The sequence below is a fragment of the Desmodus rotundus genome, chromosome 10, assembly GCF_022682495.2.
Source record: "Desmodus rotundus isolate HL8 chromosome 10, HLdesRot8A.1, whole genome shotgun sequence".
Lineage (NCBI taxonomy): Eukaryota > Metazoa > Chordata > Mammalia > Chiroptera > Phyllostomidae > Desmodus > Desmodus rotundus.
This window is the reverse complement of record NC_071396.1, coordinates 73,818,770-73,962,492: the sequence shown is the minus strand read 5'-3', so window position 1 is coordinate 73,962,492 and position 143,723 is coordinate 73,818,770. Positions and strand designations below refer to the sequence as shown.

The 143,723-nt window shown below is 41.5% G+C and overlaps 4 protein-coding genes, 1 non-coding gene and 1 pseudogene across 7 annotated transcripts; 5 read left to right on the top strand and 1 right to left on the bottom strand.

The window, feature by feature from the left end:
- The first annotated feature begins 29,635 nt into the window (after positions 1-29,635).
- Positions 29,636-29,775, top strand: LOC112323039 (small nucleolar RNA SNORA7). The gene has a single exon (XR_002976687.2). It is a non-coding gene; the product is annotated as a small nucleolar RNA SNORA7 (small nucleolar RNA).
- Positions 29,776-34,704: 4,929 nt separating this feature from the next.
- Positions 34,705-35,230, top strand: CETN1 (centrin 1). The gene has a single exon (XM_024580704.2). The coding sequence runs from the start codon at positions 34,712-34,714 to the stop codon at positions 35,228-35,230; it is 519 nt and encodes a 172-aa protein (XP_024436472.1). The 5' UTR covers positions 34,705-34,711.
- Positions 35,231-46,499: 11,269 nt separating this feature from the next.
- LOC112322588 (mRNA turnover protein 4 homolog pseudogene) lies at positions 46,500-47,215 on the top strand (annotated as a pseudogene).
- A 15,919-nt stretch (positions 47,216-63,134) lies between these two features.
- Positions 63,135-93,691, top strand: CLUL1 (clusterin like 1). Of its 3 annotated transcripts, XM_045187861.3 has the most exons (9): positions 63,135-63,235; positions 64,142-64,254; positions 65,353-65,513; positions 70,087-70,254; positions 72,122-72,554; positions 77,919-78,056; positions 86,276-86,490; positions 89,186-89,370; positions 93,583-93,691. In XM_045187861.3, coding segments are annotated over exons 2-9 (1,407 nt in total). In that variant the 5' UTR covers positions 63,135-63,235; positions 64,142-64,148; the 3' UTR covers positions 93,584-93,691. The 3 variants fall into 3 exon arrangements, with proteins under 3 accessions (XP_045043796.1, XP_024435969.1, XP_053769425.1); XM_024580201.4 differs by lacking the exon at positions 93,583-93,691 and having other exon boundaries at positions 63,136-63,235; positions 65,365-65,513; positions 89,186-89,374; XM_053913450.2 differs by lacking the exon at positions 63,135-63,235 and having other exon boundaries at positions 64,206-64,254; positions 65,331-65,513.
- Positions 93,692-100,068: 6,377 nt separating this feature from the next.
- TYMS (thymidylate synthetase) lies at positions 100,069-108,878 on the top strand. The gene is made up of 7 exons (XM_024580176.3): positions 100,069-100,389; positions 102,135-102,208; positions 103,164-103,338; positions 105,631-105,732; positions 106,444-106,619; positions 106,999-107,070; positions 108,257-108,878. The coding sequence occupies exons 1-7, from the start codon at positions 100,182-100,184 to the stop codon at positions 108,392-108,394; spliced, it is 945 nt and encodes a 314-aa protein (XP_024435944.3). The 5' UTR covers positions 100,069-100,181; the 3' UTR covers positions 108,395-108,878.
- An 88-nt stretch (positions 108,879-108,966) lies between these two features.
- ENOSF1 (enolase superfamily member 1) lies at positions 108,967-141,228 on the bottom strand. The gene is given in 18 exon segments (XM_053913332.2): positions 108,967-109,734; positions 109,736-109,752; positions 110,378-110,413; positions 110,416-110,462; positions 112,654-112,753; positions 113,014-113,143; positions 113,909-113,950; positions 116,953-117,085; positions 119,605-119,694; positions 122,169-122,203; positions 123,049-123,147; positions 123,547-123,587; positions 123,706-123,778; positions 125,515-125,541; positions 125,879-125,962; positions 131,171-131,289; positions 136,055-136,163; positions 141,171-141,228. Coding segments are annotated over 18 exon segments (1,269 nt in total). The 5' UTR covers positions 141,174-141,228; the 3' UTR covers positions 108,967-109,650.
- Positions 141,229-143,723: the final 2,495 nt, after the last annotated feature.

The window sequence follows — 143,723 nt, the reverse complement described above, 5'->3', positions numbered from 1 at the left end:
AGCAGTGCCCTCTAAAGATCCAAGGAAAACTTTCCTCAGTTCTTATTACCCGAAATAGGCTCATGTGACAATCCCTGATAAGGGGTGGAGGCCAGAGGATGAGATTATGTGATAAGATGAGCCACACACTCAGTTCTTCAGTGCAAGGGTATAACTATAATCTCTTCCTCTAAAGCACATACTTATATTTGGGTGGCTATTTAAACAAAATTGGAATAGTCACCAACAGCAGGTGAATGGATGTTGAGAAGATGCCATCATATCCAGAATGTCAATAGATGGAGCTAGCAGGTATCGATGCATAACCAATGTTGTCTTAGAATGTTGTTGCTTTCATATTGTCCTATTTAATATGGCGTATTTATGTAATTTGTATTGGGTTCTGATCTACTAAAGCTGAAATTTTGGGTAACATACATGGACCCAAACAATGGTCTTGATGCCAAGATGTTAGGGGTACTTGGCTCCAAACTGAATTTGGCAATGTTCATGCAGTGAAAGTGGGAAGACAAGCGTCCCCAAGATTTAAGCATTACTGAATGACTCCTGCAAAGACAAAACTCTCCTACCTGGGGAAAAGGTCACGCTGACAGGCTTGCCTCTCCTGTTTCTCTTGACAATGATCCTGTGACTTTTAATGATAATGAGAAGATAAACTTAGAGCAGATTTTAAAATGTACATTTAGAAAATAAGATAATATGGGCTTTCAATTTTTCACTCTGGTACCCACAATCAAACTGGGCCCCTCTGGTGCTGGTTCCCCAGTGGGTGGGCTTGTGCATGCCCTAGGCCCCTGTGGGTCTCTCCAACGACCTCTCCTGTGAGTCTGGGAGTCTCTCCTGCTGCCGCCCCAACCCCCACGGGTGTTTTCAATCAGAGGTTTGAGGTTTTATTTCCCTGAGCTGGAGCCCTGGGTTACGTGGTCTGCTTCGCTCCCCGCCGTTCGTCCGGTTTATCTGTGCGCAAATGTGGGGCCACGGGGTGCTACCCGCGCTCTGCCTGCCCCATTCTCCGCCACTCTGAGTCCGGCCCTCTCGGTTTATCTGTGCGAATGTGGGGCCGCAGGGTCTGCTAGTGGTCAGACTGCCTGCGCCATTTGTCCCACACTCCGCCAGTCTCAGTCCCGCCACAGCCACGCGAGTCCTCTCCACCCCGGTGCCCATCTCCACCCCTCCTACTGGTCTGGATGAATGTTTATTTTCTATTTCCTTGGTGTCGGACTTCCTTGCCGTTTGATTTTCTGTCAGTTCTGGTTGTGCCAGGAGGCGCAGTGTGTCTACCTACGCCGCCATCTTGGTTCACGGATAAGGTTTTTCATCAAAATGTATCTGTAAAGCAAAGAAGGATAATAGCTAATAAATGACAGAGCAAGAAAAAAACAAGAAAATAAGATAATATTATATATCATGCTCTGTCAAAATGCACTTCTCAGAGTTAAACTTGGAATGGTGGCTTGCCTCTGCCTAACTCCAAAACACCAACATAAATTTTCCTGAGGTTCTTCATGTTAGACTGGTCTGCTCTCCTTGGCCTCAGAGGAGCCATAATACTAAAACTGTGTGACCTAATGGTAAAAATACATTTCACTCTCTTACTCAAAAATCTACAGTGGACCTCCACACTGAAGGGTAGCTTGATTCTAGTTCCAAAAGTCCTTCAGACTGTTTTTACCCATTCCACATTCCACGCAACCTGGACATGCGTGTGTGTGCTGTTCTCTATCCTCTGTACCTCTGTACCTGCTCCCCTCGTGACTGACCAAACCATTTCTTCAGCCTTGAATGCCATCCTTCTGCCATCTTTTCTTTCAAGTCCTACCCCACATATTCCTGCCTCCCCCCAATTTTTCCTTATTCCCCAGCCTGAAATGATCAGACCTCTACCTTTTTGCTTATAGGTATTATGTGTCCAGTGCTAGATGTATGAAACGGAAATTTCTGTGCTTGAGATAGCTTCCTTGTATTACTGAAAGTTACTTTTATCAAAAAAAACACATGAGAAAATTATCTCCACATAGATAATAACAATTTTGAAATTAGATTGTTGTGAATTGGTGTAGTATTTAATCCACAAGAGTGCATTCATAGTAGAGAAAAATAATTAAGACCTCAACTTATTTTGTACTTTCTTTCACATCAAAATCTTTTTCTTTGCTGTTGTAGAAAGGTTCTTGGTGGGAGCCCCAAATGTCAGTTTGTGGAGCACAGCGCCATTTTAGGGGTAAAATCTGAAGTTCTGATAGACATATCTTGATTAATTAGAAGACAATTCTTTCCCCCTTCCCCTTTCCATGTGCCACCTTTTCTCTTTTCTATTTGAATTGGCATGTAGATGTGGTGGATCTGCCAACTGAGTAAGTCAAAATTAGAAAATTTATTTTTTTTTAGCCAGAAGAGTGTCAGCATTGTTCTGGGGGAAAAGGGTGTTGATATGTGTCCTGGCAGACCCTATCACGAGAAAAGCACCAAGAGTGTTTGAGGAAAATCCAGCATAAATCAATGAATCGTCTGACAGTTTAAATAAGTATGTTTGCACTGAACTATCTGAAACTGGCTGTCCTTTCAAATGAAGAATAAGCAGATCTAGATGTATCACAACAGAATAATTCCAAGCCTGCTTGGATTCTAACATTTAGTTGAACGTATATACATAGCAGCACACAGAGAAGTAGTTGTAATTCTGACTGCGCAGTTCTCTGCACTGGCTATTGCCAATGAGTTCCATAAGAAAGCCTGTCATGATTTTGACACATATACAGACAGCCAAAATCCTATATGTAGGTCCCAGTGGGAGCTTTTCTACTTAAATCAATTAACCAAAAACTTCTAACAATTTTTGAATGCTTATTAACACTGACAGGAGATGCCATCCCAGGGTCAATTTCATTGAACAAATTCCTATTGTAAATCCTGACAGATACCCCAGAAAGTCAAAGCCTTCTGCTATATTTGTTTATGGGAAAACTAAGAAAATGGATAAACCCTCAGCAAGATGTTTTGGACTCAGGATTTGAGATCTTAAGGGGTTAATGAGACCTAAGTGATTAATGGGATTGGTGGTAGTGTCAACTGGGAGAACAGCAGAGCACTCAGGGGAGGGAGGCCTGGCACTCATCTCCCCATTCCCCACTGCAGTTTGTGACAACTGTTCAAGGTGCAGAGGGCAGGACAGGCAAACCAAAAACCTGACTCAGGCCATCACCCACTCCTACTCTCTTCTGTGCCATCTGGAGCAGCAGTCCTTTGCTTTGTAAAAAGAAAAAAAAAAAGCTCTCTGACTAGATTAAAATTCTGTTTTATAAATAAGAAAAATTAAAATTTTCTAACATTTAATACAACTGCCACTGGAACCTGAGTTCTAAGAGTTAGGTTCACACACACTATGTTTACTATGAAAAAAAAATAAGGCTCTCATTTTATGTTCACTTTCTGTATATTTCAAGATTTTATTTTATTTTTTAAGAGATTTTACTTATTTATTTTTAGAGAGAGGGGAAGGGAAAGAGAAAAAGACAGAGAGAAACATCAATGTGTGGTTGTTTCTCAAGTGCCCCCTACCAGGGACCTTGCCTGCAACCCAGGCATGTACACTGACTGGGAATTGAACTGGTGATCCTTTGGTTCGCAGGCCATTGCTAAATCCACTGAGCTACACCAACCAGGGCATATTTCAAGATTTTGAAAGTGTATGTGAAGAGATTGACTTTATAAAAGTGAGATTATAGTGCAATAGAAAGTGATTAAGAAAATCTTCCATACTGCTGATGGCCTTAGGGGGAATTGTTGAGCTCTGACTGGTGTAGCTCAGTGGACTGAGCACTGGCCTATGAACCAAAGGGTCACTAGTTTGATTCCCAGTCAGTGTACATGCCTGGGTTGCAGGCCACATCCCCAGTAGGGGGCACATGAAAGGCAACCACATATTGATGTTTCTCTTCCTCTCTTTCTCCCTTTTCCCCTCTGTCTAAAAATAAGTAAATAATCTTTAAAAAGAATTGAACAACCACCATTCACAGCCACCTGAAATCTAATTGGGTGGAAGTCCTACAATTAAGCAGTTGAAGAAGAAGCCATATTGAGACTGGTAGGAGGGGTAGAGATGTGGAATGGGCTGGTCCCACACCAGCGTGTGGCAGGTAGAAATTGTGAGGGATATCTCAGCTGTGGAGGTTCACCTGAGGAGTGAGGGGACCCAGCACCACACCAACCTACCCAGGCCAGGGTTCCAGTGCCAGGACTTCTGGCTGTAAAAACCAGTGGATATTGTGATTGAGTGAGACTGATGGCTTCTGGAGGCCCGACCATTTCCTCTTAAATGGCCTGTGCACAGACTCCCTCAGACTCACTCCCTCTGAACTCCAGCAGTAGGGCAACAGCTCAAAAGGCACCTGGAACATACAGGGAACAAATGACTTGTCTAGCATCAGGGCAAGAGATGGGGGAACAGATTTCTGCCAGACAAAGTGCTGGCAGAGACCACTGTTCCTTTTCTGAGACCCTTCCTCCACAGAGCTGGCAAGTGGGTGTCATATGAGAGTCACCATCCACTGGCTCACTCTCTTTGCCCTGCCCTAGTAATTCCCTGAGACCCCACCCCACACAACTTGTGGACCTACCCAAGCTGTTTCCAGTGGCTTTTCCTTGCAAGTGTCCTATCTTGGTTCATGCTTCAGACTTCCTAAAATCCCTCAAACAAGCAACATCTAATCTCAGCATGCCCCATACCTCTCACTAAGTGGCCCTAGGTCTGGCATTAGCAGCAGCTGGCCTTGGTATGCAGCATGGCCTCACCTGGGCACCTCCAAGCCCAGCACAAGTGGCAGTCATCTGAAGATTCCTTTATTGCTTGTGCCAGGTGGCCCTGGACAGAACACAGGTACTGACCTTGGCCTATACCTCCCAGGAGGACCCGGAGCCAGCACACCCAGTGGACAGATTCAGATCACATTGAAGCACTGCCCAACCACCTCTACAAGTAACACACTCTAGGGGTTAACTCAGCAGCATAAGTGCCCTCTTGAGTAAGTCCTGCTCTCTGAGGTGCTCCTGCACAGGTGATTCTCCAAGGTGGTTGGTGGTCGCAGCCAGTCCTTAAAGCTAATCAGCCTGAGGGGTAAATCCCTCCCATTGATATGCCAAGAGAAATCAAGGCTTAATTACAACAGAAGGGTGTACATAGCCTACACAGAAGCTGTGAGACGGTGCACCTGGAGTACTGAGCTTGAGTGATCGAGGTGGCTGTGCCACTGGACTGTACAGAACATCTACTCCATAAGGCCACTCTACTAAGCCTGGGAGATGTAGCAGCTCTGTGTAATACATGGAAACAAACACAGGGAGGCTGCCAAAATGAGGAGACAAAGAAACATGTTCCAAAAGAAAGAACAGAACACAATTTCAGAAAAATAACTAAACAAAATGGAAAAAGGCAATCTACTATATGCAGAGTTCAATGAACTTAGTGAGAAATTCAATGGCATAATAAAAAAGGACATAGAAAGCACAAAAAAGAACCAGTCAGAAAAAAAAAGGATACACTAACCAAAATGAAGAAAAATTTACAGGGAATCAACAGTAAAGTTGATGAAGCCAAGAATCAAATCAGTGATTTAGACTATAAGGAAGAAAAAAACCCACCAAACCACCCAATCAGAAATCAAAAAGAAAAAGCAATCCAAAAATGACAATAATGTAAGGAGCCTCTGGGAAAACTTCAAGCATACCCACATTCACTTCATGGGAGTGCCGGAAGGAGAAAAGAGAGAATAAGAAATTGAAAACCTATTTGAAAAAATAATGATGGAAAACTTCTCTAATCTGGTGAAGGAAATAGACAAATAGACATATAAGTCGGAAAAGTGCAGAGCCCCAAACGAAGAGAACACAAAGAGGTCCACACCAAGACACATCACAATTAAATGCAAAGGGTTAAAAACAAAGAGAGACTCTCTTTTTTATTGTTATTCAAGTACTCTTTCAAAAATGCCTGTTTTTTGTGTGTTCTATAATGTGCTATATTAATGTACTAAGTTAACATTGTCATACATTTTATAATTTCTAGATAAGTTCACATATGTATGTTTGGAGTATATGTTCAAATATTTTCTCAGAGATATAAGGCTAAAAAAAGATTGCCAATTAGTGCCTGGGGTGGGGTGGAGGGGTGGGGAGAAAATGCAAACAACTGTAATTGAACAACAATAAAAAATAAATTAATTAAATTAAATTTAAAAATAGCCAACATATCAGATAAAACTCAAAGCAGAATGTCTGGGTTTGGGCTCTGGCCCCACGGCCCAGTAGCTGAGTGGTCATGACCAGTCACTTGCTTCTCTGAGCCTCATTTTCTTACCCATGAAATGGGGATGATGACACTTCCTACTTCTCAGGTTGTCGTGTTGGCCATATGAGATTGTCAATGTGAACAGTAAATGCCCCATAAAGTGAGTGGTAAATTAGACTAACAGAAGGTGGGGTAGTCATGGTATCAGTGCTGAATGCTGATACCCAAGGTCAGAAAAGACACAAAGTAGAGAACTGATTACAAACTGAGTAACCTATTTGGCTGTAAAATAGGGTCCCTTAGTGCCTCCTTGGCTACTTCAGGTGGCTGGAGTCATAGCTCTGTCTGGCACAGTTGGGGGTCTTACAAGCAGCTGAGGTCATGAAGGCACTGAGGCCTCAGATTTTATCTTTTGGTTCAAAACCTTGCTCTGACCAGCTCACTCAGGGGTGTTGGAGCCTGGGAAATGAATGTCTATAGTAGCCAACCTTGAGAAACTGATTTAGGAACCGGTAACACATCTCTCGATTATGATGGCAGGCGTGTTTGCCATGGAGAGTGTCACGCTTGGCTCACTGACCAGGTCCCGCCTTTCCTTGTAAGTTTGCTTGGAGAATGGAGTATTAACACAAAGACTGAGATCTTCATCTAGCTGCATATTGTGCTCTGCTGCAGGAAAACTTGCCACACATACCAGAACTCCGTGGTGTGCTAAACAGAAGCTTCCTTTTCCAGGTTCCCTGGTGACCATCTCTTTCTGTTGCCATGACAACACTCCTCCATATCATCCAATTTTCCCTGTGGGTGACCATCCAGGGACAAAACATTGCAGGGATGGTGCCTGCTCTTTCTGATATCTGAAAAGGCATGTTAATCTCATCAGTAACATCTCTAAACCCCACAGCAGGGCCCTTTCATTCTGACAGGGCTTCAGACCATCTGGACCTATCTAGGTGAATTTCAATAGCTTCAATCTTAGAAGTTATTGCTGTTATAATGGTTGTCATTTTTTTTTAATGCTCAGAGGGTGGTATTTCCTTCACTTAAGCATTGTTATATCCTCTTGACCACCCCCTCCAGATGCCTCCCATTGTAAATCTCAGGGCCTTTCTTGAGGCTGTTTGTATTTCCTCCACAATGAGTAAGACATGACAATTCTGTGTGTGTGTGCAACATTCAGGCACTTCTGTTTCCCTTCTCACTGACCTTCAGGGATTGGAGACTGAAACCTATTGCCGACACTTCCTGCCCAGTGACTTCCTATGTAAACAAAAACAGCATATCAAGAACCAAACAAGAAAATACAAACATCTACTTATGTAGCACACTTATACCATTCCTTCCTCTTGGAGGAAGACTTTCCATCTTATCCCAGTAAGAAGCTGGTTGCCCCAGTCTATGATTAAGATTCCCATCAAGTAAGGTTTTTGAACAATATTTGGCCTTATTTTTTTTAAAAAAATTGTCAGTGCTGTGTAAAACACAACCATCTCTTTCATCTAAGTGTTTTGAAAAGAAAAGCTGCTGAAGCTACGGATTCCACTGTCCGAAGGAGCCTCCTTTGATAAAGGAATGTTTTTAATTATTTAAATACTTGCACAGCAAGAGTTCATGGTAGGTTGGTTTCTAAAAGTATTACAGAGTCCCACTGCAGGTAACCACGTAACTTTGTCAGAGGCATTGATTAAACAACCTGGCATGAGGTAAAGTGTGGGGTGCAAGTATGCCTCCCACATATAAACATGCAGCACTGAGTATTAGCAGCCATTTACCTGCTAAGCTTTATCCACGTTCACTTCTGAGCGACTGGAAGTTCTACTCTATCATCTGTCTCACCACAGACTTCCAGGGTTGAGGTGAGAGGAGCAAAATCCAGCCATAAACCTCCACTGGCTTTTTATTTTTTAAAAGACGGTAAAAGAGTAACATCAAAGACAAAGAAATATTTTCCAATCCATAGGCAATTAGGAGTAGCCTTAAGACTCTATGAAAATAGGATTCACTAGTCCTCTACCCCTTGGGAAAACATTTTCACATGTAGAGAGGTGACTGCTCTCATTAAAAATAAGCTCTGTAAAGGATTTAGATAAGGTCAAAGTTGAACCGGCCAAGACTATTAAACATTCCTTTTAACTGAGACATCCAGATAAAAATATACACAATTCTCCCTCCCTATTTTTCTCCTCTTCCTTTGTTTTCTTTCTTCCCAAAAAATAGTTAGCACCTACTATATAAGAAGTGGTCCCTCCCTCCCTTCCTTCCTTCCTTCATGTCATCACCTAACCATCCATGACCTGCAGAGTGCCTGCTATGTGTGAATGCACTGCAGTAACAATAAAATGCTTGGTTACTTAGAGATATAACCACCTGAGTCAAAAATAAAGGGATAGTGGGTGTTCATCTTGTTTTTTTACTGCTTGTATGTTTGAAATATACAATAATAATAAATAAAAAGACATACTTTTAAATGATCCACTATCTAATCCTTGACATTAAAAAAATTACAGTTAAGGTCAATGCTGTATCAGGTAGCTCATTGGTTAGAACGTCATCCCAATATACCAAGGTTGTGGTTTCAATCCTCCGTCAGGGCACATGCAAGAATCAACCAGTGTGTGCATAAATAAGTGGAACAGTAGGTCAATGTTTCCTCATCTCTCTCTTTTCCCTTTCTCTCTGTCTCTCAAATCAATAAATTTTTTAAAACTTTTTAAAATTATAATTAAGATTAAATGTAATGAAACACCATAAGGTAGTAAGAGGCTTCCATTGAACTGAAACTTAGTAAAATGTTTTACATCAAAGATAAACAAAACAGGGAATAGATAATCTGTGCAAAGTATGTTTAGAAATCTTCCCATTATTATGTAACTTTCTTGCCTAAAAAATGTGTTTCACCTCTTAGAACTCTTTTATCTGCCTACTTAGACTTAGGAAAAAAATTATTTAACTCTTCCAAAGAAAGAACATCAATGGTTTTTGAACCATTTCTCAAAAGCATAAAAAGGCAACATCAAGTCTTAGATAAGGAAAGATGAAAATTTTCTAACCAAATATTAACAAAATTCTTGCATAATTAGTGCTTGGAACTAAAGCAAAGCAAAACAAGAGAAAACAAACAAAAATCATCATTTGTAAGTGCATCTAACAACACACCTCTTTCATTTTTCTCTTTATATACTTTTTTGAGGTATCTTTTTCACCTACAAATGTTATTAAAATCAAGTATAGAAATCAACCAAACTTGGAACCAGGTTTTCATGTAGTTGTATCATATGCTGTTAAAACAAAAATTTTTAATATGAAGTGTATTTAGTGTCCTAGTAAAGTGAAAGCAAATATTTTTTAACAATAAGTGTTTAAAATATTAATATTATTGATTATTAAACACCAAAATATTCTAAAGGGATATTAATAAATGTATGGCCTTAAATGCTTGCAGTAGTAAAGAATGAAGGCTGAAAACTTGTGAACTAAGCATGCTGCTTAAGAAATTAAAAAGAATTGCAGGAGCCCTGAGAGGTGTGTCTCAGTGGGTTGGGCATTGGCCTGCAAACTGAAAGGCTGCCTGTTTGAATTCCTGCCTAGGTTGCAGGCCAGGTCCTTGGTTGTGGGCATGAGAGACGCAACCAACTGATGTTTCTCACACACATCAAGAGGCAAAATGGATGGAGGTGTAGGTAGACACACTGTGCCTCCTCCCACAACCAAAAGAAGGACAATAAGAAATTTAAAAACAAAAACAACTAGAACTGACAAAATATTGACAAGTATGAAGTCCGGCAACCAAGGAGATAAAGAAGACACATTCATCCAGACCGGCAGGAGGGGCGGAGATGGGAAGCCGGTGGAGAGGACTCAAGCAAGGCAGCTGCTGGAGGACCAGGGTGGGCAAGGCAGCGCCTGGCAGAGTGGGCAGTCCCACATTTGCGTGCAGATAAACTGGAAGGAACAACTGGGGAGAGAGACAGACCACAAAACCCAGGGGTCCAGCTCGGGGAAATAAAGCCTCGAACCTCTGAATGAAAAAACCTGTGGGGGTTGAGGTGGCAGTGGGAGAAACTCCCAGCCTCACAAGAGAGTTCCTTGGAGAAACCCACAGGATCCTAGAACACACACAAACCCACCCATCTGGGGAATCTGCACCAGAAGGGTCCAATTTGCTTGTAGGCAGCAGGGGAAGCGACTGAAAACTGGCAGAGAGCGGAGCAAGCAGCATTGTTCCCTATGGGATCCCTCCTGCACATACAGCATCACAACGCAGCATTGTGGGTTGCCCCGCCCTGGCGAATACCTAAGGCTCTGCCCCTTACTACATAACAGGCATGCCAAGACACACACACACAAAAAAGGCCCAAATGAAAGATCAGATCAAAGCTCCACAAAAAATACAACCAAGAGATGAAGAGATAGCCAACCTATTGAATGCACCGCTCAAAACACTGGTAATCAGAATACTCACAGAATTGGTTGAATATGGTCACAAATTAGATGAAAAAAATGAAGGCTATGCTAAGTAAAATGAAGGCTATGCTAAGTGAAATAAAGGAAAACATACAGGGAACCAACAGTGATGAGAAGGAAACCAGGACTCAAATCAACTGTGTGGACCAGAAGGAAGAAATAAACATTCAACCAGAACAGAATGAAGAAACAAGAATTCAAAAAAATGAGGAGAAACTTAGGGACCTCCAGGACATCTTTAAACATTACAACATCCAAATCATAAGGGTGCCAGAAGGAGAAGAGGAAGACCAAGAAATTGAAAACTTATTTGAAAAAATAATGAAGGACAACTTCCCCAATCGGCAAAGGAAATAGACTTCCAGGAAGTCCAGAGAGTCCCAAAGAAGTTGGAACCAAGGAGGAACACACCAAGACACATCATGATTACATTACACAAGATTAAAAATAAGGAGAGAATCTTAAAAGCAGCAAGAGCAAAGGACACAGTTACCTACAAAGGAGTGCTTAGAAGACTGTCAGCTGGTTTCTCAAAAAAGACCTTACAGGCAAGAAGGGGCTGGAAAGAAGTATTCCAAGTCATGAAAGGCAAGGACCTACGTCCAAGATTACTCTATCCAGCAAAGCTATCGTTTAGAATGGAAGGGCAGATAGAGTGCTTCTCAGATAAGGTCAAGTTAAAGGATTTCATCATTTCCAAGCCCTTATTATATGAAATATTAAAGGGATTTATATAAGAAAAAGAAGATAAAAAATAGGAACAGTAAAATGACAACAAACTCACAGTTATTAACAACCACACCTAAAACAAACACAAAAACAAACTAAGCAAACAGAACAGGAACAGAATCACAGAAATAGAGATCACATGGAGGGTTATCAGCAGGGGGAGTGGGTGGGGAGAGAGGGGGAAAAGGTACAGAGAATAAGTAGCATAAATTGTAGGTAGAAGATAGACAAGGGGAATTTAAGAATAGTACAAGAAATGTAGAAGGCAAAGAACTTATATATATCACCCATGGACATGAACTAAAGGGGAGGAATGCAGGTGGGAGGGGGTGCTCAAGGCAGAGGGGAAAAAGGGGGGGGAATAGGACAACTGTAATAGCATAATCAATAAAATATATTTAAAAAATGCAAAATAAATCCATACGTATTGATCTATATCAGCTTTAAAAAAAGAGGCAAAATGATCAATGTTTCTCTTGCACATCGATGTTTCTCTCCCTCTCTTTCTCCCTCCCTTCCCCTCTCGATAAAAATAAATAAGTAGAATCTTTTAAAACAATAGTTGCAGAAAAAAGCATATCAAAGCAGAAATTAATGGAGGGAAAAAGCTGTACCAAAGAGAATCAACAAAGCCAAAAATTGGTTATTAGAAAAGACTAATATAAATGCTAAATCTCTGGGAACACTGATCAAAAAATAAACATAAGATAAAGCATTTATAAATAATGTTCAGAATAGAGAAGGAGACATAACTATAGTTACAGAAGAGATTTAAAACACTATGTGATACTACTTTTTAAAATACTATGTGATAATACTTTGTACAACTTTGTGCTGATAAATTTTAAAATCATAAGTGAACTATGAATTATCAGAAAAATTTAAATGATCCAAATTGGCTCAAAAAGAAATAGAAACATAATAGTTCAATATACATTAAAGAAATTAAATAATAAAAGTAGTCATTAAAGAAATTAAATTCATAAAAGGAATTGAAATAATTCAAAATCTTTCCTCAAAGAAAATACCAGATCTATTATTTTACTGTTGAGTTCTACTGAACTTTGAAGGATTAAAGTTTTCTAAGCTTCACAATATTTTCAGTTTGTAGAAAAAGGGGCTAATCCCAAACTGATATTATGATGCTAGCTTAACCTTAACATCAAAACTTGACCAGGACACTAGGAAAAAGGAAGAGTATTGGCTAATCTCACTCATGAATATAGATGCAAAAATGTTAAATGAAATATGAGCAAACTGTATCCACTAATGTATGAAAAATGTATTATGACCAAGTTAGATGTATTCTGAGAATATAAGGTTAGTTCAATATTAAAAAGTCAAGTAATATAATAGTTTAAAAGAAAACATATCTTCTTAGAATATGCAGAAAAAGAATTCAAGAAAATTCAGTTACCATTCAGAATTTTAAAACAAACATCTATACCAACTAGAAAATCTTTCATCTGATTAAAGTGTCTAAGCACATACATATTTACACACACACAGAAGAAACCTGACAACCAATCATGAAACATTAAAAGCAAAGTTTTTAAATTATGAAAAAGACAATACTTCTCCTTGGCAACAATTGAAAGTTCTAGCCAACACATTAGATTTCTTTTTTAATCTGAGGGTTAGAAAGAGGAAAGCAAAGCTGTCATTCAAAGGTGATACCACTGTCAACATAGAAGATCTAAAGTTACTCGTACATTATTAGCACTAGAATAAAATTTGTGACATTCCCAAACACCAAATCAATATACCAAGCCAACTGCATTTCTCTTCATCAGACAGTAACAGAATATTCAAAGATGAAAAATTAACATTAGCACTAGCAACAAAAAATATAAGATACCTAGGAATAAGTCCAACAAAAGATATGCAAGATTACATGTAGAAAATCATAAAACTTAAAAAATACATTAAACAATACTTTTTTAAATGAAGAAATAAGATGTTTAGAGATAAAAAAGACTCAATATTTAAAGACTAATCCCCTCTCCCAAATAATTTATGGAGATGATGAAAATCCAATCAAAATCCAAAAGAAGATTTATTACGGAATGAAAGAAGATGATGCTAAAATTTATAAGACTAAATGGCCAAAAAGAGAGCCAACAGAAGGAGCAATGAATACAATAAAGTAAACTGTTATTGGGTAAATAAATGAATGAATAAATGAAAGAGCAAAGGATTTATTTTTAATAACTTGATTAAGTGTAGTAAAAATGTGCCCATGTTAAACAAAATACAGCTAGTACATTCATGAAACATAAAAGAATGGAATTTTCCCTGTTAGAAATCAAGACTTATTGTAAAGCTGTAGTAATTAAAATAGTGAGATAGTGGCATAACACCAAACGAATAGAATCAGGGGTTCAGCCACAGACTAGCATACATGGGAAACCAATAAGCTCATTCAATCAATAATGCTGAAACAGTTACTATGGGGGTGGGGAATGAAAGGGAACCCCTCCTTTACCCCATTCAACATAGATTAAGGAATTTAAATGTGAAAGATAAAACTTTAGAATTTTTAGTAGAAAATATATAACTTAAAATAGGGACAGATTTCTAAAAAAAAAAGCACTAACAATAAAAGAAAATATTGAAAAATTCAACTATGTAGAGATTAAAACTTTTGATAAATCAAAAGATATTATAAAGAGAGAAAAAAGCCAGAAACTGGGAAAAGATTTTTAGAAACATATACAATTAATTGTCTCTATTATCTATTGTGTAACAAACTCCTGCAAAACTTGAAGGCTGGAAACAATTATTTTATTGCCCATGACTCTATGGGTCAGGAATTTGGACTGAGCTAAGATGGGCAGTTCTTCTGCTTCCAGAGGCATCAGCTGAGGTGAGACTGCATCCAGCTGGAAGCTTGACTGGGGCTAGAGCTTCCAAGACAACTTCACTGATATGTATAGCTTATGAGTTGAGGTGGTTGGAAGGGAGGGCTAAGGGTTGTCTGGGCCTCTTTCCCTACACAGTCTTTTATCTTGTAGGGCCTCTCTCTCTCCACAGGGTCCCTCTCTTCAGAAGGTTAGCCAGAATTTTTCACATGGGAGCTGGCTTCCAAGAGGGGGAAGTGGAAGCATCAAAGGCCTCTAGAAGCCCTAGGCTTTGAGGTCACATGACATCACTGCTGCTTCATTCTTGTCATCAAAGAAAGACATGCTCCGATCCAAGAGGAAGAGAAGTAGACTCCAGCTCTTGATGAAAGTAGCGAGTGCCTGCAAGGATGGGAGAAACTGCTGGGAGCCTCCTTTGCAGACATCTATACATCAATAAAGTTTTAGTATCGAAAATGTTTAGAGAGCTCCTAAGAATCATCAAGACAAAGACCAATAATAATAATAATATGCAAAAACACAGATATTCATAGAAGAGAAAACACAAATGGCCCGTAATCATATAAAAGATGCTTACTATCATTATTAATCAGGGAAATAAGTTAAATCTATCAAAGAACAAAAATTTAAAAGTCAGACAAGACTTAGTGTTGGTAGGATCTATTGTAAAGAGCTAGTAGGGATATAAAATAATATAATCAGAAAACAAATTAGCATTATCTAGTAAGATAATATGCATTCATAAGCAATTTTACTCTTAGAAAGTCCTGAACATATGCCCTGAGGACCAGTACACTAATATTCTTAGGCGCATTTTTTGAGGGGGGGACACTAAGAACAACCCAAATGCTAGTCAACAATAAAGTGGATAAAGAAAATATGGTAGATTCATATGATGGTATGCTATAAGGCAGTGGAAATGAGTGATCTATACTTTAGCTAGACCTACATAAACATGGATGAATTTCAGAAACATCATGTTGAAGTGGAAAAGTCACAAAAGAATATTTCAGTGTGACACTACTTATATGAAAAGTTCACAAATAGGCAAAAAAAAGTTGGTTAGAGGTCCAAACTTACATAAGGTAAGCACACATACACAGAGAGAGATGTGTGTGTAGAAAATGACTAGCTCAAATTTCAGGACAACTAGAGAGAAGAAGGAGGTACCAGTAGTCTCTCTCTCTCTCTCTCTCCACCCCCCCTTCCATTTTCCATTTTCCTTTCCCCCCCTCTTTCTCTTTAGCTCAATCATGGTTATATGGATGTTTATTCTACTATTATTATAATAATTTTAGTTTAAATAATGTTGGTTATAGAAACATTTTGCACACACAATGTATTTTAAGTGGCAAATACCCTTCCAACAAATTGCTGAGAACAAACATCTTCATGACAGTGAACAGAAAAATAATACTTTTAGGTATGGCTGGGGTTATGGACATAAGGTTGACATAGGAATCAAAGCTTTCTTAATTCATTCCTGAAATATTTACAGATGAAATGTTTGGGCTTTGCTTCCAAATAACCTAGGAATGGGGTAATTAGCTTCCAAATAACCTAATGTCTGGGATTAGCTTCCAAATAACCTGTATGGCCATCATTACATATAGGAAAATCATCACAAAAAAGAACATGTTTTCTATTTAAAAGACTGTGGAAGGTATCAGAGGAAGGTTATTATGTGCGCAATGGGATATTGTAGTGTTATCCTGGTTTTGTTCTTGATTTTCTGTAATTACATGCTGCTGTGATTTAGATGAGTTAGCCTAGAGAAGTGTCTGCTGAAATGAAGGACCGTGGCTGCTGCCCACCCTACCTGAGTCTTTGTCTCTCACTTCATAAAAAGCCTCTCTCACCAAAACCCACCATCTGCAGAGCCAGGCTAGTCCCCAAGTGAACCAGGTGCAGGGGAGATGAAGGTGGCAGAGAAGGTACCAGTTTTTACAATACTAATTGTAAACTAATTGAACATTACAATACTAATGCCCTTCTTACCAAAAAAAGTCTGGCTCATTAAATATTAAACATTTTTTAAAAACCAATTTAAATTACATCATGAAATCTATGCAAAAATAAAACAAGATGCAGTTGAACTGACGTTACTTTTTCTGCTCTACTGCAGGACTCCCGTGTTTACTAATCCTGGGAAACATTTGACGCTAGCTGAAGTCAAACTTGGCATTTAAACATATGTCAGATCCACAGTATGTTTTTATTTAGTAATGTTACATATTCTTATTCAGCTCTGTTCTATTTTGCATATGACATTTTAGTGCACATGCAATGTGTTGGACCATATCTATGTTATAGGGGGCAGTCGCTTTAATTTATGGGTGATCCCAATTGTCGCTTCCCCCAAACAGCAATGGAATTTTTCAATATCCTCAGAATAAATCCCTCTGCAAGAGCAGTAAACATAATATGACAGTGTGTCAACCACGGATTTGTTTCAAGATTATTTACTTATAATTCAACAACACTGCTGGGCCACAGAGTGCCCTGTCAGCAAGAGCTGCATTGTTTGAAGTAGCTCAAGGAAACAGCCAGGGTTTCAGAATCCAAAGAATGTAGTTTTCCTAAATACCTCAGGATTACGAGATGCTATAGAACTAATAAATTTGTTCCTTAAAATAGTCCAGAAGGAATCCTGAACTATTCCTACATGTTTGAAAGTTTAACTTATTGATGGGGAGAGAGAATGCAGTTTTGTCCCTTGGGTTCATAGAACAAGTATCATGAATAAATTCTCCCCTCCTTTCTTGTCTTTATAATTATTTTATGTATATTTTATTGATCAGGCCATTACAGTTGTCCCATTTTTTCTCCCCTTTACCCAACTTCACCCTGCACCTCCCTCCCTCCAGCTTCCCCCCAGCCTTTAGTTCAAGTCCATGGGTCGTACATATAAGTTCTTGGGCTTCTCCATTTCTTATACTATTCTTAACATCCCCTTGTCTATCTTCTACCTACAATTTATGCTACTTATTCTCTGTACCTTTTCCCCTTTCTGTCCCCTCCCCTTTCCCATCTGATAATCATCTATGTGATCTCCATTTCCATGATTCTGTTCCTGTTCTATTTGTTTGCTTAGTTAGATTTTGTTTTTAGGTTCAGTTGTTGACAGTTGTAAGTTTGTTGTCATTTTACTTTTCATCATTTTTGACCTTCTTTTTCTTAGATAAGTCTCTTTAACATTTCATATAATAAGGGCTTGGTGATGATGAACTCGTTTAACTTGACCTTACCTGGGAAGCACTTTATATGCCCTTCCATTCTAAATGATAGCTTTGCTGGATGGAGTAATCTAGGTTGTAGGTCCTTGCCTTTCATGACTTGGAATACTTCTTGCCAGCCCCTTCTTGTCTGTAAGGTCTCTTTGGAGAAATCAGCTGACAGTCTTATGGGAACTCCTTTGTAGGTAACTGTCTCCTTTTCTCTTGCTGCTTCTAAGATTCTCTCCTTATTTTTAATCTTGGCTAATATAATTATGATGTGCCTTGGTGTGTTCCTCCTTGGGTCCAACTTCTTTGGGACTCTCTGAGCTTCCTGGACTTCCTGAAAGTCTATTTCCTTCACCAGATTGGAGAAGTTGTCTTTCATTATTTTTTCAAATAAGTTTTCAATTTCTTGGTCTTCCTCTGCTCCTTCTGGCACCCCTATGATTCAGATGTTAGAACATTTAAAGTTGTCCTGGAAGTTCCTCAGCCTTTCCTCATTTTTTTTTTTTTTTTGAATTCTTGTTTCTTCATTCTGTTCTGGTTGAATGTTTCTTTCTTCTTTCTGGTCCAAACCATTGATTTGAGTCCTGGTTTCCTTCTCATCACTGTTGGTTCCCTGTACATTTTCCTTTATTTTACTTTTCATAGCCTTCACTTTTTCCTCTATTTCAGACCATACTCAACCATTTCTGTGAGCATCATGACTAGCAGTGTTTTGAACTCTGCATCTAATATGTTGTCTATTTCCTGCTCACTTAGTTCTTTTTCTGGAGCTTTGATCTGTTCTTTCATTTAGGCCATGTTTCTTTGTCTCAGCACACCTGTTACATAGTAAAGGGGGGAGCCTTAGGTATTTGCCAAGGCAGGGCAACCGCCTTGTTGCTGGGTTGTGGCACTGTATGTGCAGGAGGGGTCCGAGAGGGAACAATGCCACTTGCTTGGCTCTTGCCCAGCTTTCAGTCACTTCCCCTGCTACCCACAAGTGAGTTGTGCCCTTTTGGTGCTGACTCCTGGGTGGGTGGATTTGTGTACATTCTAGGACCCCGTGGGTGCCTCCAACAGACTCTCCTATGAGATTGGGAGTTTCTCCCTCTGCCACAACCCCCACAGCTTTTTAAAGCCAGAGGTTTTGAAGATTTCTTTCCCAGTGCTGGAGCTCTGGGTTGTGCGGTCTGTTTTGCTTCCCTGTTGTGCCTCCTGGTTTACCTGCACTCAAATGTGTGACCACCCTGTCCACCAGCCACCACTTTGCCGTGTGTCCTCTGTGTCCCAGCTGCCCATCTCTGCCCCTTCTTCTTTAACTCCTTGGTTGTTAGACTTCCATATAGTTCAATTTTCTGGCAGTTCTGGTTGTTTTTTGTTTTTAAATTGTTTGTTATCCTTGTTTTGGTTGTGCAAGGAAGTAAAGCATATCCACCTACACCTCCATCTTTGCCCCTCATATAATTTTTAAAAGGACAAATTCTGGAAACAGATAAACTTTTAGAAAAGAAAGAAATAATGATGAAATGAAGAGAAGTTATCTGTAAGAACACAATTCAGCACAACCTTTTAAGCAGCATATGTTAACTTGATGCTGATCACTGCCTCCCTGCACTCCCAGGATAGTGGGCTAGGCAAGTTCATCCACCTATCGGGGAATTGGATTGCACCATAGATAGGTGTATCTGTCTGGTAATATAGTAACAGAATGTAATAAAACATTTTGTCCCTAGTTTATTGTTTACATCTAGGCAGTAACTACATCTAACCTGTATTTACATCTCCTTACATGCTTTAAAGTGCTTTCCTGTCTACAAGCTCATTTTTCTCACAATTACCCAGAGAAAGGAGTAATTACTTTCATCATTGTATAAATAAGGAAATTTAGGCCCAGAAGACATAAGCAACTTGCATAAATTCATGTAGAAAATAAGTCAAAGAGTGTGCACAATAACTCAGGTCTTTCAGTTCAGTGGTCATAATCTCTGGTCTCTCCATGAAGTACCATATTTTGCCATGTACAATGCACACTATTTTTTGCAAATTTTTGAGGGAAAAATAGAGATGTGCATTATATATGAGTAGTACTTGAAATACCTTGTATCTGTTCTTGTGTGTTGTAATTATTTGTTACATAAAATTTCTTGTACCATAGTATGTTCAAAAATAAATGCTAAAATTCCTTTATAACACACACACAAAAGGTATCTAAATATAAATAAATAAATAATTGAATTAAAAATTAAAATGAAAGATTTTTTTCCTGAAAGTTTGGGACAAAAACATGGGTGTGCATTATATAGCAGAGCACATTATACACAACAGAATACAGTATTTGTGCAAACTCACATTTGTCTAATTAAGAAGAATATGCACATGAATTATGTGCAGAGACTTCATCCATAGTAATAGAATTTTTAACTGGGAGCATGGCCACCCAGAATAAAGAATTCACTTCTCAGCCCTGACTTGTGTGGCTCAGTGGATTAAGTTCTGGCCTGCAAACCAAAAGTTCACTGGTTCAATACCTCATCAGGGCACATGCTTGGGTTGCAGGCCAGGACCCCAGTTGGGGACATGCAAGAGGCAACCGATCGATGTATCTCTCATACATCAATGTTTCTCTCCCTGTCTTTCTCCCTCCTTTCCTCTCTCTCTCTAAAAATAGATAAATAAAATCTTAAAAAAACAGAATTCACTTCTCAGCCTCCCTTGCAGCTACATGTGACCAATGGAGTGTGAGCAGAAAGGATGTGGACAACTTTTGGTTCATGGAAGTCTTGTCTACTCTCCTCTCTCAGCCTGGGCTCTCTTGAGAGTAGGATCTGAAGCTGAAACTTCACTGCATGCTTATTTTGGAAGTGATTCCAGGGAGCAGGAGCGAGGGTAATATGGAAAAGTGTCACAAGGAAGGAGAGAGCCAATGCAAGAATGAGTTACTGAGTTGGCTGTCCACTGTTATAGCTGCCTTGTGCTCAACTCCATAAGATCTTCTGATGGGGAGGCATGGTGGGAGATATCCCTTGATATTCATCTGGTCAAAGTCATTGGTCAAAACTTTCCTATACTGCTGGGTTGTGTTTGCTGTGATGTCCAAGAAGCCGCAGAACAGAAAGTGAGAGTCTTGGAGTCTGGGCCAAGGTGAGGCACATCCAGGTTGCAACTCTGCAAACTGGCCAAACCTGCACAGCTCTGGGCATCGCAGGAGCAGTTAGGTAGGGCTGAGAAGATTTGAAGTGGCGCTTATGAGGGTCCTAATATATTTCCCTTCTTGCTGGCCAAGATGCCTGTGGTAGGGTCCCAGACATTTAACAAAGGCAAATGGCCTAGGAGGGCTGGAGCAATAAGATTAAAGGAGGTTGGTACCCTGGGGCTATCTGAGTAGCCAGATTAGCTTGGAATGTACAACAGAGAGAAATGAATCTCTTTTATTGAAGCAACTGTTTTTAAAAATGAATGAAAGTTAAGTCTAGTAATTATAAGTTTGTAAACATCAAACTGGAAAGACTTATTCAGACAGTGCATAAAAATTTTAGGTGTCAGGAAAGAGTTGACAGCCATGGTCTACATGACAATCACTTTGAAAATCACACCACAGTGCGGCTCAGTCCATGACATCAAAGAAAGGTCCAACAATTTGGCACTGAATTTTTAAATTAACTGGGTGGTATTGCCACTGAAACATAATCCCTCTAAATACTTTATCAAATGTACATATTCTTATCATGGAAAAGTGTATTTTAAACTGAAGCAATGCTAAGATGGTATTTTAATTATTTTATATCAATGTATCACACCAATTCTTAAGGAGAATTGAAATATAAAATACACTCATAAAATAATTAAACTTTATATCCAATAGCTAATAAGTGGCTAAACTTGACAGAGCCTTAAATAAGACAACCCTCCAAAATGCATATAGTGACCAAAGGACAGATTGTGCTACATCATGAAGGAGGAGATGGGTACAGAGAAGCGGGGCCGCTTGACCAAAGTTGCACAATGTGAAAGTGCCAGAGCTGGGATTTGAACCCAGGTATGTTTGGCTCAATAGCCCAGGCTTTATCTATTAGGCAAAATATAATTAAATGAAGTTTAAGCTTTGATATATATTCTCTGGGACTTAGAAGGTCTAAAAAAGTTCACCTGCTCTATGCTTAAAAGGGGAGACCGTAAAGGAAGAGCACGAGAGTAGAGAGCAGAAGACAGGCTGGGCCATTGCTCTACTGCTTGCTGTGTGAACAGGAAAACGGCCAAGTCTCTGGTCTCAGCTGCATCACTGGTAAAATGATAGTAGGGAAGTGTACATTGTAGGCTTTTTGAGAGGTGGAACAAGATAGTACGTGTCTACAGAAGTGCTTTGTAAACCATAAAGAATAAAATTTACCGAGCATTTCCGGAGGGCCAGGTGCAGTATTAAATACTTTATATGCATTATCTCATTAAAGTCACCATTGCAACCCTATGAATTAACTGCTTTTACACCTCATTTTATAGGAATTTGAAGTGTAGCTTGCATGAGATCATGTAACTAGTAGTGGGTGGCGCTGGCATTCAAAGGCTCTGGGACCACTCTCAAGCCCCCCACCACGTTGTGCACTAAGCACAGGGGTCATATGATCACAAACCTATATTTTTACACACCACTGACATAATGTAGACAGCTCATCTCAGATTAAAATGCACTGTATGGCAGCAATATTTCGGGCTTCTCCATAGGCTCTGGCAGAGGTGGAATGACCCACAGTCAGAGGAGAAACTGTGAGCTGTGTTGGGGAATGGGGAAACTTTCCCTCTTAGTTCTACTGGCTGTTATAATTATTAAAATGACATAAGGCAGATTAATGGGGAAAATTCATGTTTTAATATGTGAGCATAGGCAATTCACGTAAACATGAAAATTCCAAAGACAGTAAGGCAAAAATGAGGTATATGTATCATTATGGCCCAAATAAGGGGAAGCAGGGGTCTAGGACTTCAAGAAAGTAAGACAAATTTACAAGTGTATGAAAAGTTAATGTTTAGCAAATAAATGTTTGCTAGGCTATCTTGAAACAATGGGACACAGGGAAGACTTTGATCAAATAGGCTTTACCAGGTTCCTCCCTGTCTACCATACCTATTTCAGATTAAACTAGAGTTTAGTTCAGTTTAAACAATGATATCTCTCTTCCTGGAGCAGGTTCTCTGTCTTGAAGTCTTTTAAGCAGTAAAAGGGAAGGCCAGATTATTTCAGCTCGAAATAATCTGCATGCCAGAGTGGATCCTTTTTGGAAAGGCTCATTCTGAACCCCACAGCTGCTTTTCACTAAGATAATGAATACAATTCCTGAAAATGTTCTTAATCTTATTCCATTTATCTAGGCATTAATCCTAACCTTGGAAATTTCTGGAGTGCTAAATTAAAATTTATTTGTTCTTGCATATTCTAAATTAATCTTTAATGAACCAGGAATTCTAAGGCATCCTTTCCTTTATTTAGAATACTATGCAAGCATACAATATATTGTTTATGCTTTTAATCTCTAAAACACAAGGTCAGGATGGAGGTATAGATAACATGCTTTGCCTCCTTGTGCAACCACAGAGAGAATTACAACTAAACCTCAAAACAAATAACACCCAGAACTGTCAGAAAATCGAACTATATGGAAGTCTGACAACCAAGGATTTAAAGCAGCCACATTCATCCAGACGTGTAGGAGGGACAGAGATGCAGAGACGGGTAGAGAAGCAAGGAGACGTGGTGTGGCATGGAGAGGCAGTAGCAGCGGCAACAGAACAGGCAGTCCCACATTCACATGTAGTAGATAAAACTTGGGATTGATACCTTGGGAGCAAGTGATCACAGCCCCAGGCCAGTCTGCACAGGCCAGACTCACAGTGCCGGGAAGATAAATCCCCATAACTCTGGCTGTAAAAACCAAAGACCAGTGGGGTTTGGGGTGGTGGAAGAAACTGCTGGATATTCAGGAGACTCCGATTAAAGGGCCTGCACAGTCTTAAAACACACACAAACTTACCCACTTGGATTCAGCACTAGGGCAACAGCTGAAAGGGTGTCAGTCCCATACAGGGAGTAAGTGAGGTGACTGGAAATGGAGCAAGTGCTGCACAAATCTCCAGAAGCCAGGCAAAGGCACTGTCCCCTCTACAAAACCTCCACCCTCACAGAGCCACAAGGCAGTGAAGTGGGTTGTCCCACCCTAGCTATTACTTAAGGCTCTGCCCCACACAATTTATAGGTGCCTTTTACACAATAGGCCACACTAGTAAGAAAGGGAGTCAAAGCAGCTCTACTTAATACACAGAAACAAACACAGGGAGGCTGCTAAATTGAGGGGAAAAAATATGGCCCAAATGAAAGAACAGAACAAAACCCCAGAAAAAGAACTAAATGAAATGGAGATAACCAACCTATCAGATGCAGAGTTCAAAACAATGGTGATCAGTATGCTCAGAGAACTCATTGAGTATGGCAAGAACATAAAGGAAGCAAAGAAGGTTACACTAGGTGAAATAAAGAAAAATCTACAGGGAACCAACAGTTGAGGGTTATGAAGTAGGGACTCAAATCAATGATTTGGAACATAAGGGAGAAATAAGCATTCAACCAGAACAGCAATTAGAAACAAGAATTTTTTTTAAAAAACCAAAACCACGAGGATAGTATAAGAAACCTCTAGGACATTTCCAAATTCACCAACATCTGAATCATAGGGATGCCAGGAGAAGAGGAAGAGCAAGAAATTGAAAACTTATTTGAAAAAATAATGAAAGATAATTTCCCCACTCTGGCAAAGGAAATAGACATGGAAGTCCAGAAAGCTCAGAGTCCCAAAGAAGTTGGATCCAAGGAGGAACACACCAAGACACATCATAATTAAATTACCCAAGATTAAACAGAAGGAGAGAATCTGAAAAGCAGAAAGAGAAAAGCACAGAGTTACCTACAAAGGAGTTCTCATAAGACTATCAGCTGAAGAAACCTTGCAGGCAAGAAGGGTTGGCAAGAAGTATTCAAAGTGATGAAAAGCAAGGACCTACAACCTAGATCACTCTATCCAGCAAAGTTATCATTTAGATTCAAAGGGCAGATAAAGTGTTTCCCAGACAAGGTAAAGCTAAAGGAGGTTCATCATCACCAAGCCATTATTACATGAAATGTTGAAAGGACTTACTTAAGAAAAAGAAGATTAAAACTATCAACAGTAAAATGGCAACAAATTCACAACTATTAACAACTGAATCTAAAAAAAAAAAATTAAGCAAACAACAGGAACAGAATCATAAATATGGGGATCGTTTGGAGGGTTATCAGCTGGGTGGGGGGAAGGGGAGAATGGTGGAAAATGTTCTGGGAATAAAAAGCATAATTGGTGGGTACAAAATAGGGGGTGTGAAGAATAGTATAGGAAATGGAGAAGTCAAATAACTTATATGCGTTACCCATGGACATGAATTAAGTGGGAGGGGATTGCTGGAGGGAAGGGGGTTACTGGGTAGAGGGGAGCAAAGAGGGAAAATTGGGACAACTGTAATAGCATAGTCAATAAAATATATTTTTAAAAATTTGACTGTGTTGGGAAATTAAGATGTTCAATTTTAAAGCAGAAAATGAGGCTAAATACTGTTTTCCTCTTCCTAAGGATTTGCTAAATACTCACAGTTTTGATAAGTTCACAAAGATAGGCCTGTGGTGAGATTCATATTCTCTCTGCCATTTTCAACTGAACTTGGTAGATGAATTTGAGGTGTGAGTTTATATCTAAGAGCTCATTTGCTTCCTTTTTCTCCCCTTGCCTCATTTCCCATCTGTCATCCTTAAAATATTATATTTCAAAGCTCTTATATGAAATCTGTTTTTAGAGTATGTGAGGAACTGTAAAATTAACAAACTATGGGCTCACACTAATGCAACAGGGTCTGAAATGACCATGGCAGGCAAACACCTTGTATGAGGTGTAAGTGAAAACAATACCCCAAGAAATGACCCACTTTCCCATCTAAGCTGTGTCTCATACACAGCTCTTCAGGGTAAAAGGAACCCTGACGGATGTCAAAGGTAAAAAATAAAAGAAATGGATTTCAGGTAACAGTGATCCAGAAACCAAAGGAATTTGGAAAGGACTTTGTAGGTTTAAAGGAGCAAATACAGAACATGATGAAAAGTAGGAAGGCCATCAATTCTAGGTACTGAACCCACTGAGTTTCAAAAGATGTTTAAACAACATCTAAATGAACAGCCTCCATGGGAATGGTCAGCTGCCAATTGGAAAGGATGAGAGAGACACCGGCTCCTCCTGCTCTAATTGCACCCCCTTTCCCATTTGGAAAGGGTTAGCAAGAGGGAACTGTAGTATGATTACCTGTTGAGGAAAGGGTTTCTAGTTGCTGCTTAAGAGGAAACTAAGATAACCTGTTGGTTTCTTTTGATGTTTTGTTTGCTGACACAACTGCTCAACTTCAAAATGCAGTAGAACTGTAATTAACTTCAGAAGCTTACTTTTAAATGTACATTTCAGTTATGAAATGGATTTTTATTTGAAATTCACTTCTCAGAATATTTTTGTTAATGCAAGTGCTTTCTTCATAAAAGGCATACGTTACTGTCACTTTCATTTGGTTTCTCCAATTCCCAATGAGTTGGGAGCAGATTTCTGAAAACATGACTGTTGTTTCATATATGAAAGAAAGTCACAGTCCCAAGTTATCCCTCACTGTGCCGTGCACAGGACCTCAGGAATAGCCTCCACGACTGTACCCAAATCAGCCTCACTGCCAATCACAGGGAGTCTCTGGGACCAAAGGGATGCTGGTAAAAAAGACACAGGGACACGGTGAGCATTGTGGGCTCATTTCCTTTCAAGCTAGTTCGGGAAAGGGGACCAAACAGATTAATTGATGTATCTGCAATTAATCTGTTTGGTCCTGTGTCACTTTCCTTTATGGACTGTTCCTATAGCATGATTTATCCTTCATTAAGATATTTATGCTGTGCTGAAGGAACTAAGCATGAAAGGACTTTGGACTAGAATTCAATTTTCCCTCTGGCTCTGTCATTTTCTCTAAGAAGTATCCCTACAAATCGAACCCCAGCAGAAGTGGCCAATACAAGAACAGGAGGAAGGCTCTGACCGGTGTGGCTCAGTGGGTTAAGCACCATCACACAAACCAAAAGGTTGGAAGTTCAATTCTCGGTCAGGGCACATGACTGAGTTGTGGGCCAGGTCCCTGGTTGGGGACAGTCAACAGAGTGGTGTTTCTCTTGCACATCAATGTTTCTTTCCATCTCTGTCTCCCTCCCTTCCCCTCTCTGTAAAAAGTAAATAAATAAAGTCTTTTTTAGAGGAAGAAGATGGAGAAGAAGGAGGACTAGGAGAAGATCTGGAGTAAGAACATGCAACCCATAGGCCAAGTTCTCCCTGACCTGTTTTCTTGGGCCTGCACAGTTATTTTGTTTGTTTTGTCTTTTAACTTCAATTTAAGTGTATTTTAAAAGTGCACAAACTCTCCAGGGGTCTGCTAATCTTTAAATACACCCTAACATGAAGTTCACTTGGTTCATTCCGTGTTACTAATACTCCTGTGGGCTCTTAACCTTTCTGTAATAGGGTGCAGAGTGGGGGTCCCTGAGAAGATCTTCCACAGCACATGGTTGGGGGATGGGGAAGGGAGAGCGGACAATACAGCAATTAAGATACTTTGCATATCTATGGCAAGTTGATAGCTAGTTAATAGTTGTGCTACTGCCCCAGGCAAACGAACTATGTGACTTTAAGAGCATGGAGGGACTCATGACAAGCCAAGGGAGGTGGAGAACCCTGAGTCATGAGTCACTCTTGCCTTGACTAAAGATGACAGTTAAAAGAATGTGAGAGAACCAAGATGGCGGCGTAGGTGGACACACTGCGCCTCCTCGCCTCCTCGCACAACCAGAACTGACAGAGAATCGAGCAGCGGGGGGCACCGACACCAAGGAAATAGAAAATGGACATTCATCCAGACTGGTAGGAGGGGCGGAGACGGGCACCGGGGTGGAGAGGACTCGCGTGGCTGTGGCAGGACTGAGACTGGTGGAGTGTGGGACAAATGGCGCAGGCAGTCCGAGTACTAGCAGACCCTGCGGTCCCACATTTGCACAGATAAACCCAGAGGGCCGGACTCAGAGTGGCTGAGAACATAAACCCAGCGGGTAGCACCCTCTATCTGTGGGCACCACATTCGCCCACAGAGAAACTGGACGAACGGAGAGGAGCGAAGCAGACCTCCCAACCCAGGGCTCCAGCTCAGGGAAATAAAGCCTCAAACCTCTGATTGAGAGCGCCCCTGGGGGTTGGGGCGGCAGCAGGAGAGACTCCCAGCCTCACAGGAGAGGTTGTTGGAGAGACCCACAGGGGCCTAGAGTGTGCACAGGCCCACGCACTCGGGAACCAGCACCAGAGGGGCCCAGTTTGATTGTGGGTATCAGAGTGAACGATTAAAATCCGGAGGAGAGTGAGGCGGGCGCCATTGCTCCCACTCGACCCCTCCCCCAGGTACAGCATCACAGCACAGCAACCAGCATTACCCCGCCCCAGTGAACACCTAAGGCTCCGCCCCTTAAAGTAACAGACGCACCAAGACAAAAAAAAAAAAAAAAATGGCCCAAATGACAGAACACTTCAAAGCTCCAGAAAAAATACAACTAAGCGACGAAGAGATAGCCAACCTATCGGATGCACAGTTCAAAGCACTGGTTATCAATATGCTCACAGACTTGGTTGAATCTATTCGAAAAACAGATGAAAAAATGAAGCCTATGCTAAGAGAAACAATGGAAAATGTACAGGGAACCAATAGTGATGAGAAGGAAACTGGGACTCAAACCAATGGTGTGGACCAGAAGGAAGAAACAAACACCCAACCAGAAAAGAATGAAGAAACAGGAACTTGGAAAAATGAGGAGAGGCGTAGGAACCTCCAGGACACCTTGAAACGTTCCAACATCCGAATTATAGGGGTGCCAGAAGGAGAAGAGGAAGAACAAAAAATTGAAAACTTATTTGAACAAATAATGCAGGAGAACTTCCCTAATCTGGCAAAGGAAATAGACTTCTGGGAAGTCCAGGAAGCTCAGGGAGTCCCAAAGAAGCTGGACCCAAGGAGGAACACACCAAGGCACATCATAATTACATTACCCAAGATTAAACGCAAGGACCTACATTCAAGATTACTGTATCCAGCAAAGCTATCACTTAAAATGGAAGGGAAGATAAAGTGCTTCTCAGATAAGGTCAAGTTAAAGAAGCTCATCATCACCAAACCCTTATTATATGAAATGTTCAAGGGAGTTACCTAAGAAAAAGAAGATCAAAAATAGGAACAGTAAAAATGACAGCAAACTCACAGTTATTAATGACCACACATAAAACAAAAATGAGAGCAAACTAGGCAAACAACTAGAACATGAGGGTTGTCAATAAGGGAGTGGGAGGGGGAGAGGGGGGTAAAGGTATAGAGAATAAGTAGCATAGATGATAGGTGGAAAATAGACAAGGGGAGGGTAAAAATAGTGTAGGAAATGTAGAAGCCAAAGAACTTATGAGTATGACCCCTGGACATGAACTATGGGGGGGGGGGGAACGTGGGAGGGAGGGGGGTGGGCAGGATGGAGTGGAGTGGGAGGGAATGGGACAACTGTAATAGCATATCAATAAATATATTTAAAAAAATAAAAAATGTTCTAAAATATGAGGAAAAAAAAAAAAAAAGAATGTAAAAGATACAGGGGGACTGGCAAATGTAGCATATTGTGGGAGGAGCTGGAGATGAGGTCACATAGGAAGCCCTGGGTCAGAATTTAACAAAGGGTGGACAGAGAGAGGGCTGGTGTCCATGGAGTAATGAGGAAGCAACAACAAGGCATGCCGGCCAGTAGTCAGGACTCTGCCAGCTGTAGTAAAGAAGAGGCAGCTATGAGGAGATGCAGCTATGTGGACTGTAGAGTAGGAAGCAGGCATGCCAGCCTATAGTGATTAGGAGTTGGAGTATGAAGGAGGAGACATGCTTGGAAGTTCGCCTGAAGAAAATGCCAGCGAAGCTGATGGAGCTGAAACCTCCCAGGATCGCATCTGGAGAATGACTACTATTCTGCCAGCTTCGGAGACGGGAGTGAAAACAAGCCTGGCAGAGGTACCCATTCCGTTCCCCGCTTGCTCCGTAGCTGGTGATTAGAAGACACTCTGCAACAACATGAAAAATTTAAAAAAATAATAAAATAAAAATTTTAAAAAAGCTGATGAAGTCAAGAATTGTGGGGACCTGCCTAACCAAGCACAGATTCATGTGAGATTCCTGGAATGCTGAACTGTGGCCGGGAATGCTGAGACTGTAGACTTTTGCTTCTCTGAAGGATGTATAGAGAAGCCACTTTCTTGGGATGTGTGCCTTCCCAGACTTCACCATGATCCAGTGTAAAACAGCACTTGTTTGCCTGGACTACTGTATGGAGGCTGAGGACAGCGTACCCCAGAGCCTGAAGGAGAGAGCTGCTGTGAGAGGATAGCAACTTTGAAACCCACGAGTGTACACTCCAGAGGAGATGGAGAACTGTTTGCACAGCTGACTGAAGAACAGATAAGGATACAAGGAACTACTGGGCATGTTTTTGGTTTTTAGCCTGATGGGGAGCAAGGGAAGTGCTGGGTCTCATGGGAGAACAGAGCTCCGAACAGGAGTGCTCTCGGTCCCCCAAGTTTGGAATCCTATAAATAAAAACCTGTGTCCCTCAACACTAATTGTTGTTTCATGCATCATGATGCCATGTGCACACTCCCCAGTTTGCTGGATTATATTACCACTTTCGGTGAGCAGACCATTTTTCTCAGTTAACAGAGGAATCAGCTTCAGATGCTGAGTCTCTTGGAGAATGAAAAAATGTGGATCAAAGAGTAAACCAATAGCTTAGTCTCTGAGATATTTTAAAAATCCACATAAGCCGCTCTCAAGCCTCTTGATTCTGCATTTTCTGCTGCATGGCGGCACTTGGTGGGCTCTGCAGATTTTTTACAGGGTGGTGAACTGCTTGATCATAAATGCTGTGAGCTTATGCATTGAATTTTTATCAGCATAGATTGTGTCTTTTCTCAGCTTTTTTCCATGTTTAAATTGGGGTGATTGGGCTTTGGGAAGAGTGGACAGTCATTCTTTTGTGAGATGCATTTCTTCACCTCTCAAGTTCAAAGTACTCTAGAGATTCATTCGTCTTCCTTTCTCTGCTCCTCATACCTCCTACCTCTTTCCTCTTTGACCCCCAAATCCAAATGATGTATAAATGGAGAGGAACTTGATTGGGTGGGGAGGAGAATATTGTTGATCTTTGTTTTTTTCACCTCAAGCTCCACATTAGATCCCACATCTGAGTTTGCTAAAGCATATAAGCTTCTGCTAACCCTTGGTGATGGCCTCAGGGTACACTTAAAGTCACAACATAAGCACAGTACATTTTTTGGGGAGGGAATCAAATTTGCTCGATGGTCAGTCATTCAAAACCACAATAAAACTAGCAAGTGTGCTGTGGAGCAGAGCAAGTCATTTTTTTAAAGATAAAACACAGGATGATAAAGACATTTCTTGCTGGAATAGGCTTTTTCCAAATGTTTCTCTGGGTCCCAAGGGGGTGCTTTAAATCTCCTTCCTTATTAGGAGTATTTGGGTGAAAGTTTGAGAAACAGTATGAGATTCTGGTAAATTCTTTTCTAAAACACAGTTTTCTTTTATATCTGAGAGGAGTATTTCTTTATTCCTGGGGTTCATGGAATGAGAAATTATGTAGCCCTTGGCTGGACATTTAAGTCTATCCCCAGGCTGGCCAAAACGTCCTGGGCTGAGTCACTGTACTCAGACTTTAAAATCTCAAAGACCACCGGGATTGTAAAATTCTTGCTGCTCGGTCCATTTCTTGTAAATGGCTCCACATATTCAAGAATAAATAGTTTAGTTTGTTGTTGTTGGTTTGGGGATCACTCCTCCACCACCTCAGCACAGTTGTCCTACTTAGTAGCAGTGTCAAGCATTTGTATTCTCTCTGTTCTGCATGTGCTGGAAAGTAAATAGGCAGCAATAAAGAAACTTTATTATGCATGTTTTCTGCCTTGGGTGGTACTTGGAATGTGCTGAATTTGCTGAGTGTAACTTAAATTTTAAAAGGCTCCCAAGGCTCACCTTTTTCATGCTATGCAATTCAAATGGAAAACCAAATAATTAGAATAAGCAAGCTGCATGGGTCCTTTCTCTTGGTCTCAGCTGACCCCAGCCTCTGTTGTGAAATTCTAGCACCTCTTTCTCCCCCTTCCAGCTGTTAAGCTTCCATGACCAGATTTAAACAACCATCTCTTTTCCCCCCTCTCAGATAATCAACAACTGATTAAGTATATTACATGGGACATTCTTGTACAAAGAATTTTAAGTGCAAAACCAAACAAAACAAAATTGTTCATATCCACTGATATTCCAGGACATCTCATTTACTTTATGTCAGTGACATTAAAGCAATGAAACTGATTTTCACAAGCACTACATAGACTCTCGCTAAAGCCAATTAAAAGCACTTAGCCCAGACTGCTTCCCCCTAAACTTATACTTGGAGCTGAAAGCAGGGAATAAAACGAAACAAAATTAAAGAATGAATGTAAATACCAAGTATATTGCTCTTTCTCTTGGTGAATTGCCCCAGAATGGGAACCTGTGTGAGATCCTATAAAATCTTGTTAAACATTTCTAAGCAAGGTATTTAATTATTGTTATTAGGGAAGAAAATTGGTATCATATCTTCCCAGTGATATTACATTTTCATAATAGTATCAACTTTTGGAGAAGGCAGCATGTTGTAAACAAAGCCTCGGCATTGGACTCAGACAGGCCAAGGTTTAAATCCCAGAGCCACCATTTATTGTTGGCTGTGTATTGCTGGATATGTTAAAGACCTTTCCTGGGCCTCTTTTTTTTTTTTTTTTTTAATCTGCAAAATGGGAAATAATTTCAAGGATTAAAAAGGACAGCAGATGAGAGAAGCAAACTCAATCTTAGGCACATAATCAATGTAAATTTCCCTTCCTTTTAAAATCAGATTATAGATTATGAACATAAATTATCTCCCCACCAAGAGCTGACTCTGACTGAAGGCACTGTTTTCTATGAAGGAAGCCCTCTTGGTGGCCCTTAGTTGTGACTGTTGATTGCACACATCTGGAAACTATGACAACCATTGTGCTGTGAGCTCAGTTTGGCCCAAATGTAGCTCTGTATAAGGCAGCCTCTCTCTTTCGTTTTTCCCAACACAGCATAGCTTGGCTTGAATTTGGGCAGAGGAGTGGGTGTCAAAAGAAGTGAACAATGTCTGGGAGGAATTCAGCTTCAACTAACAATTCCCAAGTCCTTTGTGACTTCACTAGGGAACTGTCCCTGGAGTAGCTCCTTGAACATGCACAGGAGTTGTATTAGGAAGCTGTATTATTATGCCTAATTTGCAGGTGCTTAAACTGCATCTGGGAGGTTAACTGGCTTTCTCACGGGCACAGAGATAATAAGACATGGATTTGGGATAAGATCCCAGGTTTTTCCACCTGGTGAAGAAAGCAGGAGGATTTGCTTTGTTGAAAGACTGGCAGCTGGAGTGTCTACTTGCCCAAGTCCACTTTGCACTGACACTCTCTATGACAACAGCTTGGGGTGGGTGGGTCCCAAGTAAGTTTCCTTGACCTTTAGAAACCCTGTGCCCAGGGGCCTTTGTCCATTACGTCACATATGGACTAGGGCAGCTAGTGAGATCTGGCTAAATAAATATGTCAAATAAAACCTGATGCTAATTAAGGAAACAGAATTTGTAGAATACTCTTAGCACAATTAAAACTGTTGAGGTGTTTGGTTGTTTGTTTTATTCTGACAATTCAGAAGTATTTTAAGACCAACATTGTCATTCATTTATTCAGAATCATTTATTAATTTGCCTATTATACATCAAGCACTGTTCTAGATGCTGGGGATACAAAAACTCTTCAATAAAAACTCCTGAAAATGAGCTCTCTTATAACAACTTGAGTAGAGATAAACTGACTTTGGGGGGAAGGAGAATAAGGATAAAAAAGCTTTTTTTTAACTGTTAAAAAAAAGTTAAAGAAATATAAAGCAATTCTCAAGGCAATTTCTTTATGGGCTTACCTTTTTCTCTCTTTTCACTCCCCAAATTTCTATTTTTCCCTCACCTCTCCATTCTCAGGAGGCAATTTGAGCCCCAACATGCTCGGCACCATCTGCCCGTGTCCACTGCCACAGCAGGGCAATCAGAGTGTGGATTTCAGCACAGCGTGATTGGACGATAAACAGTGAGATGAATATGCTGTTAGAGATTTTTTTTTAATGCCAAAATACCAGAATGCAGTATTCCAACCCTGCTCTCCAAATGAAAAGCCTAGTGAATGAAAGTATGACTGTTATTTGAGTGCAATTATACAGAGTATATAAAATTGAAACGCTGAAAGTAAATCATACATTTGGGTATTATATTTCATATTTCAGTGTATGCCAAATAAACTAGTGAAGTTTTATTATTGTTGAGTGTAATGTCAGGAGACAAACTTCTGCAAATTTTATGCATAACTTTTTCCATTTTATCTGTTTTCCATTTATGTCAATTTGAACACATGGTGTGACTTTTAATATTCTCCCTTCCTTCTCTTCTACACTAATGACACGGGATCAAACCCAATCTTGATTATCCTAAATTTACCCTAAGTAACCTCGGACCAAGAGGGTTTTTCTTTTTTAATTAGTATAAAAAGGGAGAAAGGAAGAACCTCTAAATAACCCTGTAAAACTGGTTCTGCAGGTTCTGACAAATGGCCTGGAAAGACTAGCAAGTGTCAGTACGTTATAGAAGAAAACTGTGGCTTCAGGCAGTTAGTGCCAGAGCAGGTCTCAGCTCACAGAAACTGGGTAACCACTAAGGGACCTGTGGATTATAACGAAATACGATCTTGCAGCTATGACAGGCTTGGTGAGCTGGGCCTCACTGGGAGGGCGTGAGGAAAGGTTTTGAGAATGAATGAGGGCAGGCCCTGCGCCCACGCGCCCTGGCGCGAGCACGGGGATTGCCGTGGCACCGTTAAAAAGCTAACAGCCACTGCAGGAGAATGGCTTCCAGCTTTAAGAAGCAAAGTGCGGCCTCTACCAGCCAGAAAAGAAAGGTGGGTCCTAAGCCTGAACTCACTGAAGATCAGAAGCAAGAAGTTCGTGAAGCATTCGACCTCTTCGATGCCGACGGAAGTGGCACCATTGACGTGAAGGAGCTGAAGGTGGCCATGAGAGCGCTGGGCTTTGAACCCAGGAAGGAAGAGATGAAGAAGATGATCGCCGAGGTGGACAAGGAAGGCACGGGGAAAATTAGCTTCAATGACTTCTTAGCTGTGATGACTCAAAAAATGGCCGAGAAAGACACCAAAGAAGAAATTCTGAAGGCTTTCAGGCTCTTTGATGATGATGAAACTGGGAAGATCTCTTTCAAAAACCTGAAGCGTGTAGCCAACGAGTTGGGGGAAAACCTCACTGATGAGGAGCTACAGGAAATGATCGACGAAGCAGATCGGGATGGAGACGGTGAAGTGAACGAGGAAGAGTTTCTTCGCATCATGAAAAAGACCGACCTCTATTAAAGTCAACGGTTTCTCCCGCAAGCATGTGTGGAGAACTTGAGTGACCTGGTGGGTTTCCTGCTTCCGCTTTGTGAATGAAACCTTGAGTTGGAGGAGAGCTCTATCCCTCCTCTTACCCCCCGATTTGTCTAGATGCTTCTATATCCAAATCTCTGGCTCAAACATAGAATTATAAAGATGGTTTTAACATGCGTTTCAGTTTTTAATTCTCAAGAGCAGACTCAGAGTACCTAGGTTGAATTTTTTTTTAAAGAGGCCCTAAAGTTTCAGTCTGCCCAGGATTTGCCTTGAATTTGGTGGAAGTCCATTAAACTGAACACAGGGTGGCTTCTTGGGACAAACAGTGCTGTGGTCCCCTTTTCACTTCTTGGGTAGTCTTAAATTATCTTGCTTCACATATTATTCCTTAAATTCAAGTCATTGTTCCAGCATGGTAAGGGGGAATCAGCCAGCTGGTGTTCTAGCTATTGCTTCTCATTTAACTGGATCCTGATTTGAAGGAAAGCACCACAGCCACTTACCGAGATCAGGAAAGATACTGTTCTAAGGTATAGGCATGCTTTTGTGTGCTGCTAAATTGTGCAACTTATAAACTATTCCCTAACATCATCACATGCAAACAATTCTTCATTCGTGTGGAACTCATCTACTATGGATTATCTAGGGCCAGAATATATATATGTGGGGCTACAGAATAAAAGTGAAATGTAATATTGGGCCAGGTGAGGTACAATTTGCTTAAGAGATTAAGCTAACTAATTATGTTGAGTAAATATTTACAAATGTAAGATCTTAATTTAGAAAATTCTAAAAAATATAATACCTTCTATGCTGTTTATTTGTCCTTGGAAAGGTCAACAAGTATTTTAGTTATTAGACTACTGAAACATAACTGTAGTCATTTAATTAATGCTTTATTACAAGTCATTATCTACCTGCTAATTCTTAGAACACATTGGTTCTTGATACTTGATGTTCTCCCTCTCTAGTATATAGTTGATGTCAGAGTGTCTGGCATATAAGTAATTGTCTACACTAGTGTATTAATATTATTTGTGTTCTGTAATAATCAAGCCTTTCTTGCTTTGAAGAGAGATACCTACCCTTTTAAATATCTAGAAATCTGAAGTTAGGGAAAATTCAAATAATATAATTATGGGAAGGTTATATATATGTGTTGAGATGGTGCACAACAAAACTTTTAAATATGCAAGATAATGCACAACAAAGCTTTTAAATATGCAAGATATTTTAGTCACATCTAAACCTAAATTAAGTCTGTAAAGTCCCATTAAGAAAAATGCTGAAATTCTGGAAAATTTGTCACTTGCTTGGCCAGCAATTTTACCCTTCAGAGGGTGGTGGGTTTAATCAGGGGAACTACTACCCTAGTCTTAATTCTCATTAACAGGGACTAATTTGTCAAGGCAGGAATACCAGCTGAAGTGATGGGTTCACTGTGAGAAAGGATTTCACAGAGGTGGCTGGCACTGGGCAGGGAACTCACCCACAGTGCGCATGCTAACAGTTCAGGTTCAAGGTCTTAGTGTGAACTCAGGTACAGTTGTAGAGAATTCACGTGTGACTTGGGACAGCATCAAGGGCAGCAACTGAGAGCAAGAAGAGTGTGTCATTCTGGGAAACAGAGTTTCTGGCATCTTGTGGACCAGTGTTGGCCCAAAAATATACATATGGATCAAAGTAGAAATACTAGAAATAAAGAAAGTTGGCAGAAACTAGGAGAAAGGGTCAGAGCCTTAGCCAACTGGGCTGGAATGGACTGGCACCTGGCCCATCAGAGGTTGACGTGAAAATCAGGAACTTGGGCGGAAGCCCTGCAGTCAGGCTGCTCAGACACCAAGGAGTCAGCCATGGAGGCTGCAGTCAAGTACCTAAAAGAGTACTCTGAGGGTTCAACCACCCCACACAAGGAAAGGGGGCTCCAGAATATTTCTGAATCCCACTCACAGCTAGGAAACTTTCAGGGCACTATTAGTCTTGCTTCTCAGCTGGCTCATACTCTGGGGGATGGCAGGTAGAAGGGGGAGGGGAAATGACCAGAGCGAGCCTAGACATTTGAATATTTATTTATTTATTTATTTATTTAAAATTCTATTATAATGTTCCCGATTTCTCCCCCCCTTTGACCCCCTAGACATTTGAATTTTAAGAGAAATTAATCCCACATGTCTAGCTGGATCAGACATGTATCCTAGTCTTTACAAAAGTAGAACACAAAAAATTCAAAGAGAATTTATAGACACATTTTTTTTTTTTTTTTTTGCAAATGAGGAAACACAGCTGCAAAGTTTGGGAAGCACAAAAGTAACTTTCACTGGGTTATTACAAGTGGTCCTAATAAAGTAGCAGGAAACACACCAAAGAAACTCATGTGATGGTGTAGGAACTTCACGGATAAGCCCTTGATTTCTATGACAAATGGGACAGATAAGAAGCAGAGCATAGGACCAAGGACGAAAATATGACAGTATCAAAGTTGTATTAATATCAAGAAAATGAAGGCCCCAAGTGAGCAGAGGACAGCAAAGGGAATTTTAAAGGCAACTTGGTCATGTTTACAAAGTTACGGGAAGGGATAGGTCCAACTTTTACGATTGTTGCAGGTTGGTTTCCATGGGAAGCAGACTCTGAGTCTGAGGTTTGTGTGTAAGAAGTATGTTCTCCAGATCACATGGGTGGAGGGGGGAAGAAAGCAGAAATGGGCGGAGGGAGAAGTTGAGCTGTGATGTAATCACAAGAAAGGCTTCAGCTGATCTGAGAGGAGCTCTGGAGTGAAGATGACCCTGCAGAAATGCCCCATAGTGGGACAAGGAAGTTGGGCCTCTAAAACTTTTCACTGGTTGACAGTCACTGGCCATGAACTTCCTCAAGGAAGGGGATATGACCTTGATCAAGGTAGCCCTCAGTTGCAAACTGTTAGTTGTCGACAGTTCAGACACCTGCAGGGGTGAGGACTTCGGCTGTGAAGTGCAGGGCCAGAGGGGAGGTCTGGGTAGCACCCCACAGCTTCCATATAGTCCACTCCTTTCACCACTGAGGTCTTTACATTAGTTCTGAGAGAAGCAAATTCAGGATTCTGATAGACCTCTATTCCTGAAACTTATAAAAGGAAGATTATAGCTCCTGCCACAGCAGTTGGTCTCAAGGCCACTTAACATCTCCCTCCCCCATCCAACTACAATCCCCTCACCCTCAGCACCTTTGTTGATGTAGGATGACCCACGTTTTCATCCCTGAGAAGTCTGAGCTTTGTTCTTGCCTGGCTATGGCCGCCACACTTATCCCTTTGCCCTCAGAATTCAGTGAAGGAGCACCAAGAGATACAAGAGGGTGTTTCTGGGTGCCAAACATGCTCTTCCCATGTAATTCCTATAACTCTACCTCCTCCTGATGACCAGGATCAGTTACAGGTGGATACTGATTCCTTTCCTTGACTGTTGCTTTCTCTGCATGAGGAGCCCACTGTGATTGAGTATCACCTGTAGTTTGCAACTTCATGGTTCTGTTTCTGGGCCCGCTGGTGGGAGTGTTCCTCCTCTAGGAGTCAAGACCTTTAAATGCACATAGTCCAAAGTTGTGGGAATGAGAAGCCAAATTAAAGAGCAGAGTACTGAGAATTAAAGTAAGAACTACTCCCAACGTTGGTTTGCTGAACTCATGTGTTCTGCCTGAGAGATACCACACTGTACAACAGCCATGCATTTAGATTACATGCTGCATCCTAGGAGGTGGTACCACATTCTCACTGGTTATTATGTCCAAGCTGGCTCCTCAGAGGCATCTTCAACAGGCTTTCCCATTGCTCCATCAAGTTGAAATCTGCATGTGATAGGACTAGTAGATTTTGTGGCCATATGCCCACTGCTGCATCTCCTTTCCTGTAACATGGGTCCGTTGTTCCAACACTATGTGGAATCCTATGTCAGTAGAATAAATAGTCAGATGTGCTGGCTGAAGCTCTGCAAGGAGGAGAGGCAAACCATGACCAAAATATGTGTCAAGTCCAATCAAGATGAAATCACTTGTCTTTCCAAAATAGAAGGGATCCAACTGGACTACTTGCCACAAAGAGACCTGTTCCTCTCCTTGAGGGACAGTGCTATTCTGCACTGGGCAGCAGCAGTAGCTATGTCATCCTCAGTTACTGGGTGCCTAAGCTCTTGGGCCCGTGCATAGCCTCCAGCTCGACCATGGTGCCTATTCCGTTCACGGGCCTATTGTGCCAGCACTGGGGTAGCCAAAGACAGGGAGAGACTGATGTCAGCTGGCCAAGTCTTTCTGTCTTCTTGGTTGCTTAGTGTCTCTTAGTGTGATAAGCACTCTCTGATACATACTAATATTATTTGCAAAGATACTTACACTTTCTACCCATTGCCATAAGTCCATCTATGTGCCTTTTCTCCAGACCTTTTTTTCCTTGATATTTTCTTTTCCATGGTCCTGAAGAATCAGTCAACCTGAGGTTCACCACTGTCTGAGTCCACATATATTCTGATCACAGGCCACTTCTCTTTCCACACAGAAAACACTACCAAAAATTCTGCCCACTGGGAAGATTTCCCCTTTCACTGCTATCTTTCTGGTCCACCTCTATAATCCACTATGTACCAAGTTGACCTATCCTGGAATCAAGTTCAGCCTTTTTACTTCTCCAATAGCTAGTCATAGGGGACCCACTAGACCCCTGTGGTCACATGAGTGAGCTGAGGAGAAGCTCTGGGGCAACTTGGGGGATGACACAGGGCATCTCCTCCTCGTACAGCGTACTTGGGCCCTGTGGCCATGCTTGTGCCTGATCCCAGATATATCTTTTTTTCCTAGTTTCCTAAGGTGGCAGATTACATGATTTATGTTAGCTCTTTCTTCTTTTCTTTTTATTTCTTATATTTATTCATTAATGTTTTATTTTTAATTTATTTAGAGAGAGGGGAAGGGAGGAAGAAAGAGCGGGAGAGAAACATCGATGGGAGATGAAAACATTGATTGGCTGCTTTCTGCGAGCATCCAAACTGGGGATGGAGCATGGGTCCCGCAACCCATGAGTATGCCCTGACTGGGAATCCAACCGGTGAACTTCTGGTTTGCGGTGCGACACTCAACCAACTCAGCCCCGCTGGCCAGAGCTATTTTTATTTTTATTTTTTATTGAATTTATTGGGATGACATCAGTTAATAACATTATATAAGTTTCAGTTATATAATTCTCTAATACATCATCTATATATTGTACTGTGTGTTCACCACTCTAAGTCAAGTTTCCTTCCATCACCATTTATCCTCCCTTTACCCTTTTCTACCTTCCCCACCCCCTTTCCCTCTGATAATCACTATACTGTTGTCTATATCTATTAGTTTTGGGGGTTTTCTTTTGTTTTTTTTGCTTAATCCCTTCATCTTTTTCACTCAGCCTTCCAATCTGCCTCCCCTCTGATAGCTGGCAGTCTGTTCTCTACATGTATGAGTGTTTCTATTTTCTTTGTTAGTTTATTTTGTTCATTATATTCCACATATAAGTGAAACCATATGGTACTTGTCTAGCTTTGACTGGCCTATTTCACTTAGCATAATACTCTCTAGGTCCATCCATGCTGTCACAAAAGGTGAGATTTCCTTCATTTTTATGGTCAAGTAGTATTCCATATAGTTTTTCTTTTTTAAAAAATATATTTTATTAATTATGCTATTACACTTGTCCCATTTTTCCCCTTTATTCCCCTCCACCCTGAACACCCTCTCCCACCTTCATTCCCCACCTTTAGTTCATGTCCCTGGGTCATACTTATAAGTTCTTTGGCTTCTACATTTCCTATACTATTCTTACCCTCCTCCTGTCTATCTTCTACCTACCATTTATGCTACTTGTTCTCTGTACCTTTTTCCCCTCTCTTCCCCTCCTACTCCCCCACTGATAGCCCTCCATGTGATCCCCATTTCTGTGATTCTGTTCCTGCTCTAGTTGTTTGCTTAGTATGTTTTTTAGTTTTTGTTTTGTTTTTAGGTTTGGTTGTTAATAGCTGTGAGTTTGTTGTCATTTTATTGTTCATATTTTTTTATCTTCCTTTTTTTAGATAAATCATTTAACATTTCATATAATAAGGGCTTGGTGATGATGATCTCCTTTCACTTGACCTTATCTGGGAAGCACTTTATCTGCCCTTCTATTATAAATGATAGCTTTGCTGGATAGAGCAATCTTGGATGTGGGTCCTTGCCTTTCATGACTTCGAATACTTCTTTACAGCCTCTTCTTGCCTGCAAGGTTTCTTTCAAAAAATCAGGTGATAGTCTTAACAAGAACTCCTTTGTAGGTATCTATCTCCTTTTCTCTTACTGCTTTTAAGACTCTATCCTTAATCTTGGCTAATTTAATTATGATGTGTCTTGGTGTGTTCCTCCTTGGGTCCAAATTGCTTGGGACTCTCTGAGCTTCCTGGACTTCCTGGAGGTCTATTTCCTTTGCCAGACGGGGGAAGTTCTCCTTCATTATTTTTTCAAATGAAATCTCTTGCTCTTCCTCTTCTCCTTCTGGCACCTCTATAATTTGGATGTTGGAACGTTTTCCATCTTCTTTTCTAATATATGCATTTAATGCTATAGATTTCCCTCTAAGCACTGCTTTTGTTGTATCCCACAAATTTGATAGGTTGTGTTTGCATTTTTATTTAATTCCAAATATGTTTTAATTTTTCTTGAAACTTCTTTGACTTATGTGCTGTTTAGAACTATTATGTTCATTTACTATTAAATCCATCTGTGTCTGTATATTTAAAGTGGATTTTATTATAAACACCATGTAGTTGGGTAATGTTTTTCTATCCACACTGTCAGTCTCTGTCTTTTAAATGGTATATTGAGACCACTCACTTTTGAGGTATTTATTGGTATAGTTGGATTAATATCTATCATATTGATTACTGTTTTCTATTCATTGATTTTTGTTCTTTCTTTCTCTCTTCTATTAGTTTTCTGCCTTCTCTGATTTTAATTGAGAATTGTATATGACTCCATTTTCTCTTCTCCATCAGCATATCAATTATACTTACTTTTAAAAATAATTTAGTGATTGCCCTAGAGTTTGCATTATACATATACAACTAATTCGAGACTACTTTCAAATAACATTAGACTACTTCATATACAGTGCTTTACTCCCAACTCATTTATTTCTTCCCTTATAAGATTTCCGTCATCCATAACATTTCACTTGTCCATAAGCTTTAATCACTGAATACATTGTTGCTTTTATTATTTTGAATACGTTGTTGTCTGTTAGATCAATTAAGAATAAGAAAAATTTTAAAAATTTATCTTTAGATAAAGGCTTCACTTTATTCTTTGTTTACTGTTCATTTCTTTATGGAGATCTGACTTTCTGACCTAAATTATTTTCCTTCTCTCTTGAAAAATTGCTTTCTTATACTACAAGTCTACTGGTGGCAGGTCTACTAATTCCCTCAAATTTTGCTAAGCTGAGAAAGTCTTTATTTCTCCTTCCCTTTTGAAGGATAGTTTCACTGAATCCAGAAATCTAGGTTAGAGGTTTGTTTTTTTTTTTCTTTCAATACTTTAAATATTTCCCTCTAGTTTCTTGTTGTTTGCATGGTTTCTGAGGAGAAGTCAGTGTAATTCTTATCCTTGCTTCTCTACAAGTAAGTTGTTTTTCCTCCACCGTGGCTTCTTTCAGGAATTTCTTTGTCTTTGATTTTCTGCAATTTGAACATAATTATGTGTAGATTTTTGGTGTTGTCTGAGCTTCCTGTATCTGTGGCTTGTGTCTGTCATTACCTTTGGAAAATTGTCAGCCGTTATTACTTTCAATATTTCTTCAGTTTCTTTATTTTCCTTCTGGTATTCCCTGTATGTACATGTTTTACCTTTTGTAAGTTTTTCACAATTCTGTTTTATATTTTTTATTTTTTATCTCTTTACATTTTAGTTTTGGAAGTTTCTAATGACATACATTCAAGCTCACTAATTGTTTTTTTGGCTATGTTCAGTCTATTAATGAGCCCATCAAAAGCATCCTTCAATTCTTTTCCAGTGTTCTTGAGTTCTAGCATTTCATCCAAAATTCTTTCCTAGAGTTTCATGTCTCTACTTACACACACTTCAGTTCTTTCATATTATCCACTTTTCCCATTATCAGCCTTAGCATATCTATTATTTAAACGATTAGATTTTGTTGGTTGGTGATGCTGAATTTTTCTATAACCCTGATGATTTTCTGTTGAGTTATTCTATCAGCTGTTGGAAGAGGGATTTTGAATCTCAGGTTATATCTGAGATGATTGTGGATTTGTGTACATGGATTTTCTCATTTCAGTTCTATTAGCTTTTGTTTCACATATTTTGCAGTTCTGTTATTTGTTGCATAGGCATGTAGGATTGCTCTGACTTCTCCATGTATTGACCCTGTGATTATTCTATAACGTTTCTAAATTGTATTTGCTCTGAGTCTATGTTATATGATATAAATATAGCATTTCTGCTTCTTTTGATTAATGTTTGCATGATACATTGTTTTCCATCCTTTTACTTTCAACTTGCCTATATCATTATATTTGCATTGAACCTCTTGGAGACGACATGCAGTTGGTCATGTTTGGAGTCCACTCTGTTAATACCTGTCTTTAACTAGTATATTTAGACCATTTGTATTTAATGTAAAGATTGATGTATAAGAGCATAAAATTGTCTTGAATATTTCTTCTACATATATTTAGAATTAGATCAGTGTTATAATTCTTGCTTCAGCTATCAAAAATTTAGAAAACTCAGAAGAGAAGGAAAGCTTATTGTATTTATCCATTTTTTTTTTGACCACAGCCTTTCTTCATTCTTCACGTTCCTTCTATGCTTAGAACCTCCCTAACCACTTTTTTTAGTACAGATATGCTAGTAACAGGTTCCCTTCATTTTTTGTTTTTTCCTTTGAGAGTGAGTTTATTTCCCCCTTCATTCCTGAAGGGTATCTTCATTGGATATAGGAACGTGGGTTAACAGTTCTTTTCCTTTGGCACTTTAGTAAGTGTGCAGTGTGCTGTCCAAATAAGAACTAAACTAGAATAAAAAGTAAATGTGCTCCAAGGATACATTTATAAAAGCACAATTCGCTGAATGAGGAAAGAAACCTGTGTCTATGATCTTGGGACTGTGCTCACTTCTGGGTATTACATTGTAAAAGGAATTGGGAAAATTGAGGCCTGTGGAGGGCAGTGGGATAAATAGAGTGAGTGGGTACAACCCCATATGCTAAGACAAATGTTTTAAAAGATCTAAGGCTATTTCTCCTGAAAAGAAAATACTCTGAAGTCATATGACCTCCAAAATAATAATATGTCCCATAAGGCTCCAAGGGGTTTCAGTGAGAGAGAATAATAAGGGAAAGAGATTTTGGTTCAATATCAGGAAGACTTTTTAACAACAACAACAACAACAACAACAAAGACTGCCCAAAGATAAACTGTGCTGCATAAAGATAATGTTCCTGTTATAAAGATGTGGAGGTATGGGTTAGATGAATATTTTTCTGAGATGCCACAGGTATTTCAGGGTTTTGGTGTTCATATGCCATACCAGGTGTCTCTATTTTCATATGAGTTTCTTGGATATAAAATAAAATGGAATGTATTTAGATAGAGGAACTTTACATAACCAATTTTATTTTGATTTTAACAATCAAAATTACTTTTCCTACATATAACATTTTATACTACAGTTGATGATGACTACTAATAGGAAACATGCCTGCCTCGTTATAGATCTTGCCTGATATATTTATAATTCAAGATGATGCTAAAAGTGATATGTGTGATTTTAACAATAGCCAACACTTAAATGGCACTTGCTCCAAACCACCCACTGTTCTAGGAGTTTCTACAGATTGGTTATTTTCTCCATTTTATAAAAGAGCAAACTGAGGCATAGAGAGAGAAAGTAATTTGTGCACGACTACATAGCAGGTAAGTGGTAAAGGGAAGATTTGAACCCAATCTCTCTGGCCCTTGAATCCAGACTAAAACTTAAGCACTATCCACCACCCTAACTCGTTATTTTAATCAACTTGTCAAGACCTGTCCATTACAATGCAGGTATCCCCTCCAAAGGTCATACGCTTAACTGATGGTGATTTTGGGCTCAGGATATTTTTTGCAACTCCTCTTTTGTAGAGTGTAAAAATGTCTAGCATATTCTTTTAAACATTCTCAAGAGGCAAATCTAACCTCACTGAGACTGGCCTTAATTTTTGGAAATAGCCTCAAGCTATTTGTACTCAAATCTGATGAACAGGATGACTGGAAAACCTGTATATTATCATTTGAGGTTTCAAACAGTAAATGCCACAGAAATAATGAGCCTAATTTCTTTGAATGGCTTGTAAATTGGCTATGAAGGCACCTCCAAAAGAGAAGCACCAGAAAGATAGTGACTAAGGACATTTTAGTCAGCATTGTTGGAATATGTCTCTAATCACCAAGGCAACCCAGTGTTTGGAAGCAACAACACTCATTGGGATGTGTACATCTGGTGATGTTATTTTCCAAGTTGTATTTGCACAGATGCATCCTTTGCTTTTAAAAAGAACTGTTCTTGCACTTATTAAGAAATAAAACGGGGAAGAAGAATATTTCCATGTATTAAGTTCTTGAATAATATAGGTGACATAAGGGAGCAAAGACAATGCCTTTGCCATATCAGGTAGAAGAAACAGTCATCATATCACCTTAGGGCAGCAACAGCTTCCTAGAGAGACAGACCTAGGTTTGAAGCCCATCACAGAGCCATTTCCTAGCCTGTTTGGAAGAAAATTACTTCTCTGAGCCTTAGAATCTTTATTTGTAAAATAAGGGGAATTATATTTCCTTATCAGTATGTTGCCAAAATTAGAAATAATTTATATAAAGTGATCTGACACATAGGAGACCAGTAAAGAGGTAAGCTATGAAAAAAATACATGAAGTGAAACAAAAAATAACCAGAACTGCCAAAACATTGAACTGTATGGAAGTCCGACAATCAAGGAGTTAAAGAAGAAACATTCATCCAGACTGGCAGGAAGGGCACAGATGGGCAGCCGGTAGAGAGTACACGGGGCAAGGTGGACCTGCTGGTCCCACATTGCCATGTGGATAAACTGGGAGGAACAACTAGGGAGCGAGACAGACTGTGAAACCCAAGGTTCCAGCATGGGGAAATAAAGCCTCAAAACCTCTGAACACTGCCTTCCATCTCATGTGGCTATAGAGTGATGCCCAAATCCAAGCATGACAAGAAAGTTTCCTTAACCAAAACTGCTAAGAAAGGCTTGGAACTGAAACAGAACCTAATAGAAGAGCTTCGGAAATGTGTGGACACATACAAGTACCTTTTCATCTTCTCCATGACCAACATGAGGAACAGCAAGTTGAAGGACATCCAGAATACCTGGAAGCACAGCCAGATGTTCTTTGCAAAAACAAAGTGATGATGGTGGCCTTGAGTCAATGCCGTCTGATGAGTACGAAGACAGCCTGCATCAGGTCAGCAAGAAGTTGAGGGGTGAGGTCTCCTTTTCACCAACCGCACTAAGGAGGAAGTGAACAAGTGGTTCGTGAAATACACGGAAATGGACTATGTCCTCGCTGGAAACAAAGCTGCTTTCACCGTGAACCTCAACCCAGGGCCCCTGGAGCAGTTCCCCCACTCCATGGAGCCACAGCTGAGGCAGCTGGGGCTGCCACTGCCCTCAAGAGAGATGTGGTGACCCTGCTGTCCAACTACAAGGTGTGCAAGGAGGGTGACCTGCTGCCCCCAGAGCAGGCCCATGTCCTGAAGCTTTTTGGGTATAAGACGGCTGAGTTCAAGGTGACCATCAAGTACATGCAGGATGCACAGTCTGGAAGGTTCCACCAGATGGGAGATGACTTGCCAGAGAGTGCTTCCGAGTCAGCAGAAGAATTGGAGGATGACAACAACAGCTGCTGAGGGACGGGTGCCACCTGACCGAGTGGGACTGCCCCTCACTCCTGGGCAGCAGCTGTTTGTTTTGCTGGGGATGAAGATAAGGAAGGGCACTGGGGATAGACTGTTTTCCTATAAGAATAAAATTTTGTCTGCAGGCTGTCTCCCTACAGATGGCAAAAGGAAAAAAACCAAAAACCTCTGACTGTAAAAACCTGTGGGGATTGTGGAAGCGGGAGAAACTCCCCTACTCACAGAAGATTTCATTGGAGAGACCTACAGGGTCCTAGAACATACACAAACCCACCCACCTGGGGAATCAGCACCAGAAGGGCCCAATTTGCTTATGGGTAGTGGGGGAAGTGACTGAAGGCCAGCCAAGAGCTGAGCAAGGGCATTGTTCTCTCAGACCTCCCACACAAACATTGCCACAAGACAGCCAAGTGGGTTGCCCCACCCTGGTGGATACCTAAGGTTCCCCCAACCTTACTACGTACCAGGCACTAGGAGACAAAGAAATATGGTCCAAATGAAAGAACAGATCAAAGCTCCAAAAATAGAACTAAGAGATGAAGAGATAGCCAACCTATCAGACGCAGAGTTCAAAACACTGGTAATCAGGATGCTCGGATGCTCACAGAAATGGTTGAGTATGGTTGCAAAATAGAGGAAAAAGTGAAGGCTATGTAAAGTGAAATAAAGAAAATTATACAGGAAATGAACAGTGAAGAGAAGGAAACCAAGACTCAAATCAACAATCTGGAGCAGAAGAAAGAAAGAGACATTCAACCACAACAGAATGAAGAAACAAGAATTTAAAAAAAATGAGAGGCTTAGGAACCTCTGGGACAACTTTAAACATTCCACCATCCGAATCATAGGGATGCCAGAAGGAGAAGAACAAGAGCAAGAAATTAAGACCTTATTTGAAAAAATAATGAAGGAGAACTCCCCCAATCTGGCAAAGGAAATAGATTTCCAAAAGTCTAGGAAGCTCAAATGTTGCAAACCGCCCTGCCTGGTTTCAGAAACTGTAATCCCATGTGGCTAAGGCTGAGTAAAAAGACCTTGGGACCATAAGCCACTTAGGAGACAAAACTTTTCCCTGGCAGGGGTGCCACATCTGCCCCCTTTCACCTCACCCTGCTTGGCCCCAGGCAGATGACCAGTTAGTCAATGATGGGTAAGATTCCTCAAAGGAGGGACGCCCTAAGACAGGCACAGTGATGAAGGGGCCCTCAGGAAAGGACTTGGGGGCCATAGAAAAAGGGGGTGATGGACGCTCGCCCCTCAGCTTTAACATAGCCTGAGCCCTCATTCTGTCTGCAAGGAGCCTCCTAATCTCTTGGCTGCCTTATTTCCCCACCCTGATTTCAGCCTGAAACAATGCCGGAGGTGGGTGTGGCCCTGTGCTGGAAAGGGCGGGTTCCCTAGGGCGAATCAAGTCTAAGAAGGAATGCATAAAATCCTATGAAACCTACTTTGCTAATACCCTCTACTTAAATGATAAGGGTCTAAGCATGAAATGAGTTTGTTCCCCAAAGTTTTATGGCCCTTTAGCTATCTGACCCTGACTATAAATAAGCCCTCATAGTTCTTTTAGTGTTATCTATTGTTTGATCATTTCTGCCTGACAGTGATTGATGAGCTTTACATATACGACCTGTATTCCTCTGCAAATTAAACCCAATAAAAGCCTGTCCAGGCAAGGGATGGGGCGGCCTTCTCTTTCACTGAGAGAGCTGCCGTGTCATCCCTTTTCCTCCACAGGATTTCTGTAGTCCGTGTGAATTTGTCCCGTCTCATCCATAATGCTGCGGACACTATGGGCCAGTGTCCTCATCACTCAAAGGATCCCAGAGAAGTAGGACCCAAGGAATCACACACCAAGGCACATCATAATTACATTACCCAAGATTAAACAGAAGGAGAGAATCTGAAAAGCAGAAAGAGAAAAGCACAGAGTTACCTACAAAGGAGTTCCCATAAGACTATCAGCTGATTTCTCAAAGGAAACCTTGCAGGCAAGAAGGGCCTAGCAAGAAGTATTCAAAGTGATGAAAAGCAAGGACCTACAACCTAGATCACTCTATCCAGCAAAACTATCATTTAGAATGGAAGGGCAGATAAAGTACTTCCCAGGTAAGGAAAAGTTAAAGGACTTCATCATCACCAAGCCCTTATTATCTGAAATGTTAAAGGGACTTATGTAAGAAAAAGAAGAAGATCAAAACCATGAACAGTAAAATGACAATAAAGTCACAACTATCAACAACTGAACCAAAAAAAAAAAAAAAAGCAAAAACAAACTAAGCAAACAACTAGAACAGGAATAGAATCACAGAAATGGAGATCACATGGAGAGTTATCAGTGGGGTGGGGGTGGGGGAGAAGGAGGGAAAAGGTACAGAGAATAAGAAGCATAATTGGTAGCTACAAAATACACAGGGGGAGGTTAAGAATAGTATAGAAAATGGAGAAACCAAAGAACTTATATGTATGACCCATGGACATGAACTAAGGGGATGGGAATGCTGGTGGGAGGGGGCATGCAGGGTAGAGGGGAATAAAGGGGCAAAAAGAGATAAAAATACATGAAGTGCCCCAGCTGAGTGGCACACTTGGTTGGAGTGTGTCCCATACACCAAAAGGCTGAGGGTTCAATTCCCAGTCAGGGCACATATCTAGGTTACGTGTTTGATCCCTGGTCAGGGTGTGTACGGGAGGCAACTGATTGATGTTTCTCTCTCACAATGATGTTTTTTCTCTCTCTCTCCCTTTCTCTCACTCTAAAAAATCAATAAACATGTCCTTGGGTGAGGATTTAAAAAATACATGAAGCATACCAAAAAAGATAAGTAGATTGAATAAAAGTACCCCCTTCTCACATTCAATAACCTCAGAAAAATACTGTCTAAAACTTGCCTACTGATCCAATGTTCCCCATCCAGGACTACTGACAGGAGGTTTGGGGGGTAAGGGTGGTAATATTTTTAAATGTTATGGCCCCTTAGCAAGGGTGGACTTGCAATTTATGTCGGCTTTTCTGCTGTCTAGCTACCTCTTCCATCATCCAGAGTTTGTGAACCTGAGGCCCAGGGACAGAATGTGGCATGTGACTGGTGGCTACATGACTCACTTGGTGGCTACAGGAGGGCTGCCTGCCGCTGTGCAGGGTGTCCCTCCAGGAGGTGCCCAGCGAGCAAGCAAGTAGAGGCTGAAGTCCAGCCAGGACTCACACATTAAGCCCAGCTTCCGGCACAGGGAGCAACTGCTGAGAGGTATATTTTACTTAACACATAGTCACTAGCTGCCTCCCCACCCCACCCCCACCCCCCACTTTATCTGCTCAGACGGATGCTTTTTTCCCTAAATTGTACAAGGCATTGTCTATATCACCCATGGTCTGCCACCACAATGTTTTTTGTTTGCTTTTCTTTTTTATTTTTAACTGAGTTAGGTTGCCAAATTTGAAAAGTCAGGATTTCACACAAGAGTCAGTATTCCTAGCTACTTTTAGAAAACTGGATGTTTTTTCCATCGGAGGCCCACATTCCTTCCTGACAGTAATCGACTTTTAGCTGCAGCACAAAGACCGCAGCTCCCTTCAGACCCGGACGCGTCCGTTCTCCGCAGTGGAGACCATGAAAGCCTGTTCTGCTAGGTTTCCCGACTACAGTGGGGACTAATGCTCTATGCTAACTGGTCTGATTTCCAGCCAGTGGCACAGGTGCCTCCAGAGGGCAGCATGGCATCCTTCAGGTGGGAGAAACTTCTATCCTCACTGCTCCCTCCCAGTTTTCCTGAGAGCCAGAGAAAGCGGCTCCCAGGTCAGCAAGGTGACCTCCAGGGATGTGCAGCCCCTCGAGAGTGGGCAGAACGAGGTTTCCTGCCCTCCCTTCACCTCGCTATTGCTGGGGACACAGAAACATTGGTGGCTGCTTCAGAGGCTGCCAGCAAAACTCAGGGGACCTCCACAGCTCTTCCACATTACCTATTATCTTTACCTAAACAGCCAGGGGGAACAGGCAGGTGCAGGGAGACAGCCATTAGCAAAAAAAGAGAGAAAGGCAGGTAAAGAATCAAACATCTGGCAGTTCCTGGTATTCTCAACACAACTTGCTGAGTTCAGCAGTGGAGGAAGTGCTGGAGGAGCCCAGTGATTTCAATCCACAGTCCTGATGGGCCCTGGTTAACTGATGTTAGTGAAACAGTTGCATCCACTATTTATGGCTAGATTAAGCCGATTACTCCAGCTTAGCCTACTTTCAGTGGACAAGTCTTATCAGTGGACAACACAATGCTCTGTTATCTGTTTTTCTCCCCCTAGAACTTATCTCTGGACACTGAAACGGAAATCCTCATAAGGCGTTTTTTTGTCTTTTGTTGTTTTTTTTTTTACCTGTCTCATTCCAGAACAGAATTTTCAAACTCCTCCCTCAACACTGATGAAACCTCTTAGTGCCTGGCAGTGACTGGTGGAAGTTTCCAAAAATATGCAGCAGCACAATTACTAAGAAGAGATGAGATGTTGTTACCTAATAAAAATGCCATAAATATAGAATGATGAACTACCAGGGGAAAAGAATTGATAGAGAAGGACACGCTGGAATGTCGGATAGTAAAAATCACTTAAACTCTGTGTGACCTTGAAGAAAGTCACGGCCATATGTTTTGCCAGGTCCCTCAGATAGCGTGTTGAGATACGGCTGTTCCCAAGTCTTACTATCAAGTGAGCTGAACTTAGACCCTTTCTGAGCTTTCTTCCCTGGGAAAGTCTGGAGTCTCTCCTGAGTCCAAAGAGTTGTCTGAATTCCCCTCTACACTGAACATCCTTTAGGCAGGATCGGCTAATGAGACAATTCCACGGAAGCATCTTGTTTGCAGCAACAGGGACTGGGGTGCCTCTCTTTGATAATTTAGAACAGTAGTGAGCAGAGGGTCAGATCTCCCTGGGGTGGTGTCGCAAACTGAAAAAGTGGCTGTGGCACTGCGTTCCTCCATGGTTTTCTACAGCTGTTCCAGATTTTCCATGGGCTCACCTTTAAATTAAAAGAATTTCTGCACTTTCAAGAATTTGAAAACAAAGCCATGTGTGAGGATATGAGATCCACTCATATGCCCTTGCAAGAAATAGGTTGCATTCCTTTTTCTGCACTTAAAAAAAGCACCTCCTTTTTTTAAAGGATGCCATATATGTAAATGATCCCAAATTAATCTTTAGCATGTGCCCATGTTGTTTTGATTTACTAAACTTTAAAAATACTCCCATTGTTCCTTCTTAACAGCTTTTGGCAACTTTTTCAGAAATTGAAATATATGACCGAATTAGCAAAATGAGTAACATTAGTAAGTACCACTCGGCAAGCACTAACAGTACAAATACCTCTCCAGTACACAAAAAGCGTCATTATAAATCTTATAATATATAAGTCTTCTTATTTAATGTCATTCTTAATTAGCAAAATACAATACATTTATGTAGAGAGAAACAAAATAATACAGTTACCAAAATATTATTTTTACATGTCTTTAATCTTTTAAGGTAATTATGTGATGTAGTGGAAAAAACAAAGATCTGGGTTAGATAGAATTCTAGTTCTCTTTGATAAAGAGCAGAAATTTTTGTAATATTGGGCAAGTCACTTAACTTCTCTGACCCTCATTTTGTTTATCTATGAAATGGGGTTAGTAATACTCATATCACGGGGTTAACAGGACTAAATGAGATTCTGTGTAAAACGTCTAACAGGGTGCCTGACACAGTATAAGATACTCAGTAAACACAGCTCTCATTATTTGTAGTTTCCTCAGGTGATGGTGACTTAAGGTACTTAGGTAAATTTTTTTAAACTTTAAAAATAGTTGGCTTTTCAAATCATTTAAGTGATTTATTTTTAACACCAAAAATGTCAGTGACTGCCATAACCATTGAAATTAACTATTTCTCATCGATACAGAGAACAAAATGGTGCCAGATGGGAGGGGGTTAGAGGAAGGGTGAAAAAGGGGATGGAAACAAGCAAGCAAAATATAACCAGAGACACTGAAATTAAGAACAATCTGACAGTAAGCAGAGGGGAGGTGGGAGGGGTTAATGGGGAGAAAAAGGGGAAGGGTCTTCAGGAACATGTATAAAGGACACATGGACAAAACCAAGGGCGGGGTGGAATCAGGGAAGGGAGGTGGGGATGGCTGGGGTGGGGAAAAGTGAAAGTGGTGGGGGGAAAATGGAGACAACCGTACTTGAACAACAACAACAAAAATATTTTTTAAAAGATGACAAATGGCCAGTTGTAAAAACGGTCCCAGACATGTAAAGCATAGCATAGGGAATATAGTCAATAATATTGTAACAACTCTATGTACGGTGTCAGAGGGGTACAGACTCATGGGGGCAATCACTTCGTTAGTTAAGTAAATGTCTAATTCCTATTATATGTCAGTGGTAACTGAAATTTTTTTAATTTTAAGAAATTAATGATTTTAATTATAAATATTAATTAAACTATTTCCATTAATATCATATCTCATGCAAATCTTAATTTTGGTGACTGTCTTACCCATTCCTCTTACATGCCATCTGCTGTGTGGCCTGTTTCCACAGCGTGCTGTTACTGTACTCAGCAGACGGGTTTGCTAAAATTTGCTTCAGTAACATTAGCTTTTCCTACCAAGATTCAAAGTAATGCATTTGCCAATTTTTCCCTAAAACCTGTTGTAAATTATAAATACTATATACTGGCTAAATATTTCCTATACTTACATACGGACACATAAATCAGTATATGATGCTTCTCACTAATTTAAGAAGTTTATCTGGTTCAAGAACTAGGCAGTTTTATTGCATGTTGAGTTTCTACAGGTCAGCCAAGAGTTTGAGGATGAAGACTTGCTGCAAAAGGGTCTTAAATTGTTCTCAACCATTTCCTCACTTAGCATATACGGTGGTCCCCCCTTATCCTTGGGGAATACATTCCAAGACCCCCAGTAGATGCTTGAACTCTATATACACTATGGTTTTTCCTATACATACCTATCTATGATAAAGTTTAATTTATAAATTAGGCCCAGTAAGAGATTAACAATAACTGATAAAGTAGAACAACTATAAAACTATACTGTAATAAAAGTCATATAAATGTGTTCTCTCTCTCTCTCTCTCTCTCAGAATACGTTATTGTTCTGTACTTACCCTTCTTCTTGTAATGCATTCCGTAAAAAAGGTGGCCATCACCCACACTTTCTGATTATGTTGCCAGAACCCAGGCAGATAATTTTCGTTTTTATTTTCACAAGGCCTGGGCTCCTTGCTCTGCACACTGCGCCTGGCTTTGCCGAAGCCCTGCAGCACCACCACATAGTACCAGAGTTAATCTGTCCTTTTATGCGTGTGCCCTGGGGCCTCCTTCGCACTTTTTTGAATATAAGTTCTGTTGGACATGTGAAGCCTGGTCTCATGTCAATCGAAGATTTGCTTTGGATGAAATCCTCTCTCCTTAATCAATTTCTTCAACTCTGCCAGAAATGTCTCTCTGGTAATTTTTATATTTTTTGGTCCAAACCTATTCCCGAATCTACGTAACCACCCCTTACTTGCAGTAAATGGCTTGTGTCCCTTCTCAGGGGTTCTCTTCCTGATACAGGCTCAGTGCTCTCTGGCGCAACTCGTTGCCGTCCGTCAGAACACGTTTTCTGTTCTGGTCTTCCATGCACAAACGTGAGGCCTTTCCCATCTTAACTAAGCCTTTATCGTGCACTGTGACCGTAATTTTTGCAGTTTGCAGAGCAACAGCAAAACTAGCACAAATTTCTTTTTCCTTTGTCATAATTTCATGGATGGGAGATTTATTTTTACTGTGGGTGTTAGCAACCCAAGCATATGATTTTCTTTCTTTCCCTATTAAGATGAGAACTTTCACCTTTTCACTTAAATGTAGCACTGTCCAGGTTCTCTTTGGCATATCTGAATTGCCAGCATCACTACCCTTGCACTTTAAGGCTGTCGTTAAGTAAGATAAGGGTTACTTGAACATCAGCACCATGACACCACGACAATCGATCTGATAACCCAAAGAGCAGCTACTGAGGGATTAATGCTCAGGGAGTGGGCGCAGCATGGAGATTCTGGACAAAGGGATGATTCGCGTCCCGGGCGAGGTAGAGCGAGACTACGGGTGATTTTATCATGCTACTCAGAATGACAAGCAATTTAAAACTTATAAATTATTTATTTTCTGGAATTTTCCATTTAATATTTTTGGACTGTGGTTGGGTGACTACAGGTAACTGAAACCTTGGAAAGTGAAACTGTGGATAAGGGGGGAGGGAATACTATACAAAGAATAGAAATGGCCACTGGTATAATAGTTGTGTGTACATATTCCTCACGTGGAATGTTAGAACAAGGGACTTGCAGTTTACAGAGAAAAAGGCTGGCAAAGGTTGTGGAATTATGTCTGGAAGCCTAAAGAAATGAGTGGGAAGAAAAGTTTATCTCTATACATATAGAGTACATTTTGATTTTACACCTGAGGAATTAGTTAGTTCAAGTTGTTTTGTAAGGATTGGGGTTAAGAGAACACTGGCAGTGAAGGGTTTTTCTTAGGATTTCTCAATTGTTTAATCTGTGGAGTTACCAATCCCAATTAGATAATACTCCAAATTTTGCAAAATTCAAGGTAACTGTCAAAAAGCTGTAACAGCTTAACCATTTTTGAATAATGCCTCTTAATGAATGAAGCTAGGGTAACCAATATTCCCAGTTTACCTGGGACTAAGGTTTCCCAGGCTAAGGGACTTTCCAGTGCTAAAACCAGGACAGTCCCAGGCAAGCTAGGACAATTGATCACCCTACCCAAAGGCCTCATCTGTATCATTAGATAGAGTATTGGATTACATCATGCCTCAAAAATCTACCTGGCTTGCCTGACTCTAGGGTAGTCAACAAGCTTTTATACGTTGCCTCCTGGGTGCCAGGATCTGGAGACGATGTTGTACAGTTAGCGGACAAGCATCAGTAATGGAAATATTCTGTGGTTCTCATGCTTTGTATCTTATACTGATAGCCTCAAATGGTCACTTTTATTTTCAGGCTCATGTTGCTTTTGGAGCTATGAGACTAGAGCCAGCAAAGCAAGATGACCGGATTAACCTTAACAGTAGATTCTGCCTAGTTGTGTTATTGTCATCTAAGTTATATAGGATATCGAGAAATGTATAATAAATTTTTGTGTGAAAGTAAATGAAAATGAGTCAAAGATAGTCAACAGCTTGTTTGTCTTCCTGCCTATCTTTCTACAAGTATTAAATTAAATATGGCATATGCCCTAACACTGTAGTTCACTTCCACAAAAAGTTATTTGATGACTACTCTGGGCCAAGTCCTGTGCTAGGTTCTGGGGCTGCAAAGATTAACTCATTAATTGGTGCCAGCAAGAAGGCTGAGTTCTGGGGTTGGCATCACCAGGCCTCTTGCCTGCTGGATCCCTGTGGTCCCCCTTTAGCACCACCACTCACCCCAGGCAGCCCCTTTCCCACCCTGGTTCTCATGGGACTCCAGGACCACTGTCTCCTCCCCTTGTCCCTTCAGCCTTAGTAGTGGTAAAAAATTTCCACTGTAGCTGGTAAGTACCTGTCCTTAGAGTCTCTTCATCTAAATCATATGAGGTTAATTATATTTTATTCCAGGACCCTGACAGATACATAGGCCAAAACGGGTGGTGCAAAATCTATTAGGTATTATCTGATGTTGGTGATCAGGGAGACCAGGGAGGTTTTGTTTGTTTGTTTGTTACACACAATTTTTTAAAGATCTTATAATTTATTTATTTTTAGAAAGAAGGGAGGGAAGGGAGAAAGAGAGGGAGAGAAACATCAATGTGTGAGAGATACATCAATCGGTTGCCTTCACCCTCAACTGGGACCCTGGCCTGCAACATGGGCATGTGCCCTGACAGGGAATCAAACTGGTGATCTTTCAGTTTGCAGGCTGACATTCGATCCACTGAGTCACACCAGCCAGGGCAATGCATAATTTTAAAAATTATTCACTTTTATCTACTGTTAGAAAACGTTCATATTAATTCACAATTCTTATTTTTTTTAAATGACGCTTCTGTGATTTTTGGCTAAAAAGTGATCCAACATCAAAGCTTTATGGAGCATGGCACAGGCTCTGCCTTCACTGATCCTGACAAGCCTCTTGCCTACTTTCAGGTACAGATTTGACAAGTGACCAAAGAGCTTTTGTAAGGATGCTTGATCTATTTACCAAATGTGTGTATAATTTCTTTTCCCATTGTAATACTCCAGGTGTGTTGTCTCTTCTTACAAAAATGTGTAGAGCAGTACACGAGAGGAATTTTTTTTTCATATAAAAAAGTCTGATTTGCTTGGATAAACTCACCAATTCAAGTGATATATTCTGATATTATCTATATGCTCCTGTTTTTATTTTGTTATTTAATTTGGACTTGTAACTCCTTAGGCAATTTGAATCAGAAAGTGAGACTAAAATGTTACTGTACAACTGATAAAATGATGTATTCCTCCATGGGTCATTGGGATAGGCCACAGTTATCATCAAATATTTATGGTATTTTTCCCTTCCTGTTGTCATGGAGATCAAGAGCCAAATTAAGACATTTGCCAGAGTCATAATAACATAGCCAGAATTAAAGAAAAATTTGATTGTTAATTTGTATCATTTCAGGTGTTTGCTCTGATGGTCTGCCGATTTCTACTTGCTTTAACTTAATAACAAAGCTCAGTACTTCCAAAGGCATTAACTCCGATGGGCCTTAACATTCCACGGACCCAGATACAATACATCATCCAGCGGTCTGCTTGGGCTGGCCACTGGATTGAAAGAGAGAGGGAAGTCTGGGATGATTCCCAAATGCCTGGATCTGGTGACAGGGAGACCATGGCAGGGTGAGTGTGAGGAGAAAAAGCTGGATTAGGGACTGTTGAATGAAAACCCTGTGGGCCGTGCGATCAGAGAGACAGCCCGTAGAAGGGTGGCTATGTGTCACATCACCCCAAGAGGATGCCTTGGCATTATTCCCAAGAACAAAACCCTAGAGAATATAAACATCTAAGGGTGGGGAAGAAGGGGAAGAAGGAAACGGACTGAGCAGCTGTCTACTGTATGGAAAGTGCCTGGCACATAGCAGGCCCTCTGCAAATTTGTTAAAGAAATGAATATGTGGCCCAACCAGCCAGGCCTGTGGCAAGTGTGTTGGGTTGGCAAACAGGCCCAGCCCATTCTTACCGGTAGCTAATCAGCAACTTGCCAGCAACGTGCCTGGAATCCGGAGGCTCTTTGCCTCCTCTTCTCAGATCACCTTCCAGTCGGTACTGAATCCACATCACATACCCTGTCCCCTTCCTCTCCTTCATCATCCTCACACTTCCCTCCTCTTCATTTCTCCAGGGTCTTGGCTCAGTTCACCTCAGTGATCTGTCCCCACCTATCTGCATCATCACACTGTCCAGTGGAGCACCTTCAAGATAAGCCCCTTGTCACCAGTGTAAATTGCTCGTTAAGGCATAATTGTGGTTCATTATTGTCCTAAAAGACCCTCTCCCTGCAGAGGGATTTAGGGATGGATAGAACAAAGGAGACTCAGAGGACGGTGACTCCCAGTGAGAATGTGATGGCATTAAAAGGATGAAGGGAAGGCAAATAAAAGGAGACGTGGGAGGAGAACCCAGAGAGAATAGCTCATCAAAACTAAAAGACTGGCTGCTTTTGAGAAGAGTTGAGAGTCAGCTATGCCAAATGCCATGTGGAGGACAAAATAAGATAGAGGATTAAATATAAGCAGTGGATTTAGTCATCAGTAGCTCCTTGATGCATTTAGCAATAAAAATTCCCATTGGCGGTGAAGTGAAATCCAGACTGCATGGGGTGAGGAGTCTCTGGTTGGTGAATGAGGGCAACACGCCTCAGCCTTTCTCATCTTTGAGAATAGCATCACCATCCACCTGGAGTTCAGGCAAAAACCCAGCAGTTATCCTTAATTTTGCTCTTTTCTTCACAATTCAGTCTTGTCTCCAGAAGAAACCAAATCTGTCCACTTCTAACTCTGCCTGAAGAGCCACCATTGTCTCTGTCCTGGTGATAAAAACAGGGTCCCTCCTACCTTACTATCCTATAACCTGTTCACACCGCAGCCACAGCAGTCTTTCAAAACCTGTCAATCAGATCATATCCCTGTTCTTAGTAAGACCTTTCCCAGTTATCCCATCTCACTTTTTAAAAAAATTGTTAATTTCTTACCCTGCTATACTGCACAACCTGTACTGCCTCTTCACTTAATACACTTCTTCTCAGTACCCTCTACCGCACTGGCCTCTTTTCTGTTCCTTAAACAGGTTAAGTTTGTTGCTACCCTTGCACTTGGCTATTCTTTCTCTCACGCAGGGCCAGCTTCAGGCACGTGTGACCTGTGCTCCTGCTTCGAAAGACCCCGCGATTGGTTCAGTGCTCTGCTGTTGCTGTCTTGAAATTCTTCTTTCATGTGTGTGTGGTGAGAAATTTATTTTATGTTTTTAATTGTATTTTTTCCATTATCATTTATCCCCCTAATACCTCCTTCCCTTGTCTTGAAATTCTTAATAATTTTTGAACAAGGGGCTTTGCTTTTTCATTTTTCACCAGGATCTGCAAATTAAAAAAGCCAGACCTGCTTTCAAGAACGGTGTTAGCAGGAGGTCCCCTCCTCGGAGAGGCCTTCCTTGGCTGTCCATCCTTCCAAGGTAGCACCTCTCCTTCCAGTTACTTCCCTCCCACTGGAACGCAACAAAAGCTTCCAGAGAGCAGAGAGCTTGTTTTGATCATGCTGTAGCCTCAGTGTGTGGAACATCATCAGTATCCACCGTACCTTTGTTGAATAAGCTATTGGAAGCAAGAGAAATAGCGTATTGGGTATAATGGAAATTTTAGAACCTATTTGGCATTTATATACATTCTGATCAATAATTAAATTTATGTGGAGCTTGTGTGTACATATAAATTCTGATTTCATGCTGAGGTTAAGTGAGATATAACTTCCTCATATTGTATTCAAGCTTCATCTTTTTCATGAAAGATTTTGAAGTCTGGATTCAATGTCTGCTTTTGCTGCCTCTGTTATATGAACCAAAAATAATAATTTTAGTTTAGTCTGAAGTTTTTAAAGAAGTGTTGATCTACTTTCCAATTACATTGTGCTCTATGGCTCAGTAAAACATTTTCATTTGTGTCAACTAAATTGACCTGTTTAGCAACTCTATAAAAGAGATAAGGTAGCTATAATGTTTATTTTACCGTTTGATTCAACTCACTTTTTACATTCAAACTATGATGAAGCTTCGTGAGCATACGCAAATGATAGTCACAGAACTTTAGAGCTGGGAGTAATAGTTGAGACTATTTCTTCCAATTATTTCTCATTTTTAAATGAGGACAGAGAGTACCAAAAGGCACAGTATGGCAGGGATTTTGATGGACCTGATCTCTTAAATCAGAGATCTTTATATTTCACCATTGGTCCTCTTTCTATCAGTGAGCTAGCCAACTTTTGCTTGCAAAGGGATAATTTTTAAAGAGAATTGACACTCCACTTCTAAAATTTTGCTTTTTAATGTAAATCATGTCCTTTAAGTTTGTTAAGTGAATGGCTGAATAAATGAGAAAGAAGGAAGGAAGGAAGGAAAGAGGGAAGGAGGGAGGGAGAAAAGAAGGAAAGAAGGAAAGGAAATAGATCTAGTGAAATTAATTACTATTAAAATCTACATAAATAATTTATTTGGATCTTTAAGCTTTTGTCCTTAACTTATTTTATGTGTTCTCTCCTTGATGTTTTTTTAAATTGGGGATGGGAACAGGTTCTGTTACTGTGGAGGGACTTCTAACAGGATAGCACTCCTTTCTATTGCCCCCCAAGCGGTAGTAAGTTATTTGATTCATGGGAGAATTCATTAATCCACACTTGTGGATTTGAGATTCGCTCTTTACGTCCCTTTCCAACCTTACTGGTGGTGCAAGGCAAAAACCCCCAGCTTGTCTACAGGATACACACAAGGCTCCCGGGCTGCACAACTTCAGGACCTTTGACCCTATGTGCTGGAGTTAGGCTCCACATAGGAAACGGCATAAATAGTACAAGCTTTCTGGTCTGCTCTCTGCCAAGGGAGTGGCCCAGTGGGAAGCCCAGAGTTGTCTGGCCAGGCCTATGACTAAGGGGAAGGCAGCGAATCTAATCAGTGGCGACTTACTAGCAAGTCCATTATGCTTCACACCTCAGAAACTCTGGTCAAGCCTGAACTCAACAACCTAGCTTGACATTTTGAAGTCCACCTGACTGATTCCTTTATTCCTCGGCTAATACCACATGCTTCTTCCTGCTGCCTTTTTAAACTATGACGACCTTGCTTTTAAGTCTCCTTAGTTGCCAACTACATATTTATAATATTTTATAATCCACTTAAATCTGGAACATAATGATGTCATAATTATGAAAGTAACTGGATTTGTATGAAGTATTACTTAAGCTTAAGAACAAAATGGCAGCTGTGAAAACAGATGAAATAATTAGAGGAAGAAATTATTTCTCTTTGGAAGCTTCAAGATGTTTGAAAAAGTAACTAGTACCAGTTGGCAATAACGTTCTGTTCTCAGAAATTACACTTAAAGAGGGAACATGGATCCCAGGAAAACTCTTCATGCCACCAAGGGATGAGCCTCTGAACTACTTAAATAATTGGTTCCTATTCCAACAAAATTTGGGCTTGCCGTAAACGAGCGTGCATACGTCAGCCATGAATGACCTCAATCGGGCCCACACTTGGACAACAGCGAACCGATGAGCAAGAGTTCTCAGGGTCGGAGTAGCACTGGACTGTTTCCTGTGACTGACCTTTTCAGAGCGGTGTTCTCTCTTCCTGAGAAAAAGGCCTACAGTGCCGCTTCCTCCATTGATCATCTATCTGGTCATCTCTCAGGATAAGACACATCTGTTTGTAGGTGTGGGATGCAGTCGCTCAAAACTGACAGTAGGCTACTTAAAGTAATAGTTCAAGTTTTGCTTTGAGCTGATCTGTTTTCTAACAGCGTTAAGAGGTTTCCGCTAAAACAGAGAATTAGTGGTAATCAAGACAGCTGAAACAGGGTGGGAGCTGGACTTTGTGTCCTGCAATTGCCCACTCCAGTGCCCAAGGGGAGTGGACGTACACTGTAGACTACAAGATGCTTAAACACAGGGGTCAACTTCCAAGGGCCCTCGAAAGGCAGGTGGGCCAGTTCAGAACTGTCAGTCTAACCTGCTTAGAAAGTCCTGAGCACAGAATGGGTATGGATGGGCTAATCCCTCAAAACCTTCAGAGGGGGCCCAAGACAATCTTCAGATTTCAGTAGCCAGACAGACCCATTCCTGTAGATTCTACACCTGACTAAAAACTAAGTTGTTTTTAAATGAATTACTAAGGGGCCACATTATCAGCACAGTTAATCAATTATCAAGGTGTAGTGAGCCTGAAATACATATCTATTGCATTTTTATGTGCTAAATTTTATCACTTTATTTAGTTAAAGTGTGTTTGTATATAGTCCAAAAATGCCAAACAACTATGTAAATAATCTTCAAAGTTTCTTATCTAAGAGTTTACATGCTCTCTTTCATATCATTGCTTATCTTTCCAATAAAATGTATTTTGTCTACCTAGGAGTATACGTATCATAAATTTCAGATTAAAAAATATTTTGAAGGCTTTAATGAGTCCTACCAAAACATTTGCGAAAAATGAAATACCTCGCGGTCATCGCTCTGGACCGTGCACACAGCCTGCCCTCTAGTGTTTCTTTCTAAATCCTACCAAGTTTCAAACCACACTCTTAATCTCAAAATGCTAGGTTAACAGGATTAAGAACTGAGTCATCAAATTCAAAGAACAAGGTGAAATACCCAACACAGATTAAAATTAAATTAGAGAAAAGTGAAGGTCCTTCTGGGAGCTGGCGGTACCTGTCCGGAGAGATACTGTACTGCACAGTTCGTGGTAAATATATTTGTTTCATTTGGTAAATAGGGTCACAATAGGGAGATAAGCGTTAGTTCAAATGCCAGATGTAGATGTATGTAAAGTGCGACAACTTTCTAACTACTAGCACTGATGTGATTTTATTACTATAATTAAAAAACATTCCAAATGTTGATTAATTTCAAATATTGATGAAATAATGGAAGGTCTTATTTTCCAAAGTAGCAAATATACATAAAATAGATAAATACCCCCCTTTGGAAGAATTAAGATAATCTAATATTTTAGAGATTTCACTTTATTAAAGCATACAGTTGTTTCACTTTGTGAAGTTTCAAACATTTGCATTTGAAGTGTTTATAATGAATGTATATGAATTAAATCTAAAAGGAAATTCATTATCTGAGAAGAAAAGCATTTAACTGTAAACTATGTTTATATATCGATATGTTTTGTAAGTATGAGAAAATGCGTGAAGCTGCTTTGCTTTCACAAAAAAATAAGTTGAAAAAAAAAAGGTGTTCAGCCATCTAGGTGAAAACTCACTTGTGGATTTAGAATTGGAGGGGGAAATCCCTCTGATATATTTTAACTAATTCTGTGCTTGGTGATGTTTATTGTTGACGAGGAAATAAAATGAAATTTGAATTCTGTGGGGTTGCAAGCCCTACTATTCATTACTTTAAATTTCAGGTACTTTAGATGATAACCTTATTTACTGTCCTAAAGAATGTAAACAAACTAGAGACTCGGGTTGTCTTTTTTAAAAAACATGTATATTCCAGGCCTATGAATTGTCTAAAGTCATAAAGAAAACTTGACAGAAAAATGCTGTGAGTCACCATGTGTTTTCAATTAATGCCAACAAAGACTAACCTGACGGCAGGCATTTGATGCAGGTTTATTTTTCCTTTGCACTAACAGCGGGAACATGAAGCTGCCACTCCTGCTGTTTATTGTGTATCTGCTGTGGTTGAAAGAATGTCACTGTGCACCTACTCGGAAGGACAAAACTGCTGTCCACAGAAACCTGAAGGGTGTGTTTAGTTTCCTTATCTGTGCTCTGTCCTGTTTGCGTGTTTGCGTGTCCCGCCGGCGTGTACAGTGATTCACAGTTGTAAGATACCGTATTCATTATGCCCTCTAGTTTCACAGTGACACGTTCTCTAGGCACTTAAGCCAAGTAGATGTGACGCCAAACATCTGGATAAAAATAGCAAATTCCAACTGAGTATCTGAGAACATTCTCATATCCAGATGTTTGCTATCATGCAGATAGAACTTGCCAACTTTTTGACTGCAGTTCTTGGTATCATCCAGATGTTCGGTGTCCTTCAAGCAGTTTTAATGAACAGTGAAATTCTTTTCTAGCATTCGAAAAATTTAAACAATTAAAGTAATCTGTGATGTTATTCTTGAGATAGTGAGAGAATGGGTTATAATGACATTGAATCTGGTTGGTCTGTGCTCATTAACTTCTGACCTTTGCCTGACAATATATGCTTTGAGTACTTAACACTTAGAAAAATAAGTTAGTTAAGATGTTGCTTTGCGGGGGCAGTCTGTAGTTAATTTGGAGGCAAAAATAGGCTCCTTAGGAAGCCACGTTGGTGACTGTGGAGAGAATGACAGTGAATTTTATACCCACTAAGGGATCATTAAAAGTGTGTAGGACATGTCCAGTAGGTTATTAAAGAATCTTGCACTATATGAAATACTTTCTAGGTATGATGCCTCCTAGGAAGGTAATTGAAGCTGAGAGAAAGGTAAGTTGTTCACTGGGTTTGAGGTTCCCAGTTGAGTGTTTAATATAAATTGTGATGAAAATTCAGAACTTTCTATAATACAAACATGGATAAATGAAAACAGGCCTGGAGGAAATGGCAAGAATGAGGCTAAATGAACGCTGGCTTGTTCAGGAGCTCCGCAGTGAGGAACAGAAGGTATTGCCCATGTGGCCGCTGAGTCCATGTGGCAGCTGACAGCTAATTCATTATGATCTGCTTTCAGTCTGATGCTATAAAAGAACAATTAAGCTTCTATTTAGAAGACATAAAAATAAGTGAATTCATTGTATTTTGATGCAGATACCAATACACTGTAATGTGATCAGATCTCAAAGAAAAAAATTGCAGCGTATCTTTTAGGTTTTGCCAAGGCAGGGGAGACAGATGTTGATGAAGAGGTGAAGAAGGCTTTGGTTGGCATGAAGCAGATGAGAGTCATGATGGACAGGAGAGAGGAGGAGCATACAAATCTAATGAAAACCCTGAAGAAATGCAGAGAAGAAAAACAGGTACAGGAATTGAAGATACTATCTGTTCTTGAACATATCTAGACCATAAATATTGCACTGATAAAGGCGGTTGATTAATTACTTATTTTCCCTAGTAATAGATTTCTTTTGGAGACCAGCCCCTATTGAAGGAAAAGTTTGAAGGACATTTTTAATTTCTTCACAGAACATATTCCCTGTGGAATAGGCCTGTGCAGGGCTCCAAACCCAGGGATTTGGGGGATTCAGTTCTGTTTGGGAATGCTGCTTTCTTAAAAATGCTGTATCCTTACTTCCTTCTGAGTTAGGATATTGAGTCAAAAGTGTTCAGGGAGTTTTTGGTTAGATCAGCGGCCTCCGAAGTTTCTGATCTCTATCCCTATTACTAAAATGTTTGTTAGCATTCACTCATAAACATATGCATATTAATTTATTTATAAATTGGAAACATGACTTGCTACCACTAATAGCTCAAGATGCAAAATACACTTAGGATGAGGTTTGTGGTTAACTAGCGTGGAGGTAGTTTATATTTCAAATAATCTAGATATTTTGAAATTTTTTAGCCCAATTACCAGATCTGATTAGATCATCATATTTGTCCTCTGTCACCTGGCCAATAAAGAGCTCAGAATGAAGAAGTGTCAGCTCTGCCTTTGCTGCTTGTCTTTCTGAGTTGAAATTATTCATAACCTGCTGGGTTTTTCTTTTTCTCTTTTTTTTAGCCTTCTGTCCATTTGGTGAAGACTACTTTAGTTAAAACTAGGCATTAAAAGCCATCATTTAACTGAGTCCTCCTAAGTGCAATTCATTGTAATTGGCTGCAAGTGACCAGAGAAAGAGGAAGCCAGTGTCAGTGCTTCTGGAATGTGGAGGCCTCTTCCCCAGGGTCCTCACACGCCCTTGGCCTTGTGCAGTCGCCTGACAAAAGCACAACAGACAGTGTGTATGAAATAGTACACCAACCTAATCATTTTTAAATTCAAGCAACTTAACCTAACAGCTGTGGCTCAAACTATGTATCTTACCAATGGAGCATACACATTATATTCAAATGTCCATGGAAGATGTTAAGAATTGTTCATGGGCCCGGGTTGGTGTGGCTCAGTGGATTGAGTGCCGGCCTGCAATCCAAAGGGTCTCCAGTTTGATTCCCAGTTGGGGCACATGCCTAGGTTGCAGGCCAGGTTCCCTGTAGGGGGCAGGGCGCATGAGAGGCAACCACACACTGATGTTTCTCTCCCTCTCTTTCGCCCTCCCTTCCCCTCTCTCTAAAAATAAAATCTTTAAAAAGATAAATAAATAAAACATTTTTAAAAAACTGTCATGTTACAATTATAAAGCTCAATACATCTCTAAATTATAGACATTGCATGGCTCATGGTTTAATAGCATTAAGCATCAACATAATATTCAAAACAATTAAATTTTTTAAAATTTGTTTTCCAAAATTACCCTTAAATCAAAGAGGAAATTAAAACTTTAACAAAGAGAACTTGGAAAATATTCTAAATTTTAGCAGTGAGAGTAAATTACTTTTAAAATTTGTTTTCATTAAACAAATTTTAAAATTGTAGTAAAATACATATCAAATTTACCATCTTAATTGTTTTTAAGTGTACAGTTCCATAGTGTTAAGTACTTTCACATGGTTGGGCAGCCAATCTCCAGAATTCTTTTCGTCTTGCAAAACTGAAACTCTCTACCCAGTAAACAACTCCCCATTTTTCTTCCCCAGAGTCTATTTTTAAATTTAAAAATACAAGTAGAATTTCTAATATTTCCTTCCTATACCTATAAATTTGGGGACCACTGAGTTTCAGATAGCTACCAGAATTCTCTTCACTTCTGGCCTCCTGGTATCCAGTGAGCAATTGAGGCAGGGTTGTATGACAGGCAAGCTGACCACAAAGCTGTGGCTAGGCTGTCACCACACTGGCTGATGTTTTGGCCACACCTACACCCTGCATCCTGCAGGGTCCCTAGCAAGGAAAGGAGATTGCCTGACCAGCAGCTAAAAGCTCTCCTTCCATTTGGCAGCAATCAAAAGATTTTTAGGAAATTAAGAATAGCTGTTCATGAGGAAAGTGTGGCAGCCTCTTGAGCTGCCTTCTTCCATGGTAGGCTTGTGAGCCTGGCCACTGGGACTAATGACACCACTACTTTCATTTACAGATAAGGAAACTGAGGCTTGAGATGTTAATGAATTTGTTAACCCAGTGCTGTCAAGAATGACCAGGGAGAAAGTCAGCTGGTGCTCTGCCTGTGGGACCTAGTGACTTTCTGTTTTCCTCCCTTTCCCCAGCCTCCTGGCAAGCCAAGAGTACAGCACTATGAAAAGAATGCTCCAGCCCTGGCTGGTGTGGCTCAGTGGATTGAGTGCTAGCCTGTGAACCAAAGCGTTCCAGGTTCGATTCCCAGTCAGGACACACACCTGGGCTGCAGGCCAGGTCCCCAGTAGGGGGTGCTCGAGAGGCAGCCACACATTGATATTTCTCTCCCTCTCTTTCCCCCTCCCTTCCCCTCTCTCTAAAAATAAATAAATAAAATCTTAAAAAAAAAAACTCCAGTTATGGATGGGTCAGGTAAGCAAGTGTTGGTTTCAGTTCTGGCCCTGAAGAATCCTAGGACCCATAGAATTTTAATTTTTGTTAAAACCACTTATTATTTAAAAGTTCATTGATTCACACTCTTAAGATCTAGACACTCAATTCAAAATTTAATTAAAAAAATAGGAGTTCCCCTCCCTAAAATTATTTTAATCCTAGAATAGGGGATACTTTAGACAAACTATGAACCAGCAAATAAGGGATTGGTGTCCTAGGACAGAGCACCACCCATCCTCAAGTGACCCAACATTATCACGGACCGCCCCTCCTCAGCCCCTCCTTGTTAATATTTAGTGAGAGCATAGGAAACCCACTGAACTGGAAAACCCTAGTGTGGCTTAAAGTAATCTGCCCCCACTCCAGGTTTACATAAACTACTCAAATTGATGTGGACATTTAGGGGGAAATGGAATGGGCATTCTTAAACCAGAGATCTACTTCCCCCATGGCAACATTTCCCACCAAAACTTGGAACATGTGATTTGGTATTGGTTTTTGTTATGCTCTTGGGCGTGAGTGGAAGAAAATCAGGAACTACTATAAATCAGTGCCAAGGTGAGGCAACCTTTCTTGAGAAGTATAGGGTTCCAAAACTGTTCTGTAAAGCCCAAGGAGACAGGAAAATCCTGTCTGGGTCACAAGGTACATTTGGTAGGCTGAGGCCCTGCCCGTTTTCTTTTATGGCATATAGCGAATGCCACCTGGCTTAGCCTCAGGAATCTGCCATGAAGGCTGCCGAACCATGTGAGCCCAGCCAAGGAGATGCAGATTTTCAGTGCCCAGGTGTTCTTTGGGCTTAATATTCCAGAAAAGGGTAAATTATTTTTTCCCACTAGGTGAAGATGCACACTAAATTAGTTTTAAGTACAGAAACTTTGCTCCCTCATGTAATCTTCACTTAAGGGAGTGGCCCTTAGCTCTGAGACTGTCTTCTTATGGGTGGGCCCATGACACCCGTAATTCACCTGAACCACATCTTGGGTATGGAGGGAGCCTGTCTTCAGAAGTTCACACTTGTAGGGATGCCAGGGGTCTTGGCAGGGGTGCCAGCCTGAGAGGAGCTTAGGGGACAAGGCTGAGGTTCTTAGGGATAGTGTCACTTCTGCTAGGCTCCTTACCACCCAGAGAGGGACCTGGCCAAGTACCGCCAGTCGCCACAAGGGGGAGTGCTCGGAATATGGACAAGAAGAATGAAGGTACTCAAAATAATAGCATCTTGACAATTAGAATCATTTATAGGAAGATTTGATTTGATATACAAGAATCGTGCTTTCTTACTGTTAAAAACATACAAAAATTAAAAGGAGCATAACTGAAAGAAATAAATGCATCAGCTTTCTAAGCCTTAAAACTGCTTTCCACATCCCTCAAGGACTAGGTGCGAAGGCAGACAAGTAAACAGGTGAATTACCTCAGAGTAGGGACTAAGTCTTCATTTCCGGTTCAGCCGCATCTAGTAATGTCTGTCCCATAGCAAGCACTCAATAGATACCTAGTGAATGAATAAATGAATAGATGGGTAAGATTTGCACAGTCTTCAGAAGGGATCAATCAGTGCTCTGTTTCTTTAGAGAAGTCAATAGATTATTTTTTTATTTTTAAAAATATTCATTTATTTATTTTTAGAGAGAACGGAGGGGAGGGAGAAAAAAGGGAAGAGAAACATTGATTGGTTGCCTCTCTCACATGTCCCAACAGGAGACAGAACCCACAACCCAGGCATGTGCCCTGACCAGGAATCCAACTGGTGACATTTTGCTTTGCCGGATGATGCCCAGCCAACTGAGCCACACCCACAAGGGCTCAGTGCTCTTTTCTTAATCAAAGAGAAAGCTTTCTTCGGGGTAGATCTGTCAGCTGCTAGGGACTTGAAGGAGCGAAGTAGCTTAGAATACGTGTATTTTTAAAGAGTGAAATCAAATGAGGTATACAATACATTGAGTCATGAAATGCAAATAGGATGTTTGTTTCTGCTTTTTAATTAGGAGGCCCTGAAACTTATGAATGAAGTTCAAGAATACCTGGAAGAGGGAGAAAGGCTATGCCAGGAGTCTCTGGCAGATTCCTGGGACGAATGCAAGTCTTGCCTGGAAAGTGACTGCATGCGATTTCATGAAACCTGCAAACCTAGTTGGTCCTTTATGGAAAATATGGTAAGAGAATAAGAGAGCATAAGATTTTAAAGTTTTTAAATACCTACTTCAGCTTACTTTTAAACCATTAATTTATATTAATATTTAGAATATAGATGCCTGATCTGATACTGGCCTTTTGCAATCTAGACTCTTAACATTCACGCTTATATATGATTCACCTGTGTATATACAATTTATAAGTTCAAACAACCATTCAGCATTTGTCCCACCATTTAATGACCCTGTATGTATCTCTCTTAGAAACACCCTGACTCTTTCTGCCTTGTATTTATTATTTGTGAACATGTTCCCACTAGATTGTAAGCTCTTTAAAGGCAGGGACTATATCTCATCTATCTTCATTGAAGCATTATAGATATCCAATAAATGTTTGCTGAATTGTATTCTGAATAATAGTCTTATAGTCTCTGATTTCAAACCACTTTAATTTTTTTCCCTGGAGAACAAACATTTGCCTCCTGAATCTCTTTCAATGGGCTTGCCCTCTATGGCAGCATGCACACGGGCGTGCACACAGAGATTCATGTCCCCTTTAGGCCTACCCATGCATGTCTTATAGGACTGGCATGTTTTCTTTCTTGTCCCCTTTGGCTATCTTCTGGACAGAGGGAATCACAGAGGGGGGTGACCTGAATAGGATGAGCTCTGCCCTATAAAAGTCTCCTACTCTATTGGCCTGAATTTCCCTTCCCCGTCAAGAAGTGAGCTGACTATGAAATGGAGTGAAATTTCCCTCTCCATATTAGAGCATGCACTAATTAGAGTATGCTTCTGGCTTGGCAGTGCCATACCCAATTATAGAGTGAGCCACCCTTAGGATGATTCGTTCGCCAAGTTAATTTGCCTCCACTGTTAATTGCATCTGCTCTATTTTTATTGCCACTCTCGAATACACCAGAATATGGTTGAATAAGCACTGGCTGGAAGTCAGGAGGTTTGGGGACCATTCCTATCTGTGTCAGTTGTGTGGCCTTATGAAAATTTCTTGGGGCTTTAAAGTTTTGTTTTTGTAAATGGATTCAGGTAAACAGAAGCTGGCAGAGGGAGAGGCAGAGGATGCACCCAGATTATTTTTGAGAAAGGCATGAGTACTCTAGGAATTTCTGGAGAACTCTTTGAACAGCACTGGGAGGCGTAGCAGTGATGTGTATGTTCCCCAACACACAGTGTAACCATATTACTATCATAGAAGGGCAACCGTGTTCTGGCACAAACTTAAGTGTCACACAGATGAAGGAGCACATGGTGTGACTGCTGGAAAATCTTCTCCCGATGAGTAGAGAATTCCAGAATTAGAGCTTCATTCCTTTCACTACCGCCAAGAAGGGCTTTGATGACTGCAGATGAGTAACATCCTAAGTAACCTATTTAGCTGTATTAGGCATCTACAGTTTAGTTTAAATGTTTTGATGAGATGAGAGAGAGCAGAGCGTAGACACTAATGTAGTCTGCTGAGGGAAAAAAGAGAAGAACTAAGACACGAAGACATGAAGACAGAGGTAAAAGACAAGAGCCTTATTCATAGTTTTCAGGCAATCTACACAGCACCCTTTGGACCAGGGCATGCCAACCACCGCGAGTACATTAGCCTGTGGCTTGTCAAAAATATTGAAAACTTGGTCTTTTTAGGCCTTTTATAGGCTATTATAAAGCAAAAGGAATTTCAGATCCTATTTCTATAGTCAAAGTCAAAGCCACTACAAGAGTGTTAATAAATTATCTTATATTAAATTTCCTTTTCCTAGTTTGCCCAGAATTGTTCTTGATTTGGAATGACTACTGTAAGTTGACTTTAAAATTTACAATAAAAAATAGTCCGGAAAGATAATAAATTTCTTATTCCATCCTGTCCCTGACCCCACAGATGGAACAGTTTTTCAGGAAGATATACCAATTTCTGTTTTCTTTCCACGAAGATAATGAAAAAGATCTCCCTTTCGGTGAAAAGGTCATGGAGGAAGATGCACAAGTGACCCAAATAGAGCACGTGTTCAGCCAACTGATGGTGGATGTGAGATTTCTCTATAACAGGAGTTTTAACGTCTTCAAACAGATGCAGCAAGAATTTGACCAGGCTTTTCAGTCATATTTCATGTCAGATACAGACTCACTCGAGCCTTACTTTCTTCCAGCTTTATTCAAAGAGCCAGTGAGAGAAGCAGGCCTTGTGCAAAGCTGGGACATTTCTAGCTTCCTCCAGCTGTTCAGTGATTTCAGTGTCTCCATTTATCGAAGTGTCGGCACAGCGATTACTGAGACACCACATGCAACGGACGAGTCACCAAAACAACACAAAGGCGAGTATTAGAGGATTATTTTTACTTAGATGTTCATATGAAAGTCAAGTTTTATTTAGCTTTGGGAATGGTAGACATTTCTAAGTCATCGTGCAATGTTTCTGAGAGTGAGTTTATGGATAATCGAAGTTACAGAGGCTTTTAGAAGCTCTGAGGTCTGCCAAGCACTGTCTCTCTTCCATTATTGCTGAGAGTTCGGTGGGCATGTTCTGTCATTGAAGCAAATTATCAAAGCTGAAAAGGAAAGTGGGAATAGGGTGAGAACTTTTGGAGAAAAAAAAGTTGCTTCCTTCACTAAAACTCCTGTAGATGCTCAGCTCCATTCTGCTGGAACATCATGGAGTTTCTTTAAAATAACAGGATCCTCAACTCCTAGTAGGGAAGATGCCTAGTGTTGCATAAAAGCAGGTCACGTTTAGTACCCCCATGGCCTCCTCTGTTTCACTATTGTAATTCCTTACATCATAACATTTATTCATGAAACCACAGAAACTTCTCATAGACAACCCCAAAACTTCAGAAATAAGAATTTCTGTAAAACATATGAATTGCCTTCTATCGATACCACTCATGCCCTTGTTTCAATATTTCATGCTGGAAAAACAATTCTGCCTCATGTTTCAAGGAGGGAGGAGAAAATGTCTTCAGGCTTCTATAAGAGTGGCTGGGATGCAGCATCTCAGAAATGAAAGTTGCTGTGTGAGCCAGCGTAGGATCTGCATCTCCTGGGACTTCTTTCCTATTGACCACGGAGGCTGCTCCCCTCCAACACGGGAAATACAATGGGCTCCCTCCGAAGTCCTGTCCTGTGTGACAACATGGATGACCCTGGAGGATATGATGCTGAGTGAAGTGAGCCGAACATCGAAGGACAAATATAATAAGCTCTCCCTTGTATGAGGGATCTGAAAAAGTCAAACTCATAGAAGCAGCGAGTGGAACGGTGGTTGCCAGGTGCTGAAGGGAAGAGGAAGTGGGAAGGTGGCGGTCAAAGGGTGCAAAGTTTCGGTTTTGTAAGGTGACTAAGTGCTACAGATCTATCGCATGGCACAGTGCCCACAGTCAACATACTCTGTGTCACAGGGGGCACACACAAGGCCTGCGGGCCGCATCTGGCCCTCTACCTTGTTTTATCCGGCCCAGCACCTTGTTTCTACCCGGCAGTGCTGAGCTCCTTGCCCCTAGTTAAGGAGTAGTTACATTTATGCAGTCCTAAAATTACATTCGGCCCTTTGAAGGCTGATGTGGCCTTTGCCACGAGGCTGATGTGGCCCCCAGTGAAAATGAGTTTGACACCCTTGCTCTACTGGATACTTAAAAAAATTGCTAAGAGTATAGAGCCTATGTTAAGAGTTCTTGGCAATAATAATAATAAAAATAACAGGGCAGGAAGACATTTTTGGAGGTGATGGATAGTTTCACAGCATAAATTGTGAGAATAATTTCATGGGTATATACTTATTTCCAAAGTCATCAAGTTGTATATATTAATTGTATATAGATATTTTTGTATGCAGGGGGGAAAAGGGCGCCTTCTAAATATTTCCCAATTATATCAGCTGTAGTTGGCAACATTTGAATCAAATTCTTAAAATTGCCATGACATTGCATAACAGGCCTCTGTGTGGGCGGGGCTTACCTCACACTGTCAGAAACTGGAGCCAGGAAAAAATGCATTACACCCTTCCCGTCCTATTGTTCCGTGAGTGGAACAGCCATTATTACTGGAATTATTGTTAGGTTCTATTTCAGGTCTGGTGGACTTTTCTGGTAAGTCAGGTGTTTTGTCTGGTATTCCATTCTGAGATTCCAAGCTCACCATATATTCAAGAAAAGCATAAAAGCAATAGATTAAGTACTGGGTCCAGCACAAATAACGTCCCTTTTTATTATAAATTTTTATTACAAAATCATAACAATGAAATTCTGTAACATAACAATATCACATTCAAGCACACCATATGACATGTTAGGTAAAATGTTCGAATTAAAACTATAAATTAGTACACCCATACTATTACCCGACCAACCACACTCAAGCAGGCATTACTTCTGCCAGATCCTGTATGTCAATGTGGGGATGATATTGGACAATTTTTCCCTGACGTTTTAAATAGATATCAATTGCCCTGGAGTAATATTCCAATAATAAAGAACATGTTCATTAAAACAAAATTATGCCCCCCTTCCTGCACCATATTTCACATTGTATAGCAATCTTACACTGAGCTGCTACATTGAAATGTGCACAGGAGTACTAGTAACTCACAAAGTTGAAATGGAAACAGTTTCCCAACCACAGCAACTCCCTTCTCCCTGCCAGGGCTCCCTTTCCATCACACACTCTCAGACCAGACCCTACTCTCAGCTGGCTTGTGGACCCCCAGCTCCCTGCCTCTTGTACCACCTTCACCTCGGTGATAACTTGGAGATCCAGGATCCCCTATAAATGCAAAAATTAAAGACAAAAACAAAATAGCAAACAAAAAGAGCCTGTGTTACACCTTTGTATTCTTCTTTATCCAGTACCCCTACCCCAACCAGATGGTGCACAGCAAACTCAACAGAGGAGACATTCTCTTCCCAGATGAACATATGGGGACGATTTATCAAGAATAGGCAGGTAGCCTGAACTGGTGTGGCTGGGTTGGAGCACTGTCCTATAGCAGAAAGGTTGCGGGTTCAATCCCAGGTCCAGGCACGTACAAGACACAACCAACTGATGCTTCCCTCGCACCAATGTTTTTCTCTCTCTCCTTTCCTCTCTCTAAAAGCAATGAAAAAAGGTCCCAGATGAGGATAAAAGAGAAAAAAAATAGGCAGGACTGGAAGGTATTTACATGCGGTTCCCATCACTTTTCTGGGCAGGTGGTAGGTGAAAAATAAGCCTGTTGCCCTAGAAAATCCATCTAATGGGAAAACATTTTGAACTTTACTCCTCATGGTTGACAGAATAGCAGCTTCCCCAAGATGTCAGTGCCCTAATCCCTACAACCTGTGATTATGTTAGGTCACATGGCAAGGGGGAAATAAGGTTGCAGATCAAACTGAGTTGCTAATCAGCTGACTTGCTAATCAGCTGACGTTAAAATAAGGAGATTATTCTGGATTATCCGAGGACCTCCAAGGATCCTTCAAAGTGGGGAAAGGAGGCAGAAAAGAATCAATAGAGATGGCAGCATGAGAAGGACATGTCCCCACTTGGCTGGCTTTGAAGATAGGAAGCAGGGCCAGGTCCAGGTGGCCTCCAGAAACTGGGAAGGAGTGGAAATGGATTCTCTCCTAAGGTGTCTAGGGAAAGCCAGCCCTGCCCACACCTTGATTTTAGCTGACTGAGACCCAGTTCAAATTTCTGACCTACAGAACTGTAAGATAACACGCCGCTTTAAGCCACTACACTTGTGGCAATTTGTTACAACAGTAGTGGGAAACCATCACACTTGTCTGGTTCAGCACAATGGCCGACACTCGCTGAGGGAGCGCTGTGCACAGGCAGCCTCAGGAATCGGCTGATTTCGTCATGATCATCCAAAAAGCCAAAATCTGAAAAATAGCTAAAAATTGGATAATGGATACTATTAAAAGAGGAGAGGCAATAACAAATGCAAGAAATAGCTTGTTTAATACTATTTTTGTTTTATTGAGTGTTGTTTCATTTTAATCTCCATATGGAAGAATTTCTCTTCTACTTTGGTCTTTCAAGACCTCAATTCCTGAATGTGTTGTAAGAGAATAAAATAGCTTTTTCAATTGTCCTCACTGCTCTTATAAATCCCTGGAAAGAAGAGATGAGATCCTGTTGAATAAAACTGTGGGGTGTAGTAGTTTGACATAGTGCTGGATGCTGGGAGATCTGGGTTCCAACCCTACTTTAGAAAGTGTTTGCTGACCTCAGTTTTCCCTTGTGGGAGGAAACAGATACACATAGGATAGTAGCTGATGTGTCTCAGGGAGAGCTGCCTAGAAGGGTCCTGTGACCCTGTCATGGCGAGACTGAAGTGAGGTGAGTTACTGCTGTGGGTGTAGAACGAGGAATCGGTGTCATAGGGACCTGAAGTGTGCCATCCCTGTTTTATATACCAGGTATTAATCCAGATGCTGGAAATACGACAATGATTATGACATAGCCCCTGACTTTTAGTAGCTCAGTCTGGAGAAAGGAAAACAGACAGACCAGTGGGCAATTACATTACTATATCACAAGTGAAATGATAGAAGGTGTGGAAGAATAAAAAGATTAAAAGGACAAGACAAAATCCCATCCCTCAGGGGGTCAGAGTCTAATAGAAAAGATAAGAAAGTAAACAGTACATAAAGCAGAAACAAGTTTTACTGTGGAACTGCCTGTAGAGGTCCTGGGGGGCAAGAGGAGATGCTGCTAAGTCTAGAGCTGGGAGCTGGGAGAAAATAACTTTTTGTCCATCCAGCAAAGGAGATGGTTGCCTTACACACCATATGGCCTAAAAAATGCCTCATGGGTTTTTAAGCAATAGATTGCACACTTCATCTCCAAATGAAATGTTTCATCTTTAAATGTTGAGGATTAAATATAACAGAAAATCAACAGGTTATAAATTAATGATTTTTTCTAATGTAAAACACTCAATTGGGAACTGTCAGTGTGCTGTTGGATTGGCTTCTTTTTACATCATCATTTTTAAATAATTAATTCTTCCAGAAAAAAGTTGATCTGCTTTAGATGCTTTCTCCTAAACAACACCCTGTTCATAACATTACACATATGAAATGCAAAAACAACAAAAAAAATGGTATTAAAGAAAATTCCTACCACTTAGTTTAAGAAACAGACATTTTCAATATCTTTGAAACTCTAATGTACTTCTCAATTATAGCTTTAAAAAAATTATAATAATTATTAGACTTTTAAAATACAAGTCCAAAGAGAAAAGTATCTTACAGTCTCCTGTTTAGTTAACCCTACTGACATCAGAAATAATAAGGATAAAAACACGACACACTAAATTTAAAATAATTCACATATACAAAGAATAAAATTAATGAAAGCTGCCCCTCTCCTACACCATCAAATCTCTCTCTGAAGGATAGTTAGCATTAATAATTCTTCATGATTCCTTCCAAAAAATAAAAGTCTTTCTGGAGGTGGGGCAAAAGGAGTGTAGTAATAATGATGAGTAATAATAATAGCAATGAGACTGTTGAATTAAAGGATGTATGCAATTTTTAATAGATGTCAAATTGTCTTAGCAAATGGTTGCACCAACACGCACTCCTGTGATTAAATCCAGGAAGAAGATTTCGAAAGCACCAGTAAGAAAAAGAAACAGCATTGTATCTACTCCCTAAAGCGCAGACTCTGATGTGTAAATGCTGTGTTACCTGCAGACGCTGACCCTGGAAGCCAGAGTTCAAAGACAGTGCCTGTGCAGGACAGAGGGCTGTGTGGAGAACGTGGCCAGAATTTGTCAGAATGTGTCAAAGTTCGTGCAAGATGCCAAAAATGTCAGGATTACCTATGGGAAGGTAAATAATTAAATTATTTTCTCAGGGTTCCAACAGTATTCTGGTCAGAGGTCAAAACTGTCGCTTTTACAAGCATTGTGGATTCATTTGCTTTCCTGCAAGTACTTTTTTGCAAGCTCATTTCCAGCTGGATGTGCTCAGTGTAGGTTTATAAACTTTTATTATTCAAAAGTAGGTGAAATCATGTTTTCCCTTTTTAAAATTCCCTACCTGTTCCTGTGAAAGTTTTTATGTTTGAAGCCCTAACAAACACAAATGTGTACAAAAGAGAACTATGAACAAATTAGGACACCTCCTTCCTTCTTGCTGCAAAAGAAAAGGCAACCCACCAATGAAAGCAATCTGCCTATTATGTAAGCAAATCTTTAGCCAAGTGAATTTCGTTTTTCTTTTTGAAAGTGCCATTAGACTTTTTCCATTTGGTGGGTTAACTACTAATTGGTATTTAAAAACGGAAGTGCCTTCTCACAAGCCCCAAGCAGACTTTCTCCCCGCAGATCAAGGCCTTTGTTCCACCCCCTGGAGAGAAATCCTCTCCACCAGACTCTTCCTGCATTTCCTCCTCTCCTCCCTCATCTCCCTTTACTTTCGGCAACTAGAGTTGTTTTTACTGCCCACTAAGGCCTGAGTGCAAAATTTCTTGCTAACACCAAGAACTTTTGGTTCTGGTGTTTCTGGGTTTTTTTTTGTTTTTGTTTTTGTTTTTACCTTGCCAAAGCCCTAAAGGAAGGAAATTCTAAGAAGTGTGGCTAAGGGCTTGGAGTAGGAGGTTGAATATATGAGCGGTAAACTGGACCTTGTTGTTAGAGCAAGAAAGATCTTGTTTCTCCTGAATTGCTGACTGGGTTACTTGCTGCCGCTGTGTTTCATCATTTGGAAAATGGGATTAATGTAGCTACTTTATACTGGTGTTTTGTGGATTAAATAAAGTGTCTGAAGTATTAATGACACTCGTTATACAAGTGCTTGTATTTTAAGTCTCAGTTGTAAGGTTGTATACAGAAACAGAAGTTTTCATAAGAGAAAATATACACTACTATACTAGCCACTTACAAAAATAGTCCCGCTCAAATATCTCATCATTAACTTCTTTTTATCCAGTTAGAAGCTTTAATGAATAATCTCTCACTGGTTGTCATAAAACAACACAGAAGGCGGGGGAGGGAATTGGAGGAAGGAGGTCAAAAGGCACAAACTTCCAGGTGTACCAGAAGTAAGTACAGGAGGTGTAATGGGCAACATAATGACTGGCTGACACTGCTCTGTGGCATATATGAAGGATGTCAAGAAAAGTAAATCCTAAGAAGTCTCAGCACAAGAAAAATTTTCTTCTCTTCTTTTCATTGTGTCTCTATGAGATAATGGATAGTAACTAATCCTAATGCAGGAATCATTTTACAGTATATATATAAACCAAACCATCATGCTGTATATCTTAAACTTATACATTGATATCTGTCAGTTACTTCTTAATAAAACTGGAAAATAGAAGAAATCAGATAGTACGGTATAAACACAATCAGTGTACAGCACCAGATGGTGAGTATACATTGGCTAATGCTTCCGAGACAGCTCACAGCACATAACACAGGATATATGAAGCGCAAACTGATCGCTGCAAAGGTGACACGTAATGGAAAGGCTGTCCTAGTGCGTTCCCATGCCATTTAAAACTTTCATTATAAAATGCATGTTATTGTGAATATATAAAGAATAAAATAATAAAGCTTCATGGGTCTACCACCTAGATTAAGAAATAAAACATTACCAAAACAGATGAAGTCCCCACTGTGCCTCTTCTACATCACATCCGCTTTATGCAGCAAGAGCTAATGGGTACATATTGTCACACTACAAAAGAGACACATGCTAAATGTGGGTTTTCTTTCTTCCTTCTCTCAAAACATTTATTCTTATGTCTATGTAGTGACTAAAAACACCTTAAGGTGCTATGGATCCCACTGATCTTATCTTAGAAAATAGCAGCTTTATTGAAATATACCATACCATAATGACATACCATAAAGCTCAACCTTTTAAAAGATACAATTCAGTGTTTCTTAGTATATTAAAAAAGTTGTATTATCATCTCCACTATCGAATTCCAGAATATATCCACCTGCATAGATACGCCATACTCATTAGCTACCACTTCCCCTCCCCACTACACCTTCTCCTACCTAGCCCTGGCGACCACTAAACTGCTTTCTGTCTCTGTGAATTTGCTTATTTTGGGCATTTGAAATAAATGGAATTATACAATATATGATCTTTTGCGGCTGACTTCCTTAACTTAGTATAATAGTTTCAAGCTTCAACCATATTGTAGCATGTATCAGAACTTTATTCCTTTTTATGACTGCATAATATTCCATTGTGTGGATATATCGTATTTATCTATTCATCAGTTGATGACATTTTATTTGTTTCAACTTTATCGCTATTATAATATTTCTATGAACATTTGTGTACAAATTTTTGTGTGGAAATATGTTTTCTTTTTTTATTGTATTTTATTGATTATGCTATTATAGTTGTCCTGGTTTTTCCCCCTTGGTCCCCCTCTACCCAGCACCCCTCACTCCCTCAGGCAATCCCCACATCATTGTTCATGTCCATGGGTCATGCGTATAAGTTCTTTGGCTACTCCGTTCCCTATACTGTACTTTACTTCCCATGGCTATTCTGTACCTATTTATTTGTATTTCTTAATCTTCTCACCTCTTCACCCATTCCCCCATACTGCCTCCCATCTGGCAACCATCAAAATGCTCTCCGTATCCATGATTCTGTCTTCAGTCTTCTTATTTGCTTAGTTTGTTTTTTAATTCAATAGTCAATAGAAATGTGTTTATTGCCATTTTATTATTCATAGTTTTGATCTTCTTTTTATTAAATAAGTCCCTTTAATATTTAATATAATAATGGTTTGGTGATGATGAACTCCTTTAAGTTTATTCTTGTCTGGGAAGCTCTTTTTATCTGCCCTTCGATTCTAAATGATAGCTTTACTGGGTAGAGCAATCTTGGCTGTAGGTCCCTGCTTTTCATGACTTTGAATTTTTCTTGCCAATCTCTTCTAGCTTACAAAGTTTCTTTTGAGAAATCAGCTGATGGTCTTGTGGGAACTCCACTGTAGATAACAAACTCCTTTTCTTTTGCTGCTTTTAAGATTCTCTCTTTATCTTTAATCTTTGCCATTTTAATGCTGAGTCTTGGGGTGGGCCTCTTTGCATCCATCTTGTTTGGGGCTCTTTGTGCTTCCTGGACTTGCATGTCTATTTCCTTCATCAAATTAGGGAAGTTTTCTTTCATTATTTTTTTAAAATACATTTCCAATGTTTTGCTCTTTCTCTTCTCCTTCTGGCACCCCTATGATGGGCCTCTTGAAGTTTCCCCAGAGGCTGCTTATACCATCCTCATTTCTTTGGATTCTTTTTTCTTCTTATTCTGATTGGTTGGTTTTTGCTTCCTTATATTCCAAATCATTGATCTGATTCTTGGCTTCATCCACTCTACTGTTGTTTCCCTGTAAGTTGTTCTTTATTTCAATTAGTGTATCCTTCATTTCTGAGTCAGTCCTTTTTATGCTGCTGAGGTCCTCACAAAGTTCCCTGAGCATCCTTATAACCAGTTTTGAACTCTGCATCTGATAGGTTGCTTATCTCCATTTCATTTAGCTCTTTTTATGGAATTTTGACCTGTCCTTTAATTTGTACTGTGTTTCTTTATCTCCTCATTTTGACAGCCTCCCTGTATTTGTTTCTATGTATTAGGTAGAGCTGCTTTGACTCCATGTCTTGGTAGTGTGGCCTAATGTAGAAGGTGTCCTGTAGGGTCCAGTGGCACAGCCTCCCCTATCAACCAGGCTGGAACTTGAGTGTACCCTTCATGTGGACTGAGTATACCCTCCTCTTAGGAGCCTTGGATGTAGTTGAGCCTTGGTTGCTGTTGGCAGGTCAACGGGAGGGATTTACCCAGGCCAGTCAGCTTTAAGGACTGGCTGTGACCACTGACCATCAACCTCCACCCTCCATGGAAGATCAGCTGTGCAGGGGCAGGGTGGTGGTGCTCTGACTTGGTCTGCAGCTGTCCACAGGTGCACTGGCCTGGGGTTTCTTTGGTGTTGCAGGCCAACATCAGCCCCCACCTATGTTTTTCCTGGGGCCATTCTGCCTGAGCTATAAGGCAATCTGAGATGGCTGCTAATTGTGCTGGGTTTAGAGATTCCCAGGTGGAGCCAAGCTGTGAACCTAGGCTGCTATTGCTAGTGCTGGGCCTGGGGCTCCCTAAGGCCAGCCATTGCTTGTTTGAGAGGATTTAGGAAGTTGTGAAGCATGAGCCAAGAGCAGCCACTCATATGGAAAAGCAACTTGGGTGGGCTGGTAAGTTGGTTGGGGCAGAGTCTCTGGGGATCTCCTAGGTGAGTCAAACAGTGTTAGCCAGGTTGATGGAGTCCCAGATATGACACCAGCTTGCCAGCTGTGTCTCTGTGTGGGGAGGGTTTACAAAAGGGACTATGGCCTCTGCTCTCCTTGATGCCAGACACTTCAGTTTCTCCCTGTATGCCACTGGTACCTTTCAAGCTGTCACTCTGGTGCTGGAGCTCAGAGGGAGTGAGTCTGAGTAGGTGAGTCCATGTGTGGGTTCTTGAAGAGGAATTGCTTGGGGATCCAGAACTTTTCCCACTGACTCAAACCCTACTGCTATTTGCAGCCAGAAGTTGTGGGCACTTACCGTCCTGGCACTGGAATGCTGAGCTGGGGGGCCTGGTGTGGGGCTAGGACTCTTCTCTCCCAAAATATCCCTCCTGAATTTTTATCCACCACACGATGATGTGGGACCAGCCTGTTCTGCATCTGGTCCCTCCTACCAGTCTGGAAGGATGTGGTTTCTTTAATTCTGTAGTTTCCAGACTTCCATTCAACTCCATTTCTGATGATTCTGAGTGAGAGTTGTTCTATATTTTAGTTGTAATTCTGATGCGGTTGTGTGAAGAGGTGAGCTATGTCTGCCTATGCCATCATCTTGACCAGAAGTGGACATATGTTTTCAATACTCTTGAGTGTATACCTAGGAGTAGAATTGCCACCTGACATGGTTACTCTATATTTAACATTTTCAGGAACTTCCAAACTCTCTTCCAACCTAGAGGCACCATTTATATTACCACAAAAAATTCATGAGGGTTCTAATTCCTGCACATCCTTGCCAATACTTGCTACTGCTTATCATTTTATTTTAGCAATCTAGTGGTTGTAAGGTGGTATCTCATTGTAGTTTTGTTTTGTATTTCCCTAGTCACTAATAATGCCAAGCATCTTTTCATGTGTTTATCGGCCACTTGTATATCTTCTTTGGAGAAATGTCTATTCAAATCCTTTGCCCATACTTTAATTTTATTGTCTTTTTTTAATTGTTGAGTTGTAAGAGTTCTTTATATATTCTGGATACTAGACCCTAATCAGATATATTATTTGCAAATATTTTCTCCTGTGTTCTGTCTTTTCACTTTCTTAATGGTACCCTTGAAGCATAAAAGTTTTTATTTTAGAGTCCTATTTACCTACTTCTTTTCTTTTTTTGTATTTTGGCATCTTATCTAAGAGAACATCATAATCCAAGATCACACAGATTTATACCTATGTTTCTTCTAAGAGTTTTAGAGATTTAATTTTTGAATTTAAGTCTCATGATACATTTTGAGTTAGTTTTTATATATAGTGTTAAGCAGGAGTCCCAAATTCTTTCTTTTGTACTTGGATATCCAGTTGTCTTTGTTCCACTTACTGAAAAGACTAGTCTTTCTTGCAGAGAATTGTCTCAGCACTCTTGTTGAAAATCCATTGACAGAAAATGTAAGGGCTCTTTTCTGGACCCTCAGTTCTGTTCCATTGAGCCATAGGCCTCTCGTATGCCAATACCATACTGTCTTGATTATTGTACTTTGCAGTAAGTCTTGGAATTCAGAAGCGTGAGTGCTCCATATTTGTTCTTTGTTTTCAAGACTGTTTTGGCTATTCTGGGCCCCTTGCATTTCCATGGATTTGGGGATCAGCTTGTTGATTTCTGCATAGAGCCACAGGGGTTTTGATAGGGATTGCATTAAATCTGTAAATCAATTTGTGGAATATTGCTTTCTTAACAATATTAAATCTTTCAATCCATGAACATAGGTATTTTTCCATTTTTTTAAGTAATCTTGATTTCTTTCAAAGATGCTTTTATTTATTTATTTTTAATTTATTGGTTTGAGAGAGCAAGGAGAGAGAGAGAGAATAAGTCATCGATTTGTTGTTTCCCTTATCTATGTATTCTTGTGTGTGCCCTGATCAGGGATTGAACCTGCAATTTTGGCATACAGGACAATGCTCTAACCAACTGAGCTACCCAGTCAGGGCCAAAGATGTTTTTTAGTTTTCAGTGTACAAGTCTTGCGCTTTTTAAAAATTTGTTCATAAGCATTTTGGGTTTTTTTTTTCTGATGCTACTGTAAATTGAACTGTTTTTCTTAATTTCATTTTTCATTTATTTTTAGTGTATAAAGTGCAATTGATTTTTATATGTTAGTCACGTGTTCTACAACCTAACAGAATTGTTTATTAGTTTTAATAGTGTTTTTGTCTACATGTATAACTTAGGACTTTCTACATACAATATCATGAAATCCGTGAATAAAGTTTTACTTTTTCCTTTCCAATATGATTATGTTTTGCATGAAATTCTACCTTTGTTCTAGGGAAATCTTTTTACTGGGTAACACTCTTAAAAAGAGTAAATGAGTGTCCCTTGTAGAATTCTGCTTGCCTAGAATCATGTAGGATCATGAGGAAAATCACTACCTTTCCCCTCATGATTTAAAAATAAAATCTTTATATTCTGTTCTAAAATTAAACAACTGTGAAGTTGCAAATAAAGATATTTTAAAAGAATATCTGTATCCTTTCAAATGTGTACTGTATCAAGTTAACTATGACTACCTTTGTTTTCTTTCTCTTTTTTAAAAGATTTTATTCATTTATTTTTAGAGAGGGGAGAAGGGAGGGAAAGAGTGAGGGAGAAAAACTTTGATGTGTGAGAGAAACATTGGTCAGCTGCCTCCTGAATGCACCCTGACAGGGGACTAAACCCACACCCCAGACATGTGCTCTGACCAGAATCGAACCGGTGACATTTTGGTTTGCAGGATGATGCCCAGCCCACTGAGCCACACCAGTCTGGACAATTTCACAATGTTTTCTTGAGTTACTTATATACTATTGCAAATGTGTTTACTTGCAAGTACAAAGGTCTCCTTCTCCTGAAGATCCCAAAACAATCTCCATAAAAATTGAGGCCCCAAGGAATCTTGGGTTATATCTATGTATCAAAAAGAATCAATAAGTGATATTTAAGATCTGAGATGAGGTAGTCACCTGGCTTCTGGTTGGTGTATTTTTTCCCACTCCTATCTTGCTAAAGGCATGGTTTGTTAGTAAGCAGCAAAAGACAGTTTATAGAGGCTGTGGTCTTTCTCCACAACAATGTTTTCTTATGATTTCAAATGCTGTAACACATGGACGCTTCCATAGTCTACAGATAATCTTTACATAATATCCAGCAGTTCATCAGCATACCTATATAAGTTCCTATTACCCTGATACAGTTTGGATGGGCTGCTGGGCAAAAATAACAAAGAGCTGGAGAACCTTAGTGGCTTGTAAACACGAAGCTTTACAGCGTGTCAGTTAGAGTTTGAATGAGGGCTCTGCCACATATCTCCTCACCCAGGATGACAGAGCTTCCACCACATGGAGCAGAACCAGTTCCACTGTCAGAGGGAAGGGGGCATGATAAATCCCAGACTGTTCTCACATGCTTCCTCCAGGAGCGATACACATCTCTTTGAAGAAGTTTGTGCCCAACTTCAAGGGGGCAGGGAAGCATGTTCCCTGATGTGTCCTGATCAGAGTATCAGGGAGTAGCTCTAATGACCTTCAGAGACAGCACAGAAACAAGGAAAAGGAAGAGTAACATTTGTTAAATCTATATAATGCGCATGTATGATCAGACGCTTTACATTATTTCATTACTGCCTATTTTACCTTGTTGAAAACTCACTCAAAGTCAAAAGGCTGGAAATATTGTAGAAAGCTAAAAAGCTAGGATTTAAACCCACATTACCCAGTTCCAAATTTCATGGACCATTTCCTTTGCCATATAACTTTCTTCTTTGCTAGACTGTCCTGATGTTCCTGAACTACACACAAAAGTAGACGAGGCCCTTAAATTGGTCAACATATCCAATGAGCAGTATATCCAGATTCTCCAGGTGACTCAGCATCATTTGGAGGATACTACATATCTGATGGAGAAGATGAGAGAGGAATTTGGCTGGGTGACTGAACTGGCAAACCAGACTCCAGGAACTGAGAACATCTTCAATTCCATAACGGTAACGGAGGATCCAAGAGCAGATATGGGGATTACATGTGCATACATTGACTTTTCTGTTAATCTATGTATTTGAAGAAAGCTGTAGGAGAATATTCACATATCCATTGTGATCGTATTGAAGCTGACTTGATCTGATGTACTGCATGGTCTTTAGAAAACAAAAATTTCTATAAAGAAAACCCATTTAAAACAAAATAGTTTCTAATCCAGAGACAACTCATTCTGCTTAGAGCCAAAGTGCTCTACTGATACAGGCAACCTTGCAGAAACTTGGCCAATGTAGACTTTAAGAGAGAGACTTTCAGGTTAAACAACTTGAGTTCAAAAGCTACCTCTGAAACTTGCCAGCTGAGTTAAGTTTGGGAAAGTTCCTCAATCTTTCAGGCCTCAATTTTTCCACCTGGAAAATGGAACTAATAATAGCACTTTAAAATGTGTATCTGTAAAGTGATTAGTATAGGTTCCTTATACAAAGGAACCTTATACAAGAACTATGTAAATCATAGCTCTTATAGTTTTAACAGTGACTGAATTTCTTTCCTGACCATCCCTTCCCCACCACACACATTATGTTAATAGGCAAATGAGCCAGGTTAGCAATTCCTGAGGAGGTCAGAATTGACAAGTTTCTTTAAAAACCAGCTACAAAAATCACTGGTGAAAGCAATTGAAGATGCAATATTTCAGGCAGCATGTAATGTCGGTGGCCTATCCTGATCCCTGGGGATCCAGCTACCATCTCCAGCTGGTGTTGCTGCTACCTGCTCAGCCCTGCAACCTTCTCCAAAGTTTTGTCCTTGGGGTTACCTTTGCTCCAGAGCTCCCAGGAGGATTGGACTGAGGCTGGAGGTCACCCGAGGCCACATCCTTGACTAGCTTCTGCCTCTTCTTAATCTTGTTTTCCTCATCCCCTTAAAAGTTTCACCTGAAGGCACCCTTAATAATATCACTTGTGTTAAGTCTCAGGCTCTTCTTCTAGGGAATCTGACCTTTGAATTTCTGTCAGTGTTTCACTCTCTTAGAAACTGCAAGGTTGTGGCTCGTGTGTGGTTTAATAAACAAGTTCAGAGAGACACAATCCACAAACTAAAACAACAAACAGAATAGTGCAGGCTACAAGAGAAAATATTACAGTTCATTACATTTAATGTCATATGCATGCCATGGAATTTTAATTTCCATTATGTGTACGTGTGTATACAAATATGTGTATATACATATATGTAGACATATGTGTGCTTTGAGTCATGACATAAAATGCATTTGCTACTGCAGACCGCAGTCAAAAGGTTTTGAAAGCCATTGTTCTGATCCCTACTTACTCTCTGATTCTATTACTCACTAGATTATACCTTAGGAGGACAAAATAATTCAAAATATTTGATCATCCTCACAAATATAGATTTTTAGTTTAATGAGAAAAAAGTTTTGTCTTGAAGAATAAAAATTTAAGGAAAAGTTTAGCAGTGCTTGCAATCTTGACAAAGGTACAGCCAATATTTAACTGTTTTGATCACAGTATTTTCCATTTTATGTGACACTTTAATTCCATCCTAGTGCTTCTGAGTAACACTAATAGATTTGTCTAAAATTCTTTATGTTGCTAACAAGGCACTTCAGTATAAAGACCTCCATATAAAATAAATTATGGTTTTTAATGATACATTTTTATAATAGTCATCACCAAAGAGCACCTACTACTATAAAAGTTATTTTTCTCAAAACAGTTCTTAATTCATCATGTAAAAGAAGAGTGTAAAGCCATGTAATAGCAAGTACCGAAGAGGAACTTTGTGTAAAAAATATACAAATTCTAGCAGGTGAAAAACAGTATGCCCCTTGGTTTGTAGTTAGATGGTGTTAGCTATATAATTATTTATTAAAGTATGCATAAATGCTTTATGCAGTTTTTATATATATTACATTCGCCAAAAGGAAAGGAGGAAAAGCTGTATTAGCTATTCTTTTATAAGCTAGAATTAAAAAATTAACAATTTTTAATTTGTCTTCTTAATACTTTGCTTTAGTTTTCTTTATAAGGGAATTTATTTGAAAAGGTTTTGAAAATAGTTCTGTGTAGGTTACATCAAGTTGCATGTCAAAACAATTTCATTTAAAGTATTAAAATCAAAGCATGTACATTGAGAAGTCATTAAGAGAGTAACTATCATGCATTTCAGATGACTGGTTCTTACAAAAATCATACACACAACCATAAATTGTAAATTTTGTAGGAAAACTCAGTATAAAACTTGGTGCATTGTGTTAATATTTGCTCACTCAAATTTTCCAGCTTCTCTTACAGTTAAGTGGTACCATGTAGCAAGTTCTGGTCAATGAATAGGAACAAAAATGACAAGGGTTATTTCTAGACTGAGACAGTGAAAAGCTGTATGATTACCCGTTCTCTTTCTCTACTGAGGCCACAAGGAGAGCCATGTGTTCCATATGCTATAGCCAAGAGATGACATGACTCTGTCAATGAGAGTCTTGAATGTATAGGTGGTACAGAGTCCTTAATGGACATACTACATGAGTGAGAAATCAGTTTTTGTTGTATGAAACCACTGGAATGTTGGGGCAAGTTTGTTACCTCAGCACAACCTAGCCTATCCTGACTAATGTGGTATGAAATTAATCCTGATTGTGCACTGGGGTTTAGTAATCCTTTACTGTATAATCCTTCTTCTCAGGTAGTTCCAGGCATTCACCAAGTAAATTTTTCCAAACAAGATGAAACAATGATGGACTTAAGCATTCTGCCTTCCCCTGATTTCATGCTGCAGATCCCTGTTGAAGAAAGTGCTGAGAGTTCTAACTTTGTAAGCTACATGCTGGAAAAGGCTGTACAGCATTTTAAGGAACATTTTAAAACTTGGTAAGCAGAGTGCCTGGTTAGGAATGTTTGTTGACAGACATATGATTCATAAAAGAAAAAATAACTTGTTTTAAAATACCTGAAAAATATGTTCAACCTCATTAATAATCAAATGCATGAAAAATAAGACCAAATAGAAATTTTTGCCTATCAAATTTGCAAATTAGAAAAAAAAATACAAAATCCTGATAGGAGTGTGATGAAATGGGAATTCTTATATGTTGTTGGTGGGGATATAAACTGTTTTTGCCTTTTTTAAAAGCTACATGATTACACATGTCCAGAGCCATAAAATTTCTTTTTGATACAATAACTCCACTTCTGGAGTCAATCCTAAGGAATAAATCTAAATTTGATTAAAAGTCTCTCCCCACCCCAAGTCTACATTTGCAAAATTATTTAAATAGTAAAATATTAAAAACAGTCTGATTGTCTAAAAACAAGAGAATGGTTAAGTAGGTTATGGCTAAATAACTTCTAATTAAGTGGCACAATTAAAACTGTATATAGACTTCCGGCCAAGATGGATGCATAGGTAGACACACTGTGCTTCCTTGCACAACCAAAAGAAGGACAACAACTTAAAAACAACAAGAACTGACAGAAAGTTGAACTGTATGGAAGTCGACAACCAAGGAGTTAAAGAAGAAACATTCATCCAGACCTGTAGGCGGGGCGGAGTCGGGCAGCCGGGCAGAGAGGACTCGAGGCAAGGTGGCAGCTGGTGGACCCAGTGAGGTGGTGGATTGTGGAGCAGGGTGGGCAAAGCTGCAGCTGGCTGGCGAGGCAGCAGCTGGTAGACCGGGTGACAGACCTCGCAACCCAGGGCTACATTATAGGGAAATAAAGCCTCAAACCACTGATTGAAAACACCTGTGGGGGTTGAGGCGGCAGCAGGAGAAACTCCCAGCCTCACAGGAGAGTTCCTTGGAGAGACCACAGGGGCCTAGAATGTACAGAAACCCACCCACTTGGGAATCAGCACCAGAAGGGCCCAATTTGACTGTGGGTAGTGGAAGGAGTGACTGAAAACCGGCAGAGGGCAGAGCAAGTGTCATTGCTCCCTATCGGACCCCTCCCCCACATACAGTGTCACAGCGCAGCATCCAGCGTTAACCCACCCAGGTGAATGACTAAGGCTCCGCCCCTTTAAGTAACAGGAGTGCCAAGCCAAAAAAAAAAATGGCCCAAATGAAAGAACAGATCAAACCTCCAGAAAAAATACAACTAAGCAATGAAGAGATAGCCAACCTATCAGATGCACAGTTCAAAACACTGGTAATCAGGAAACTCACAGAATTGGTTGAATTTGGTCACAAATTAGATGAAAAAATGGAGGCTATGCTAAGAGAAACAAAGGAAAATGTACAGGGAACCAATAGTGATGGGAAGGAAACTGGAGCTCAAATCAATGGTGTGGACTAGAAGGAAGAAAGAAACATCCAACCAGAAAAGAATGGAGCAACAAGAATTCAAAAAAATGAGGAGAGGCTTAGGAACCTTCAGGACATCTTGAAACGTTCCAACATCCGAATTATAGGGGTACCAGAAGGAGAAGAGGAAGAGCAAAAAACTGAAAACTTATTTGAACAAATAATGAAGGAGAACTTCCCTAATCTGGCAAAGGAAATAGACTTCCAGGAAGTCCAGGGAGCTCAGAGAGTCCCAAAGAAGCTGGACCCAAGGAGGAACACACCAAGGCACATCATAATTACATTCCCCAAGATGAAACAGCAGGAGAGAATCTTAGAAGCAGCAAGAGAGAAGGAGACAGTTACCTACAAAGGACTTCCCATAAGACTGTCAGCTGATTTCTCAAAAGAGACCTTACAGGCAAGAAGGGGCTGGAAAGAAGTATTCCAAGTCATGAAAGGCAAGGACCTACATCCAAGATTGCTCTATCCGGCAAAGCTTTCATTTAGAATGGAAGGGAAGATAAAAGTGCTTCCCAGATAAGGTCAAGTTAAAGGGTTTCATCATCGCCAAGCCCTTATTATATGAAATGTTAAAGGGATTTATTTAAGAAAAAGAAGATCAAAAATAGGAACAGTAAAAATGACAGCAAACTCACAGTTGTTAACAACCACACCTAAAACAAAAACAAAAGCAAACAACTAGAACAGGAACAGAATCACAGAAATGGAGATCACATGGAGGGTTATCAACAGGGGAGTGGGAGGGGGGAGAGGGGGGAAAGGTACAGAGAACAAGTAGCATAAATGGTAGGTAGAAAATAGACAGGGGGAGGGTAAGAATAGTGTAGGAAATGTAGAAGCCAAAGAATTTATATGTATGACCCATGGACATGAACTATAGGGGGGGAATGTGGGAGGGAGGGGGTGTGCAGGGAGGAGTGGAGTGAAGGGGGGAAATGGGACAAATGTAATAGCAAAATCAATAAAATATATATTTAAAAACTGTATATAATACTCTCCTTTGGTAATTTGATAAATCTTAAAGAATAATTAAAATTTAATTCTGTTATTATTCATAAGGGACCTTGTTAGTAGGTCACCATCAATGTATAATTAAGATAGACAATACTGGATTTGCTGCCTCCACCTTTACCTCTGAGTTCTAGTGAAACTTTTTTCAATTTATATCAGTCAAACAACCAATATCATAGCCATCTACTAAGTGAAGATACAGGGCGCAGGCACTGTGGAGGGGATGGTAGTGAATTCAACAAGATCATTTCCCAAATGAGCTTTCTATCCAGTGGTGGGTATGGGGTTGTAAAAGACACACGCAGGGAACAGTAATGCAAACCACTCCGTGAGTGCCCAAGGGTGGGGGCCTCTGGAAGTTGAGGGGAGGGTCATTTACTTTCCTGAAGGGGGAGAAATTTCTCAGTTGAACATATTTCTTTTTACTCTTCATTTCCCACTAGCCTTCTCTCCTTTACTGTTTTCTCTCTCTCCCTCCCTGCCACCCTTCTCCTTTCCTCTCTCTCAAAAAAAAAAGATATACATACATATATACAAAATTTTATTTTATATATAACTTTATTTTATATATAAATATATATGTAATTTTATTTTTTATATAAGTATATAATTTTTATTGTATTTTATGTGTATAAAATAAAAATGTGGAGGTGGAAGGGAAGAACATTCCAAAAACAATTCCAAAAAAGGGGAAAGTGTGAGCAAACAGAGCAAGAGGACTGGAGTGTGTTGGTACAACAGATGTTGAGAAGTCCCCTTAAACCTCTCTCCCAGCTGCGGCCTCTGTGCTTCCTATGTTCAGGAGCCTCCACCTATGTGAGTTCGGGTTCTTTAGTTGTAGTAACCAAGACCAGCCCTACTAAAAGAAATGGAAGAATACTGTCTTACTCACGAGATCAAAGGGGAAGTCAGACAACCATACCTGGGCTCGAACTCTGTAGGGCACAGTGAGACACAATAGGTTTCTGAGAAGAAAACAATGTGCTAGTGCTCAAACAGGTATTGACTATGCACTTATATCCAAATAAAAATATTTTTAAAAAGTTTCTTCCTTTTATTGATTCTACAGAGAGGGCAAGGGAAGGAGAAAGAGAGGGAGAGAAACATCGATGGGAGAGATAGACCAAACCAGCAACCCAGGCATGTGCATCCTGATTGTTGTGGAGCTACTCTCATTGGTCTATAAAGATGCAAATGAAGGTGTAGCTACACAACTCCAATTGGACAGAGCAGGTCTCGGCCCATTGGTTGAAATAGGATTCCAGGAACTCCTTTGTAAGGGTGGGCTCAGACTGGAGGAACTCAGTGCAGAAGGCTTGGCTTCTCAGTGGCTTTTCCTGGGTATGTAGTGTGCTTGTAGTGTGCTCTGTCAGCAATGGCTGCTAGACTCTGGTTAGGAATTTGGGCCCACTTACCATGGGGAATCCTTCTTGGCAGATATATTCCTTCTCCAGGTCAACAGTCACAGGTAACAGAAGTTTGAGAGCAAACATTGTATATATGCAGAGTACAGAACAAACACTTTAGTTTCACATCAGAGGCAGGGTCAGAAGTTCAGCAAACCAGGGGACTGTGAAGATTCCTTCAAACAGTGCTATTAAAATTGTCCATACATGAGGGTTTTCTGTTAGTTTGCTATGTGTTCATTTTTTCAGCAGCTAACAGTATTTATTGTATTATGCATCTGTACTTTTATTCCAAGAAAAAATATGCTCAGTCTATAAGTAACTTATTAATATTTTGATTATTGCTTTTTAAAAAAAAGATAAGAAGATCTGATGCATCCTACCTCCAGCAAGTAGAATTGCCGCCTCAGCCGAGACCTGCAAACCCTGAAACTCATAGGATAACACAATGAATGTAGTTGCAGCGATGTTTGTCTGTTACCTGGTATGGAGTATCGTTAATTCTCTTATGTTGAATGCAGTTTAATAGCTACTCACACTGAGTTACAATAAAAATTCATTTTCAAAATACCAAATGTATATATTACTGTACTCTATGGTACATTAATAGTTCTTTATATGTATTTATATATTAAACATTAAATCACCAAGGTATCTGCGTTCTATCACTTCTACTATATATATCCCAATTTCTAATAAACAGAATTCTTCTTTCAATTTGCTTTTGAATTTAATGTATAATAATTAACTTTTTGAAAAAAATCTGTAATTCATGCCTTTGTTTAGTGAAGACCTATGGCTTCTACATAAGGTTTGTGTGTGTGTGGTGAAACATATATAACAAAACTTATTATTTTAACCACTTACTAAGGGCACATTTCGGGGGCATTAAGTACATTCACAGTGTTGTACAGCCATCACCACCATCCATTTCCACAACTTTTTCATCTTCCCAAACTGAAACTCTGTCATAATTAAACAGTAACTCTCCATTTCTCCCTTCTCCCAGCCCTTTGAAACCACCATCATTATACTTTCTGTCTCTAAACATTTGACTACTCTAGGTACCTCACATAAATGGGATCATACAGTATTTGTCCTTTTGTAATTGGCTTATTTCGCTTAGCATAATGTCCTCAAGGTTTATTTGTGTGGTCACATGCACCAGAATTCCCTCATTTTTTAAAGCTGAATACCGCCCCATCGTATGTGTGTATCATATTTGGTTTATCCATTCACCTTTTGACGGGCACTTACTTGGGTTGTTTCCACCTTTTGGACATAGTGAATAGTGCTGCTATGAACGTGGCTATACTGTATAGTTTGTTTTCAAAATTAACACAGTAGTGCTCTCTTTGTTTTATGTATACAATATGTCATACATATTGTATGGGAAACACAAGGTGTTTTTGGCTGACACTTATGTAACTTCATAATTTGGGCCTTGGTTCCATGTAACAATAGGAGAGTCATTTGCCGTATATGCCACTAAGAGTTACATCAGGGACATATTTATAATTAGTGTTTCAAATTATAAAAAGAAATATAATTAAAGAGTGGACTCAAAATCTTTAAAGCATTTTTCAACCTAGTCTTGAGCTATTTGATAGAAAGGCTTGTAAGAGAAAGAGTTCAGAGGCAGTCCATTCAATATAATCAACTCCAAATAAAGATAAAGCCTTTCCAATCATAACTGAAGGCGATAAAAACTAGTACACTATTGATAGAATCCTGGATTTCTTAATGTACAATAAATCTCAAATAAATAGAGCCTATTCAGTCATACATTTTATGTATTTGTCAGAAAAGGTGCTAAAAAGTTGTAAAGAGAAACTAATTTATAGCCAATCCGAAAGTTGTAGAGTGAAGAGAAAAGGGAGAGATCAGATTCAAAGCAGCTAGGTCCTAAAATGCCTTTGCATGCAGGTGACCTGGGTTTTGATCCTGACTGCTCTGTTTCCTACAGGGGTGACCGAGGGTTCCCTACAGGGTTTCCTGTAGGGTTTCCTACAGGGACGAGATCCTTAATCTACTGTGGATGAAAAGGGGCCACATACTAAACCTCACAAGTGTAGGGGAGGCCTGCGTGGTGGACTTATTAACTCAGACCTGAAGTAACCACAAAGGATGGTCTGAAATGAAAACTTACTAACTAAAAGCAGTTTATGGCAGGTAATCATGTCCTGGGCTACAATCTCCCCTGACAGAAGTCAATCTTTGTTTACCTTAATTAAGATTATCAGTTGTCTTTTTGCATCTATGGTAACATACCTTTAGAATGTCAAAATAATTTCCTTTGTCCGGAAACCTCAAAGCACAGATATCAGACAAAGCACCAACGTAGAGACCACAAATCCCCTCATTGTTATTGAGTTAATTGTTGACTCTTAACTATCCTGTACCAACCTTTTTTAAAAGAAGTGTGTGTCTATCATTTTACTTTTTATCCAGTCCCAGAAGTTTCCCCGCTTTGCTTTCCCCTGCTTCCCTGATCTATCACCAATGGACTTCACATAACCACGTATGCCCTCTCTTTCTATTTTAATGCGTAAAGATGTAGAGCTGCCGTTCTCTGGAGCATTTTTTCAATGCATTGAGGTTTTGCTTCCTGGCAATTGTCATCAGTTTGGCTCAAATAAACTCATAAAAAAATTCTTACAGATTTGGATCTTTCTTATGTTGACACTCTCTAAACCTCAGTGACTTTATAAAGTGGTGCAGGTAAGAACTTTTGTTTTATAAAGTAGTTGTGAGAATAGAGTTAATCATAATGATAACCATCAACAATAGTAACTTTGACTATATAAAGAACACTCTTATCGAGTACTTGACTCTCAAAACTGTTAATTTCCTGCTTTCCTTTACCTAATTGTATCAACATTTTTTGAGAGTTTGTTGTGCAAAGAAAAGCAGAAGATATCACTAAACCAACCATATTCAAGTGTTTTTCTTCTGATATATCCTATAATGAACCTGAAAAAGTTATATATGCCCTTTAATGTCATTTTTCAATATAAGTTGAAACAATAGCAAATTTAAATTTTCCCATATATTGGAAATATTAATATTTTTAGAATGAAACCATTTCATCCCTCTTTAAAATCTACCCAATGGAATCTAAATATCATGACAAGTTGATACCCGGCATCGTCCATGTAAGCAAATATACATCCAAGTTTTTTCTTTAACAGTAAGAAATTTTACCTCATTACATTTTCTCCCTAAACTCTTATTTCCATTCTACTTTCCTCAGAGAACTTTATCCTAATGTAATATATTTTTCTACTTGAACATCTTTTATTGATCAATAAAATGTAAAATGTAAATATTGATCATTAAAATGTAATTTTAATTTTAAAAATTAAAAATTTCCTGGGACACAAAAATCTAATTATTAAATATTCATGCTGGATTGAGTCACCATTGCAATTACTATTTGTACATAATTGATCAAAATCACATAAAGATATTACAAATTTTTATGACTATTAAACATAAAAAATGAAGATGTTAATATAAATATCTTTTAATGAGGAGGAGCTTTTCCCTTAATAAGTTAATAATTATTATTTCTTCTTAGAATGATAGAACATCAATACCACCCTTATTTTTCCATTTTTACTTTCCTAAGTGCTGGGAAATCTGCTGGCACAATGCACTCCAGGTTGTGATGCTCTTTCTTCAGATCTCCCCCTGCTGGCTTCTTCTCACGGTTCAGGTCTCAGCTCAAAGGTGGCCTCCTCAGGAAGGTCTTGTCTCCTGATGAGATCTCAGTAGTCCCTCTGTATCCTCTGAAGCCCTTTCCACAGTTAAAAATTATCACAGTACCTGTCACTATCTACAAGTGTTTTGTGCGGGTACTTACGTATTGTTCCTCTCTGCCAGAATATCAGTTCTGTGAAATCAGGGACCTCATCTGCTCTTTGTTAGCAGATGGTAGGCACTTGATATAAATGCTTGTTGGATGAATAAATGAATGAATGAAATGCTGCCTGAGATCATTCATTCTATCCTACGTTTATAGAGCAGCTACCAGGAAAGGAGCCATTCTCTATTATCATCAATCCAAGCTCCTCCAAGTACCGCAGTGCAAGAGGAATCTCTTTGTGAGCAGGGGAGCCTAATCTTATGTCTTGATATTAACCTTGGGGTACAACTGATATTCCACTGGAACAATTAAACTCAGATCGAAATATCAAAAGGGACACAGAAGGTAACTTGTAACTGGGTAATCTGTGATATTTTCAGCCTGAGATCCTTCCATGACTGAAAATGTGTGGAGACACTTTTTGGTAGGTGTGGGGTCGGGTGAATACCTGCATTTAGTTGACTTTCCACGGGCACGTTGAAATCTTGCAATAACATGCCGGGCAATCTCATGCAGCAGAGAGTTCTGTCGTTCCTGGCCCACCAGGACGGCGCCTTCCTGTAGCATTTTAGCTTCCTACACCTAGGGGCACGCTCAAGCTAGTACAGACAACGTGAGTTCCCCTTCTCCCATAAAGCCTGTTTTCTGAGTTTAGATTTTCTGACCAAGCATGTTTCTTCACAAACTACCATCAAAAAGAATGCCTACACATCTGGAGACAGCCCACTGTCACCTACCTTATCTAAACAGTTAAAAACAACACAGGAAAAAAAAAAAAACCACAGGAGGCACATCATTTCCAAAGGAGATACAGGTAACTTTTTAAAACTATTATGTGGTTGGGATGGTGAATGTGCTAGGTGAGGAACAGAATGAGTCTACGTTGACCTAGGAAAGGCCAACCTAGTATTGTGATGGGCTAAACACATTGAAAATACCTGCTATCCTGCAAGCCAGGGGTGTCCAAACTTTCAGCATCTCTGGACTACACTGGAATAAGAAGAGTTGTCTTGGGCCACACGTTAAATACACAAACACTAAGGAAAACTGATGAGCAAAATAAAGGACTGTGCATAATTTTCATGATATCTGCCACCACAGATAAGGAAAAAAGCCCTCACGTAATAACCCTAATTATGCAGCGGCCCTTTCGATAGTCTTTTAAAATCGTTGAGCAGGTCCCAAGTTTGTGATCACCAATATAGAAAATGTACACATCTAATAAAACTCAGTATAAAACTTAGTAACAAAGCTAAAGGTTTTAAGTAAATTTATGATTTTGTGTTGGGCCGCATTCATAGCCATCCTGGGGTCGGCCTGAGAGCTGTGGGTTGGACACCCTGCTGTAAACCAATTCAGTTCACCGTACTGTTGCCTTTGTGAGCACTCATACAACCAAACAGCAAAAAAAAAAAAAAGGGGCTTTCCAACTATGAGGCTTGTGAAATGTTCCCTGAAACACTTCCTTAGTCTGTTCTTAGGTTAGTTTCTTTTTCTCTTCAATTAACCTAAATGGCCAGGTATTTTGTAAATTGTCTTTGAGATTCGGTTTATGTTGTATAGGCTTTGTGCACATAAAGGCAAGCAGCATTGTTTTCACTGAACAGATTAGTCAGAGCTGCATGTGAAAAATATTACCTCCTCCCAGAATCAGTTTTCCTGTTACAAAAATGGTAACATTGAGTTTGAGAGGTGCACTTTAGCAGAAAGAATCCAGAAACTTGTGAGATAGTATAAGGGTAACACTCACTGGACTTCCATCTTAACTAAAAGGATTCCACCTTGGAGGCCTATGACTCCCTACTTTCAATAAAATTCTGTAGTTAAAATTAACCTAACCACATCTTTAAAGGAAAGAATGTATAATAATAACATCATTCTTAACATGTTGTTCTGCAAAATAGTCACTTTGTCAATTTAATGATAACCAGAATGTTTACGCAAGCATTATTTTGCAGGCCCTTTGGGCGGTCCACTCACCATGGAAAACATCTTGTAACTACCCCGGAATCAACAGCTGCCTGCTGTCAATCTTGGGACAACGAACCTCAGCTGAATTCTCAAGCCCAACCCAAGGCCCCTATGTAAGTCAGCCACAAGAACCCCTCCCGGAGCTCCACTTCTCTTTTCTGGTAGACTCGCTAGTGCACAAGCTCTTTCCAATAAACTGCTTGATCTTGTACTGAGTTCAGTGCTCCTTTCTATGGCACTGAGACTCAAGAACCTGGCATTCAAGTTCCAGTAATACTTGCAGACAATAAACTTGAGATTGCAAACAAAAAAACAACAAAAGCAAACCATTGACTTTACTGAATGGTGAGAAAGTGTTTAAAATGTATCAGACAGAGCCCACATCTTATTCTTCATAACCCCAGACACAGCAATAAATTATTGAACATCTACTATGTGCTCAATGAACACTTGTTGATTTAAAGACTGCTTGTTGTGTGTACTTTTATATTAGTACATTTTAAACTCATTACCAGCTAGTTCCCACCCCCCATGTTTATATCATAAACATTTCCCTAAAACTGAAAATTTTGTATTAAAAACTTAAAAACGTCTGATTGTCATTAATCTTGTAAATAAGCTGCCTTATTACACTTGCTCCAGCTGGGCCTTCAGTGAGGATAGGGAGGAAATGAAAATGCAAATCACCTGTTAGCATGCTCCCTCACTTTAAGGGCCAGCTCAAATAACAAAGGTTTTTTTCTTATATTTCACCAATACTTGGAGACTGTTCCAAACTCCCTTTAATCAGTGAACGTTGCGGTCGACCCCGAAACTTTCCCACGAGAGCGACCTTTCTCAGCCAACGTACCAAACTACAGGTTTAGGATTGCTTCCTAGGCTTACAATTCTCAACTTTTAAAATGGGTTACTTTTGAGCGGCCGTTTCGGGAAGCCCGTGCTTTCCCGGGCCCCGCCCCGCGGTGGGCTCCGCGCGCCCGGGGGCTCCCAGACCCGACGTTACGGAGCAGGAAGGGGCGGAGTCGCTGAAGGGGCGGCGGGAAAAAGAGGCGCTCGGAAGAGGTCCTGCAACTCTGCGCGCACGGTTTTTGTTCGTGTGTCTGCAGCTGCGCCCACGACATGCCAGCCTCCGGCTCCGAGCAGCCTCAGCCGCTCCCGGCGTCGCCGCCCGCCTCACAGGAGCAGGGCGCCGAGCCGCGGCCCCACGGGGAGCTGCAGTACCTGGGGCAGATTGAGCACATCCTCCGTAGTGGCTTCCGAAAGGATGACCGCACCGGCACCGGCACCCTGTCGGTGTTCGGCATGCAGGCGCGCTACTGCCTGAGAGGTGACAGCGGTCTAGCCAGGGACGGGCTGGTGGGCTTGGAGCTGCACTGGGAAAGCTCTCCGGAGGCGGGGTGGAGGGCCGTTGCTGCGGGCTAGGTTTAGTCCCAACCTCACTTCCCAGACGCCTGAACCGAGGCGTGGATTAGAGAGCTGATCTCCGTAGCGTCTTACGGACCGGAGGGACAGAGCTGGGGGGTAAAACCACGCAGGCCCTTCCGGCTCCAAGACCTGTGCACTTAACACCTCGTTATGTTGTCTCCCCCAAAGCGGGTACGATCCCGTTGTGTTTGCCCGAACTAGGGTGGGAGAGGATCTGCCTCGACTTGACCAATGGCTTGCCTAAGTGTCCCGGTTATCGCCCCTCCTCTCCAGTTTTGGCCCTTCCGTCTAGCAAAGTTTTTCAAATTTGGAGCCAATTTTTGTGGGCGCGGTAACGATGGCGGGAAGAGAGTCAACTGAGAGGCAGGGGCGGGAATTTGTGGTTCCCGACAGCTTTTTCCAGTCCCGCGAACTAGTTTTCTTTTTAAACCTTGAAACAAGAACTCAGTGGTCTGAGTAGAAGTGACTATTTGTTTTTTCCTTTAAAACGGGATGGCCCCTGGGAAGAAGTGTCTCTTGGGGGTTGCTAGGGTCAGGCTTTCAGGAGACAAAGTGGCGGAGTCGGGGTGTGCATGGACATACATCCTTGACACTGGCGAGGGTGGTTTTGAGGGGGACCCCCACTATTAGTAAAGCAGATTCGTCATGGTCAGGTGTGAGACCCTGCGCCCCACACCCATTTTAGAGAATGGAAAATTCCCGTCTGCAGTGGAAAATATCTGAACTGCCTTGGACAGCTTTGGGAGTTTTGCTGAGCAGAAGGATCCATCTTCCCGCAGCTCCAAGAGCGTTGGCCTTCAATGAGCCACTCACTGACCTAGTTTTTACTCCAGCTCCTCTTTTTAGACCTTGGGCAAGTAACCTCTCTGGTCTTCAGCCTCCCCGTGTACTTGAAGTGGAGGAAATAATGTTCATACAATAATGATAAAATTAGGTGCTTGGAAAATTTATCCTGGATACATGAATATCAACTATACAGCTGAGTAGAGATAAGCTTTTACATTTATATTTTTCTGTTTCTTGATGCAAACTTCTGTAATCCCTCTTGATGTCTGTAAAATGGAGATCATAAAGGTGCCTCCGGGAGGGTTGTTTTGAACAGTAAATAGGATCATGTATATGAAGTCTTTAAACAGTTACTGTTTAGGTACACCTAAAACATAGAGGTTAATTTGCTTTGCAAATCTTTAAAAACGATTTTTCAGTTTTGACCAGTGTGATATACACTATTTCTGGCCCTTCAGCAAGTTTTCTTTGGCAGGGTAATCATGGAATAGCCCTGGGAGCCTTCAGGCTTTCTGGAGGGCACACTTTGTATGTTGTCTTCACCACTCTGCGAAGGAGTCTTGCCAACAGGGTAGTGGGTGGTGCTCTTTCCCTGACGCCATCTCACTGTGTGGATCTTATGTGTCTGGTGGGTGCCGGGCTCAGGAGAGCAGTCTCAGTCTGAATTGCGGTGCTGACTTGCACTGCAGCCTGGGAGCTCCACCCTGATCCAGGGCTCCCACTTGGCAGGAGTCGCAGTTTCCAGTTGCTCCTGTGGTCATCCCAGGGCCTAACATCCTGGGGAAGTTTTCTTCCACAGAGAAAGTTGGATGGCATGTGCTGTTCTCCCATCTTGAAATTATACGGCACACTGTTTTTCAGATGAATTTCCTCTGCTAACAACCAAACGCGTGTTCTGGAAGGGTATTTTGGAGGAGCTGCTGTGGTTTATCAAGGTAAAGAAGGGGAAGTTAGAAAGCAGGCATGGAGCCCAGGTCATGTGTCGCTGTGTCTTGCTTGTACCCATGATGGCACATCATACCCAAAGATACCAGAAATCAGCGGGTGTCTGTCCTTGACCTAGATGCACAATCAGGATACAGGTGAGGATGATGAGGGCCAAATCTAACAAGATGAAATAGAAGAGAAATAAACATGAGGCTTGAACTGGGCAAAAACAAATCAACTATGCAAGCATAGGTTGGGATAAACATAACTTGATAATGGCACATATAAGGTATATGACACCCATTTGCCAGAAAAGTTAGTGATGATTAGGCGAATCACTAGAAATACTGTATATAGCAGATCTGAGTTACTCCCAACAGATTGCACGTGAAGCATTAAATTCATTTTGGGTATCACACTTGGACACAGAACACATTTGGTTAAGAACACATAAAACCACTACATGGTATGGGAATAATTAAAGGACTTGGAGGTGTGTAGTCTAGAAAATTTAGTTGAGAGGAACAGGAAAAAGTTTTTCAGAGGGTGGTTCCAGAGAAGGGATCAGACTGACCTGAAGGCCCTCCAAAGTTTGGGGTGAGGCCAGCCTGCTTAAAGATAGCAAAGGCTGCCCTGGCTGCGTGGCTCAGTTGGTTGGAGCATTGTCCAGTACACCAAAAAGTTGGGGGTTCGAGTCCTGGTCATGGCACATATCTAGGTTGTGCCATGGATTTGATCCCTGGTAGGGGCATGTACGGAAGGCAACCAATCGATGTTTCTCTTTTTCTCTCTAATCAGTAAACATATCGTCAGGTGAGGATTTTTTTTTAAAGGACAGGCTGTGTAAGGATGTGTTAAATGCCTGTTGGCAGCTTGGTGGGGGCTCTTGGCAGATGAGCCCCAATGGTTCCAAAGTCTGCTGGGTGAGTGAATTCACTTGCTCTGCTCTCCCATCTCTTCCAGGGATCCACAAACGCTAAAGAACTGTCAACCAGGGGAGTGAAAATCTGGGATGCCAATGGGTCCCGTGACTTCCTGGACGGCCTGGGATTCTCTAGCAGAAAAGAGGGAGATTTAGGCCCAGTTTATGGCTTTCAGTGGAGGCATTTTGGGGCAGAATACAAAGATATGGATTCAGGTGAGGAGACAGTGCTGCTTCAGATATTTGAGCACCCCTCATAGCTCCATGGTTTCAAGTGAAGTATGGGGATAAGAAGCCAGTGTCTGGGGAGCGGATACGTAACTTTAACCTTGTGAGGTTTCAGGTTCAGGAACTGCAACTACACCTCACGGAGGTCAGATCACATTCTCGGTGATTAGCATTACTGGGTACTTGGCACTTTCCATACCTTGTTTCATTAGCAAATAGTGACACAGATGGTCACTGTCGGGGAATAAGGTAGGAAGTTCATCTGGGGGACTAAATGCCCAGAAATTGCCTTGCAGAGGCTTTGCTCTCCCTTTTCAACACCGAGCTGCCCTTCACACTTCAGGCGGCACCGATGTGGTGGCTCATTTCTCGTGTCACCATCTCCTTTCCACCCTGATGGTGGAGATAGATGAAACATCTCATTGCTGGATGTCCACCTCCCACTGTCACTCGGTGGTACCACTTGCTGTGTCCAGCCCAAGTCCTTTGCCCCACTTATCCTTAAGTCAGAGGTTACAAAAGCAAATGTGTCCCTCTGACTGTGTGTATATACGTGGTGTGTGCAGGAGGTGACAGTTTGCTGGCTGGGCAGAGACCTGCCACTTGGAGAGCATGAGTCTCTTCCAAAGGGAACAGTCACATCTCACCTCCAGCCAGCTAGCGAGATGTCAGCCTGATATTGTCAGAATTCTTCAATGAAAGCCTAAAATACGCATTTTATGTACAATCTTGAGGTCTTCTGAATGTTGGCAACTTCATTAAGTTTTAAGTGCTGTGCAGACCTGGAATAGGCAAATTCATAGGGATGGAATGGTGGTGGCCAAGGGTGAGGGAGCGGGGGGGGGGGGGGGGGGGGGGTTAATGTTCCATAGGTATGGAATTTCAGTTTAGGGAGACGAAAAAGATCTAGAGGTGGATGCTGGTGATGGTTGCACAACATTGGGAATGTACTTCATGCCACTGATTGCAAGCTAAAAATGGTTAAAATGGTACATTTAATGTTATATAAACTTTACCATCATTTTTTGAAAGAGTGCTTTGTGGGCCAAACTATTTCTGTAGGTAAGTGGTCTGCAACCTCTGTCCTAGGACATCCTCAGGATGTGAAGCTCCTCCCCTGCCTTAAATCTTGCCTAGTGTTCAAGTCTTTATTGTTGCTCAAGGGGGCCTAATAAAATCATGACCTTAGTTTAACATTGTATGAATGCTCAGCCTTTGGACATCAATAGGAGTGTTTGTCCTTTGTATTTTTAAATTTTAATCTTTAAATAATTAGGAGTTCAAGTACAGAGAGGTCCCTGTACCCTTTACCCAGTTTACCCAAAGGTAACATCTCGTACAAATGGACACGGGCAAACTCCACGAGAGCTTATCAGATTTCTCCAGTTTCACATGTGTTCATTAGCACGTGTGGGTGTGCAGTTTTAGCACATGGTGTGTAACCACCACCGCAGTCAACATACAGAACTGTTCCATCGCAGTTCTTTTTAAAATCTTTGATGCTACCTTTTTCGGAACTGATTGTGTCCAGCTTTCCTCCGAAGAAGGAAAATTAAGAACCACAGGACTAGAACAGTGTGACACCAGTAAGTGGAAGTTTAACCAGAGGAGAACGTGAAATCCTGCACTTCTCAGCTTCCAGCTCCATTTCAGAAGGAAGGCCAGGAATTAAAGGCCAGAGACCAGAAATGGGAGAAAAGTACAAAAGTGGTATAGTAATTGTAGAGGTTTCTTGATATTTATAAATGACTGGGCATTTGCCTGCTAAATTGTAATTTTAGGTACAACTGTTGGAAGGATGCTGTCAAGGTCACAGGAATCCACAGTCCTCTGTTAGTCATTAATGTGCATGGAATTGTATGTTCTGTTTAAGACCTAGTACTTTCTGTGGGACACGGATAAACAAGATCATGTCCGTGAGGCAAGACAAAAATGGTTGATGGGTATAGAGACTGAGTCCTCTGGGGACCACCGGAAGAAAGTGTTGAAATTGGGGAGGGAGAGAAGGTGATACTATGACCAACCAAATATTTAAAGGACTTCTATATAGGAAGAAAAATAGACTTTGTTATGGCTCCAGAGGACAGACCTAGGAGCAGAGACCAGGCCTTAAATTCAACATAACCCAGTGAGATCCGAGAAATTTATGGAGTGCACTGGATATCTTGCAACCATGAGCCGAGGGGGGCTGTGGAGGGACAGTGTGATAGACGATGTGTAAAGCCATCTCACGAGATGCTGTGATAAAACGTGTGCACGCTCTTTTTGGTAATTCTACAGATTATTCGGGTCAAGGAGTAGACCAACTGCAAAAGGTGATTGACACGATCAAAACCAACCCTGATGACAGAAGAATCATCCTGTGTGCTTGGAATCCAAAAGGTGGGAAGCGTCCTGGCCGTCCTCTCGTGTGCTCACTGTATGATTAGCACATAGGGAAGCATGTGGCCTTGTGTGGGGGCCTCCAGCCGGAGGCGGGTCCTGGGAACTGACCCAGCCCCATGGCTGCTTGGGTGGCCCTGGGCAACTCATCCTCGGTCATATTTTCACCGTCAGATTGCCTATAAAAATACATGTAAGATTTTAACATTTTAAATTGGGGCAGATGAAGTTTCAGATCCCTTCACCTTGATAACTTTTTTAGCAATGGTATTTTAAAATTGAACTTTACCATGGTATAATAAACACTCAGAGTGGAATATCTACATACATAATAGAGACTTGGAATACAGAAGGGTGTGCCCAACACCCTAGTTACCTGTGGCCTCTGCAAATGAGTTCATGCTTCCTATAAAGGTAGCAAAAATAGTTAATTTCAGCTCTGATGGGAGGGTGTTGCTTCAGTTGCAAACATACATCACAGAAGGCTCCTGCTAATGGACAGGTCCCTGTCAGGTTTGTGCCATTCCTGGGATTGGAATGGTCTGCTTTTGCCATGAGGGGACGGTGGCTCACAGGGGTCACAATGGTCCAGTGGCTCTTCTCCCCCCTCCCCATAATTAGGCTTGTGTGTCGCTCCTGTTTTACTTTGCCTATAGCTGTGTTCTTTAAAACCACCACCTCTCCTTATTTTTGTCCATGCTGGCTCCCCAGATCTTCCTTTCATGGCCCTACCTCCGTGCCATGCCCTTTGCCAGTTCTACGTGGTGAACGGTGAGCTGTCCTGCCAGCTGTACCAGAGGTCAGCAGACATGGGCCTGGGAGTGCCCTTCAACATCGCCAGCTACTCCCTGCTCACCTACATGATCGCACACGTCACTGGCCTAAAGGTGGGCTACGCGTAGGGAAGAAGCGTTGCAGCTTGCCTACAGTGCTGAGCTCTTGGATTCTGTGACATGAAAAAAACTAATTGCACAGAATTCTGATTAGTTTTAAATAAGAAATGAACTGACTCACTTTGCAACGTTACGTGGAACTTTCCTGTCTTCATGGTCTGTATGGACAGGTTTATATAGCTTGTTTATAATACAAAATAACCTTTATAAGTTAACTTTTCTTAAAAGCAACACTGGTTAAATTCTTTATTTTCTGAAAAGCTTTGAGATGTCTGCCTACTCTATATAATGTGTTTTTAAATGATCTGATCATTGATGTAAAGGGATTAAAACTAAAACTCTTACTGTTTTGCTTCCTCCCCGTGCCATTCAGCCAGGTGACTTTGTACACACTTTGGGAGATGCGCACATTTACCTGAATCACATTGAGCCGCTGAAAATGCAGGTAAGAATTGTTATCTGTTGCACTTTAAAGATTGGTTGTGTCTCTTGATAAAAGGTTGATTCTTCTCAGTGCTATGACAAAGATAAGGTGACTTGCTTGACTGCTGGGCTTCAGTTTACAGACAGGTGGGCAGCAGGTGGCCAGAGACAACGCAGACACATGTGTCAGCAACCAAGGTACCTAATGTGACACATGCCATGGGGGACTAAGTACCAGTGTCAGAGAGGGAGAGCCACGTTCAGACCAGGGAATTTGGGACCTTCCCAGAGGTGGCATTCGACTCCTATTTTTACTTGAAGAATTTAAATGCAAATGTTCTGCCTTAATTTTATGCTAAATGCAGTATTTAGGTCTGAACTTTCAAAAATCTGTTCAAATCCATAAATTGTGGCATCCAACAAATGACTTTAAATAGCAATAAAATGAGTATCTGAGCATAAAGAGCTCCAAGATAAAAATTACAAACCAAAAACCTTTTAGGCCCTTCCAGGTTAGGGCCAGGCTTGGAAAGCTCCCTTGGGGAAATTTGTCTGCTTTGACTTGGAGGGTGACTTCAAGGCTTATTACCCAGATGCTTCTCTCTGGCTGTCCCTGTCGAGCTGGACAGAATAACGTAAGGACACCTGTGTCCACATCCTCATCACCACTGTGCATCCCTGTCGGTTAATTGTCAACAGATGTCACCTTTTCTCGCCCTTTCTGCCAGGGACCATTGGAGTGGGGATTATGGGACTTACGTAACCATTCTGAATGCCTACCAAGAATTACAGATAACAAAAGTATCCCATCCTTCATAAATTTACCAAGAGCAGTCAATCATCAGGACTTACATTTGGTGAGCCACCAGGCTCCTGACACTGAATGATCCCACGACACACCCTCCTCTCTCTCCGTATGTGAGGGCATCACTTAGTTACGCTGCAGCAGTATTGCATAACCAAGGAAAAGATGTCTACGGGCTTACACCCCTGAAAAATAATATTGTTGATAAAATGCTGTGTACTTATTTCATGAAGGGATGTGGGGAGCAGAATTAAAGCAGCAGTACAGATATAGCAAAATAATGGTCTTATGTTGTTTTTGTCTTTTTTTTAAGCTTTGTTTTTTTAGCTGATTCCTTTTTTTTAACTTTAGTTTGTCCCTTTTGTCCCCCCTTTGCCCACCTCCCCACTTACGTTGTTTTTAGCTTCAGCGAGAACCAAGGCCTTTCCCGAAGCTCAGAATCCTTCGAAAAGTTGAGACAATCGATGACTTCAGGGCTGAAGACTTTCAGATTGAAGGGTACAATCCTCATCCGACTATTAAAATGGAAATGGCCGTTTAGAGTGCTTTTAAAGGAGTTGTTTAAAGGATACTGTCAGTCTTCGTAGGGGTTAGTTGTTAGTTTGGATGCTTTGGTGAAAGTTCTTTTTGCTCTAAAGTAAGAAGAAACTGGGTCAAAGGTCAGTTGCTAAACTATTAGTTATTCGTTAAGTTAAGGCTGTTGACACCGGCAAATACACCTGTGCTGGTGCTGTTAGTAATAAAGGGCCTTGAGTTCGGTTTACAACCCAGTGAGGGTATGTGCAAATGCTGAGACTGTGAATAAAGTGAGAAGAGTAAAAATTCATATGCTCTTAACAAAAACATGCACATGCATTTCAACCCCATGTTTGTATGAAGGTTAAAGATTTCAAGAATTAAAGCTCTTCCCTCAAATTTGAGCAAGCTAAACAAAATCAGTCATGATAATGTATGGTTGGTATGGTTATGAACGTATAAAATTTTATTTGTTTTATATATTCTAATAAAGAAGTGTTCTGCATTCATCTGGGTTTTTTGTTTTTAATTCTCTGTTGTCATTCTGCACAGTTCCTGCCTAAAACAGAAGAATTGAACCCTCCTAAATAAACACGCTGTGTTCTTGTTTGGATGCTGCTGAGACGGTTAGCATGTATTTTAGAAATGCTGACTAAACTATTTTCAGATTTTTCTATGACTCTAACTACATTTTCTATGATTCTAGCTACATTTTATTAGTAAAAATTATTTCAGATAAAGGGTTTTTTTAAAGGTTATAAAGAACAGTCTATGAAACAGCATTTCGCCCTCATTAGTTTCAGTATGGCGTGAGTTCTGTAACGTGCATGGACTGAGCTGGAAAGGAGATGCGGCGCCACTTCAGGGGCATCTCTGTCTTTGTTGCGTACCAGATACCCCGCGGTGCTGCAGAACTATTTTTAATCTGCTAATTTTTGGCAAATGTTAAATAGAATAAGGAATCGTTCCAACAAATTATGCAACTTCTTATTTTCAAAGTACAGTTTAATGTCTGGGTACCAGCATTTGACAGAAATCTTACAAGAACTTCTTCCTGGATTTCAAGTTGGTGAAATCTAAATTTGTTTAAGTAAAAGAGTATGTGTTTATTTGCTAAAAGACGTAATAATAATTGCTGAGCTGTTTCCTGAGGTTTATGTGACTTTAGCTGAATTTGTTTTCATTGGTATGATGATGTTCTGTCCCAATTTTTATCAAACCATACCCAAGAAATTTTAAGCCTTTTCACTTAAAAAACAAATGGGTGTGAGGGTTGAACACTTAATTCCCTTGAGCAGCAAGGGGTTTCTTCCAGACTTCACCATCTGGATATTGGTGTTGCTTTACTGATTCCTCCTTCATTTATTTCTGTGGAATAACCAGCTTCCCGTGAGACAAAAAGAAAAATGGAGCAGTGCTAGTAACCACCGGAACAAAAATCATTTCTGTATTTCTGCTGCTCCTATAAATGCTTTTAAATCTATGCCAGAGGCAACTGAATTAATATTTTTAAAATAAAGTTTCTGGTTGTTTGAAATGGAAGAGAGGGACACAATCTTGGCCACTTCCCAAGACTGGTGAACTAATCAAATTTCCTCTGATAGATCAACCCCTGTGTATGAAAAGGAGGCCTAATCTCTTGAACCTGTTGAGGATAATGGCCCAGATAACACAGCTGTAGTCAAAATTGGTCAGTTGACTAATCTGCTGGTTGGTGCCAGGTTTTCCTTTTTTTTTTTTTCTTTTGGCTTGTTTTTTTGCACAAGGAGTACACATTTTAAGGTATCAGCCTCTGAGGAAAGGCTGACATTAGAGAAGCCTTGTAAGTGAAAGTTTTACCCCCACACCCTGACCTTCAGGTCTTGGGAACGTGAGGTTGACGAACTAAAGAGCCATTTGTTTTTGGATATGAAAATAAACTCTTAAGGAGTCAAAGCTTTGCACTCTAGGTTCTAGCTCATGAGGACCAATAGCAGGGGCTTCCTCGGGGAGGCCTTCCTGCCAGAGCTCACCTTAGGAGGCATGTAGGAAGCATTCTTGATTAGACAGGATACTTGAAATGTTTGTGTAGGTGGTCGACATATTCGCACATCCTAGAAGGAAGAAATCAGGTGGGGCAATAATGCCTTAAGTTAGATAATTCACTTGGTGTCAACTATTAAAGCAGAAAGGATAACCCTGGCTGGTGTGGCTCAGTGAATTGAGTGCCGTTCTACAAACCAAAAGATCACTGGTTCGATTCCCAGTCAGGGCACATACGTGCCTGGGTTTTGAGCCAGTTCCCCAGTAGGGGGTGCGTGAGAGGCAGCCACACGGTGATGTTTCCCTCTCCCTTCCCCTCTCTAAAAATAAATAAAATCTTTTAAGAAAAGAAAGGGTGGACTTGGTCAAGGCTTGGCTGATAACCATTGTTTCCTACAACCTCTGTGCCTCAGGTTCTTATCTATGAAATAAAGCAGTGTGGGGGCTTGGATGAATTGAACTGTGAAGTCTGTTTTAACTAACTAGAGGTTTTATGACCCCAAAAGGAATCAATTTAGACTCCATAAGGACCTGGGATTATTTGGGTGACATTAGCCAAAATTTAGATGAACAGATTAAAATCACCAAATGGGGTCCCTTCCAGCTCTACACATGATTTAGAAGAGCACAGGTTTTAGGGTCAGACCAACCTGCTCAAATTTGGTGTCAGCCACTTTCTAGTTTTGTGGCCTGGGGTAAGTGGCCTAACTCAATGACAGCTGCTGTGAGGGGCAGGCATGTGCCCTGTGTGGGGGCTACACGGAGGAATTGGCTAGAGAGGGCCTTGTGGTTTCAGTGGGCATACCAAGTCATCGACTCTACTGTTTGCTGCCTACCTATCATCTATAGAGACAGACGAAGAACCAGCCCCCTGGGAGAGACAGTGGGCCTTGAGAACTGAATAGAGAACAGTGTTCCACACAGAAAATTACAAAGCAGAGGTGTTGAGGTGTGACAGCACACTGTCTGCCTGTGGCTTTCTACCTGCATAGTGACATTCCTGAGCAGTGAGGCCTGCTTTCAGGAGAGTGGCACAAGGCACTTTTACCCACTCCGTATGGGTCACAGTGCATGGTGGCTCAGGGCTGACCCTCTTTTTTCCTTATCCCTTAAGACTGGGACCTTTCAAGTTTGGTTGGAACCCCCTTTGGTTCTGCCTTCAGGAACTGAAATGAGGGGTAAAATCAGAATAATTTAGGGATTTCTAAAAATTTAATCTTTATTGGATTTTTTTTTCCCACTATCATTTAGTCCCCTTCTATACTCCTCTCCCTAGCAGTCACCACACTGTTGTCCATGTCCATGGGCACTTTGGGGATTTTTTTTATAGTTTAAAATATTTCTGATAGCCCTGGCTGGTATGACTCAGTGGATTGAGTGCTGGCCTGTAAACTGAAGGGTCGCCAGTTCGATTCCCAGTCTTGGGCACATGTCTGGGTTGTGGGCCAGGTCCCCAGTAGGGGGGTACATGAGGGGCAACCACACATTGATGTTTCTCTCCCTATCTTTTCCCTCCCTTCCCCTCTAAAAATAAATAAATAAAATCCTTAAAAAAATAAAATACTTCTAACATATCAAAAGGTAGCGTGTGTCTACTCACTGTCCAGCCTGGGAGAGAAACCAGTACTGTGCAACTGAAGCCTCCTGTATACCCTGACCGGTCCCATTCCTTTCTCACAATCCTGAATTTGGTGTTTACCTCTCCCATGCGTGTTCTGTTGCTTTCACTATATACTTCTAGTGATCTTTCTGATACCACATTTAGTTCCAAGAGAAAAGAGCATAATGAATCCATATGTGTATAGACAACTAGAAGGGGATTGTCTTAATTTAAAGCTCACCTGAGGCCTGTTGAGAACTTGGATGGGAGTAAATAATAATGATGTGATCAAATCAGGGAAGACTCAGGTGTTAGGAAGAGGAGCTTGGACAGAGGGGAGAACACACCTATGAAGAGAGTGGGACTGCAGAAAGTCAGAAACAGGTGCTGGTCGAGGAAGGAGTTCCGGTTTTCATCTGGCTGAAAACTCACCTCCTAAACAGTGATTCTGCTACCAAGAACCTACCCCTCTAAAAAACCACTTCACTGCTGGGTCTCCTGTTGCTGCCCCACGTGGAGAAGTGGAAGCAAAACGAACTTGGCCTTTGAGTCACAGAGGGTGCCAGTGGACAGGGTTCTTAGTGCCTCTGGTCACAGGAGCAGAGTTAAAAGATCTGGCCTGGACGGAAGTACACAGCTGAAGTTAATGCCATATTACTCACCTGCTGGTGAGGCTCGCGGAGACTGATACGAAGTCAAATATAATCAGGTGCTGCACCAATTCACAGAGGCCGACTCCACCAGCGTGCGGGCAAACAGGAACTAAAATGAAGGCAGGTTTCTACTGAATGCCAAGAGTTGGGCAGAGACAGGGAAGGGGTGAGAGCCTACAGTATTTCTTACTGCCTGCAAATGATTAAATCATTTGTTAATGTTTAGCGGTGAAATTCCAAGGTGAAAATCAAAGATTCCCTGATTAAGCCTAAAAGAAAAAAACCAAAATGGCAAACTACAGAGGGAACCACAGGTGTCTCAAGGTAGGGGAAATGGAGGTTTGGTCTGCAGGCTGCTGTGCCCTTAACTTCCAAGCTTTTTGGCCATCAGCAATACTGAGAGGTTCTCATTGACACTTCCCAGCCTGCAGCTGTCAATCTGGAGAAACTTCAGGGCTTCCGCCTGTAGGAGCTGCTTAAATATCACTCTATTGTGGCACTGAAAATGGAATTACAATAAAACCAACAGAAGAATCAGCCTTGGCCTTCAGGATCTCTAAACCTGGCAACACACCAATTCCAAATAACTCATTAGTGACCTTCAGAACGCCTAGACTGTGTGTATTCTTTGTTCTCACTTGGCATCAGGCATGCTCTGATTGCGCAGGTGGGGACCTCCCGCTCACTTCTTGCAAGTCTGCTGGTGGAACAGTGTGAGTCACGTGAAGTCACACTACTTGCTATCTTTTAAGGAATAACCGCCATAGTGAGATGAGGCATCAGGATGAAACACAGTGACGGCAATGAGCAGATGGCACAGACAATAAAACAGAACCACGGCAGAGCAGCATTGCTCCTTTGCTGGGAAAACCGAGACTCTGCTCCCTCTCCCCGCTCTGCCTGTGGGCGGGCTGCCACAGGCTTTGGCACCCTCTTGTGCTTCGTTTGTAAGCACAGAATGTGAACGCGATAATGTTTACTCGACTTGGAAGCTGGCTTTCTTCGAACCACACAGTGCATTGCATGCCCTCGCAATAGTGAGTTTTAATTGCTGCCTTATAAACTCACCTTAGTCATTGAATTTTAGAATAATCCAGAAACTTGTGACTATATCTGGCTCTTCACTCTAATGAAGTGCTGTAGAATGACCCAATTTCTAAGATTATGAAAATTTCCCAACTCAAGATACAACAGGTGATATAGCCTAATATGACGATGTCATCAGGTGGCCAGGGTGTGCTGACCCCAAGGACATGTCACTTACCTGTTCTCCTGTGGCAACACCAATTCCTAATGGGGCCAATGCCTATAAAATACAAGGCAACCTGGTGTTATTTTCCTAGGTTTTTGAATTGAAAATTTAGTGTTTAAAAATTTAGAGCTATTTATTTAATGTTTAACTATTCAGAGCTGAAGAAAGAAATGTCCTGCCGCAGAGTGGCCTGAGGCAGTCCAGGGGAAGTGCGAGCACGCAGGAGGGGCTGCTGTGTCTGCAGAGGGGAAGACAGCGCTGGTCGCGTGCTGCTCCCTTCCCGGCTCCGGCTCTGCACGTTCTGTCTGGAGCCCGGCAGCGAGGCGAAACTGGGAGAAGACACGGGCCACTATGGCCCATCACACACGAGTGTTTCAGCCCCTGGCTGAGTCCTTATAGGTCACCACTCTATTTCCATCTTATTTCCCCCTTCCGTGGTTATTCTGGAACGCTGTCCCTTCAAGCTCAAGTGGGTGGCTTTAGATCTTGCTTCACAGGTTGGGTTCAGCGGGTGAGGTACTGGAATCTGCTGGCGATGCTGCTCTTTCTGTCCTCCCTCCTGAAGCTACTTCACTCCCCACCACCTGGGCTCTAGGCGCACCACCCCAGGCCCCCCCAGGACTGCACAGCCACACACTTCCCTCAGGCGTCTTTGGTTTCTCCCTGGCTTGGCTTTCCCATTGTTTAAGGAACAGTATCAATGACACTAATGGCCAACAGTTTCCGGGCTCTTATTACCTGGCTTGTGCAAAACCCTGACTGAACTGATTCCTCATCACAACCCAGTGGGATAGAAGAAATCATGATGCCAATTTCACAGATGAGGAAAGGCACAAAGGTGTATTGACTGTCCCTAGATCAAAGCTTAGAAAGTCGTGGAGCTGGAGCTTGAAATTTCAGCTGACTCCAGAGCCAGAGGAGGCATCCGAATCACTAGGTATGCTGGCTTCCCTGCCGAAAAATTCTTAGTTTAGGAGTCAGGTATCTCCAATTCCACTACCTGGCCTGTCTCTAACGAGATGTGTGGACTTGGGTGAGTCACAGACTACCTGCAAGTCAGGAATTACAGTGGCTGGTCACCAAGGTGGCACCAACAGCTTATGGTTCCTGAAACTCCTAATTTAAATAGGCTGGGTCCTTTATCTCAAAAGAAAATGGGGATGGAGAGGAAGGAGGAATGATGGGGAGGAAAAGCCATTTGACTTACTCATCTTACCATCTTTAAAGCATATGTTTCTAACTGTGAATAGGTACCAAATTTTATTTCCTCCTTTAAGTATTTCCTGAATCTGCCCTATTCTAGCTGCCCTCCACCCCGCTTAGTGCAAAAGCCCCCTATCCCCTATCCCAGCTACCACTTTCTTTCTGCCCATTCCTCACCTCTCCTAAACACCTGTGTCATCCAACCTACATGTTGCTACCAGTCAAATCGTCTTTATTCCCATTCTCTCATTCAAGAACCTCAGGTGCCTTGCTATATTCAGCTGCCTCTTCTGAGCAGGTGGGCCCATAACCTGGCCCCATGCGCCTGCTGTCTCCACAGCCCCCACCACGCACTCCCACTCCACTGGTCCCTCCATCCCCCTGTGCTGGCTTGCTCAGCTTCCCCCAGCCTTGGCTCCTCTTCCCCCCGTCTTCAGATGCCTCATGAGGGGATGGCCTCCCCCATGTACACAAACCCTCAGAGGGTTGAAGCCCAGAAGAGCTTCTGAGAAGACTCTCCAGGTGGCAGAGGTTCAAACCTCCTTTCTACTGCCCTCAGCACTCAGAGCCCTGGCCCCGTGTTCTGCCTGTCTGTTCCATGGATCCTCATTTTCTCTCCAGCCAGGCTGTAAAGTGGGGAAAGTGGAGGGCATTCCTTAAACACGGGTTTTTGTAGGGTCAAATATATGGAGATCTTATGTTGATTTACTGAGAGAAATGGACCCCACATCCCAGTAGGACCTGTGACTTCATGTAGGTATGTAATGAGGTGTCCCTTCTGGAACTGGGGACTAAGACTGTGCTCAGAGGGAAAATTTTAAGAGCGGCACATACAGGGGGAGAGTAGAGCAATGCCAAGACACCTCGAGGAGAAAAAAACATTCCTAGGCTCTTAGGCGGGTGGGACTGGCCTCTAAGCCAAATGAACGTACTAACCCAATGGCACAGCATGGTGGGAAAAGGTTATCAGATGAAAATCTAAAGGAGGGTCAGAGGCATACGTTAGCGGGGCCTGCACAAGTACTGTCTGGGGAGGCTTAAGCCTCAACACGGCTGGGGCCAGACAGAAGCAGCTATACCTGCCCTGCAAAGATGGATGTATTGGGCCACCTTGGCCTGACATCACTACATCCTCAAATCCCATAACCAGTTCCGGCGCTGATTCCCCACTCATCCAGTAGCCTTTGGTTGCATATGGCTACTCATGGAGCTTGCTCTGGTCAGAGGATACAAAATCTAGATCTCCCAGAAGTTACAATTTTCCTTCTAAATTCACCAGCTGGCATTCTGGTTTTATATATCAGTGCTGTAAGCTGGGCTAATGGGAGACTCTCTCTGAGAGATGAGATGTTTCTCAGATGTTCTGACAAATCAGGTTCTTCCTAGACCTCAAAGGGAGAATGGCCAGCCTCCAATTAGGGTGGATTTGTGGAAGAAGAGCCCTGGTACAAGGGAAAAAGGTAGACAGCCTTCGCTCGGGGAGGCCTGACCTTGACGCAGCTGAGCAAGCCTTTTGTTTTGAGTCATCCAGAGGAGTCTACATTTTTTGTTTCATTCTGTGTGAGTGAAATATTTAATGTCAATCAGATTTCTGTTCGTAGTCATGAGAACCACGTCTGTCAACACGGACAGGATGGTCGGTAGCCTTTCAGCTTTTAGCCAGTTACTTTCTCTAAAATAAATAGAAATAAGGGCAGTTGATAAAATGAAGTGAACAATTATTTCACCTACTTCATCAGGAAAAGTGAAGGGGAATAGGCAAAAGAATTTTAGGATCTATGGTGACCACCCTGGAAAACCAAACAGAAAATAATGTGGCAGCGACGGGACAGCAGCAGCTGCAGTTTTCCTACCTTGAAGATGGTGGCGTGTCCCAGAATGTCATCAGGGGAGGTTGGTTCCTCAACCCACGATGGCTTGAACTCAGCCAGCTTTGACATCCACTCCACTGACTCCGGCACATCCCAGCACTGATTGGCATCAGTGCTGTAAGGAGAGACCTTCCAGGCGAGGTCTGCCAGGGGCTGACCTTGCTGTAGGGCTGTGGCTCCCAGAAAGGACATGCTGTCACTAGTACCACCAACTGGTGAGCAAGACTCCCCTAGGGAGCCTGACATTCCATCTTGGAGGACCAGCATGTGGCCACAACAAAGGGAGTCAATGAGCAGCCACAGAGACCAGAAGTTTGGCTCCAGATACTGCAAGTCCTCAAGTTATGAGATGATGCTGCAGGAACTTAACTCTTGTTTATACCGATTAGCCTATGGTAAAGTTGGTTTCCTTATACATCGTCTCACCTGAAGTCACAGAACCTACCGATGACATAAGTGAGGACTTACTGTACCGTCTGTCTGTGGAGGAGATGTCCAGAAGTGCCCTGGGCTGGGCCCATGGCAACTGACTGGCCCTGGAGCTCTGACGCAGTCTGCATTTAGATGCCACCCAATACATTTGTGTTGCAGTGTTCATTGTTTGTGGGAACCACTTTACCACAGTCTGAATCATGCACAGCCAATACTGAGTCTGTTCAGTGGTCATTTATTGCCTATTGCCTACCATGTGTCTGCCGCAGTAATAGATAACCAGGCTCCACCATTAGTTTAACACCTATGCCGGTAGGCATTTAATGAATTCTTCCCATTTAATATTTATAACAACTCCATGAGACAGTTCATATTAACCCATTTTACAGCTAAAATTGACATGCAGAAAAGTAACTTGCCTTTGAATAAATAAGTCAAGTAAATGGTGAGTTCAAGTCTAGGCCCCTTACTTGGAGGCCCTCGCTCTCTTTGTGCAGAGACCCTGTCTGGGAGCCAGGTGCTGGGTCTGCAGAAGCTAACGAAGGGCCCCGCTACCCCGACATCATCGTGCTTCGGGAAGACAGACACGGAGACAGCTCTCTCTGGTACAGCGGTATTGCACCTTTTCCATCTCCCGGCTCATGAGCTAATTGCTAAAACTCTGTGGCACACCAAACAGATACATTGTTTGCTGATCTGACAAAAAACAGATATAATTTTGATTAATTTATGGAAAAAATAATAGTAATTACCTACACTTTTTGCTCCAAAGTGACTTTTTAAAAAATCAGGTGTCACCTTGGCTGGTGTGGCTCAGTAGACTGAGTGCAGGCCTACAAGCCAGGGGGTCGCTGGTTTGGTTCCTGGTCAAGGCCCACGCCTGGGTTACAGGCTGGGTCCCTGGTTGGGGGTGTGCAAGGGGTAACTGATCAATGTATCCCTTGCACATCGATTTTTCTCTCCCTCTCTTTTTCCCTCCCTTCCTCTCTCTAAAAATAAATAAATAAAAGCTTTAAAAAAACATCAGGTGCCAATACTGGTATATAAGTATTTCTGGTACCAAGAATTAACCAATTAGACACAGCCTTATTATGCATCACGGCCAATAAGATGCAACTCTATTATATGACCTATATATTTATGGTTCAAGACAGGTCATTCGCACTAGACAGCTGTTGTTGTGTTGGCTGTTGTCATTTTTTTCATTTGACAATCTAAGGGAGAAGAGGTCAGCGCCCCTGACTGAATAGTCAAGTGTCCCTGTGGCATTACCAGCTGAAAGCTGCTGCTCTGGGAGATGTGCTGTGTGGTGAGAGCGCCGTACAGGGCACTATGAGAACCAGAGGACAGTACACCCAGAATCAACTAGTATAAATAATGTAGATGATGATGGCCTCGTAAGAAAAAAAAGTAGCATCGATTCACGTATCAATAATGGGACATCTGATCCCAGGTCAAGGACTCCAAACTTCTATTTTAACTTAGGAAACAAGTCTCTGAAACTTTATAAAAATATCTTATTGTGACTTCCTTTTATGAAAACATTTTACACATAGTAATAAATGTTTTCAAAACTATACAGTTAGGAATACTGATCCTTTCATGTATCTCAGTCAAAGTTCCAGTGTTTCGTCAGCAATGGCTCCCTGATACCCGCTTACCTGATGAGCTACCTGTGGGGCAGACTGTTAAGAAGGGAGATTAAATAATTAATCTCCCTGGGGCAGAGTGGGGCACCCATGGGAGAACTATTTGCTCAGGTGCATCCATATTAGCAGGAAGGAACAATCCCTAATCCTGATCTTAACTAGGTCTGAAGAATAAAAAAAATTTTAACCATCAGCCCCTGCAATTGTTTATTTGTAAAAGAATTCTCTACTATAAAGAACACATGGACAAAAACAAGGGGGAGGGTGGAGGTGGGGGAGGGAGGGGGGTTCAGCTGGGGTGGGATGGAGGGATGGGGAGAAAAGGCACATAACTGTAATTGAATAACAATAAAAATTAAAAATTTAAAAGAATAATAAAATAAAATAAAATAAAAGAATTCTCCTACTATAACAAATGCACAAAGCTGTATTTCTTTTGGCATTCAGTTTTAAAACTCCTACTGCTTTTTAATCCTTGTTGGAAATTTATAGTTTGGCCCTGGACAAAGACTTCCTGTAAGCCCACTTATTTCTCAATGGGAAGAGAAGATACTTACCAGTCTTCTCAGGTCCAATTATGACTCTGATGAGTCGGCACCTACGGATGTCATCTTGGAGATCAGCACCAACTTTTACCTTAAACCTATAAAATTTGCTTTGATAGTTTATGTGCTCTGACTTAGCAAAGATACCTGGATTCTCTGCAGAAGTGACCCCCTGTCTCTGTCAGTAATTCACAGATTGCATTTTCTAGTAACTTCTTGCTCTTTCCCAATCTTCAGACAAATCACTTGAGAATAATCCTACAAATAGTATCTCTTTTCTCACTATCACAGGGCAATGATATAAATTACCTACTGACCTACAGTGAAGAAACTGGAGAGAGCAGTTAGACTTTAATAACATTAACTGAGTCTTTGCTGTGCCACGAAAAAGAATTGATGAGAAGGCCACAGACTTAAAGAGGAGAGTGTGGACTAGGAAGGAGAGCTGAGTGAGCCTTCCTGTCACACCCTGAATGAGAAGAGGGGGCTTCATCCAAAATCAACTCAGTGAGAAGACAGCCACAGGAACCCCGTGGTGCAGGGGCCTTGGTCACATAACTAGGGAGCAGCAGAGGTCTCCTTTACATCAGGGGCCACTGTAGGGGCTCCCTTAATATGTTTTGACACCCATCTACTCTCCAGACCTGGGCCTCTACACCATTCCCCATGACTCTGCTGAAGTTGTTTTGTTCGTCAGAAGACGTGTGGTCAGCCTGACTTATGACACTGCCACATGCAAGAGGTGCCACCAACACAGGTGAGGCCAGCACCCTCACCCTTGCTCACCAGCCTCTCTTCCCTGCACACTCAACATTAAGGCTGCTGCTCCAGACAGAACCTGAGGTCCTCCCTCTACTTTGCATGATGCCCACTCTCTGTGCCAACAAAAGGACCTGCAGAACACCACACACACCCAGGCACCTGCTGCCATTCTCTCCCCTCCGCTCAGCACGAAACACATTTCTATCCCAGGTGAGAGCTTCAGCTTCTGGATGCAGGCTTCCTATGATGGGAGGCTTTTGCAATCTCCCCTCAGCCTTCTCTGACTCAGCAGATATGGCTGTGCCAACCTTTCCTGGGTGTGTGCAGAGAGGGAAGGTGCCGGCGTGTACTGAGCACCTGCTATGAATCCTGACTGTGCTGGTCCTTTCCTGATAGCAACTTTGAGGAGAACCATGAGTAAATATTATTCCCTATTTATAGGAGAGAACATGAGGATCGGAGGGGTCGAGCAATTTGCTCATGATCACACAGCAAATTCTTGCAGGCAATGAGGGAAAAGGGTAAGATTCGATTCCGAATCCATCACATCTGTAAGCCTCTTCCCACCACATCATGCTGCCTCCTTCAAATTCTCACTCACCACCCTATATTTAGCTGAGGGGTTCATGAGAATTCAGCTCCCTCAGACACACATACATCACCCAGGAGTTGTGTTAAAATGAAGATTCCAGTGCAGCTGGTCTGGGGAGAGGCCTGAGAGTCTGCATTCCTGACCAGCTCCAGAGGATGCTGATGCACTTGCTCCACAGACCACACTTTGAGCAGCAGGCGGCCAGGTGGCCAGACTGACTGAGGGTCATGTACAGCCTGCTGATTTATCCTAGGCAAACGAGCCACCTTAAGCTGCACTGATGGACACACACTGACTAGATGAAGAGATGATGGTCCCTTTGTGTCCTGTACTGTGTCAAAATCCAGGGCCACTGACAAACGGTTTACCCCAGGATGCCCAGGGCTCTATAACTATGCAGGAGGGCGACAGCAGAGAAGGGCATTGGTTAGTCTAGATAGAACACGGCCCAGAGGAAGAAAAGGGCTGTCTCATGAGCCTGGCTCTGGGAAACTCTGAGAAGATTTGAGACCAGTGACTGAAAGTTATGTAGAGACATTGCGTGAGACATTGAAGCTCTCTCCAACACTTGAAGCCCTCTGACAATGCAAAAGTGTCTTATAAAGTTAAGCTTGCTGCTTCTGGAGGTTTTCAACTAAAATCTCAATCAATGCTTGTTACTGATAGTAAAGAGTGGATTTCTAAGAATCTGCTTACACCGATTGGTGCTTGAAATCAGTGATCTCCAAGGTCTCTTTCAACTCTGATGTTCTATGATTCTAGTTAGGACTCAAGTCTGTCTTTTTTTTTTTTTAATCCTCACCCAAGGATATGTTTATTGACTTTAGAAAGAGATGAGGGGAGAGAGAGAAACATTGATGTGAGAAACATCGATGTGAGAAACATTGATCAGGTGCCTCAAGTATGCTCCCCCACCAGGGACGGAACCCACAACCTAGGTATGTTTCCTGACTGGGATTGAATCTGTAACCTTTTTTGGGGGGTTGTATGGAACTTTGGCTCCAACTAACTGAACCACCCGGCCAGCACCTCACATCTTACCTTTGGAAAAAGAGCATGGCCTAAACTGAAATGCCTCTTATGTATCTCTATACACCAGACTCCTCTTGAAAGAATCTTGGCCTTCTTAGTGCCTCTTGATCCTGGTTCCTTTCCATTGCTGAGCCTCTCATGCTGCCAGTTGGAAGAGTCAGGTTCATTATCACACAAATAACTTACCTGGCCCAGCTGCTCTTCAGGGCCTCCGTGCAGAGCTGCAGGGAGAAGAGCACAGTCATCACCATACACTGAAAAGCTCTCTTGGTCTGTTGAGCACCTCAGCCATTCCTGATCTGGTTTCACAAACACTGGTTTTAGCAGGAACCAGAAGCATAGCCATGTGTTGTTGAAATTCAGAGCAGAAACAGCTTAGCCAACAAGCATAACTCTTTGTACTTGTAGGGTGACTTTTTTCCTCGTTTCTATGGTAACTGTTTCTTTAATTGTCACAACATTCCTGGAGGGGGAGTGGAGCCTTTATATCCCTCTTTTTAAAGCTATATTCTGTGGCATCCACAGAACTAATGGCTATAAGAGTAAGAAAGAGTATCTAGCCTCTCTCTGACCCAGCCGTGGGTGAGGACAATACAATGGAAAACAGTGATAAGTCAGCCATATGATGACAGGACACCGCGTACCAGCCCCTGTGCTGCAAGCACCACATGGTTTACAGCACTTTTCTGAATCCTCATAACCAGCCATGAAGTAAGAGACTATTTCCCCATTTCACAGTGAGGAACCTGAGACTCAGCTTGATGATGTGTAACCTGCACAAGGCCACATTGCTGCCTCTGCCTGGGGATCAAATCCTAGCCTGTCGCCTTTCAGAACCCAAAGCGGGAGTCACTGGTCACAGAGTGCCAGTTGTCCTGTGTCAGAGTCCTGTGTCAGAGTCCTGTGTCCACAAAGTGAATGGTTTGGCTTTGCTTGAGCAAAAGTACTTCCAGACTGAGGCCTTGGAGCCATAAGGATTTAGAAAGGCTAACAAGAAAATATTAAAACTCCTGAAGGAAGCCAGGAATATAAAACCTGTCTACCAGACTTAAGTTCAAAAGCCCACCTGCTTCAGCGTGTCATCTGAGTACCCCAGCCAGGCACACGACGTGGTGCAGGCAGGGTAGCCACGCATTAGCATTTGCTCTTTTGTGGAAACACAATGCTTGCCAACACTTTGTTCTTTCCAGGGGCCTTCAGAATGAGATTGCCTGTAGCTAAGCTGCTGCTCCTCAGAGAATCTCTTTCTGATCCTGCACCCAGCCCTTAGTCCAGCTCGGATGCATGCAGGATCATGCACATTCTGAAGATGTCAAACGGGGGGTGGGAATGTGGGTGGGGGGATTACAGGGTGACCAGTATACCCTCTAGGACTGCCCACTAGCCAAGGGTCTCCCTGCAGAGTCAAACCACACTCAGGAGGCTTCTTTGTCCAGATTCAACTGGCAGTTGAGGACCAGGCTCCTGAGCATGAGGCATTTGGGAAGACAATGTGAACCCTCAAAGAACAGAGATGGTCAAAAGGAAACAATGATAAAAATAATGCAGGAAATTTCCTCATAACCCACCTCTCTTTTTTACCAACTTGATCTTCCTGCAGTATTTCTGGAAAAAGTAAAAAGCATCATCACTCTCTTAGACAACAGATGCTGCACACACTATGTTGTTTACACATTAGCATGTACCAGAGAGCTTCCAGTTCCATCACTTGAATATGACTCACCATAGGCTTCCTCCTCAATCATGACGTCAGTGATGTACCTGAAATCGATGCAGGAGAGCAGCATCCTGGGATCCTGGCAGCGTGACAGGAAGGGGAAATGGCTGGAATCAATTCACAAGTGGATTGTGTTTCTAAGAATACACTTACACTGATACATGGGGCTTATCCTTTTCTGGGAAAGGGCCTTTGGGATTTGTAGTACACTGTTTGATTCCATCACCCTTGGTGTAGCGTCCTGAGCGTCATGGCCACCTCCTGAAGTCCTTAGGCCCTCATGCTCTGATCAACCCCTTGTCCCTCCCCATCTCTCGTCTCCCTCTCAACCTACGCTCCCCATTCCAGGCTCTGGAAAGGGCACAGGGTGTGAGGCTAGCACTCAGCACAAGTTAAGTGGGTAGATGAGCACATGATGTCACTCTATGTCGCTGCCTGCACACTTCAGGGCTGACCGTTATACTGGAGCAGCTTAGAGGGAGAGGAAAGAAGGCTGGTCTCAGAGCCAGGCCACTGAGTGTCAACCCTGTGCCCACCGTTTACCAGCAGCATAAACTCGGGCAATTTCCTGTCCTCTCAAGAAGGGATGATCACTTTGCTGACAGGAACAGAGTGGATTGAGCGTGAGTGTGCCCAGCATGCTGACTCCCTGGATCATCACTGGCTGTGCCCTCCCTACCCCTTCCTGCCTCAGGCTGGGGCTCTAGGCACGCTGGGAGGACATTCAGTTAAGCCTCTGGCTGAGACCTCCCCCCATCCCAATGAACAGACACTTAGGAAGCAACTGGTAGCTTCCCCACTCAGGTTTTACTGTGACCAATAATACTCTACTATAACCGTTAAAAATCATAAAAGCTCTTTCTAGGTTGGGATTCTGCTTCTTTTATGAGTACTAGCACTGAAAGAGGGAACAGAATCTAAAAAAATGAGAAATCCACAGGTGGGATTTCGGCACCTCAGGCCATTCATTCTGGGGGCCTCCTCTTGATTTCTCTGAAAGGCTAACCTTGAGCCTGAAGGTGGCTCAAGAGGTCCCAACCTTCCCCTTCAGATGGTTCCCCCATGCCACCCATAGCTGTGTCAAAGAGATGGTATGATACCCTTCTGTCTTCACTTTCCTCCAGAGAAGGGACAACGTCTGCTGGCCCAACTGTCTTTAAGGCCATGGTGTCCTCTTTTCTCCTTAATTGTGATGCCAAATAACAAGGGCCTTCATCTGTTGAGTGCGAGAATTTTAGTGACCATCTGAAGCATCACCCTGAGGCAGCTGATGCTCAGAGGTGAAGTGACTTGTCCAAGGTCACCCAGCCAGTAAGTGGTAGAGCCCAGATTCAAAGCCAGGTCTGCCTGATGCTGCAGATGGTCATCCTGCTATAAACAGGCGCCGGAGAACGTAGAGCGAGGTGTTTATCTTTCAAATTCAGTGTGTGGCTCCTGCCCTGACGGTATCATATTGTGCAGACACAACCTTCTCATCCGTCACTGTTTTTCAGAATCAAAGTGGCCAAATAATATCTTAACAATAATATCTTGCTCTTCAGGGCTTGTAAATCACTTCCCTCATTTAGTCCTTGAACCAATTCTACCAGGTTCCCAGAGAAGGTATGATCATCCCTTTTTCACAGTGAGAAAATGGAGGCTCTGAGAATAACATGAAAGCTCCACGGGGGGTGGGGATCCCAACTCCGTGCTTCCCACGGGGCCACCTAGTGATCCACAGACAGTCCTGACTGTATTTACTGATTATCAAAAGGCAAGTAATCTATAAAATCATTTATTTACAGAAACAATTATAATGTGGAAGAATTTACTTACCATGGCAACAAGTAACTTCCACAGAGGCTTGAAGAAAAAAAGATTTGTAAAACATCTGTGTCAAGTGTGAAGGTAAACGTAAACTCCCGCCATCAAACACCTGCCCACCTGCCCACCTGTCTCTAACGCTGCCTCCTGGCCCCTCACGTCTGCCCCCCTCCCCCACTTCCCTCTCGGTCCTTTCTAACCTACTTCTCCAATCTCCTAACTACTGCCAGTATCTCTAAGGGAGAAAAAAAAATCAAACAATTGCTTCTGTTTCCTTTGGGGGCCTGCTGTGTGTGTCTTCCAGGCTGCTTGTAGAGGAGTGTTTATTCCTCTGCACATGCTGTGCTGTCCCACAGAAACGCTCCCGAGTGGTTACCTTTCTCTCCTGCTCGGCCCACAGGTACCACCCGGCGTTGAGAACAGCCCCCGTAGCCAAATGCACAACCCCTTTCTCCGGGCCCATCTAGTTGGGGAGCAAAACACACAGCACATCTTAGAAATAAAAAGGATATTTGGTCTCCTAGCCAGGGTCACATTTCAAGAATTAAAACACAGCAATTGAAATTCACTTAAAATGCTAAGTTGTTTTTTTTTAAATAGTGACTACAGAAGAGTTTCATGAATAGTGCAAAAAAGCCCCTCCAGTATATGCAGGGTCCGGCAGAAGTAAGGCCTGCTTGAGTGTGGCTGGTAGGGTGATAATATGGGTGTAATAATTTATAATTTTAATTTGAACATTTCACCTAAAATGTCCTACATATGGTGTGTTTGTGTGTGATTATTGTTATGTTACAGAATTACATGCTTATGATTTTGTAGTAAAAGATTTTGTAATAAAAAAAGGGGCGTTATTTGTGCTGGATCCCTGTATATTTCTTCTCTCTCAGTTGTTTGTATGGAAAATAATATAATAATTAATAAATAATAACATAAGAATAAACTCTGTTACATGTACTCACTCACAACTGTAAACCTACTTTCCCCCCACTCTGTGTGTATATATATTATATATAGTAAATATATATATATTTATAAACATATTTTATCTTTTATAAATATATTATAAATAACATTTATTTTATTGAAAAATTTATGAGTAAGTCGCAGGTATCATGCCTCTTTAACCCTAAATGTTTCAGTGTGTAGTTCCTAAAAACAAGGATATTGCTCTTACATAACCACAGCACAACGATCTAATTCAGGGACTAGGACACTGGTAGAATTCTAATACCTGAAAGACAGTTCATAATCAAATTTCACCAATGGCCCGAACAATGTTTTTATTTTATTCACACTTTCCATTTAGTTGTCATGTCTCTTCAGTCTCTTTTATCTGGAACAACTTTTATTTTAAAAATGCTATTGACATTTTTATTTTTTTAACTTATATTTTATTAATTGTACTATTACAGTTGTCCTCATTTTTCCCCCTTTGCTCCCCTCCACCCAGCACCCCCCATTCCTCAGGCAATCCCCCCACTCTTGTTCATGTCTGGGTCATGGGTATAAGTTCTTTGGCTACTCCATTTCCTATACTGTACTTTACATCCCCATGGCTATTCTGTAACTACCTATTTGTACTTCTTAATCCCCTCACCTCTCACCCACTCCTACACCCCACTCCCATTGCTTTATCTTTAACCTTTGGCATTTTAATTATGATGTGACTTGGGGTGGGCCTCTTTGCATCCATCTGGTTTGGGACTCTGTGCTTCCTGGACTTGCATGTCTAGTTCCTTCACCGAACTAGGGAAGTTTTCTTTCATTATTTTTTTCAAATAGCTTTCCAATTTTTTGTCCTTTCTCTTCTCCTTCTGGCACCTCTATGAAGTGAATGTTGGATTGCTTAAAGTTGCCCCACAGGCTGCTTACACTATCGTCGTTTTTTTTTTTTCCTTTGATTTTCATTTCTCCTTGTTGTTCTGATTGGTTGTTTTTTGCTTCCCTGTATTCCAAATCATTGATTTGATTCTTAGCTTCATCCACTCTACTGTTTTTCCCTGTAAATTTTCTTTATTTCAATTAGTCTATCCTTCATTTCTGACTGGGTCTTTTTTATGCTGCTGAGGTTCTCACAAAGTTGCTTGAACAGCCTTAAAACCAGTGTTTTGAACTCTGCATCTGATATGGAGCTCAAAAGTTGGAAAATTTTAGTTTAAGTAATAGCTAATAAGCTTAGTAATCAATGCAAGTAAAAGCTATTGTTCCAGGTACTGAAGGTATGACCCACCCTGACTCCAGGAGACAATAAGCAGTTCCACCTTTGTTCCTCAGGGGGACTGCAAGCAATTCAAGATGGTATCTGAGCCATTGTACTCCAGGGTGAGATGAGCACCTTCCAGGACACAGCTGAAGACCACCGCCTGGGGCACAGCTAAAGACTACCGCCCAGGGCAAGAATACTGCAGTTTTTTTAAATCCAATTAACTTTTCCCTGAATTCCAAACCCCTTACCTACACTTTGTTCTCCTTATTAAATGGGTCATTTTAAAATGGAATTTAAGATGGTATGTTAGGGTACAAACCCGTGGTCTTTTCAGATCGTCAGCCATCTGAAAAAACACCCATAAAGATTCAATCCCTGTCTCTGCTTATTGGGTCTGGTGGGTGACAGGCAGCAGGAAAAACAGCTTTTCCAGTTTTAAATCTAATAGATTGTTTATCTCTATTTTGTTTAGTTCTTTTTCTGGAATTTTCAATCTGTTTTTTCTTTTGGGCCATGTTTCTTTGTCTCCTCATTTTGACAACCTCCTGTGTTTGTTTCTATGTATTAGGCAGAGCTGCTTTGACTCCATGTCTTGGTAGTGTGGCCTAGCATAATAGGTGTCCTGAGGTCCAGTGGCACAGCCTCCCTTGCCACCCAAGCTGGGCACTTGAGGTGTACCCTTTGTGTGGGCTGAGTGCACCCTTCTCTTATATTTGAGCCTTGATTGCTGTTGGCAGGTCAATGGGAGGAATTTGCCCTGGCCAGTCAGGTGCAAGGACTTACTGACCACTGACCACCAACCTCTGTCCTCTGTGGAGTATCAGCTGTGCAACAGCAGGGTGGTAGTGCTCCTACCACCTTGGGTGGTCTGTAGCTGTTCCCTGGGAGCACAGGCTCTGGGGTTTCTCGGGGGGTGCTGGCCCCACCTGTATTCTGCCTGGGGCCATCCTGCCTGAGTTATAAAGCAATTTGAGATGGCTGCTACTTGTGCTGCGCTTGGAGTTTCCCAGGCAAAGCTACACTGTGAACTTAGGCTGGCTGCTGCTAGTGCCAGGTCTGGGGTTCATGGAGCAAGAGGTTCATGGACTGGGGGCTCTCTGATCCTGGCTGTTGCTTGTTTGAGAGGATTTAGGAAGTTGTGAAGCATGAGCCAAGACCAGTCTTTCATATGGAAAAGCCACTATTCACAGCTGAGGTCAGCCAGTATTTGGGTGGGATGGGGAGTCCCGGGGGATATCCAGGGCAGGGCAACCAGTGTTAGGCAGGTTGATGGAGTCTCGGGTATGGCACCAGCCTGCCAGCTCCATGGCTCTGTGACCGTAGGGCTCAGAAAAGAGGCAATGGCCTCTTCCTGTTTGCCTTTTTGTTTGGGAGAAAGCTGTCCCACATCTCTTACTGTGATGCCAGACACTTCAGTTCTTCCCTGTATGCCACTGGTGGCTTTCAAGCTGCTGTCCCAGTGGTGGAACTCAGAGAGAGTGAGTCTGAGTAAGTCCATGTGTGTGTTCTTTAAGAGGAACTGCTTCGGACTCCAGAAGTTTCTTCTACCAACGGAATCCCTGCTGGTTTTGGCAGCTAGAAATTATGAGGACTTACCTTCCTGGCACTGGAACCCTGGGCTGGGAGGTCTGTGTGGGACTGGGGTTCCTTCCTCCCAAGATATCCCTCCTGGATTTTTTTTAAAACATTTTTGGAAGAGATAACCTAGTTCTTTTTTTTCCTTAAAGATTTTATTTATTTATTTTTAGAGAGGGTGAGGGAGAAAGAGAGGGAGAGAAACAACAATGTGTGGTTGTCTCTTGCATGCCCCCTACTGGAGACCTGGCCTGCAACACAGGCATGTGCTGTGGACTGGGAATCAAATTGGTGACACTTTGATTTGCAGGCTGGTATTCAGTCCACTGAGCCACACCAGCAAGGGCTCCCTCCCGAATTTTTATTTGGGATGGATAAAAATTCATGTGGATGTGGGACTAGCCTGTTCCACATCTCCATCCCCGCTACCAGTCTGGATGGATATGGTTCCTTTAATTCTGTAGTCATCAGACTTCCATTCAACTTAGTTTCTGATGGTTCTGAGTGCTGGTTGTTTGATAGTTTAGTTGTAATTTTGATGCGGTTGTGCAAAGAGGGGAGTTTTGTTTACCTATGCCTCCATCTTGACCTGAAGTCCCAGGGCTTTTAACTTTTAGCACTTGGGTAATTTAGCGCCCATTTGGCTTCTGCACTGTGAGGTTACCATGTTCCCTTTCTAATAAGGAGATTAATATTGCCACCAATATTTTGGCAGTCATTGAAATTCTTGCCTCAAACAATTATAGTTATGATGGCTATAATATGGTGATTGTGTAATATTATCATTCCTTATATATTAGTTTGTGTTCTATTGACAAGCCTTCCCTTGTTGTTTATGTACTATATAAATGGACTCATGGATTTTTGCATTATTCAAGGAGTTATAAGCCACTGCTATCATATTTATATTGATGCTTGAATTGTCCCAAATTTGGCTACTGGGAGCTTCTTCAAGAGGATTCCTTTAAAAGCAAGTTTAACTTTGCAGAAGTTACAAATGAAATCTGTGACATTGTGAAAGAACATTCTCTTGTGCCTTTCTCTCTTCATGTCTGGAAGACTGAGCAGAGTCAGGAAAAGACAGAGCCAGTGTCAGCAGGCAAGGGCACGGTCCTGGTTACTACACTGATCTTAATGTGATAAAGTCCTTTCTTTGGGAACCACACTTTCTTCATGCCTTGAACTTTGGGTTCCAATAAGATCTATACACATAAAAGGTGCTCTGGTCTATTCTTCTTCATTGTCTTCTTCTTCTCCTTCTTTTTTAAAATTCTCACCCAAGGATATGTTTATTAATTTTTAGAGAGAGAGGAGGGAGAGCAGAGAGAGGGAGAGAGGGAGAAATATCAACTCGAGACAGAAACATCGATTGGTTGACTCCACTACATGCTCCAACTGGGTATCAAACCCACAACCTAGATATGTACCCTGACCAGAGATGAAACCTTCAACTTTTTGGTGTATAGGATGAGGCCCCAACCAACTGAGTCACCCAGTCAGGGATAGTCTCTATCTTCTTAACTTCTCTTATGTTTCCGTCCTTAATCTAATACTACTCACATTATCTCTCCCCCAGGAAGTTTGCCCATTCAGTGCTTAATTCTCTAGAGGGTCAAGACCACTTCTTCCTATTCAGGGAGTGGAGATGAAGTCCAGAAGGGCACATATAGCTATCAGTATCCAAATATGTCCAGATTCAAGTCTTACAGAAAGGAATCAATTGCCTCAAAACACTGATTATCTAAATGGTTCAAATCCTAACTTATCTAAAGTAAAAGCATTTTACCTTAAAATTGTAAACCTGCGTTACTTTTACAATTTTTGCAAAGGACATCTTAGAGACCTTAGTAACATTATTAATAGCAGCATTTTACAAAATAGACCCCTTATCCATCTGAGCTGCCGATCACTCCTGAGCTGCCTGTAGAAGCCTCTGAAATCACCAACCATGTCTCTGAGGTCCTGGTTAAGCACATGGTGGGCCAGGGCATTCACAGCAGAGACAACTGTAGGAGAGGATTTAATTCTCATGTGTGTTTTGGTATGAAGTCAACAAATTAAGACATGCAAGCACCACAAGCAAACTAATGTTGGCATTTTATGAAAATAATTTTAAATACAAAAGGTATATGCTTTTACAAATTGCCCCACACATAGCTTCTGTGATTATCATAGTAATATCACATAGGTGAACAGCTGTTAATCTGCATACTGAACTTAATTTATGAGTTGAGAAAACACATTTTGATTGGTTGCCATGTGAAAAACAGACTGTAGATCTGACTTTAAATCATCTTCCCAAATTATTTTCTTGTTCATTTTGTAAAGTGTCCCAATAGTCAGATCAAAAACCAAACTTTGCTAGTTCATTGTTCCAAAGGAAGAAGACTAACTTATACATTTTTTTAAATTGCCTTGTCATTATTGTCAAGTATAGAAAATATCTTGAATTCACAACATAACACACTATTAAAGATGAAATAAAGTGAATTTGCAATTAGCCTAATAGATGTAAAATGTTCAAGTATATCAAAACACTATTCATAATCATTAAGTTTCTTACTATTGGCTTATAATATACTATATTTTTCATAAGTAACTTGAAGGCTAAATTTAACCTGGGTCAGCATTACCATCAAGTATTTATTTTTGGTGTTTTCCTTAAAAAGGCTATAATTTTGTTATTTCAGATGAAAAATAAGTAAAGTAACAAATCGAATGGGAATTTCTATTCCTTCTATCCTTTGCTCAGTAGAACACTTTGTTTATGTGTACATGGCGAAAATGATCAAATGACCAAATTACCCCAAAGCAATTAATTTACTGAAAAAATTTTTGATAAACTTGTCTTCTGGTGTTGCCATTGTTAAAATTCTCAGATAATTTAATAGGGTAATTGTTCAGGTGCAGTTTTACTACCAATCATAACCTAGGAGAAAGACCCTTGAAAGTATTTGAAACATGCTCTTAGAACGTGCCTAGCCTCTGGGTGAAATAGCTCTCAGACAATAACGTACTTGCTCTCATACCAATGGTGCTGTGTTCTCTCAGGGTTTTGTTAACGAGATACAGAATCATTATAGTTCAGATAGTCATACCCCAGAGTTGTGGGAAGACAAAATCCTCCTTAGTCCTTGATGGTTGGTGCTTGGATTAAAGCCATCTAAAGAGGAAGCCAGCTACCCAGAGAGAGGTGTATCATTATCTACATCAAAGCTTCATCTCATGGATGAGATGGTTGCTAGAATCATTGACTGAAACCCACCTCTGATTTGTGTCGCAAGGGCAAATGCATTAACTAAAGCTAAGGATGATCTCATCTCGTATACCTCTGAGAGATGCACAAGCCACAGTAACGTATTCACCTAGAGCAGCGATTCTCAACCTTTTCCTCTCATGGCACACACAAACCGATTACTAAAATTCTGCAGCACAGCAAAAATATATTAATTTTTTTGCCCATTTGACCAAAAAAAGGGTATAATTTTGATTCATTCACACCAGACAGCTATTGCTGTTTTGGCTGTTGCCATTTTTTTTCTAGAGTCATTTTTTAATTTGAAAATCTAAGGGAAAAGAGGTCAGTGCCCCTGACTACCATATTTTACCATGTATAATGCGCACCCATGTTTCTGGCCCAAACTTTCAGGAAAAAAATCTTTCATTTTAATTTCTTAATTCAATTTTGTATGTATTTATACTTATAAACAAAACTGATTATCGTACTCCAGGGTATTATTTTGCATATGGATATTGTCATTGCTTTCTAAAGTCACACTTTTAATGCATAAGCATAAATAAAAGAATTAAAAATATGTATATAGATACAGAATTAGTACTACCTATGTATAATGTACATCCTTATTTTTCCCTCAGAAATTTGGGCAAAAAAGTGCACATCGTACATGGCAAAATGCAGGTAAATAGACGTTGCATCTCCTAAGCCACAGCACATCAGCTGAAAATCGCTGATCTATAGAATGTGGAGTTTCCTTGCTCAAACTGAGGCCACTGCAAGAAGGTAACTTACTTTGGTGCATTTGATAGACATTTGGGTTGTCGTGGTCTGACTCAGTGTGGAGAAAAAGTCCACTTCAGGTTTGAATATTTGATGTGATAGTTGGGAAATTCATCTGGGAAAAAACTGGCCCTTGAAGTCAGCTTCCTGCTGACTAAACCCAAGGGCTCTCTCCCGTACTACGTCCACCCAGGACTCAATTCTGGGACCCTCCATCACGGGCGGTGGGACAAGTCAGTAGAGCCTATGGATGACCACAATGTCTGAACCTGAGTGCTGGCGTGAACGCTTCAGGCCGTTTTTGGTCTCTTTACAAATTCTTTCTCTTTTTCTTTTCCTACTTAAAAAAACTTTAGCAGTCTATTCTATACATTTAAAAAAAACCCGTAACCTACCCAGCCAGTCTCCCTTCCTTTCTTTCTCCATCTCTCACACACACACAAGCACTCTCTTCACAGTAATGACGAAAGACTATTTTCTTGAATCATAAAAAAATGATTAGGTAAGTAATCTGATAAAGGCTGCAGGAGAACGGCGATAAGCTAATGGGGTTTTTTTCATCTTTAATGCGGATGCCCTGTAACACATTCAGAGACTGCAGTGAGTCACCTGACACATGCAGCAAGGTTAATGTTAAAATGGATTCTGTCATGTTGTGGTCTGAAAAAGGCAGGAGCCCACAACATCACCACAAAAGAGCCACTTATTAAAGTCATAAAGAGATGGAAATGGACTTACCCCTGCCTGAGACGTCTATCAGGACAGCTGGGTGGGGTGGGGGCAGGGGAATGGAAGACGGCAGGGACTACGAAGGCCCTAAAGCACTGACCTCCGCAACCAGCCTGCAAGAGCCTCAGATCTGTCTTAGGAGCCCTCCACTCTGAGTGAGTCAGCGAAGTTCAAAGTTTTGGTTCTTAACAGAGAGTAGTTACAATGGTCCATCCCATAACAAATCTTCTAACCTTACTGAGTTTTTCACTCCCTTTGGGAACCACTCTGTATGGTTTGCAACATGGAGAAAGCAGCTTCATAAAGTGCTCAACTTAGATCAGAGACGAGTAAAGTCACAGGAGAAGCGGAAACACAGCTCACACACCTACCATGGTCAACGGTCACTGCCTTGGGGAAAACGTTAACAGTAAACCATTGACTTGATGAAGAGGGGGACAGGGAACTATGGCCGAGTCTCCTTATTCTGCCTGGCAAATTTCCTGGTCACCCTTCAACACTCATCTCAGGGCTTCACCTCTGCTCTGAAGCCAACCCTAACCATCCTGGACAATGAATTAATTCTTTTCCATATAACTTGTACCCATTTATAAAAATAGTTATTCTCACACTGCACTATTATTTCTTCTATGTGTGTCTCCCTGAGAAGCTTGTGCATTCCTTCTTTTTGTATGTTGAACTCTGCCCTCCTTCCTCTCTCTCTTTTTTTAATCCTCAGTTGAGGATATGTTTTTTATTGATTTTTTTTTTTTTTAAGAGAGAGAAGGGAGAAAGAGAGACATCCATGTGAAACAGCAACATCAATTGGTCGCCTCCCAAATGTGCCCAACCAACAGGGATCAAACCTGCAACCTAGGCATGTGCCCTGATAGGGGATCGAACTCACAACCCTTTAGTGTATGGGACGATGCTCCAACCAACTGAGCCATCTAGCCAGGGCTCCTTTCTCTATCTTGTTTAAACTATTATCTCCAGTACCTGGCAAAGTTTTTGATACACAGAAGCACTGAAGAGAAGTTGCAAAAGGACTGGCTGACGGCATGACAGAATGCTGGCCCTGTGGAGAGCTGGAACGCTGGCCACCCTGGTGGTATCCACATAAAGATCAAGAAGGTTTCGCTTGGCTTTCTCTCTCTTTCTCAGTCTCCCTCTCTCTCCCTCTCTCCTCTTATCTGCTTGACAATATTAAAATCTTTTAGTGGGGCAAGACTGATCCTACAACTACGAGAGAGCTAACAGTGCAAATGTCCATAGGAGAAACACCACTAAAGTTAGAGGATCTGTGTCCACCCTTCCCAGACCCTGACTCCTCAATTTCTCACAGTTTGGTTTCATCCCCAATGATCCACTGAAATTGATCTTGCAAAAGTCATTTTTTGGTACTTCTTGAATTCTGTATCCTGTGCATGAATAATGCATTGAGGAAAAAAACCCCAAATGATTCGCATTTAAATGTTCTGGAGGGAAAGCACTTTGGGCAGTCAGGGGGTTCTGTGTGACTCTCTCGGCCTCAATTTCCTTATCTCTGAAAAATGAGGGGCTCAAGACCACCACTGAGCTCTGGTCCAGCTCTGAGAGAAGAAGGACTAATTAATTCATGGCTCAGTGTGCATCCTACACAATCAGCTCTTCCCAGAAGAGAGCTCTGAAATTGATTTTGGGGGGCGGGGCCAAAGAGTAACAAATTCGAAGTCGACTCAGTATGAAGTATTTTGAAAAGTTAGACCCTCGCTGTGCACATCACAATAAGCCGTGCTATGTGAGTGCACGTCTGCCCCTCTCCTGTCCCGCAGCCACTTGCCTAGTTCGGGTCCTCAAAGCTCTGCAGAGAAATGGGCTGAGATTCAGGGGTTCTCCTGCAGTCTGTCCGTGACTACAAGGAGAGGGGCCAAGTATGGCCTCTTTTTAATTTCTCCCAATGAAATATTCACTTTGAGCAGTAAATACAGAGAAAAATAAGGTCAGACCTGAAATCTAAAATGTAAGCATTCTGGAACTTTTAAGAAAATGGTAAGAAAACTCACCAACTTCAGTGCCTTTTTCCAGAGTGAAAGTAATTCCATGCCCCTTGAGTCCATCCTCTGCATCCGTCTCTAAGATGACATAGGCAGCCGAGTGGTCAGGGTCTGTGTGCTGAGGGACCCCCCCCCCCCCGCCCCCACATACAACACACACGTGAGAAATCTGAAACCTGACAATGACGTCACTAAGAACAGAAACTGCAATGGGACACATGCAAGAGAAGCTCCAGTCTGAGGGACCCTGGATTCACCCCAAAGAAAGCGTAGGCACTCTGAATGGACGAAAGGGACGTTCTCCCGAAGGAGTCAAGTTATTTTAACAAGTGCAATGTGTACATTTTTAATGCCGTTTGAATGTTCTGGAGAGAAAGTCAGCTCAGTTGTACACCCAGGAGTTTCACCCACAGCTATTGGTCAGCTCTTTGAATAGAGTTACCCAAGCAGCTTCAAATTCTGAAACTTAAGGTTTAAGAAAGTTCTCACATAAAATTGGAAAAGACAAAGGCATAAATTCAGAGGTTACTGAGGGAAAATGAAGAATTAAAACTTGAAGACAAATTAACCCATTTTGTATTTTGTTCTTTTTAAAAATCTTTCTATCAAATGGCATTTTGGTAAGCATTTACTAACCGACGATTATGACACCCTACACTACTTGTCAATATGGGGGATGCAGAAATAAAAAACCACAAGTCTATTTCTAGCAATTTCCCGTACACTGGAGAGAAAAAGCTAACACACGAGAATCAGGTGAGAACTGCTGTGACGTACAAGGTTATGTGCTGATGTGTGGTCGGGTAGAAGTACCACAGAAGTTCACGGCAGAAGAGCAGAGATGAAGAAGGGGACCAAGACAATCGTGTGGGCAAAGGGGCAGGTGAAGGCATGCGGGGAAGAGCGATACGAAACTCAGAGGTTTTGTGAGACAGAGAAGTAAAAGGCCCGTGAGGGCACTCCTTTGCAAGTGAATGAAGACAAGGTTGTATGCGTGGAGTGGGAGCAAATAATGAAGACCCCCAAAACCAGGTAGAAGATCTGAATGTGTTCAAAAAAATAAAAGAAGGTAGGATGATGCAATTATCGAAGAAATTTGCTTTGGCATTATGTATTACTATTTTGTTGTTATATAATATTTATTATTCTAGGCACACCATTCTGAGAGCTTTACATCATTTAAGTTAATCCTCACAATAATATTATAAAGTAGGTGCCATCATCCCTATATTACAGAGGAGGAAACTGAGTTTAAAGAGGTGGAAGGAAATCCCCGTATTCAGGGAGGGTGAGGAGGCGGACGTGATGACAGGAGGCGTGTGGCTGGCGCATAGAGGCCCAGTGGAGGGCATTCAGTGTGATGGTGTGGTGAGCACCAGCTGCATATCGGAGAGTGTGCAGGTAGGTTGCTGAGGGGCAAGATGTGTCTGCCCTTGAGGAAGTTCTGGTTCAGAAGTCATGGTTACAGAAACTCTAATACTATGAGGCAGAACATGGTAAGCCTCTGGGAGAGATACAAATGATGAAAGCCAGACAAAGAGCACTACTAGCTGAATGCACTGGAAGCTAGAAGAGCTTTATTTTATTTATTTAAAAAGATTTTATTTATTTATTTTATGAGAAAAAGGAAGGGAGAGAGAGAGGGAGAGAAACATCAATGTGTGGTTGCCTCTTGCACACCCCCTACTGGGGACGTGGCCTGCAACCAAGGCATGTGCCCTGACTGGGAATTGAACCCGTGACTCTGGTTCTCAGGCCCAAGCTCAATCCATTGAGCTACATCAGCCAGGGCTAGAAGAGCTTTATGATGAAAGCAGAGTCTGAGCTGGGCAGTGGAGGATGGGGAGCTTTGCAGATATGGGAAGGGGCATGAAAAATCTGAGAGGAAAGAATACCTTAGATCAGGTGAAGATAGGGAAGGGACAGAAAAGAGGAAGGCTAGAGTATATTTAAGAGTTGGTGACTGCTCTGGTTTGGCCTAACCACTGGGTTCCTGAGAGAGAAGTTGGGACATAAGGTTCAGAGGGAGACTCCAAGAATTAAAGACCCATGGAAATTTCTGGGCTATGTGGAAAGAAAAAGGAAACCCTTCACTGAAGCCTTCAGTGAGGGTCAAAGGAGGAGCCGAGAGTGATTTGAAGTTTTTGAGTCCTTGTAACTAGCAGAATGATCCAGAAGGATTAGGAGAAGATCCAGGCAGAGTATGGAAAGTGATAACTTTGGATTTCAATGGATGGTGTTTAGCATGAAGGTGAAAAATTCAACAGGAAGTGCCCAAATGGTAGCTGGACTTGAGGAAAGAGGGAAGATGCAGAAATGGGATGTGAGCGTCTTTGGCATAAAAGTGGTACTGAAACTGTACACATGGAGGGGGTTTAGTGGAAGAGTGCAGCGAAATGGGAAAGCCGAGGCCTGAGCCCTGGAGAGGAAAGAAGGGGTTCTGTACAGGAGAAGGAGCAGTCAGAAAGGCAGGCAGCCAGTGGGGCAGGGAGACGGCAGGAAGATGGGCCCCTGAGAGTGTGAATAAAGGGCACTGGGAGCAGAAATAACAAGCAGATTCAACAAGAGAAATGACAAAAGAAGGAAGGAGACAGAGGGCGACTTCAGACTAAGCAGGAAACAGATGTACAGGTCAAAGGCAACAGGAATGGACCAGCAATTTAGCGTTTGGTGGGGAAGGGGCGGAAACAGAAGGGAGCAGAGAGGTGTTGGGGTCAAGTAAAGTCTGTTCCACAAGTGGCAAGCCCTGTCCATGTGGATGGAGAAGAAACCATTGGAAAAGGAGAGACTAAAGATGAAAATGCTGGAGATGGAGGTGATAAGAATGGGGGCCAAGGGGTCAAGAAAGGTGGCAATGGGGACACAGGAGATTAGATTAGTTTGTGAGGACACGATTTACTGAATAAAGGGGAAGAGGAGAGGGTTGGTGTGGAGATGGTGCCAAGGGTGCATTTGTCTTCAGTCTTCTTGATGATGCAGAGGACGGTGTCTGCTAACTGCTGGGGTGTAGGACTGGAGGCCGGAGGAGGAGGACAAGGGTCTGAAACAGCCACTGCAGGAAGCTCCGCAGACAACGGGGAAAGGAGAGGAAGAGTTCGGCTGGGAGGTGGAGGGGGTCAGCTGGGAGGTAGAGGGGGTCAGCTGGAGCTGGGCTGTCAGCGCATAGCCCTGGGACTCTCGAACCTTAGAAAGGGCCTGGACAAGCAAGCAACATGCAAATACACTGCAGGGCAGAGCATTCCAAGTTTCTTAAAAGACTGGTAAGAAATTATAGCTGGAACCCTTTGCTTGAATAGGTTTGGGGGACAGTTTCAAGGCTCCTTCATGAAAATATACTGCTTGTGATCAGGAAGGCTCACTCTGCTGCCAAGTGCTGAATGCAGCTGAATCGCCGAGTCCAGCATGCCATGAGGGCACAGGAAGCAATCGTGAGCTTTGTGGCAGTGCCACCAAGAACTGCAAGGGAGCACATTCTCTTAAGAAGGCACTTGAGAATCAGCATACAACACACACCGTATCTCTAGGAGATATACACTTAAGCATTTACAAATTTGCAACACAGGTGTCAGATATTTCCTGACCTATAGGTCACAGATCACTCGAAAGCAGAGAGAAATTCCATTCTACAGTAAGCCAGGCCCTTTAACACTTCACAAATTCAAAGTGGAGGAAAGACTCAGTCACAGCCTCTTCTGCTTCAGTTTCCTCATATATAAATAGTAATACAGCCAACACTTAGTGATGGCCTTTTCTGTGGCAGGCTCTTCACAGGCATCTCATTTACGTGTATGAAGTGGATCTCATTACACAGATGAGAAGACCTAGGGTGGGACAGACTGAGTTTCCCCTCAGCTGCTGCACCTCAGAGGGGCAATGGCGGTTGCACTAGATCAGGCACTTGGGTTTTACAAGCCAGCAAAACCTCAAACATTTATTTGGAGATCCACAAAGGGTTGCCAACTGGGAGTTTTTTATGTCATTTACCATAGTACCATGTAAGAAAAGACACATAATGATTTTAAAAGTCAGGAAGAACTTAATCTCAGAATAAAGGATTCTTTTAAATGTATAACTTTGTTTAGATAGCATTTTTTCATGAGGCCTATTTTTATAAAATATTTCAGGTACACAAGAACACAGGAAAGGTAATGAACATCAGCGCGCCCTCCACCCACTTAAGAAGCACTGCATTACGCTGTGAGTTAGAGCCCTCAGGGACCCATTCTCCTCCTCCACTCGGGTGACAAGTGACCATTATTATAACAGGAATGTTTCTCACTTCCAGGCATGTGTTCACACATTCATACCCGTGCAACTTTGTTTTTCTAATGTAGTCATCTCATCGGTGGACTGAGTGGAGCAGTGAGGATTCAGTGGGTGACAGGCTTCAAGATACCCTGCACAGAACTCCTATGTTTGGGAACCACTGCCCTAGATGGTGGGGGGGGGGGGGGGTCTCGTTAACACTCTCAGTAAGCGAAGTGCCCATCAGTAGGTAGGAGTCATAGTCCCTGCCTTTACTGAGTCTCCAAAGACTGATATTTGCAGAACTCTTTATAGTGACAAGTCCTTTCTAATCACATTTAAAGGTAGTTTCATGAGAGCCCCCTCTCCCATGACTCAGAATTACCAGGAGCTTGTTTGTCTGGTTTCCCAGCCAGACTGTGACTCCTTCATTTCCTAGATGGGCCCGGAAGGCCCAGAGACATTAGGGTCTGCTCTAGGTCACACAGCACCCTGTGGCGTAGGCACCGGCTTCCTGGCCTCCTTCACCAAGAACCCCAGTACCTAAGACTCCAGTGTTGAATTCCAGGGTTTTGTTGGTGGGGCCCCAACAAAACCATTTTTGCTTTTGTTGCTTATTTTGTATTCTACTATTTCCAGTAAAATGCGAATCATAATCGTCAAAACAGGAAATACTAAACGACAGCAAAAATGAAATAAACTTAAAATAAAACCGTAGGAGGGTGGGAAGCTTCTGTATATTTTTATTCCTTTTTCAGGCCTCCCTTTACAAAACTCTTGCAAAGTTGGCAACCTCCCCAGGACTTGCAGGGCTCCCCAGGCCTAAGCGGGCCCTGGCATCCATGAGGCTGGCGGGCACCCGAGGTCTGTCAGCGCTTACCATGACGTCCGAGCCGTGGGCCGCGGGCGACGTGGGAAAGCGCACGTCGCCGACCGAGAGCCGGGAGATCCTGCCCCGCACCAAGTTGCTTGGGATCCAAAGCACACAGCGGGAGGGGGTCGGAAGGGGGCAGAGCCCTGAATGGTGGACACGAATTGGCTGTGAGGTCGGGGGGCGGGGCAGTGCAGGTGAAAACGCCGGGGCTGAGCTGCAAGTCCTGCTCCTGGGTCCCCAAAAGGCACCGGCAATCCACGCCTCGTTTGCACTGCGTGCTGGCTAGCACTTCCCGGCACGGAGCCCTCAGGGTCGCAGCAGACTCTGGGGACAGAAGTACCCAGCAGGTCTCCGATCTGTCTGGCCTGCAAACTATCAAAGTGACCTTCCCGGAAACAGCGCCCAGGAGAAAGAAGCAGGGTCTGACCAGAGTAAGATCCACCGCCTGGAAGCGGATTACAGCCACAGGCTCCGCCCTGGAGTCCCAGGTCTGGGGCAGGGCAGCCACAGAACTGAGGGCTAGAAAATCCTAGGTGTCTTTAAGCCATTTAAGCCTCAGGTTGCCACCTGAGAAATGAAGAGGCAGGTCACCATTTCTTACACCCCAGCTAATGCAGATTTAAATACATTACCTCTTATCTGTCCAACCCTTCAAGGGAGGTGAGTTATTTTCATTTTATTGGTGAAGAAATGGGGATTCCGAGAAATTAAGTGATTTAAATGACTTGCCTAAGGCCACACAACTGGCCTTAAGTGGCAAAGTGTCCTAGCTGCAAACTCTGGGTTCTGTCCTCTGTTTTGCAGGGACTCGTTTTCAGAGCTATGGGGTCCCTCTGGGAATATGGTAAAAGCTATGAACATTCTTGTGCCCTTCCCCCCATCCCCACTCCCATGTCAGGTTTGCACACACCTAAGTTTTTATACGGTAGAGGGCTCACTGATTCTTTGCTTTGCACACGGACTTTCAGTGCCTACCTGTGGGGAAAACTTTGAAGATTAAATACAGTGGGAAACGGTGCTATAGAAGTTATATTATTCTATTAATACGTGTTCCTGTGGGCAAGGCAGGGATGTTTTAGGGACACCCAAGCCCCCTCTGCTGCTCCAGGATGAGTATAATAATCCTATTGGATGAATTTCTTTTTCTCTTTTTGTTAAAGGCTGAGATGGTGTCAACTCAAAAGCACTAGGAAACAAAGGAGTGAGGCAAAGGGGTAGCCAGTTAGTTCCAGTTGACTGTGGTCCTGTGGGAATTAGAGCCCAGGTTTGCTGTATCTTTTCCTTTTCCAAGAGAAGTCTGAAATTTAAATGTCCTTTGTTTTTCCCTATCCTGCACTACTCACTTTATCATATAGTTATAGAGACATTTGACATAGGGATTAGTATTTATTAACAGTTAATTGTAAGCTTTACTCATTTGTTCATTTTTTGCTTTTCTTGATTTTTTTTTTCATGTGGCTGGAATATATGCTCTATTCATTTTTTTTTTTTCCTTTTCCAGGATGAGTCTCTGGCCTGGTTGATATTTTCTGAGTACTTTATGTTCTGAAGATGTCTTTGTTTTTCTTTCAGATTTGAATGCTGGTTTATTATATAGCATTCTTAGTTCAAATTAATACTTTTTAAAGAAGTGTTAAGTCTCATTCTTTAAAGAATAAACTGTTCTTTTGCCCTTCTCTCTTGGAAATGTTTGGATTTTCTCCTTACTTTTATGGTATTAAAATATTCTAATATTGTTAGGATTAATTTAAAAATTACTCCTATTGTACAATTGTTGGATCCTTTAAACCAGAAACAAAATTTCTCTGGAAAGTGGTCTCTGCTATTTCTTTCATTGGTTTTTCCTCTTTATTCTTCTGTTTTCTTCTTTCTGGAACTTACATTGGATTGATATCGAACCTCTGAACCTATCATCCATACTTTATCTTTAAAATTTTTTTGACTGTTCTTTTATCTTCCTTTTTCTTTAACATTCTAGCTCACTGATTTGATCTCCAACTGTGTTCATTCTTTTACTCAACCAAATTGTTTAACTTTTCTTTGGTGTTATTTTAAATTTCCAAGTTTTCTTTTCATAGTACCATCACCTCTTTTGAAAAAATGGATGCTACATGGTCTTAAATAAAGGTTTTACTTGGTTCCTTTATTACATTTGGCTCCTCAAATGTTAGTTCTTGGTTGTGGATTTGAGTTCTTTTCCTTCATGGTACTGGTTTTCTTCATATTAGTGTTCATGTCTGCTTATACTTAGTGTTGAGAATCACATTTTGTCTTTCTGTGCAGTTAGATTTTGAAAATTTGTTCCTGGTGATTGTGAGGGGGTGGTGGACACATAGCTGTGGTGGCAGTGTTTTGTCCAGCTGGGGAGGCTTGCGTCCATCCTGAGCTTTCATTTTAGAGTCCTATTCAGGGCTAGATTCTGGGAGGAAATGTCAGAATAAACTCCATTTTTTGTTTTCCTTGTGATAATCAGGATTTACTTTAGGATCTGCCCTGCTTTTACCACTAGCCCCCAGATTCCATCTAGGAATCTCCCAAGGCAAACTGTGAACATTTTTG

Excerpts from the sequence above, each read along its gene's own strand:
- TYMS (XM_024580176.3), top strand. The coding sequence starts at position 100,182 with ATGCCAGCCTCCGGCTCCGAGCAGCCTCAGCCGCTCCCGGCGTCGCCG. Across the intron at positions 102,209-103,163 it reads AGCTGCTGTGGTTTATCAAG|GGATCCACAAACGCTAAAGA; the intron begins GTAAAGAAGGGG and ends CATCTCTTCCAG. Across the intron at positions 105,733-106,443 it reads GTGTGCTTGGAATCCAAAAG|ATCTTCCTTTCATGGCCCTA; the intron begins GTGGGAAGCGTC and ends CTGGCTCCCCAG.
- CLUL1 (XM_045187861.3), top strand. The coding sequence starts at position 64,149 with ATGAAGCTGCCACTCCTGCTGTTTATTGTGTATCTGCTGTGGTTGAAA. Across the intron at positions 65,514-70,086 it reads AATGCAGAGAAGAAAAACAG|GAGGCCCTGAAACTTATGAA; the intron begins GTACAGGAATTG and ends CTTTTTAATTAG. Across the intron at positions 72,555-77,918 it reads GTCACCAAAACAACACAAAG|ACGCTGACCCTGGAAGCCAG; the intron begins GCGAGTATTAGA and ends TGTTACCTGCAG.
- CETN1 (XM_024580704.2), top strand. The coding sequence starts at position 34,712 with ATGGCTTCCAGCTTTAAGAAGCAAAGTGCGGCCTCTACCAGCCAGAAA.